General features: G+C 32.8%; 6 protein-coding genes and 1 long non-coding RNA gene across 20 annotated transcripts; 2 read left to right on the top strand and 5 right to left on the bottom strand.

Annotated features, from left to right (window-relative positions):
• Positions 1-10,074: 10,074 nt before the first annotated feature.
• Positions 10,075-14,199, bottom strand: LOC130638307 (uncharacterized). The gene is made up of 3 exons (XR_008982359.1): positions 14,151-14,199; positions 11,316-11,543; positions 10,075-10,731 (listed from the first exon to the last, which is right to left on the bottom strand). It is a non-coding gene; the product is annotated as an uncharacterized LOC130638307 (long non-coding RNA).
• Positions 14,200-37,875: 23,676 nt separating this feature from the next.
• Positions 37,876-45,627, top strand: LOC130638275 (uncharacterized). The gene is made up of 9 exons (XM_057446992.1): positions 37,876-38,008; positions 38,561-38,722; positions 39,174-39,288; positions 40,128-40,294; positions 40,635-40,759; positions 41,170-41,299; positions 42,903-42,999; positions 43,339-43,568; positions 45,141-45,627. Exons 1-9 carry the CDS (start codon positions 37,922-37,924, stop codon positions 45,279-45,281), a joined length of 1,254 nt encoding a protein of 417 aa, XP_057302975.1. The 5' UTR covers positions 37,876-37,921; the 3' UTR covers positions 45,282-45,627.
• A 531-nt stretch (positions 45,628-46,158) lies between these two features.
• On the bottom strand, positions 46,159-54,965 carry LOC130638259 (programmed cell death protein 7-like). Its single transcript, XM_057446991.1, has 8 exons — positions 54,097-54,965; positions 52,977-53,117; positions 50,936-51,025; positions 50,351-50,482; positions 49,550-49,688; positions 48,337-48,522; positions 47,064-47,157; positions 46,159-46,522 (listed from the first exon to the last, which is right to left on the bottom strand). Exons 1-8 carry the CDS (start codon positions 54,700-54,702, stop codon positions 46,381-46,383), a joined length of 1,530 nt encoding a protein of 509 aa, XP_057302974.1. The 5' UTR covers positions 54,703-54,965; the 3' UTR covers positions 46,159-46,380.
• Positions 54,966-55,107: 142 nt separating this feature from the next.
• LOC130638291 (PSME3-interacting protein-like) lies at positions 55,108-58,495 on the bottom strand. The gene is made up of 6 exons (XM_057446993.1): positions 58,261-58,495; positions 57,553-57,648; positions 57,140-57,264; positions 56,447-56,580; positions 55,972-56,072; positions 55,108-55,557 (listed from the first exon to the last, which is right to left on the bottom strand). The coding sequence occupies exons 1-6, from the start codon at positions 58,352-58,354 to the stop codon at positions 55,457-55,459; spliced, it is 651 nt and encodes a 216-aa protein (XP_057302976.1). The 5' UTR covers positions 58,355-58,495; the 3' UTR covers positions 55,108-55,456.
• Positions 58,496-67,710: 9,215 nt separating this feature from the next.
• Positions 67,711-87,004, top strand: LOC130638112 (serine-rich adhesin for platelets-like). 14 transcript variants are annotated; one of them, XM_057446976.1, is made up of 16 exons: positions 67,711-67,878; positions 73,162-73,236; positions 74,025-74,192; positions 74,870-74,968; positions 75,370-75,561; positions 75,963-76,697; positions 77,197-77,313; positions 78,569-78,682; positions 79,405-79,527; positions 80,160-80,276; positions 80,705-81,109; positions 81,360-82,168; positions 82,684-82,809; positions 83,964-84,212; positions 84,385-84,495; positions 84,959-87,004. In XM_057446976.1, the coding sequence occupies exons 1-16, from the start codon at positions 67,809-67,811 to the stop codon at positions 85,016-85,018; spliced, it is 3,570 nt and encodes a 1,189-aa protein (XP_057302959.1). In that variant the 5' UTR covers positions 67,711-67,808; the 3' UTR covers positions 85,019-87,004. The 14 variants fall into 14 exon arrangements, with proteins under 14 accessions (XP_057302959.1, XP_057302968.1, XP_057302966.1 ...); XM_057446985.1 differs by having other exon boundaries at positions 67,712-67,878; positions 75,963-76,184; XM_057446983.1 differs by having other exon boundaries at positions 67,712-67,878; positions 75,963-76,367.
• A 2,465-nt stretch (positions 87,005-89,469) lies between these two features.
• Positions 89,470-119,428, bottom strand: LOC130638096 (transient receptor potential cation channel subfamily M member 1-like). Its single transcript, XM_057446975.1, has 32 exons — positions 119,351-119,428; positions 117,817-117,916; positions 115,663-115,700; positions 114,948-115,077; positions 114,122-114,289; positions 112,984-113,323; positions 112,833-112,892; positions 112,202-112,521; positions 110,472-110,556; positions 110,054-110,157; positions 109,265-109,399; positions 106,834-106,899; positions 103,981-104,079; positions 103,460-103,647; positions 102,766-102,997; positions 102,614-102,678; positions 101,791-101,902; positions 98,793-98,921; positions 97,167-97,424; positions 96,908-97,085; positions 96,608-96,740; positions 95,829-96,034; positions 95,542-95,653; positions 94,782-95,040; positions 94,485-94,670; positions 93,922-94,004; positions 93,590-93,619; positions 93,291-93,377; positions 91,393-91,483; positions 90,589-90,744; positions 90,388-90,504; positions 89,470-90,189 (listed from the first exon to the last, which is right to left on the bottom strand). The coding sequence occupies exons 4-32, from the start codon at positions 115,005-115,007 to the stop codon at positions 90,043-90,045; spliced, it is 4,206 nt and encodes a 1,401-aa protein (XP_057302958.1). The 5' UTR covers positions 115,008-115,077; positions 115,663-115,700; positions 117,817-117,916; positions 119,351-119,428; the 3' UTR covers positions 89,470-90,042.
• Positions 119,429-123,906: 4,478 nt separating this feature from the next.
• On the bottom strand, positions 123,907-135,849 carry LOC130638079 (uncharacterized). Its single transcript, XM_057446974.1, has 12 exons — positions 135,737-135,849; positions 134,870-134,888; positions 134,662-134,715; positions 131,664-131,813; positions 131,381-131,457; positions 128,758-128,878; positions 127,955-127,987; positions 127,479-127,517; positions 126,857-127,201; positions 125,357-125,578; positions 124,737-125,080; positions 123,907-124,627 (listed from the first exon to the last, which is right to left on the bottom strand). Exons 1-12 carry the CDS (start codon positions 135,800-135,802, stop codon positions 124,466-124,468), a joined length of 1,632 nt encoding a protein of 543 aa, XP_057302957.1. The 5' UTR covers positions 135,803-135,849; the 3' UTR covers positions 123,907-124,465.
• Positions 135,850-144,179: the final 8,330 nt, after the last annotated feature.

Genomic DNA, 144,179 nt, shown 5'->3' with positions numbered 1-144,179 from the left:
GTTTCTTTTGTGACGTACTATAGTGTGCTAAGTTTGATTCAATTTGGAGAAGCCTATAAAAAGTTATTGAGGGGGGGGGGGGGGGGGGGCGAATACGGTTAATATGGCTGGAATCCTCCCCTGCCGCTAAAAACTTTTAACAGGTTTGTTCAAATTGAATAAACTTGGCATGTACGTCATAAAAGGAGAAAAAAATGGCAGCAAAAACTTTCTGATTTACGGGTAAAATCCGAAAAATTCAGGAAATGTGATAAATCACGTGTCCAAAATTTAAAACATGACTGGCTTGATGAAATAAAGTTGTGTTGTAAGTTTTTAAGCTGTAGGGAAAATTCTAACGAAAGTTATTATATTTTCTCTGTTATAAGGATTTCACAGAGATTTTTATGGGTACTTTCAAGTAGAAGCCAATATTTAAGGTTTTAACCCTATTCGGTCCGGGGGGGGAACGGATTTCGCCCCCCCCCTGACAGTTTTTTTTTTAATAACTCCTTATTGCTTTGTTATATGGCTATGATACTTACTGAGTTTTAATATTTGTCTATTATACACCAGCATGCCAAATTTTTAGGTCCTGTACTTTTCAGAGGCTTTGATATTGGCCATTACTCGAAACTACCCCTAAAAATCTCTATGAAATCCTTATAATGAGGAAAATATAAAAACTCCTGTTAGGATTATCCTTATAACTTGAAAAATTCAACACAACTTTGTTTCATCAAGAAGAACCATTTTGCATAATTTAGACACGTGACTAATCCGATTTCCCGATTTTGTCGGATTTTAGCCAAAAATCGGAAAAAACCGTATTTTCTGGCAATTTTTTATGCGATCCATGTAAAAACCGGACAATATGTTAAGTAACTTTCATTTAGCTTTTAGAAACTTCAAACAGAATGTAAGAATTCGCCCTAGAAGAAAAGTAATTAAATTTTAAGCAGATAGTGGCATTTTTAACAAATTTCAAGCTTCCGATGACGTCACAGAAAATGTGCTGCCGCAAGCAAAAATTTATTGCCGCCATTCTGTTCCTTTTATGACGTACTATAAGTGTGCCAAGTTTGATTCAATTTGAACAACCCTATGAAAAGTTATTGAGGGCCGCTCATAGTATGTTCGAAAACCCCCGGACCGAATAGGGTTAAGCGGTATGGGACCTAAATACTTGGCATGTCAAATAAATGAATATTAAAAGGTAGTAGTACTTTTGGTCATTAATACAAGATCAAATACCTTTAAAGGACATAGAAATAAAGAAATTATGTTGCTAGGTAACAAATATGACAATGTTGAAAATGATAGCTAGTCATCGGTAATTAATACGAAAGTCTTTTGAAGCTTTCGTTCTACTCGAAAGAAAAACCATTTAGATGTGATTAAAATATACAAAAACTGTTCTTCTGCTTTTAAACTCAAGCGTGTCACCTCAGTTAGTTTTGGGTAGCGAGCTGTATCGACATGCAACAAAATAGAGAGGTCTTCTTAAAGTTTAGAACTGAATTTTTAATGGAAGAAAGCATCTAGTTTGCATGGATCTGTTTAACTCCCTTTTAAAGTTCCTTGTCCATCTATATAGGGAAATGAATGATCTTAAAATAAATGATCCTGTAATAAAAAGTTTGGTACAGTACGGTTACTGTAACGGAGCATGTTTTTTCTTTGTATCTATTTAGACAACATTGATAAGAAATAAATACAATAAAAATAGGCTATCGATGAAGTTGTCTTTGTAATTTCTCCTCGTGCTCAGATCTTTTCAGTTTCTAATAGTCAAAATAAATCACAGTGGATTAACCGTTATACGTTGTCAAAAAAGTGCTAGTTAATCTCGGACTGAGGTTACATGTTTTATTTCCGTGTGTAAGAAATGCCAAAAAATAACCATCTGCTTTGCTTGCTGGTGGTGACGAGCTTTTACGAGAGAAGTTTTTATTTCATTTTTAATTAAGTAGTAATAGTATAACAACAAAAAGAACTTTCTAGCATTTATGAAAATGTAATATTTTATACTAAAACAATGGATTGTATGCTGCGTGCTAAAATTAGAAACTTGTTCCGTAATAATTTAAAAGTTTTACTTCAATATGTTGATCATTTGTGACAACTTTCATGTTATGACTTTGTTCATTTTTATTTTGTTGTGATCATTTTCTTTTCTTTGTTTGTCTCCTGTTTTGTACGGAAAAAAATTCCAACAAAAATTCTTAAATAAATACAGTCTACTCTCGATAAGTGGAACCCCGGATAAGTTGAACTTTCGTTTAGTTGAACCAATTTCCCCGATCCCTTGGATTTGCATTAACAAACTTCTCTTATTTTATTCGCATTAGTGGAACCCTCGATAAGTGGAACTTTCGGTAAGTGGAACCATTATTTTTGTCCCTTGAGCAATACTTATTCATATAAGTGGAACGTTTTTGAAAAGAAAAATCATCTACAGTACGTTCGAATCATGATAATGTAAACATTATTTTTTCGAACGAGAACAATCGACTGCTATCAAGTAATGAAAACATCTCTTTAATAATAGCCGTCGTCTGTCTGTCCGCGAAAACCGTGTCCCGTAACCGTAACTCGAAATTTTCAAAATGCGCCTCAATACCAAATGCGATATATTTCTGTCCACTTTGTTGCAACGGGTTAATTTAAAGGACGGGCGACCCCGTGGATTTTTCCACGGGCTAACGACTAGACTCTATAATAATAGCCGTCGTCTGTCTGTCTCTGCGCAAGATGGCACCTACAGTAGCGAGACATACGAAATGCTGTATATAAAGGACGGGCGACCCTGTGGATTTTTCACGGGTTAACGACTAGTAAAACTATATTAGCAGTCACATTTCAAAAATGACAGCTGTGCAGTATTCGAAGCGAAGGCTTACTTGTGTAACGTTAGTCCACGAGTACGAAGGATTAAAAGAAATTGATGCAGGTCAAACCTGCATATCTACAGCAAAGAAATCCGGTGTCGCTAAAAACACAGTTTCACACTGGGTAAAAAAAAATGAAATATTTCAGAGAAGAGAGAAGTTCGATAAGTGGAACTTTTATTCGGTTTCATAGAGGTTCCAGTTACCGAACAATTGGGATAAGTGAAACACTCGATAAGTGGAACCATTTTTTTTTCGGTCCCGTAGAGGTTCCACTTATCGAGAGTAGACTGTAATTCTTTCTTTTACATTGTGGTTTTGTTTTCGTTGCAAAAGTGACATAAATTTCAATGCTATCATTTTAGTCACTGACTTCCAGCCTGTTATGGTTAGTTTAACTTGATCAAGATTTAAAAAATATTTCCAATTTTTATACAAAACAATAACAACGCTTTTGTTTTCTTCTCTTTATTACACGCAATGGAAGATTACATCACTCACTCCCATTGTACGCAATCTAAAAGAAAAAGAAAACATTTTCATATAGTGAAGCTTCCAATGCTTTTGAGGGATGATATTTAAAGCTAACTTTCCAAACTATAAATCATATTGTCATATATGTTGTTTCATGTGTACGAAGTAATACCAACTATTTAATGCATACAATTGCGTATCTTTTTTCGCAAGCTTACGTTGATTGTCAGAATTTACTAATTATAAAGATTTCATGGAAATTTAACGGTTTCAAGTAGGAGGCAATGTTTTAGGATTTGGGAGGTATGCGACCAAAGGCTTGAGCAGGCAGCATATAAAAGTTGAGTGTGTATAATATCAATCACCCTTAGCCTGGGTTGGGTAAAAAAAGATATGCATACTAGCATTATTGGTATATTTGCAACAATATGAATAGTCGGTGGCACGTGGATGAATTCACGTGTTCGTTCACTTTTTATTTACCACATTTGTGTATCTCGCTACTGCGGTTAGCACATTGCGTGACATACATACGTATACTGATATATATAGGCAATATAAATGGGACAAGCAATAAGGATATGATATATTAAAACAATAATTAATAAAGTCACGCAACTTTGTTTACTGTGAGCGATAATTTTGTATTCTAAAATCTCAGAATCAAAAACATAAAATACAGCTCGGCGCGTTATAATTGTACTTCAATCTTCCTTCAGAAAAGGTAGCTATGGGGGCTTTCCAACTCAAATCTCGAGAAAAAGCAAAGCAACAAAAGAGCTAAAAATACACAGGTGAAGTTGATCAGAAGAAAAAACAGTTTTAATAATATTATTTTCAATTAGAATATAATTAAATAGTATTAAAAACAATTTATTTTTCGGATTCTTTTTCGTGTGCAATTTTGTTTCGTATATATACCGTTCGAGGTTGCCAGTAGCCTGTTTTCTATAGAACTTCTACAATCTTGTTCTGTCATTTCAAATAGACAGTTATTATCCCATGGTATTATCTCGCAAATTGTTTCATGCAGTGCGTGAGATACAGGCTAGAGCAAACAAATGTGTTACAGTTAGCGGGCAAAGCGAGAGTCATAAGTTAAATAAGTTAAAATGCAAGTAAATCAGACTTCAGAATCAGATGCTTGTGGGAACATTTCTTCTGGTCGCAGCGACCAGGCGAAAGAGTAGGATCCAATCCTATTAACACGTTATTTGCCAGTTGACAACCAAACAAATTGCTTGGATTTTTAAGGTTTTAATTTTTGATTTATTTCGACCTGGTTTTGAAATTATTTCAATGTTATTAGTATATCTTTAAACATTTCTAGTGTATAACTCCACGTACACCTTTTTTTGTTGGTCACCCCCTTCTCTATGAAATATGTTTTCTCGACAATACATTACCGTGACGCAACTTATCGTAGAACTTTAAAGTTTTTCAATTATAGCAGAATTAAGGTCTCCCTGAATGTACAAAAAAGTAATTTGTGAAAATTAATACTTAACAATACTGTGCTAAACTTAACATTCGTAAGAAAGAAAGGAAGACGTTTTAGCATATCAACTTACTAAATATTATTGTTTGTGGTGTAGCGATATTTCTGAAATGTCTTATTATACCTGCAACATGACTAAAAATGTTATTTAAGATATCTAAGATTTGACCATAAAGTTGGATCCTACAAATTTTAAAAACAAAAAAGTAAATAGAAGTTGGTGAAAGTAACAAAAAGGTTATGACTACGTTCATCGGTTTAGAATTAACAAAATAGACTAAATCCAAAATGTGATTCCATGGCATTAATATTTAGACTAGTCAGGGACCGCCATCGAAACACCAGGTTAAGCCATAAGCAACTGTGTTACCAGGCGTTCAACGCACGGAAGAGCAATTAATAAAAACCGTAAACTGTACCGCACATTTAGGACGGGCGCTTTAGTATAGTATGTTGTAAATTGACCAAGGCGCAGAACATTATGGTGTTTCCAGTGTAATACATTTTTCAAAAAATAGGCGCACAACATTATGGTGTTTTCGGTGTGATGTACTTTTCAAAAAATAACTTTTCACAACTTCAGCTGAAATAAAAACACAGTTTACGACTCCTTGCTACCATGTCATAGCAAAAACAGTTGACCAGTCTTTCTTTATTTTTTGGAGAATGTTCCCGCTGAAAGTTCAAAAATATATATTACTCTTGTCTAAGTGCTTAGTACAGACAAACAATATTGCTCATCCATATAGGTGTAATACGCTTTTTTAAAAAACTTTATCGCAACTTCAGAAACACAGGAAACAGCCTGTCGTTAATATTGGACTGAGCGTTTAGTACAGGTAAATGGTGTTGCACAAGTGTATAGGCGTAATACCCTTTTCCAAAAAATCTTTATAGCAGCTTCGGTTTAAATAAAAACACGGGAAACAGCCTGTCGTTACCTACTAACTGCATTTGTCATAACAAATATTAATTAAGAATTTTGTTGTAGCTAGCATAACTGCATTTGGCGACCTTCTACTTTACAGCCAGAGGTAGCTTAAGAGCTGCAACCCCAGCATAAAAATAAATAATAATATACCAAGCTTCAAAATTATAAGAATAAATAAAGCTAGGTTTCAGCAGGATGCTGCCTTGAAACCTACGTTTGTAGCTGAAATCTTAAAATTGCTTTGTTTTAGATTTATGTATGGCTAAAAAACGTGATGATATTTTCATTTTAACATGTGAAAACATAGACCCAATGATGAGAATATCTTAAACGGTGATAGAACTGAAGTTTAGGCAGTTAAATAACTATACTAATCCAACCAAATATTTCTCTTAACTTCAAAACACTTTGCTTTGCTTTACAGATTGGTGAACAAGCTGGAATATAATTAATATGGCGAACTTGGTCACTCAAAAGAAACGACTCGTACCTTAACCCCTAGGCCTTGCTTTAGTTGAACAAAATCCGCCTCGTTAAAAACATAACTGGAAATAAAAATTTAAAGGAGTATCTAGCATTGCAAATTAAATAATATTAAAACACCAGTCTATAACAATATTTGTGATTAAATTCGTAACTCAGTCTTCATTCTTTCCCAATTTTATGAATACTAATATAGGTACGGAAAAGCTAGGACGCGGGGCCAGGTCGGACTTTAAAAGTCGTAACGTTACGGCAATCGGTTAAAAATCGGCCGAAGAAGAAGAAAAAAAAGACCGCCCGTTTTAATAACATCTCGGATGTAATCCGAAATTTTAATTAGCAAACATTATAAAAAATCACGGAAGTATTTCAGTCACATGGTTTAATTGCATATTAGTTTTAATAACATATAATTAAAATAGTCAGCTTATTATTGGGTTGCGTGCCAAAATTATCGACTGATGAGTCATTTGTTTACCATTTAGCAAAAAAAGGGAAACATAGTTGTATGCCATTGGGAATTTTTTTAGTTCTACGAAATAATGTCGAATAATTTCCCCCTTTTTTAGTTTCTATCGTCCCCCTAATGATGAGGCTTGTTGCTCATTTAGAATTGGTATTCACTGAGATGTAAAGCCAATTATATTCCATTTATACATCACAATTGTTCTTAGTTACACATAAGGTAATGCGTGTTATGGCTTATAGTGTACTTTTACAAAAATTCCCTGACTTGGTTTAACTCGGATATAGGCTTGAAAGTTCAGTAATTGAACGTGGTTCTCTGATTGTATGCAGATTGCATGTCTTTGGTAAAGCGGTAGCTTTTATATTATTTAGCAGGATTTGAAATAAGTACTAAACCTAACTATTGCTTTATAAACTATAGCTGTCAATTAATACATCAGAAAAAAAGCTGTGTTTAACCCTATTCGGTCCGGGGTTTTTCGAACATACTATGACCAGGGGGGGGGGGGGCGGATTCCGCCCCCCCTCAATAACTTTTCATAGGATTGTTCAAATTGAATCAAACTTGGCACACTTATAGTACGTCATAAAAGGAACAAGATGGCAGCAATAAATTTTTGCTTGCGTCAACACATTTTCTGTGACGTCATCAGAAGCTTGAAAATTGTTAAAAATGCCACTATCTGCTTAAAATAATATTACTTTTGTTCTAGAGCGAATTTTGACATTCTGTTTGAAGTTTCTGAAAGCTAAATAAATTTTTTTTAACATATCTTCCGGTTTTTACATGGATCGAATAAAAAATTGCCAAAAATTGCCCGAAAATCCGTTTTTTTCTGATTTTCGGGTAAAATCCGACAAAATCGGGAAATCGGATTAGTCATGTGTCAAAATTATTCAAAAAGATTCTTTTTGATGAAACAAAGTTGTGTTGCAAGTTTCAAGTTCTTAGGATAATCCTAACAGGAGTTATTATATTTTCCCCATTATAAGGATTTCATAGAGATTTTAAGGGTAGTTTCGGGTAATGGCCAATATCAAAGCCTCTGAAAGGTATGGGACCTAAAGATTTAGCACGCAGGTGTCTAATAGATAAATGTTGAAACTCAGTAAGTATCACAGCCATATAAGAAAGCAATCAGGAGTTATTAGAAAAAAAACGTCAGGGGGGGCGGAATCCCCCCCCCGGACCGAATAGGGTTAAAGGTGTTGATTTATATGGTTAAGTCTCGTCTCAGATTACAGTTATTAATATCTAGCAAGCTAGCCTGCAGCCTGCGCAAATCTGAAGAAATTTTTTAAAATGCTTAGCTAGGTAAGACAATTGATAATTGATAATCTATGATGTAAAGGAGGTGGTTGTCAAGTAACTTTTGTCAAAATGTTGTGGAGAAACCGTGATGTGCGAAAGTTAATTGTTACCGGCATCTAATTTCAACTGATGTTTAAATGATGTGGCTAATGTTTTACAATACAATTTAAATAGCTAGTTAGCTGCATTTTTAATTTTTATCAAATATACCCGGAAAGGAAAACCCGTTTTCTCATTATTTAATATATTATTCTTTCAATAAGATGTAAAAAGTCGTCATTCAATGTAGGAAATGTAGGAATTCTCTGAAGAAACCTATGTTCACTAGAAATGATTACATCACATTATTTTATACATTATAGTCAACTAGAAAAGCTCTATAGAGTATGATGCTACATTGTTGCGTAGCACAGGTCGTAAATGTTTTACATTAAGAGATTCTTTTATAAGCAGTTTTCTCTCGCTCTTGCCTTGTTGCCACAACGCTAACGTTTTCGAATTGGCAAACAAATGCGTATAGGTTTTCCTGAAACGTTTTTCCAAATGTCTCTTTGTTTTTCCAACGCATGTTGACGAGCAGTTCGTACAATGCACGTGCACTACAAATAACATGACAGATCGTTCAAAAAATGACTTTGACATCCACTTGTTGATAAAAATTTAAAAACCAACAACTCCACTTTTTACGAACAATTTACCATTATAAGGTAAAATTACCATGGTGAGGTAACACCATCAGGATTTGCAGTTTCGCTGCTGTTTCAACAGCCAAATGTTTTGCTAAGTTTTCTTGGTTTTTTTTCTTGGTAAAATTATAGCATTCCCCAAGTTGTCTGGGCATTGTTTTTTTAGCAAATAATGCTTGATTACATCGCAATCAATATTAAACAACGATCTATGTAATAAAAAACAAAAGCGTTAGGAGTGAAACTACACCAATTTGTGTATGAGCTGGTGTGAATGTTTTTATAGTTTAAAGTCTATCGGCCAATTTCATTTTCTTTACATCAAGGAAAAGTGTAATCACTAGATGGGATTCTTTCCTGGAAAAAAAATATTAGGATGAAAGAGTGAGCCCATCGCAACGCCATCAATTTGGTTATACACTTTGCCATTGAAGATAAAATTGGTTTATTTTATAGCCATTTCCAAAAAAAATTTGACCCGTTTTTTTAAATCAACAGGACACGGCTCTTTTATTCATCAAGCGGACATCAAAGCTACATATGAAAGATTTATCCATATTTAATTGTTAGACGTATACAATTTGAAAGTATTTTTAACAGTGAATCTCAGAAGATAAGCGATATTTGTGGGTACGTATAGATGAACATATAGAAGAACATATAGGTGGACATATAGATGAACATATAGGTGAACATATAGGTGAACATATAGGTGAACATATAGGTGAACATATAGGTGAACATATAGGTGAACATATAGGTGAACATATAGGTGAACATATAGGTGAACATATAGGTGAACATATAGGTGAACATATAGGTGAACATATAGGTGCACATATAGGTGAACATATAGGTGAACATATAGGTGAACATATAGGTGAACATATAGGTGAACATTTAAGTTATCACGTAGCGCGTGGCATTGTCGTTATGGAGTTCGCTTTGTAATCACAAGGTCCGTGGTTCGGTCCACAGCATGGGCATGTTTAGCAAGTGCCTTTACTACAGCTACGGGTCAAGCCATGCCATGTGAGGGAAATCGGGTAGGTATTGTCGGTGTATGCTTAATGTATACATTCCGAACACAGGACCCACTTTGATAACAGTGTTTCCAACACTGAAGTAACTATTCTGTATAAATATTCAGAATAATAATAGTTTCAATGGATGGTTTGGCTTATGAACCTTATCCGTACAAACGAGCTTGTGATTCACCAAGTTATGGGTTCTAAAAAGTTGCCGAAATTTAGTCGGGGAAAAATTAAGTCACTTTATTCTTTTAAATAAGTCAGTTTTCCCCGACTGATTTTTGAAAAAGTTACTTTTCCCCGACTGATTTTTGATGTAGATAACCTCACAAGGGAATTTGAATAATTTTTTTTATTTGTCTATGTATGTTTTTCATACAAAAACAACTACGAGAATAAGTAAAATGTTGTTTCTTCTTGTTTCCATTTTGTTTTTTATGTCCCCGATCCTTTTTTGTAATCTTCCTTGCTATTTATGATGGTGGTAACAATAAAAAAAAAGGTTTAGGATAACAGAAAAAGGTCGGGGTAAATTCTTAGTCGGGTATAAAAAATCGGGTAAAAGTACTAGTCGGGGAAAAAATAATCGGGAGAAATTTTGGTCGAGGAAAAATTAAGTTACTTGCAAAAAATTTAGTTACTTTTCTCCGACTATTTTTCCCCGATAACGTATAAGCGTAAAAAATTAAACTTGCATAAATGAAGAGACACTATTTAGTTTGATACCACCAGTTTGTTAGTTTACTCCATTTGAGCACTTTTCTTTTCTCATTACACTCAATTTTATACTCAATAATAAGATATCCATTGTTTACCTTAAATATTGTACACAAAGTTATTCTTTATCATCAACTTTTCTTCTAAAACTCATTTGGAAAACGTATTTCGAAATCTAATTGGTTGATAAATTTCAATTTGTTGTGGTAGTTAAAGTTATTTCAACTACTGCGGCGAATGCTGGCAATGGAGAGAAAGTACCTAGTATGATAATACGGTGAAGTGTGAAACTGTTATTAATGTCTTACTTAGAACATGAGTGAAACAATTAAAAGAGAGATAATTTTAACCGAAAAATAATAAAACTTTAAACTCTATATAGCCTTAAAGGCTTTCGTTTACAAATAATGAAGTTAAAGTTTAGAATTGTCGCGTTTTGCATGTTTTTTTTTTTTTAAATTCTACCTTTTGCCACTTAAAAATATTATGCTTCATTGGTTTGCTCATATAATACACTTGTATAAAATAAAACAATTCTATCTAACACCTAGAATTACCAGTAGCTTGCTTTAATCATTTAATTGTGTTGTAAACCGCAAATTAACGAAGGACGAAGAAGAAGCAGACCTGTGACCACTTATCATTAAAAAGGGAAAGTTGAGATTTACATTTTCATGCAAAATGCATAAACATTTTCCCCTTTAGCATTTTCTTATTTCCTTGTTGAGAAATATATGACATACTTATTGTGCTTTTTCTTGTGTCTTTGTGAGAGGTATTGTTGGAGGAACAACAAAGTCTTAGCTGTATTTTATTTATTTATTTAATTTTTTTAAACAACTTACATATGTTTTGCAGATTCTTTTATGTTATGTTCTTTCAAGGGCGGAGGAATGTTGCACATACGTTAAGGCTGATCTTCGTTAGGCGAATTTCAGCCGCTCGGACTCTAAGGATTGTGATGTGAGCATGCGTATATCGCCAAAGGATTTGAACTTTATCAGCGATCCTTGGAGATTTTTGCCGACACAAATCTTTGACAGCCAATCAGAATCAAAATAATAAATATTATGCTAAAAAAAAATGTGCTAAAATATTTTTTTGCAGAAGAATCTTTACTTCGCTATGGCATATAAAAATTAATAGTTGCTTGTCCACTCGGATCGCTAGAGTCCGGATGACCAGAATTCACCTAATGGAGACCACCCCTTAAGTTGTTTTAATGCTAGAATTAATTACTATATGAATCATTAACAACAATTATAAAGAATCACATTCAGAGCAGGGACGGGGGTAAGAAATTATTAAAAGTGAAAACCAAAATAACAAAATAACAAAAACGCGTTTGTTATGTCAACATCATACTTGCATTACGATAAAAAAACAACTCACAAAATTTTGCACTCACCGTGGAATTGGAAAGAATACAAAAAAAAGCTTTAGGAATTATAAAACACTCCCTGTTTTATTTGTAATAGCATTTTTGTTTTTGCACTCAGAACTTTTTAACTACATGTTAATTGAATTAACTTCCGTTTCAGAAAAACAAGAACGCTATTACAGAATAAAACTGAGAGTTACTCCTTATCACAACACGAGGTAATTCTATTCATATAAAAATTGATTTTGGAGTTCTTTTAAAGCGTTATTTTAAAGTCCTTTTTAATTTTTGTTGCTTTATGTTAACTATCCAACTCGTACCAATTTCCTATTGGCGCAGCAGGAGATCGTTACAACAAATAACACTTAGTCCAGCCCTCTTGAAAACAGCTATTGATATATACGACATATTAATTAGAATCGTGTAATATGTCAAATAGAAAAGAGGGAAATTAAGCGTTATTGAAATGATGCAATTTGAGAAATTCCCTTGCAAAAACTGAAATTATTATCTTGTAATTACCCTTCTCAAAAACTGTATAAAATCAGCACCAAGGTAAATTTCGTCAGTCAGAAAAAATACTTTCGAAAATGTTGAGACAAGCTATTAAGAAAGGTAAATTAAAAGTGGTTAAAGAATTCTTAAGTTCACCATGTGTTATTGATGAACAAGATTGTGATGGCAACACATATCTCCATCTTGCATGCCATGAAGGCCACAAAGATATCATTAGCGTACTCATTGCTCATGGAGCATGCTTGAACTACGTGAACAATTTGCATCAAAGCCCCTTGATGTTGGCCATTAAGGGCAAAAAATGCATACCTAGAGGGAACATATCATTGAAAGCCTTGGTGGAAATATTGTGCCAAGATGGTAGCGTCAGGATGGATTTAGCTGATCGGAATGGAAATACAGCACTCCACTTAGCTATCTTGCAATGCTCGAATATGGCGATAAAGACAGATAGCATTTCATTGCTGTTAAAATATGGAGCAAGTCCTACATGCCGAAACAACGCTGGTAAAACACCGTATGATCTGGCTGTAGAAAAATATGTTATAAAGGCAATTAATTTACTAACAGTCAAAATGCCTTTATCGAAATGCAATTTGAACAAAGCGAAAACAGCAAAAGAATTTGACGAGAATTTTAATAATATTCAAATGGTAAAGACCAGTTTTCCGCAGATTATTTCGACAAACAACCCTGAAAGAAAATACGCCTTCGAATGTCCAATATGTAGAAATGGCTTCTGCAAAGGAATGCCTGTTTTGCAGTGTGAAGAAGGCCATATATTCTGCCAAGAGTGCAAGCAAAGAATGGAATCGTGTCCATTTTGTCGCAAAGACGTCCGAAACCTTAACATAAGGAATCGTATCATTGAAGAAGTGATAGCGAAGGCTGATGTGTAATTTTAAAATAAGAACCGATTATTATTATATATACCTAAGGGTTTAAATTTTATCTACATTCTATTCTCAGCAACAGTTTTTTTCTAAGAACTTATAAACCGTCAGCAATAGTGTTATAGAATGTAGAGATATTGTATGAATGTAAATTGTACGTACTAAAGAAGCTTGTATAATATGTATATATTTTGTATCTATATTATGGAAACTAATTAAAAACAATATTATAATATAAAGCTGTAACATTTCTGTAAATCCAAATGGAGGATGACAAAAATATTCCAAACGTTTTGTTTATCACCAGACCATTTTGCTTTTTCCTAATATTTCAGATAAAAGTACATCTAATTCTTTACTTTTGGACAGCGATTGGAGGTATTTTATCATGGTACCATGAGCTCTGTTAAATTAAATTATTCAGATCATGATTAAAATCTTTACGCCTGCAATTATAACAAAACGTAATGTCTATTTTCTTGTTTAGTGAGTCACTTAATGACCGAATAAAAATCATGCTAGCATGGATTTAAGAAAGTCTACATACGCAAAGTCCCTTTAAACATCTTCATACCGGATTAGAGATAAACGAGACAAACATTTAATTACCTCTCTTACCCAGAGTCACATTATGTGAGATTGATCAGTTAGTAAAAATCGAACGGATCACCACTAAACTTATTTTTTCTTTGTATTAAAAACTCTTATAAAAAGATTTCATGGTGATAAAGTAAATAATAAGAAAGAAACAGATTTGAACCTTCTCACTTTTAAACTTAAATTATTGTTATAAGTTCGTTATAAGTTAGTTTTTATAAACTTCTTAAAATAAAAAATGAAATATACACATAACTGCATACAAAAATATTTCTGAAAAAATTCATACATACGGCAAATTGCTTTCACCTTCTTTTCGACGTACACAACATTTTAAAAAAGTATTTTTTAATGATCTTTTACCTAAGATTAATTAGCGCGACAATTTCCTGCTATTAGCAATTAAATACCAACTTCGTCCCGAGTTTCCTATAATTTTTACAAAAAGCGTACTGGAAAATAGATTGATATAAAGTTAACTTCTTTTTTTCATTTGTTTTACTGAAGTTGAAAACAAAGGGTTTTAAAATGCGTGAAATTAAAAAGGTAACACGGAATATATCCCAATACCTTAAACGGGTGGGCATGGGAGATATAAAGCTGGCTCTTTTCTCTTCAAATACTATCTTAGTGGACTAAATAAATTTTCCACCACGCTTCTAAGAAACATTTTGTTGGCTAATCACCATATATGTATATAAACATAATGGGCTTATTTTATGTACCAACCAGGCCCATGGATAATTGCGCTTTTATTTGGCATGTTATTGAATAGTACTGGTGCTAAGCCGTAGCAACCATTTTGTCGTGTGTGTCATCCATTTACGCGCAAGATAGGCAAAAAAGAAAGCACCTCATAGGCCTAATTGGCTATTTACGCTAATTTGTTGATTTTTAGGAATATAAGATTAAAAATGCATTGAAATTTTTTTCTATCATCTTTTCTGTTGAAGAGCAGACTTCGAATATTGTAATATTTTATTATTTTTCTGTGAATATGCGTGCGCATGTCTATTGTTTTCGATGCAAAATCAAAACATTATGTGACGCAACTCATCTATATTTGAGAGACAAGCATTGTATACCGAATGTAGCACTAACAGATAAATTGTCCTGTTTCCCACAATAATGTCTAACGTTATTACCGGAATGCTTTTATTTTCCGTTCGTTAAACTATCATGCTGAAATGTGATTTTTAAGTTCGTTAAAATTTTAAGTGCAACTAACAAATATTTAAAAAATAAGAACGACAAAATCTACGACATATCCAAATATATCTTTCAGCAAGCTTTCGCCAACGCCCAGGTTGGCATGTTCACACTGCTTCTAAATTTTATTTTACAAGTTAGAGATAAAATACGTTTACGTTTTAAAATACGTTTATTTTATAAGTTAGAGATAAAATACGTTATCGTTTCACAACTTCTCAGTACTTGCGGAAGAGTCTAAAGATTTTAAACTTACTCTGATGGAGAGCTTATTAATTGAGCGTGACCGTCCCATTTTAAATAACACGGTAAAATCTATGCCTTTAGAATTATTATAATAGCTCTATTTTCTTCCTATTATATCCTTTTATGTTTAGTATTTTATCTCTAACTTGTAAAATAAAATTTAGAAGCAGTGTGAACATGCCAACCTGGGCGTTGGCGAAAGCTTGCTGAAAGATATATTTGGATATGTCGTAGATTTTGTCGTTCTTATTTTTTAATATCTTAAAAAACTGCTCTACCAACTATCAAAATATTTCATAATTTTTAATATCTCAATACACCATTTCTGAATTAGTTTTCTTTGATGTACCGCTCACACTCTCTTTGTCAAACAAAGGGAATGTGACTTTTAAAATCCTCCCCGGAATCTTAATAAAGTATGAAATGTTTAGATTCATACAGCAAACAAACAACTTGATAAAAAACTTTTCTTGAAACAAAAACTTAATAGTACAACTAAGACTTTAGTAGAAATAAGACTTTGACTGTAACATTAAAACCACTAAAACAGCTGGAAACGTTTCATTTAACAAAAGATTCTGTTGCAAAATTGGAAGAAAATAATAAACAATTCCTACCTCTGAGATTAAACGTCGCGAATATAACTGAATTCTTCAGTTTGAAGCTCGATAACCGGTTATCAAGATAACCGGTTGTCAAGCTTCATCACGAGAATTTCCTTTTACCTTCGAATACTCCCTTTGAACTTTCTTTCGGTTGTATCCACGCAATATAAGATGATTCCTACATTCCAACCCTTTTTTACTAAGTCCGTTGTCAGTACTGCATTACCGACTTTCATACAGCGCAGTCTGGGCACGAATAAAGGGCTTGCAGGAACAATTTTTTAGCTTGTTTTTTTTTACTCGATAACCCAGTCAAGTTTGTGCCATATGAAGAAAGGCCAAGACATGTGTAATCTTTAGATGTTTTTTTCCTTCTTTGCTTTTTATACTAACATTTAACTTTAAAATAACGTGTTGAAATGGTGCTGCTAGTCCTCTCTGTGGTATATTAACTTTATTAAAACAAGAACAACTTACAGTTATTAACTTTTACAAAGTTCAAAGTTGGATGATGGTAAAAGGGTGTTTTTAGCGCTGTGCCTGCAGAGGCAATGAACATGGACTGAATTATCTATAAGAAAATACATGACATACTGCTAGATATTACACATCTTTTCCTTATATTCTACCTTCATGGTATGAATTATATATAGCTAGATGACTGGAAACTACCATATGTACAATGTAATGTATATTTGGCTATGGCTACAACAAGGACAACCAAAAAAGAATTAGAGCTAGCTAGCTAATTGTTGCAAAAGTAGAAGAAATGGATAATCGAATATCAAGTTGAAAGAATCAAGATATGGTTAATTATCAAAGAATATTTTCAAATTTGGACGAAAGGTCATTAAAAATGTCACAACTGCATATGTAGCTGATACTGTCCTTATTACTTTAATTTTGTTGTTTCGATGCAGACAAAGTCGTGGATGCCGACAAAGATGTGGAAGACATATTTTCAGACAATGTACCAAGAACTGATATACATATCGGAATATAGATATATTGATAAATGCTAATGCTAAATTTGTCTAACAGATTTATTGTTAATTTAGTTGGGTTTAAAATTGAATTTTAAAAGTTTTAATTTTTTATTCAACTTTTTCTGGCTAATTATCTTCTCTTTTTTTTGAGGAAAAGATTTTGAGGATTAAGGTAATCTTTAAGAGATGGATTTTTACAGAAAGAAGTGATGATAGGTTTCTTCTTTAGTTCACAAGTTCACAACAACTTTTAAGAATCAGTCATGTGTTTACAAATTATTCGGCTGAAATAAATTTTGTGAATCTGAATAAGTATAAAGAAACATTTTCTTACATTCAAGTAGTTTTGCTATGATTTCTTTCCAACCTTTTCCTATCCCTGTCAGAAAGGTTTGACCTACCATCCCTCTTTTAATACTAACCAAATTTTTCAATTTTTTTTTCGAGAATTAATTTTTTTAAGTATTTATTATTAACTAAAAGATTATATATGTCAAATGTTCATGAACATTTTAGCAAAAAGCAGTTTTGCTGATGCTGAGGATTTAGTAATTTTGGTGAAAGAAAAATCATTATTGTCAAATAACAAAAACTTTATTGTGAATAAAAAATAAAAAACTTTCTGGTGAAATTTGTGGATGTTGAATTTTATTTTGTTTTTAAATTTAGGGTCAAGAAAGATGTAACTACAGCTAACATAATGATAATAAAAGAAAAGTATTTACAGTGATGTTTCCCTTGTGCCTGCGCACTGGCCAGGCCAACTAAAGCTAACTGGCTTAAACTACACCCATCTTTCGTCAGCTATTTAGCTAGCTACAATCATGTTCATAAATTATTGGAAAAACGGCTTTTGAGGCTTCTTTCAGAGTTTTTCCTCTCTTCCCCTACAGTCAGTGTTGATTTTGTGTTGATTTGTGCCCTAAAATACTGTCGGCGACTCTGGAAAAGACCTCCAACCAACACCGAATTCCAAAACTATTATGAACATGATTGTTTCTAAAATTTGAGACTTATTTTTTTAATTGGCTTTTTTTATAAAAGCTTTTGTGTGCGTTTGTGTTGGCTGAATTAAGGACAAGTACTACTTTGTCATTCCTTATACTGTGCATGCATAGCTGGTTGGTTTTCTTGTTTCATAAACTAGGTTCCAGGCCTCCTATTGTCTGTTTGTTTCTTATTGTTTGTCCTATGTGGCCAGAGCTTATATATGCTTATATATTATGTATGCATGACTAAAATTGTTCTTTATATAACATAGACACTTCGTAATATAAAAGAAATGGAAAACACACACGTTCCACTCAAGTTCCATAGCCAAGTGTACAAGGGAAGACTGCAGTAGCACACGTTCCGTCAATTTTTTATAAAAATTAAACTTTACTTCAATTTCATTGAAGTTGACGCTACGTGTCGAACGTGTTCAATTTCGGTGCAACCGATGGTGGAGCACCTTGGAACGGGTGTGGAACGTGTGCGGAACGTGTGGAACGTGTCATCAAAGAAAAAATTTGGCTCTTAACTGGGGAACTCCTTTTCAATTTTTTTATGTCATTTACAGACAATCATGTTCATAAATTATTGGAAAAACGGCTTTTGAGGCTTCTTTCAGAGTTTTTCCTCTCTTCCCCTACAGTCAGTGTTGATTTTGTGTTGATTTGTGCCCCAAAATACTGCCGGCGACTCTGGAAAAGACCTCCAACCAACACCGAAGAGTGAATGAACATGATAACTGCACTTCCTTTGTTTTGAAATATAGTTGTAGTTATTACACCAGGATATGTCGCAATCAACGTGAAATGTCACAATCAACGGTAAATGTCGCAACGTCGCCGGTAAATGTCGCAAACCCAACGGTAAATGTCGCAAATAAATTTGTGTCTCGAACGTTAAAATCAATAGTAACCGTCGCACAGAAATTCACAATTTACAGTAAATGTCGCAATTTTTTTTTCATGGTTTCAAACTTTTTTTTGATTAAATAACATTAATTTAAATATCACTTGACTATAAAAAAGAATAAACCACCTGCACCTTTTATAATAATGCTCAATGTGATATTTTGCATCATAAATTTTGAATAGCGGCGAGTGTGCCTATTGTTAAAGGTATTGAAACAATGAACTATCTTTTAAACTTTCAAACTGTTACGAGTTTTGATTGCCTTGAAATTAGATGTGCTGTAAAAGATTACAGAGAGTGTTCATATTACTGTCAGCATAGAAATATTTTTCAATCGTATTTAATTAACTTGGCGTTTTTAACCGGACTGAATTTAGGACTTTGATTTAAATACACCAACAATATTAGATACTTGTGAATCGTGCATTCTTGAAACGATAAAGACTGTAGTAGCTAATGCTTGTATTTTTTCTCGCTTATTTTGGAGGCGCGTCTGCTGTTAATGAGAGGACCATAAAAGCTCTTACCGAAGAAGAGTATGATATTATAGTACAGATAATAACTAACTGTTTTGAAACACCAGTAGTTGATCGAGCGGCACTGCAGAAGTCCGCGATAAGAAAATACCAGCGATACGGGTGGTTTGCAATACTATCCATCACTTGACCCAAACAATAAAGGCATCTAAAAACTTGTTTATATTACATATTTTCTTATTATGTTTTAAGTTTACTTTGACGATTTATCGAACTTTTGTTTTAACGTCTTCTCTTTCATTACACTCATTACAAAATCGTAAGGAAGTGGTCTTTTCATAAGTGGTGTTTATTTCGAGATAACATTAAAGTTTAGTTTGTTAGGATTATTTGCATATGTAAGAAAAACTTTTTTAGCTTCTTCAAAATTTTTATTCCTTCCCTCAGTGATACTTATGTTGTAGAACATTTTAAGAGTAATATGGTGATTTCTATCTGTCCGACATTTGCCGTTGATCATCTATTTTGGTGCGACATTTGTTGTTGCGACATTTACGGTTGGGTTTGCGACATTTACTGTTGACTGGCGACATTTACCGGCGACGTTGCGACATTTACCGTTGATTGCGATATATCACGTTGATTGCGACATATCTTGGTGTAACACCCTTCTTTAATTTTAGTGTTATAATAGTAAAGCAAGGAGGCATAAAAGTTCTTTTATACCTCCATGGGCAAGCCACAATCTAAACTTTCTGTTAATGTTGTTGTTTTTTTCTTGTTGCACTACCACTATGAAAAATTTGTCCCTACAAGCGCTTTACTAGTGCCCAGACTACGCTGTATGAAAGTCGGTAATAACTGTCTCAGAGGTAAGGTAACATCTCTCAGAATCACACTGATGGATGATTTGTTGTGACATGATAAAGAATGCAAATAAGGTGAAAATCTCTTCTTCTGGTACCAAGCTTTAAGATGTAGTATCATAAATAAAATAAAAAAGGATTTTTTACTGTGTTAACCTATATCAGATTTGAAATGCACTGTAACCTCCTTGAAGCGGACACTTAGGGACCAGAAATTTTGTCCGCCTTAGAGAGGTGTCCTTCTTGAAGAGGTTTTCCTTTTTTGTCAAGAAACGCTGAAAAGATTCTACTTCATAGTCTGAAATTCATTAGGCGTGCTCATATTCCCCCCTCCCACTCCCTAGTTAGACAAAGAAACACTTTCAAAAGACAAATTGGCTTTGAGAAATGAAATTTTCTAAATTGAACGTCTTTGGACATTATATGAAGTAGGGTACAATAATATAAAAACTTGGTAAGACTGGCATTGATTGATCAAAAAAATCTTTTGTCTGATTCATACAGGTAAGTTCTGGAAGAAATAACTGTGCGGGACCTGAAAGAAGTTTCCTCTTAGATTGTCGTTTTAGACTGTCCGCTTTAGAGAGAATTTATTATGAGGGTTTATTAGTAAATTGTCCGGGACAATTTGTTTTGTTTGTCCACAAGTGTTGTCTGTTTTAAAAGATGTCCGCTTCACAGAGGTTCCACTGTGTATATAAGTAGTCTTTTCTTTAGAATTACTTTCTGATATGCTGTGCTAATTTAAATACAAGCAAATGTAAGAAAGCTGAATGTTTCAAATCAGTTCAATACTTTTTAGGCTTCGCTGATGAATGATCATGGACGCAAAGTATAAAACTCTACGATTTTGTGAACGTATTGGTAGTGAAAGGCAAAGCAATAAAAAATTATTAGCTGAGCTTTACAGAATACTAACATTTTATTATTATCCAAAATCTGTAAGCGGATTGTTTCGAGAGCAAAGGAGATGACCAGGCTAAGGATATTTTTGCAACCGATTATCCAGTACGAGTGAATATAATTCAGCTTTGACGGATCATATTTACGGTATTTCCGATGCGCTAGAGTTTGGCCAGATCCATTCCTCTGAACTTGTTGTTTTTGGTGATGAAAGGGAAGTCGTTGTTGTACATTCTAAGTTATTTATATAAATTCGATGCATATAAAATCCATTGTTACCTATAGACGACTTCTCTGTATTTGCTTCGTCTATCGACTTTCATAGCAAAACTAATACGATCAAGGCCAGGAATAAAGGTAATGTATGATAATACAAAATTTTTATTTGATTTTTTAAATCTTTATACGAGAAATTAAACAAGGAAATAGATCCAGCAGATAACTTGTAGTCATATTGATCAGATAAGAGCAAATTGTTTTTAGAAGTACCACAAAACAAAGAAAGAAGAATCTTGAAACCAAAACTTTGCCTTGTTCTGTTAGTATTTTACGGTCCTATATTAAATATATATATAGAAAGTGTGCGCATGCCCAATAACATTCACTAATATATAATTTAGGAACATCATATTCGCTCAGTGGATTTGTGAATAGTATGTCGCCTCTGAAAATTGGTAAAAAACTCAAAAATTATTTAAGATTCTAACGGAAAACAAAGGAAAAGATGTCGTCTCCTTTTCAACATTAAGGAACTGACCACCCTTGATGGTAACACTGACGAAAAGTTGGGATGTGAACTAAATAACTTCAAAACAAGTGACACTAACAACGTAGTTCTTAATGAAAAAGAAAGTAAACTTAAAGATTGAAATAAAATATCCATGCAAGTCTAATGTCATACCGGACAATAGCTAAATGGTTTGTAGATCGCATATGATTAGATTATATATTTTTTTAAAATCGCATTTGTTGTAACGCACATTGTCTCTTGTTTGATTCTGGTCAGTCAATGTTTTAACTGGAGCCAGTAGCTCAGTTGGTAGAGCGGGAGACATTTCCGACGTGGGTTCGAGTCCCACTTGGCTCAATGATCCTTTCTTACACAGAGTAAACATTTATTTTAAAGATAACACTAGCCATTTAGGGTACTATTTGTTTTAAATTCGGGGGAAAACATAACATGAGAAAATAATCGCAACTTATTTACAAAAATCGAAGATGAAGTTTCCTTCTGATCATAAAGATATATTAAACTGAGCGGCACAATTTGTTATCGCGTTAATGTATGCGATATCTCATTGAATTTATATCATATTGAACTGAAAACTTATTCCGTGGAACAAAATTTTTAAATGGCATAAGCTTTTGCGTTGTATTTGACAGGGGATCGGTGGCGCAGTTGGTTAGCGCGTTGCACTCTAAACGAGTGATCACTGATTCGGTGGTTCGAACCCGCCATTGGTAAAACAAACATTTCTCATATCGAATTAGTCTCGATAATAAAATAATGTGTGAAAAACTAATGAGTCTTCGTATACATCTATCCAAAATCGAAATGTGAATGCCGTGCAGTCGAAATAAATAGTCTCAGTTACTCTCAGTAAGCATCGTTCGTTCGCAATCAAAATAGTCTCAAATAGTCTCAGTCACTCTAAGTAGCATCGAAATAGTCTCAAAAGTCTCAGTTACTGGCATTCGAAATAATCTCAGTCGCTCTGTGTGAGTAAGCAGAAAAATAAGAAACAGGTGGATTCCAAATCCTGGATGCAACTACGAATAAAGTGCCGAGTTGACAACAAGAAAAATAAAAAAGGCGGGGGTCTTACTCAATTTTTATGTCGTTTTTTTTATTAAGAATTAAAAAAAAAATCCTAAAATTTCCCTCAATGCACAGTGTAACTTGTTGACATGCGAAATATTTGAAAGAAGGAAACATTTTCTAACTGAATATTTGAAATAATTTGAATCCATTCACAACAACAGACAAAATGTGTTTGTTGTTGTAAGAATGAATTTAAGTCATTCCATAATCCAGTTAGAACATGTTCCTTTCTTTCAAATGTGTCGCACATCAACAAGTTACACCGTGCATTGAAGGAAGACATGTGGTTTGAGTACATTGTGGAATTTTGATCGCGCGAAATGCTTACGCCCTATCCACGTTCTGCTTCAAAGTAACATTGTGATAAGAGAATTTGCTACGTTTTTAAAAAAATTAGCGTCACAGAAGATCATACCGTGGAACATAGTTCAAGCCAAGTCTGTTGGAGGAATTCACACGGTGACCGGCAATACATGCGCACTAGCTTCCTAGACTGCCACCCCGTTTTTAACGCTCCCTTTATCAAAATAAAAATCGTGCCTGACTTCTACAGAAGCAAAATAAGAAGTTCGTCTGGAATAGGTTTGACAGCCCGTTTTGGGAGATTTTATCGCCTTACATCCTGCTTCCTGACAAACCTGAAAATTTTGCTTTCTTTAGTATTTTAATTTTTACGTTTCCAGACTAAAACGAGTGAGCAAAGCTTACGATTTGTTTTTGCAACTGGGTTAAAAAACCCTCCCTTACAATAACTTGGGAGGGAAAAACCGTGAAGCTAAAACAAAACTTGTAATCTTTGCATTTGAAAAATAATTTAGAAACGAGAATAAAAAATTGAACCTTTGCCTTAATAAAAATAGCTCCTTCTGTTGAAAATAGATCTTTAAAACTTGTGAATTGAGAGACAGTTTTGTGACATTCGTAAATGGACATAATTTAATAGAAAAATAAAAGCGATACACACAATTTAAATCAATTAGTGGTATAATTTTGCAAAAAAAAACAGTTTTAAAGTAAGCTTTAAATTTTTTTCAATTTTTAGAGAGAAAATATCACTGCTTTGCTCTTCGTGAACTGTTACAACACAGAAACATTAAAGTATATGAAATTGTAGGATAGTAATACGTTACTTAGGCTAATAAAAGAGGCAATTTATGGAATACTTGTACCGGTAAACACTATCGTTTTATCGCTTCTTTAGGTTTGAACCCACCAAACAAAAATTCATTCCTTAAAATGCAAACTAGACGATCAGTAATGGGACGTTCGCTTGTTCGTTTTGACGTAACTTTCCCAAGATAAAATAAAATGACAAGGTATTTACAAAGCTCTATTTACTGTCAGAAAAATGCTCATTGAACATTAATAAAGTTATATATCCACAAAGTGCCGCATCTTTATCAAGTACAGTTGAACTGTACTTGATAATTCAGCTTTTTACCTCGATATTAGAACTATTTTTTTTAATCAGTCATTTGATGTTTTTATTCAACAATTTTATTTCAGAGGTATTTCAGAGGTATTTCAGAGACGTGTTAGTCAGAAATAATTATTTGTCAAAAAATAACTTAGTCGGGAAAGGATCGTTTAGCAGATGAATTGTTTTTAAGTTGCGAAGTAGACGGAAAAGGTTGTAGAGCTAAAGTGTAGTCGTAAGCTTTTTTCCGAGTTGGTGGCACGAATTCTAACTATTTACGTGAAAGGATACCAAATGAGTGTGTCAAATATTAGTTGTGAATTTTACCTTCTTATCTTACAAAATTTATTTTCACGCCATTCTTTTTAAACCCAAAGTATGAAATGTCTCTGCACAAGGGCACATGAAGAAGGCCAATCAAGTTAATAAAATGCAGTGATTGTCAAATTCAAAATTTTCAAGAGTAAAGACAAGTTAAAAATCATTCTTCAATCGCCTTTTATTTTCCTTTTTGTTTAGCGGAGCAAAATTCTCTTAAAATTTATACGAATGTCATTAGGTCGAATTTCTTTGAAAGCCTTCCACTCATTAAAACCTACCTAGCCTATCTATACCTTCCACACTACCGCTGTATATCCCAAGAAATATTTCGTCCTAATCGCCCAAACTATAGCACAAAACACAGCCACCGACACCGCCGCCCAAACCTTCTAACTCAAAAAATACCCCAAAGCATGATCAAAAGTGACGCTACCTGACGCGCACGCAAACCTATGCATTCCACAAGTACTCATAACCACATACCTTTACAAGAAAGTTCTCGAGTTGCATTTAGACAAAACTAAATCTTTGTAGCAATGTAACTATGGTGGATGAGATAATGAACGAAGGATATAGCTTAATCGAATAGAAGCTACTCGAGAGCTTTCTGCTTCCATAATATGCACATATAACTCTATGATATATAATATCGCATAACCAGTGTTCCAAAGACGTGTTATTTCGATTGATCGACATCTAAAAGAAAATTGTGAAATTAATAATATAAAAAAAAGTGCTTAAAAAGATAAGAAAAACTTAAGCGATGAAAAATTAATTAATAATGCTTGATACGATGAGGATAAAAATGTGCGGAACGAACTTAAATTACACGCTTTTTTATAAGAACATACAAGATAAAATTAGACAAAAAAAATTGAATATAAGAATATGATATCTTAAATTTTTGTGTGTATCCTGAGTCCAACATTATGAACGTTTATTTTTCTATTCTTTATTAGCTGACATAAACTTGTATCTTAATGTAAAAATTCTTGTTCTCAAGTTTCATTTAAATAATTTTTTTCTTAACAAAATCTAGTTGTCTTTTTGCCATTTTAAAAAGGTTTCTTAAACAAGCATACAATCGGTCATCAAGTAGGATATGTGGCAACATCATGTGTATACAACCATGTGAAACAATTTCAGTACCCCTTCCTCCAGACGTAATAACTATTCTCAGATTTTAATCCAGTTTATAATTCAATGTGCCCATACCCTTTTCCCATGAACAATTTAAATCCTGCAAATCCTTCTGCAATTGGTGCACAAAATGTATTCACAGTTACAGGTTGATTCTGATCCTGTGTTTCATATTTTATGTTTAGTATTTTCACATTCAAAAACACATTTTGATCATTGATTTTATGTTTAGTATTTTCACATTGAAAAGCACATTTTGATCATTGTCTAATCGTCTCATTTTTATTTAAATTCATCAAGCAATCTTTTAATGAATTATACTAATCTTTCTCGATAGAGAGTAAAGCGATTTTTGCATTTTGTTGAATTTCCGCGCCCGAAGGCGTAGGAGATTCCTTAAAACCGTTCTTTAAAATTCTTTCGGAGCATTTTTTGAGAAAAAATCGACCCTGGGATTTCACGTTCAGGATAGTATTGGTATAACTGACAACTAACTAACCCTGTCCCAAATGGTCAATTGTGATGTCACAGTTTTAAACTTCGTAACCAAGCTCCCTAAGTGCCGGGAAGTCATCTAAATGTCATTTTAGGCCAAAATTGGTCCAAAAATTCAAACTACTTTATTTTCAACAAAATTTAGTTAACAAATAAAGTACGAGTGAATATAATTCGGCTTTGACGGATCATATTTACGGTTATCTCGTATTTCCGATGCGCTAGAATTTGCCAGATCCATTCCTCTGAACTTGTTGTTTTTGGTGATGAAAGGGAAGTCATTGTTGTACATTTTAAGTTATTTATATAAATTCGATGCATATAAAATCCATTGTTACCTATAGACCATTTCTCTGTATTTGCTTCGTCTATCGACTTTCATAGCAAAACTAATACGATTAAGGCCAGGAGTAAAGGTAATGTATGATAATACAAATTTTATTTTTGATTTTTTAAATCTTTGTACGAGAAATTAAACAAGGAAATAGATCCAGCAGATAACTTGCAGTCATATTGATCAGATAAGAGCAAATAGTCTTTAGCAGCACCACAAAACAAAGAAAGAAGAAATGGTAAACTATTTATTTAAACTAAAAACATTAGAATTTAATCTTGAAACCCAAACTTTGCCTTCTTCTTTTTTTTACGGTCTTTTGTTACCGCCTTTCTTTACGGTCTTATATTAAACATATAGAGAGAGTGTGCGCATGCCCAATGACATTCACTAATATATAATTTAGGAACATCATAGTGGATTTGTGAATAGTATGACTCTGAAAATTGGTAAAAAACTCAAAAATTATTCAAGATTCTAACGGAAAACAAAGGAAAAGATGTCATCCTCTTTTCACCATTAGGTTACTGGGCACCTTGATGATAAAACTGACGAAAAATAAAATAACTTCAAAAGGAGTCACACTGACAACGTAGTTCTTAATGAAAAAGAAAGTAAACTTAAAGATTGAAATAAAATATCCATGCAAGAAATGCAAGTCTAATGTCATACCGGACAATAGTTAAATGGTTTGTAGATCGCATATGATTAGATTATATATTTTTTAAAATCGCGTTTGTTGTAACGCACATTGTCTCTTGTTTGATTCTGGTCAGTCAATGTTTTAACTGGAGCCAGTAGCTCAGTTGGTAGAGCGGGAGACATTTCCGACGTGGGTTCGAGTCCCACTTGGCTCAATGATCCTTTCTTACACAGAGTAAACATTTATTTTAAAGATAACACTAGCCATTTAGGGTACCATTTGTTTTAAATTCGGGGGAAAACATAACATGAGAAAATAATCGCAACTTATTTACAAAAATCGAAGATGAAGTTTCCTTCTGATCATAAAGATATATTAAACTGAGCGGCACAATTTGTTATCGCGTTAATGTATGCGATATCTCATTGAATTTATATCATATTAAATTGAAAAATTATTTCGTAGAACAAAAATTTTAAATGTCATAAGCTTTTATACTTTACTTGACAGGGGATCAGTGGCGCAGTTGGTTAGCGCGTTGCACTCTGAACGAGTGATCACTGATTCGGTGGTTCGAACCCGCCACTGGTAAAACAAACATTTCTCTGATCGAATTAGTCTCGATAATAAAATAATGTGTGAAAAACAAATGAGTCTTCGTATACATCTATCTAAAATCGAAATGTGAATGCCGTGCAGTCGAAATAAATAGTCTCAGTTACTCTAAGTAACCATCGTTCGTTAGCAATCAAAATGGTCTCAAATAGTCTCAGTTACTCTAAGTAGCCTCGAAATAGTCTCAATAGTCTCTGTTACTGGCATTCGAAATAGTCTCAGTCGCTCTGTGTGAGTAAGCAGAAAAGTAGGAAACAGTTGGATTCCACATCCTGGATGCAACTACGAATAAAGTGCCGAGTTGACAACAAGAAAAATAAAAAAGGCGGGGGTCTTACTCAATTTTTATGTCGTTTTGTTATTAAGAGTTAAAAAAAAACCCTAAAATTTCCCTCAATGCACAGTGTAACTTGTTGACATGCGAAATATTTGAAAGAAGGAAACATTTTCTAACTGAATATTTGAAATAATTTGAATCCATTCACCACAACAAACAAAATGTGTTTGTTATTGTAAGAATGAATTTAAGTCATTCCATAATCCAGTTAGAACATGTTCCTTTCTTTCAAATGTGTCGCACATCAACAAGTTACACCGTGCATTGAAGGAAGACATGTGGTTTGAGTACATTGTGGAATTTTGTTCGCGCGAAATGCTTACGCCCTATCCACGTTCTGCTTCAAAGTAACACGTGCGATAAGAGATTTGCTACGTTTTTAAAAATATTAGCGTCACAGAAGATCATACCGTGGAGCATAGTTCAAGCCAAGTCTGTTGGAGGAATTCACACGGTGACCGGCAATAGATGCGCACTAGCTTCCTAAACTGCCACCCCGTTTTTAACGCTCCTGTTATCAAAACAAAAATCGTGCCTGAGTTCTACAAAAACAAAAGAAGAAGTTCGTCTGGGAGAAGTTTAGTAACCCTTTTTGGGAGATTTTATGGCCTTATATCCTGCTTCCTGACAAACCTAAAAATTTTGTTTTCTTTAGTATTTTAATTTTTACGTTTCCAGACTAAAGCGAGTGAGCAAAGCTTATGATTTGTTTTTGCAACTGGGTTAAAAAACCCTCCCTTACAATAACTTGGGAGGGAAAAACCGTGAAGCTAAAACAAAACTTGTAATCTTTGCATTTGAAAAACAATTTAGAAACAAGAATAAAAAGTTGAACCTTTGCCTTAATAAAAAATAGCTCCTTCTGTTGAAAATAGATCTTTAAAATTTGTGAATTGAGAGACAGCTTTGTGACATTCGTAAATGTACATAATTTAATAGGGAAATAAAAGCGATACACACATTTAAATCAATTAGTGGTATAATTTTGCGAAAAAAAAACAGTTTTAAAGTAAGCTTTAAGTTTGTTGCATGTTATCAATTTTTAGAGAGAAAATATCACTGCTTTGCTCTTAGTGAACTGTTGCAGCACAGAAACATTGAAGTATGTAAAATTGTAGGATAGTAATACGTTACTTAGGCTAATAAAAGAGGCAATTTATGGAATACTTGTACCGGTAAACACTATCGTTTTATCGCTTCTTTAGGTTTGAACCCACCAAACAAAAATTCATTCCTTAAAATGCAAACTAGACGATCAGTAATGGGACGTTCGCTTGTTCGTTTTGACGTAACTTTCCCAAGATAAAATAAAATGACAAGGTATTTACAAAGCTCTATTTACTGTCAGAAAAATGCTCATTGAACATTAATAAAGTTATATATCCACAAAGTGCCGCATCTTTATCAAGTACAGTTGAACTGTACTTGATAATTCAGCTTTTTACCTCGATATTAGAACTATTTTTTTTAATCAGTCATTTGATGTTTTTATTCAACAATTTTATTTCAGAGGTATTTCAGAGGTATTTCAGAGACGTGTTAGTCAGAAATAATTATTTGTCAAAAAATAACTTAGTCGGGAAAGGATCGTTTAGCAGATGAATTGTTTTTAAGTTGCGAAGTAGACGGAAAAGGTTGTAGAGCTAAAGTGTAGTCGTAAGCTTTTTTCCGAGTTGGTGGCACGAATTCTAACTATTTACGTGAAAGGATACCAAATGAGTGTGTCAAATATTAGTTGTGAATTTTACCTTCTTATCTTACAAAATTTATTTTCACGCCATTCTTTTTAAACCCAAAGTATGAAATGTCTCTGCACAAGGGCACATGAAGAAGGCCAATCAAGTTAATAAAATGCAGTGATTGTCAAATTCAAAATTTTCAAGAGTAAAGACAAGTTAAAAATCATTCTTCAATCGCCTTTTATTTTCCTTTTTGTTTAGCGGAGCAAAATTCTCTTAAAATTTATACGAATGTCATTAGGTCGAATTTCTTTGAAAGCCTTCCACTCATTAAAACCTACCTAGCCTATCTATACCTTCCACACTACCGCTGTATATCCCAAGAAATATTTCGTCCTAATCGCCCAAACTATAGCACAAAACACAGCCACCGACACCGCCGCCCAAACCTTCTAACTCAAAAAATACCCCAAAGCATGATCAAAAGTGACGCTACCTGACGCGCACGCAAACCTATGCATTCCACAAGTACTCATAACCACATACCTTTACAAGAAAGTTCTCGAGTTGCATTTAGACAAAACTAAATCTTTGTAGCAATGTAACTATGGTGGATGAGATAATGAACGAAGGATATAGCTTAATCGAATAGAAGCTACTCGAGAGCTTTCTGCTTCCATAATATGCACATATAACTCTATGATATATAATATCGCATAACCAGTGTTCCAAAGACGTGTTATTTCGATTGATCGACATCTAAAAGAAAATTGTGAAATTAATAATATAAAAAAAAGTGCTTAAAAAGATAAGAAAAACTTAAGCGATGAAAAATTAATTAATAATGCTTGATACGATGAGGATAAAAATGTGCGGAACGAACTTAAATTACACGCTTTTTTATAAGAACATACAAGATAAAATTAGACAAAAAAAATTGAATATAAGAATATGATATCTTAAATTTTTGTGTGTATCCTGAGTCCAACATTATGAACGTTTATTTTTCTATTCTTTATTAGCTGACATAAACTTGTATCTTAATGTAAAAATTCTTGTTCTCAAGTTTCATTTAAATAATTTTTTTCTTAACAAAATCTAGTTGTCTTTTTGCCATTTTAAAAAGGTTTCTTAAACAAGCATACAATCGGTCATCAAGTAGGATATGTGGCAACATCATGTGTATACAACCATGTGAAACAATTTCAGTACCCCTTCCTCCAGACGTAATAACTATTCTCAGATTTTAATCCAGTTTATAATTCAATGTGCCCATACCCTTTTCCCATGAACAATTTAAATCCTGCAAATCCTTCTGCAATTGGTGCACAAAATGTATTCACAGTTACAGGTTGATTCTGATCCTGTGTTTCATATTTTATGTTTAGTATTTTCACATTCAAAAACACATTTTGATCATTGATTTTATGTTTAGTATTTTCACATTGAAAAGCACATTTTGATCATTGTCTAATCGTCTCATTTTTATTTAAATTCATCAAGCAATCTTTTAATGAATTATACTAATCTTTCTCGATAGAGAGTAAAGCGATTTTTGCATTTTGTTGAATTTCCGCGCCCGAAGGCGTAGGAGATTCCTTAAAACCGTTCTTTAAAATTCTTTCGGAGCATTTTTTGAGAAAAAATCGACCCTGGGATTTCACGTTCAGGATAGTATTGGTATAACTGACAACTAACTAACCCTGTCCCAAATGGTCAATTGTGATGTCACAGTTTTAAACTTCGTAACCAAGCTCCCTAAGTGCCGGGAAGTCATCTAAATGTCATTTTAGGCCAAAATTGGTCCAAAAATTCAAACTACTTTATTTTCAACAAAATTTAGTTAACAAATAAAGTATGCTGAACATGGTGACATCAAAATTTTGATTTATTGTTACCTAAATAACGTTTTAGGCCAAAATTGGTCCAAAAATTAAAACTAATTTTTTTTTGATAAAATTCAGCGGAGTTAACAAAAAAAGTATGCTGAACATGATGGTGACATCAAAATTTTGGTTTTTTGCCACCTTAAAGTCATTTTAGGCCAAAATGGGTCCAAAAATTTAAACTATTTTATTTTCAACAAAATTTGGCAGAATTAACAAATAAAGTTTGCTGAACATGGTGGTGACATCAAAATTTTGATTTCTGTTACCAAATGTCATTTTAGGCCAAAATTGGTCCAAAAATTAAAACTAGTTCATTTTCAACAAAAATTTGCAAAGCTAACAAAAAAGTATACTGAATATGATGGTGACATCAAAATTTTAATTCTTTGTGACCTAAATGTCATTTTAGGCCAAAATTTGTCCAAAAATTAGAACTACTTTATTTTCGACCAAAATTGGCACACTTAATAAAAAGGTATGCTGAACATGATAGTCACATCAAAATTTTGATTTTTTGTCAACTAAATACCGTTTCGCACGACTTTCAACCATGAATGATAGGCTGTACTTTTTGTTAGCAATTTCTTTTAAAATGTGAGTTTATTTTTCACTTTATTTTAAGAGCTTCATGGACCAAACATCTTCGAATGTTTGGCGCGATATCACAACGAATTAGCAGGTTGTTATGAAATATTTTAGTAGCGAGCGGAAATTCTTAGAGCCCCAGGGCTTTTTGTTTACATTTTAAAAACGTCGAAAATCGAAACAATTTACAAAAAGGAATAATTCCTTGAATGCACAAAATTTCCTTGTCTTTGCCAGCAATGGTAAAGGCCACTAGGAAGACTGTACTTTACAAAATTTTCTTTCATTATTTTTATCTTCATCCCGTAACATTAATAGAAATAATTTCAATATCATTGTCAGAAGTGTCCATTTTTTTAAACTATTTTCTTCTTGTCCACACTTGGCACTTTGTAGGTGATTTTTCCACCTGTTTGCATTCTGAAATCTTTCAATCTTAACAGTGTGAAGAAAATGCTAAGAATATTTCAGGATAATTTTTGGTAAAAAGTTAAGAATATTCATGTAAAAACAAAAACAAAAAACATTCTTATATAAAAAAGCGTGTAAACAAGCTGGAAAGTAAGTCATTTTAAGGGCGCTTATTAAATGGAGCGTTTGTCACAGAGGCCGATTATTAGATGGCGCGTTATCACAGAGGGCGAGTATTAGACAGGGCGTTTATCACAGAGGGCGCTTATTAGAAGTTAGGCGATTATTAATGGAAATACTGTGTGTGAAGTGTTTTTAATCTCAGAATAATAACAAGCAAACAATAAAAACCGAAAAAAAAATTGAAACGTGTGCTTTGCGTGATCAAAAAACAACAACAACAAACATAAACAAGTTCACAAACCTTAAAAACATCCCAAAAATACTTCGGATGAAAAAAATATTTTCATGCGTGCGTTCGCATCTCTCATATTTTTTTATCCTGCTTAATTGTTTTAAAACACAATATTTTGACGTTCAAAATTTTCTCATAGGAATTACACTGCTTTTTTATTAACAGTTATTTGTCTATTAAGGTTGGAATTACACTACTTCCGTTAACAGTTAATTGTTTATCAAGGTTGGAATTACACTGCTTTCATTAACAGTTAAACTGTCTATTAAGGTTGGAATTACACTGCTTTTATTAACGTTAATTGTCTATTAAGGTTGAATTCCAATATCAACCCGTTGCAACAAAGACGATTTACATATTGCATTCGCCAACGGGTATAAAAAAATTACCTTTGGTAGGGTGGCAACAAATTTCAACCCTTGGTTGAGAAATAACTAGATACCCAAAATTTGAGTTGCAATTGGTTGCTAAATGATGGTCCATGTTTGGTACCGTTAAGCACGCTTTTCTTATATGAAAATATTTTGTAGAACGCATTCTTATAAATTTAGGATTTTTTATTTTCACTAAGCACAATTAGGGGGTTGGGGTCGTGGTTATTCTACGCCCTGAAAATGAACGCCCTTTAAACGCCTTCCAGTAGTTAAGATTGTTTAAAAATTGGCGCCTGAACTTGTAAATTGAAGTTGGCAATTTTGTCACTTTTACCGTAAATCGCGTATTCATTGTAATTTACAACAAAAACAATAGATTCCGTTACGCAAGGTAACGAAGGCATACTTTCAGACAGCGTTGTCGTCATAAGTATCTCTGATCACATTTGTACCGTCGCTTTTGTGATAATTACAGCCATGTAATAACAGAAAGCCTTTATAGTATTTTTTATTGGTCAATATCTAGTTGTCAACTTGCATAAATGGCTCGTGTAAGAAAAGCGTAGAAAGAAAAAAAATCATTAATAGGCAAAGTTGCTGTTTCTGAAATCAGGTGTTTATAATTGCTAAATATTTATATGAAGAAAAACAAACAGAATTCTCGAAGGATCATTTGTATACAAAATTCGAAAAAATTATACAAATATATAAAATTCTAATTATAACAATCAAATCCTAAAAAAGTAAAGGAACTAATAAGAAGCCCTGCGGCTTGGAGATTTTCGTCATTACCCTGGAACATTCGAGAAGGGCAAACAAATAATCAAGTATCCCATATCTCAATTAGTACAGTAATATCATGGTATCAAGGGCTATTTGGCATTAATAAGCCCGAGTATCATTTGTAATGCTAACAAAACGTAGTGATTTAAAGATGTCTTTATGGGCTTGGTTTGATGAAAATTACAAATTTATGAAATTTCTTATCGTCAAATATAAAATGTTCCAAAGGGCGAAGAAAAAAAGGAAGAAATTACTTATGACGAAACACTCTATTATTAAAGAACTCAACTTCGGATTAATCAAAAACACAACTACTGGGAATTCCAGGATACAAATCCTGTTATGCATAAACTTGACGATTGGAATATAATAACTTCTGAACAAGTTCAATTTCAATGAGCAAAGTAGTTTAATAGTTATAAGTAACCCTGTACCATGTCTTTCCAAGTGGTGCAAAGACGATGGATCAAATGGCACTTTAACCCACAACCACTCGCTTGCCAGGTGATTCCTCTACCGACTGTGCTATCAATCCGTTGCTATCTCTAGGTCGTTCCATTTTGCATTAGTTCATCAAGAAATACATATAGGCATTTAAATGTTTCAGTTTTTAAGGTTTTAAAATTTACTCTCTTGTTGAAGGTTTTTTTGAAAATGCTAATGGTGGATGTTTTTATAACAGCTGATCTAAACACGAAAGAATATGTTTCAAAACTGAGCAACAGGAATATAGTTTTATCATTAAACTGAATTAACACCAGGTTGCTTAGTGATCCATTTTGACGAATTCAATTTGTCAATTTCAAAACCTGTGGATGATACACGAATCATTTTGTCGAAATTAATTTATTCGACAAACTTGATGATTAATGGTTTATTATGCTTTTTTGTTTTTGTTTTTGTTTTATTAGTCTAATTAGTTGCAATTTTCAAAAACTACAATCAGGGACGTGAATGTGTGGCCAAACAACAAAAATACAAGCTAATTATGTAGAAACCATCCCCCCCCCCTGTATCAATGTTTTAAACAAATTCAGTGCATGATACAAACAAAACATTGATAGTGGGGGAAGGTGACTACAGCAGTTAATATTTCCACTATTTTTGATGATTTGGCCACATTTTTTGTCCTTGATTGTAGTTGGTCAATGTTTTGTTTCATAAATGCAAACATTGAAACATATCAACTTTTAAAATCTCAAATTTGAGAGATTGAATGCAAAATTTGCAACAAAAAAGGGTAAACACACAATTAATTTTTTTGGATTTGATAAATTGATGGCCCTTTCGCGAGACATTCGAAAGAGGGCAATAACATATTTTTGAAGGAAATTGTGATTTCCTGTCAAACAGTAACAAATGTGTATGCTATTTTCTTGAAAGTAGTATAAATTTTAAATTGTAAAAATTACAGCACGTTTTGTAGGGAGTTAGAGATTTGTAAATATATATCAAATAATCTATAATAACAAATCTTAGAATAATATTTTGTGAACACTCTAGGTGAGTTAAGGAATTTTTTTTAAAAAACGTTAGGCACTCAAGGAGAACTGATAAATAGCCTGTAACATGATATTTAGCAAATGCAGAATAATTATACCGTAAGTACAGTTTATAATAAGCCGCTCATATACGACTAATCAAACGGTAGAGATATTGTTTAAATTTTTACACTTTTCCTCGTTATTGATCTTCCCATAGTCATCTAGCTATATAGTTCCACATAGTGAAGCTACTGCTTCAATGAAAACCAAAACAAGAAACAATTGATCAAAATATATACAGTTGACTCTTCCTAATTCGAATTGCCACGGGAAAATTTTTTTGTTCGGATTACAGAGAGATTCGAGTTATAGAAAGTCTCTGCAATTCGAACCTTCAGCTTCAGAGAGTGAAAATTCGAATTACAGAGAGAAATTACGTTAATTTTAAAATCAAGAAAACGTAATTCAAGTTTTATTCAATTTTATTCGGCTAATTACACTATACATACAGTATAATTATCCTGCAACGGCTAACTATTCTCTTGCAGGCTAATTATCAGTTATAAATTATCAGCAACAATATATATAGCTAGTTATATGGACTTTTGTCAAGCTTTGACAACATTTCTGCAAAGAAAATAAAAAAATACTCTGACGAATATGTTTTTATCTGATAGAAGTAGCCACACAAAGTGTTATTTAAAAAATTAATTTTAGCCCCTTTTTTTGTCATTAGTTAGTACCAAAAATTAAGGTTATTGTGCTTTGACCATCAGAAGTTATGTTACGCACAATCACAAAATTGACAGGAAAATGCTTCCCTGTTTTTATTAAAAGTCAATTTATAAACCCTTTTTACTTTTCTTTTGTTTTGCATGCAAATGCCTACCAAGGTTTCGTCTAAAGCGCCTTCGTAACAAGAATGATAAACTAGACCTTATTTCGTGGAAAACAACGGAAATTCGCCAATCATAGATTTTTCCCTTGTCTATGTTTTGTGCATATGCATGGGTAAGTACCACTTTCACGCTCGAACAGACAACTGCAGCGATTATTACAAAAGCACCGCGCGAATGATTCGCTCAGTCGCGCGACCAAACCATTAAGTTGAAACACGCTTTAAAGTATGTCTATTATTTTGTTTACTTATTTTTGTTTATTTTACAACAATCAAAACAAACAACAAGTACGTGGGTATGGAAACTTTGTACATAAAAAATAAATAGCTAAAGTCGCGTCTATACTACCAAATTTAATTAAAAAAAGCACTGGGTATTAACACAGGTATTTACTTGGGGGTAGTGCATGGTGGGCGACAATCATTCAGGCAGAACTCCCATGGATGAATGAACTCAGTAAAATGTTTTTGTTTAAATAAACTTTTAACCATGAACGCAGTCGTACATTCTTAAAAAATGTAAACATAGCCTTAGATTAATATAACATCAGAATCCTATTGGGCAACACATGTAAACTAAGCTAAATAAAAAGACTGCTCAATAAACCTTTTAATTTTTATATTTTCTTACATAAAGAGTCTATTCAGAAAGACTGAGTGAAAATATTGAAATTATATTTTTATGAAACGTAATCTTGAAAACTCATAAAAGACATACTTTAAAAGTATTAGAAAGTATAGAATTTATTTTCTATAGAAGTAATCTTATAATGGACTATCAATGTCTTGAATTCTGGAAAATTGTAAAATTTCGTATGGCTAGCTGTTTTTTTAGGGTAATTTTCTTATTAGTTATAAACCTACATTTAATAGGTAAGGAAACGTCTTATCGCAATTAAATTAGACGATTACAAATGATTACAAACTTTAAACCATGTACCTTTATGTTTTGGGTAAGAAAATAAGTTAAGTATATATTATATATTATAAAAATTGAACCGTTTGGAAAAGCCAGAAAAAGTACTACAGATCGTGTTAAGCGCAAGCTTATCTCACGTTGTTTAAAATTTTTAAGTACTACAATAATAATTGAACGAACAACATGAAACTCTTTTTAACTTTCCCAATCCATTTACTGTTTCTGTTATCTATATTTAAATTATTATATCCCAAACCCATTAATGTTTCCCCTATTTATTTTATATAGTATATATATTAAGACTGTTTTTATGATGAGTATGTTAGTTCGCAAAAATCCGGAGTGGCTTTCAGGTTTATTAAAGCAAAACAGTTTCACTCATGAGTCATATTACAAGGTTGGTTTTTTTTATTTCGTTGTTATCTTGTTAAAGGAGTAACCGCAAGAAGCTATTAATATGTTGAATATTAATATAGCCTAGTTAACTAAGCTTTCTTTGAGGAAATCAAATTCAGTTTCTCTTAAACGAAAGCTTAGACGCAAAGAAATGTCAGAGCAAATCCAGAAAATTTAAATCCATCTCATAGCGAACTACAAATTATAATCAGTATTTTGACCGCAGAAAAATCGTTTGAGACCCAGCGTAATTTTTTCAACCTTAACTATTTCGATTTCCGGGTGGAAAAATTAAGATGGGCCTCCTGGTCTATATAAATACGAATTTTTCATAAAAATGGCGCGTAAATAACAAATGTGCTGGTCTGTATAATGTAATAACCAGTTTGTAAAATATACAACTGGTAAGTCAGCATTTTTTTAAAATTCAATTTGAACTTTATATTAATCCATCAAATTTTTAGGTCCCATATTTTACAGAGCCTGTGTGAAAAGTTTCTTTTTGAGAAACCATTTTATTTTCAAATTTTAAATGCTGTTGTTTTTTACTTAGGAGATTAGACATAACCACAAGCCGCATGGTATATGCGCATTGGCATATCTTGGCTTTTCTGAAGAACGGACACGCAGCTACATTAATGAGCTCAACAAACACATACCAGAATTGAAGGCTGATAAACCATTTACTGAACGAGCGTTAATAGATTATGTGAAGGTACATACGCCTTGTTCATTATGCATTCCCCTTTTATTTTGAAATACTAAATTTTTGATAGGAAAGTTAATGTTCAATATGCAAGTACACATATTTGGTACACCGCGAATCCTCTGAAAATACATCCACTTTGGGTTGAGGTTGATAAACGCCTCTTCTCATAATAGCCCAATAATTAACTCTCATAGAAAAACGATGAGCATGAGGAGATCTTTTACAAGAACAGATAACCTTGGTTCACAAATCTAAAAAAAATAGATGTTGACGAGCAAACATTCCGTTTAACCTTTTGGATTCAGATGAGAATTTTCGTACAATACCTTGGATCGATATTGACCACCATGGCATGTCAATAAAAAGATTTTTTGTTAAAACATGACATAGCAAAAATTTTAACGGGTATATATTATCGAGGAAAAAAACGAATTACCAAGGCTGTTTTTATATTTAGTCTGTCAAACTAATCGATTATCGAGGCAAGAACAATGGATTTTACGCCATGAAAGAAAAATATGAAGATTTGTTAAAAAACAAATACAACGGCGATGTTATCAAAATGATTAAGGGTAGGTAGTATTTTGGAAAAAAATAAAAATGTTAAAGAATAATATTCTACGAAAAAGGGGCTTATTCTGGGCGAAAATTGAATTGACAGGAGGGCGTCAGGGCGCATGAATAGCTGCTGATTTTAAGGTGACGTAAGTATAAGTACAATTTATGTTGTAAGATAAAGGCGGTTTAGAATTTTCATGTCAGGTAAACAGAAATAGAAAATATATGATTATCTTTGTTATTGTGCAACGATTGGTAGCGACTGGTAGCGACTGGTAGCGACTGGTAGCGACTGGTAGCGACTGTTAGCGACTGGTAGTGACTAGTGGTAGAGCGTTCGCTTTTATTGAGAAAATATATAAAAGTGTGGATATATTCTTTTTGCCTAACATTCAGCATGAGAATTCCTATTTTAGGCTGTTTTTTAGAAAGGCGATCCCTGTGACCGCACGACTTTCGTAGCTTAAATGGGAGCTTTAAATACACTAGGACCCTCTTCGCAGGACTCTCGTTGATAACCACCCTTCAGGCTCATCTCAAAAAAAAAAGAAAACTATTGTTTTCGACAATTGGCTGGTTCCATTTCTAACGTTCAAAGAAGTCCAACTTTCTCTTGCTGTCAGAAAAAGGAGTCTAGGCTCATAAAAACCGGGGCGAGGGTGAAGGCAATTGTCTATACACACACTCAATGATTTCAGAAATGACAACAAACAATGAGATGTTGATTTCATAGTTTTTACATGTTTTTAAAAATGCTCACTGAATATGTATTTCAGTTAAAAGTTTAAGTTGAAAGGCTAGGCTAATAAGAAAAAGTGATATTGTGAAAAATGTACTATAACTTATTTTATAGACGTCGCACCAGCTATCATTGATGGACCGTTGTACAGCGCATTTCATGGTATTATTTCAATTGCGTACGGTTACCTTGGAAACAGCCCTGAAACAATGCTGGAAGGATTGATATTCATGGACCAACAGTATTCTCCCATGTTGTCCGATCAACCGGACCACCACAAAGTAAGTCTTTGCAATAACTACGTGTTTTTTTATAAATTTGTTTAATCTTTCTGCTAATATAGTAATTATTGCGCCCTGGGTGACATTAGTGCAAATATTTTTGGGTACACATTTTGATATAAAATATATATATATCAGTACCAACTGATATAAAATGCAATCTCGTTTCCACCAAATCAGCAAAAATTGAAAAGAGACTACTGGTATTGGGAACTAAGTTGATAAAAACTGTTTATAAGGAGAACAATCAAAACTTCCATAGCATCTTTATGCAAAATGTCATGTAACATTTGTGATCTGGAAACAAATTTTTATTCTATATAAAATATTCACTTTGTAGAGAAAAGATTTGAGTAACTTTGGCCGTGGAAAGACGAATATTTTAGACATTTTTCAAAAACTTCATGACAACAAGGAGCTGGTGAAGGAGCTGAAAGAAGAAGAAGAGAAAGATAAAGAGTTTCGGTAAGGTCATTTTTCTACCACCCAGTCTTTTTATACCACCCGGTGTTTTTTAATCACGCAATGACGCAACAGGTGAAAAAAGTTTCTTAGTTTATAAAATGCATGCGATGAATTCAAAAATCAAAAGGCATGGAAGTTAAAAGATAACTATTTATCAAGGTTTTAGCTGTAGGCATCGATTTTCCGGCATAAACACACACCCTGTATGTGCTTGTGTGGAAACAGTCATGTTGTGTTAGGCTGAGGGTTGAACTATGCAAGGAGAATGAGCTAGCTATATGAAATCAAAGTCTATGCTTAGTCATTGCAAAAATTGTAATAAATTGCAGTTTTTCTATTGGTGTTGCTGTTTTTGTTGATCGTTGTTTTGGTATTCTTTAAAAATCAACAATCGACTTTATTTCTTATAGAGTTGACACCCATATGGCTGGTGTTTATGGGTGGCCTGCACCCAAGTACCATGGAGAATACTTCCTTGACATGGCAGATGATATTCAATTTCCAGAATGGTTCGACCCTGAAAAAGAAGATCTGGATCAGGTAAGAAAAGAGATACCATACCAAGCACCATTGTCAACAAGATAAATTGAATAAGCCTCCCAACATCTTTTTTTTCGTACTCCTGATTTTTACTTAAATAAGAACTTTCTTAAATTGGCTGTCTCTCCCTATAAGTAAGAGCACTTCCCGTCTCAGCTTAAAGCCTTAAAAAATTAATACGCGCCCCGGGCTCTTACTTCATGTATTGCATTAGCTTATCTTGGACAGAGTTTTAAAAGTTAGGAAAATGACATCAAGATGAAACAAATGTTTCTGAAATATCTGTCTGCGTGCACAATGCTTTTTAGCTGTTATCCAACCTCTTCCCAGGATAAATTTTCGCTTGTTTGATATTCAAGACGGCACAAATAAAACGCAAAAAAAATTATGGAAGAAAAGTTCGTTGTTATTCAACTTCGTACAAATTACTAAAGTTAAAAATTATCGCCCAAAAAGCGGCCACCAGTTGTCAGTTACGGACGTTGGGGCTATGGTAGCGCTGGGCTATTGCTCACAGTTAACCTGTCATGTTTCCTATTGTTTTCAGAGACACATTCTGCGCATAGGGAAATTGCCTAACGAAATTACATTATACGAAAAAATTATGCGAGTTCTAATCGTACGCATATCCCGAGTCCCCTATGCAGCAAGTTAGTTTGCGGCAGTTACAATAATTTGTCTACACTAAATTTGAATTTGTGTGCTGTATATTATTATTTTCATGATAAAAATGAAACAATTTTCCCAAAAATTTCACGCACGTATTTCACTTATCTTTTATAAAACATGTATGTTTGCAAAAAAATCTCTTAATCTGTTTTTACGACATACTGCAGGTATAATAATGTCCGTTGAAAAATACACGTGTTCGCCTGCACTTTTATGCTAATCTACTTATGTAACTCGCTCACGAGATTTTCATAAAAAGTTTTTTGTGATTTTGCGAAAAATGTGAACGAGTACTGGGTTTTTTATAAACAGTAAGAACTAAGATTAACAGGTTTACAAAAACGAACAAACAGTTTGTTATTGAAATAATAATGTCACGAGAAAAACCCGTGGTCTGTATTCCAATTTTGGAGGCATAAAAACGCACGTTGTGTTCGATTTCTGGGCGGTGACTTCATGGGCGACACTGACCTAATACATTGTCTATCCTGCGCTATTTTAAAGCTGTGCTACGGACACACGAAATGGAATATACAAAACACGGGCATACCCGTAGATTTATGCACAAGCTACCTACTAATGTAAGATTACTTACTTCTATTTTTACGCATTGTACGAAGTGGGATTATTACGAGGACTATGACTGGGGCTGAGAGGACTATGTTTTCGACATGTTTTGGCTCCAAATTTTGTTTTTCAGGAATGAATGAACTCTTTATCGTTCGAATGTTTTTAAAAGCAGTCCCACAAACCTAAAATTTTACTTCATCCAACATGCATTTTTTCATCCAACATTGCATCCAACATGGGAAAAAATGTTGGATGAAATGTTGGACTGGTTTGCCCCCGCGTTTACTTTTGCAATGGTGTCTATTGATAAAATATAAGATGCCCTAGGGACTAGATTGTCAAGTATATAATTACTTATATTTAGTTGTTCCGTGTTGTTGATTGGTTCGGTGACAACGCTGTTGTTGTGTATGTCAAAGCTGAGACAAAAAATGATTTCTTTCTGCTTCATGGAATAACAGGTATGTTTAGTCCTGGGTGAGGGTTTGATATGCTCGCTGTAACGACGTCATCTGATACATTATTTAATATCTACCGTGATATCATGTGATCTTTCAGAAAAAGAAACTTTACGAACTTGAAAATTGAAATGACATAACATATAATACTGAAAAATTAGTTTTGCTTAATGCGATATAAAAAGTCGAATGTTAATGAATAATTCGACCATACTGTCTTTTCGCCCCTGAGCCGACACTACGGTATAGCTTATAATCTTTTCACCGCTATCAACTTAATCAAAGAGGCAAAATATCCTGTGAACGAGGTTTTTTGTACTCGATTTACTCGTGTTTATACAGGTTCTTGGTCATACAGACAGATCTGTCATCTTTTCGATTACAAGACTGCTTTGCGTGGCCTCCGTGCATTGGTTGCAGGTCTTCTCGCAGTCTATATGACCCAACAAGCTCCAGCATTGTCTCGCTCACCTGAAGAATTCTTTGAAGGTGAAGTTAATCAAGCAAAATGGGACGCGTTCATGAAGGAGTTGCTGGAAGATGAAACAAATTATGAAATGCACGCGTTGAAGGTAAGTTTTCGTTTGCCGTGAGAATAACCAACGTTCTCGCAAAAAGAAATTGTTAACAGTAGATATTACCAAGATTTAATTTAAGTGTCATAATTTATTCTTTTTTCCTCCATTTTTTCAAAACTTGTGACAAAAACATCTATAAACACCATAATTCCACAGTTTACATAAAAAACGATCAAAAAAACAAATCTAATTTTATCGAAAACCAAGAACTTTACTATTTTTTCCTATTTTCTTTGCAGGGAATTATGCGCATAAAACAATACGCATCAATATTAGTACGGATAAGGCCACCTCGTCCGCAGGGATTTTGCCTTTTCATAATAACAGGTGAAGACAGTAAATCCCTAGGGACGAAGGGTGCGCATATGGTACATCGTCCATGTTTCGAACATGAGTAGGGAGAGTTTTTAAATGAACGAATGTTTGAATTTCGCTACGAAATATGAGGATAAGCACTTTAAGATGTAAAATAATTTTTGCGAAGATTAAGTTTTGCCATTCGTCATGTTTTTGTCAAAGATTTCTTTTACGTGAATGAGCCATTTTAGGCTGTCAGGAAAAAATTATATTCTCTTCTAGTAAAATATATGAACAGTTTTTATTTGTTTAAACAGAACTACAGTGGAGTCTCTATAACTTGAACAGCCACAGGGAATCGGAAATTATTCGGGTTATACAGAGGTTCGGGTAACAGAGAGTTCGGAGTTTTTCCAAGTTCTTGTATAAATTTTGTATAAATGGTTAATTAAGCGCGATTTTTCTCCCTTATATGGAACGAAATCTTTCTTTATGCAGGATAAAATCTCGACCTTGTAGGCCAAGAACAGACTGAAAAAATAAAAAAATATGTTATCTCAATGATTTATTTTTGAGAAGAAAAGAACTCCGAAACTTGTTTTCTGCTTTACGTTTTGTCCCAGCATCCTAACACATGTGATATAAAACATTCGAATCAGTTAGGACTCCATTTACGTTTACAGAGGCAAACCAATGCACATAAGCTGCTTGTGTTATATAAAGTTCTAGATACATGTTGCGACGTTCAAGCTATAGAGAGGAAATACCCAAAGAGACCAAAAAAAAAAACATCCGAGTTAAGGAGAGTTTCGAGTTATAAGGGTTTGTGTTATAAAGTCCGCACAAAATAATTTCGGCAATTAGGCCATTTATTGTAATTTCGTGATGACAAAGTGTAACAAATATGGATAAAATTCGCTAAATTCGCGAAAATTAGGATTGCTACTGAAATGAAACTATACTGGAGGATTAAATTATTAGATTATTGTTTACACGTTGATAAGTTTTACGAGTTTTCATGACTTTTAGTTGCGTGAAAATTACCTTTCGAAAAAATTTGTAATATTCGCGTATATTTTGACTTTATCACGACTTTTAGTTGCGCAAACATTACCTTTTATTTTCATTTTTGCGATATTCACGTATATTTAGATGTTTTCATGACTTTTAGTTGCGCAAATATTAACGTTTGACTAAAAATTGCGATATTCTCGTATATTTAGACGTTATCACTCACTTGTTACAGTTATTGCGACTTTTCTCTCTTAGGTGATACAATGTTGTTACGAATTTTGGTTGAAGCGTCCAGAAATGGGGAATTATTACTACGCAGCAGCTGTTATTGCTAAACGTTATTTTTTCTCCTTTGGTGACGAGGTGACATTTCCGAATAATGATTTATCAGCCTAATGTTTCCACCATCACTTTCTGCACCTGCGTAGGAGAGTAAAATGGTTATTGCTCTTTATCATGGTGATTTGGCTACTGGTTATTCTATATGCAGTACATCATCGATGATCGCTCCAACACATGCATCTTCTTCTCCGTTTACGGTTTTTCTTTGCGACTTGTAACTCCTTCCTGTTCATGTTTTATACATTTACGTTTTTTGTTATGACTTTTCTATTTTTTGTTAGGTTTTTTACGTTTCCTAATTAGTGGAAATTATCTACATATCTACTTCGATAACTTCTTTGTCTGGAAGATGTGAAAAGTTTTACTTCTGCTACTAAATATATTTTATTTGCCCCTCTAACACGAATTTTTATAAATAAAGTTTTATTTTTTCTGACCTAATTATACTTGCTCTTAAAATAGTGAAAGCGCTGTTGTGTTTACATGGCAAATCACTTCCACCATTTTAATTATTATGCCAAGTTTTATGGTCATAGAGCATTTGTTTTTTGCCCAATTTATAGTTGTAGTCAATTTACGATCAACTCTCCTAAGAAATTACTTCGTTATGCGAAAATTAGACAAACCGTGAACAAAATCAAGCAGGTATGAATGTTGCTACTCTTGCACATCATACCTGGTGGAGTGTCGTTGCGCTCCGCCACAATGAAATAATCCACGTCGGGGAATAAGTTGGTCTTGAAATTCGACATAAAAGGTCCCGCTGATACAATCTGCTGTGAATACTGACAAGGGAACATTGACAAGTTGTTCAAAATGCGCTACTCTAATGTAGACACAACCTATGTAACCACTTGTGACGAGAACTTTAGCTATCTTTTCTTCAACATATCTTGACCAGGATTGTAGAACGCAAAAAATAATTGTATAGTGCAAGTAACGCAGGACTTTTTTTTCTCTTTTTCTAAAAATGACTTTACAGTGAGAAAATAATCTATTTGTGTTCAAATTTGCGTAGGGTTTTTGCCAGCCCAATCCTTGCAATACATCGACTTCATAAGATCATTTTTAAACCCTGACGTACACGACGTAGAAACTTCATCATATTTCACACCTCTTGCTTCTGTTACCGTCTTGATTGCATGGTTAGCTATCACGACTTTGGCGTTTCCCCCACCTTCTTTATTTGATATTTCTTCCATTCTTGATCACACGATGAACTTGGTGTCACCCAACCCTTTGGCAGCCGCGAACCTCCTACACCAGGCTGGCATAAATACATATCCCATAGCCTTCTACAATAAAAATGATTTAAAACTGAAAGTATCTCTTACGTTAACGACACTCACAGAATTGTTCTCACACTGTGTGTAAAAGTGGCTTTTTCAACTTTGACTAAAAACACTGCTGAAAACGCCTTTGTTTGGTTAAAACCTCGCGATCTTGTGAACGCATTGCCAGTTATCTAGCCACTAAACTACCAATCACAAAAATATATCTACTGAAAAAAGAATAAATTGTATATTGTATTCACTATAAGGAATTTAAAAAATATGGCAGAATCTTTCTCAAGTCTACTAAAACGTTACTGTTTTTCTATTTTTGAATAGAACAAATTGAAGTTACCCCACCCCATCTATACCCAGGCGAAGAGGGAATCTAGTTGGTGCTTACTCATTCTTTTCCGTAACCGTTCGATGTAGGATTTTTTAACTATTGAAGGTTTCAGCAAAAGCAATCTGACTGCAGCTAAGCCGCCATATTGGTTGATCTCCACAACACAAAACACGTTATAAAGACAACAACGAGCATGTCGATATGAAGAAGGCAACATACCTTATATGTATAAGAGCAGCGATGCTATCCTCTCCTTGCAACCAGTACATACGATATGATGCGAGTGGATCCACAAGATTTAAATGTTGTTGACCTACGAGAAATTAGGTTCAAGTACATATAAAGTAGGTTTGTGAATTACATTTATTTTACTGTTACGATACACGTTGTTTTTTTTTGGAGAAGATTTTGTTTGGCTTGGCGACAGTGTTATTGGAAATTTGATGATTTCAAATTTTGGTGAGTTGAGAAATTCATAAAGTTTGGTTTTCAATATATTTCGTAAATGTTGCACACTAGTTGCTCTGCACATTCTTTACCATAACATATTTTGTGCAATATCTTTTGCGTCGCTTTTTTGTGCACATGCTCCATTAAAACCGGAACCGTGTAAAACCGGAAAAGTTATTGAAAAACCGATGACAGAAGAGGGCTAGGAAATAGATTTTCTTTAAAGAGAGATCCACTTTATCCGTAAAGATTTTCCCAAGCTACTTCGCGCGTATTTATTCTCGTGTGAATGCAAATCTTAAATAAAAAGGGAAAAAAGTAAACATTAGACTTTTTAACAAAATATAGAAGCGTTTTTTCGGTGTAGACTGCAGAAATATCCTGTTGTGAAACGGCATTGTCCTGTCAGATATGGTCCTTCTAAAAAATTATTTATGTAAGTATGTTATCTTTTGAACGAAACCAATTAAAAACGTTCTTCAACTATTGGCATCGTGTGATTTTACATGATTTAAAAGATGTGACAAAAACTCGATGTTCATAAGGATAACGACAATTTTCCAAAATCCACATAAATCAGAAAACAACAAGTAAAGTAAGTAAAGTGAAATTTTGATGTCCTTGGGGATTCCATAGTGGCTGGCTTTTTCTTCCCTCCGACCGTAATGTTACATTACCGCAAGAGATACGTATAGCATTGCTCCAACTTGCTTGCTTACCACAAAAGCTGTTTAATTGTGAGTAGATGGCACAAGATGGGTTGACAACACTACATTTGGAGACTCGAACCTGAAACCATATGATTACAAGCCGAATGCGCAACCACTACACATTTACCAAGGTTTTCATGATTCACTTTTGTGATTACACAACTTTCACTTAATATTGCGAAGCTTATTCCTGCAAATAAAAACTTTGCAGATCTTAATTAATATTCGCAGAAATATCAAATATTCGCGAAATTCATAGGACTTAGCAGAAGGAATTTCTGATTTCCCTGTAACAACTTTCTAAAAAGAAGAAGAAAAAAAAAATCACGTACGATTTTGTTTTTGTTTCTTTCGCTTCTCATCTTCCACTCGTTTCAACTGCTCCGCTTCTTCTTCACGTAACACTCGCAAAGCTTTTTCCTCTGCTTCGTATGTTTGTTTTTGATCGGATAACAGTTTGATGACCTCAGCAATTTTTGAATTAAACTCTTCGTCATCTTTTTCAGTGACTAAAATACCTGTAAAATATAAAAAGATGAAAGTACAAAAAATGAAAAAATAAAATAAGAGGACTGGGAACTAATGCGGCGTATATTTCCAGAAACTTTTTTCGCAAAACCAACCAACTCAGCGATCAAATAAGTGAATCTTTAACTAGAGGAATGATTCGGAACCAAGTGTATTTCTAGAACTCTTTATCTCGTCAAAAATTAAAAACTTTCAGTCCGAGCAAAGACGTATCAATATCAACGAGAGTAACTGTTTACAAGTTTAATATTCGCAAAATTTTTTCACAAAATTTATATTTACGCGAAAGATTCACAAAATACTCATTTGTAAAAATTAGTCTTCGCGAAATTTCTTAAGGTAAACAACTACGTGTTTTATACTTAATTAGCATCGACCTCTTGAAAAAAAAATTGAAGATTATTATGCTGCTAAGAAAATGGATTGCTAACAATTGGGAATATGAATTCTCACAAGAATGTAGATTAAGGGAAATAACTTTATTTTTGCTAAGTAAGAGTCCTAGTATTCGGGGAGAAATAACGAATTTGACACCTTTTTCTTCATTTATATCGTTTTCAGGGGTGGGAGGGCGGGTTTACTGTAGAAGATTAAAAATAGAGACAACTAAAAATGAAATCTACATCACTTACTACAAGTGCTATGTAAAACGAAAAGAGAAAAAAATATTTTAAACGGTTTTCAAAAAAAAAAAAAAAACCTTAAAGTTAGGTCTTTTAGGGTTACATACTGGTTAAGTGTTTAACGGATATAAATTAATCCTACATAAACATTAGCTGGTTCTATTTTATTTATTTATTATGACTCTATTAAACGCTAGGTAAGGAAGTCTGCATTATGATAAAAAAAATTCTGAAAACTTCTATTGTGATCTTATCTCACGAATTTACCGTCAACTTTCTGCGGATTTCTCGACTTAAGGCTACTACTAGTAGCTACGAAAAATCTAAACATGGTAACGCTAGACACACACCGTAACCGCCCCACAGTGGCGGGCGCATGCAAGTGTCAACATACCTTTGTATATGGCGGTTTCTTTCCGTATATCTCGGAGTTTCTGTAAATTCTTTACGACATCAATAAATTCGTTTGCTTCGGTTTGTTTGCGTTTTACTTCAACTAAAGACTCTCCTGCTTCGTTTTTTAATGTCTCCTCCTGTAAGAAAAAGCAGAGGATTCGAAAAAAGGCACTGCGGTGGTGGTACACGATGATATACAAGCCAAATTTGCAAAAAGGCGGGAAATTTAATTCATCAAATAATTCTTTTTTTGTCATCCATAAAATCGAATTTACGAAACATCCAAACTACGTTTTGATTCTTTTTATATATACATTTCATATTACGAATATTTAGCAATAAGCATATCCGCAAAATTAAATCCCTGAATAGCAGAGTATTAAAAAAAATCTGTATAAAACACTCCATTATCGGAACAGATTTACTGTTTTCACGTCTTTTTCACCAAATCGCGGAATTAAATGACGCAAAATATCAGGCTTTTTAAAAAATGCGAATTTTTACCTTTTTTAACACGAACTGTGAGAAGGGAAAGCATAGAACTTCGTCACAAAGTCCACCTCTATTTCAAATGTCTATTTCATGATAAATATTAATAAGAAATTTAAACTGTCTTCAAACATTAACTCCTGTAATATTTATTACCTTTTGTCACACGTAGCGAAAAACGAGAAAATGTCGCGTTTTTTAAACCGTAAACCTATCTGACAACATAGTGGCTGCTTGCAAACATTTTGCGATTGAATACTTTTTTATGGTTTTGCTTAGAAAGTGAAGCCACCTCAAATATAGGTCTTACCATTCTTTCCATCATGATTTTAGTGCGTTCTTTATGTTGCCACTCGTCAATCTGTTCGTTCAATTTGATACGATTACTAAGTGAAGCGATGTAGTCAGCTTTACTCTTCTCTTTTCTCCGTTTGATACGAACCTAAAAAAAGGTTTATAAAGGATTTTTATTTCATTTTAATTTTTTTTTTGTATTGTATGTATATATTTGTACATTGTGTGGCACAGAATAAACGCGACTCTGTGCATTAACGATATTAATTTTCGCGAGGGGATTTTCTCTTCATTAGCGCGAAATAGCGCAGATGCGTAATGCAACAAGTTTTTCGCGGATGTTAATTTTCGCGAATTACATACCACAAGAATAATTGTTGAAAGAACTAATAGTACATACAGTAGTTCGATAGATCAAAAACATTACGCGGGTAGTGAATTATTTTTTCGCAGAATTATTTTTTATCAGGATGTTGCCTCTTGCCATTTCTCGCGAAGATGACGGCGAAAAACAATAGAAATTACCTTTAAACAAATCATGACAACAATAAAACACACAAATCATTTGAATCACAAATACACAGACAATAAAAAACAATACCCTTTTTTTCTTTCTCAGGTTGACAAGTGTGGAGATGTACTTCATTTGTTCATCGTTGAACAATGTCGTCTGCATTTTCAACACATCATTCTGACAAAGAAAGTAAAAATAATATAAAATGAGATCTATGATATTATGACCTCAATGTGGCCTCATTGTATTGAGACATTTAACTTTTTTGGTTGAGGTTTACAAAGATATTCTAGGGCCGTAACGAAACAGAAAAAGCAAGATTTGGAGCTATTTTTAAGCAAGGTATTTTTTTTAAAAAAAAATGAAACATAATGGAGGCACTTTGGGGAGGTTTGATGAAAACAAGAAATGGGCATTTTTAAAGTTAGGGCTGACCTGCAGTTACTAAATTGACAGTTTTTAAACAAGTGTACTCAAGAGACTTTTCATAAGAAAATTTTTCATAAGAGACTAAAGATTTGTCACATAAAAAAAATTCAAATGTTTCTTTGTTGAAAGGATACAACTAAAACCAAATCCTTTCCGTACTTGTCGGTGAACCAAGGATGTATTTAATTGTCAGCTAGAAAGAAGAGACTCAGACGGTCAGTACTAAAAAATCTCAAACTGTCAAATCTCAAAATTTTGAAAAATGTAAGCCATGATTAATTCCAAAATTTTATTAACCCTATTCGGTCCGGGGTTTTTCGAACATACTATGACCGGGGGGGGGGGGGGGGGGGGGCGGATTCCGCCCCCCCTCAATAACTTTTCATAGGATTGTTCAAATTGAATCTAACTTGGCACACTTATAGTACGTCATAAAAGGAACAAAATGGCGCCAAAAAACTTTTGCTTGCGTCAGCACATTTTCTGTGACGTCATCAGAAGCTTGAAAATTGTCAAAAATGCCACTATCTGCTTAAAATATAATTACTTTCGTTCTAGAACGAATTTTTACATTCTGTTTGAAGTTTCTGAAAGCTAAATAAAAGTTATTTAACATATCTTCCGGTTTTTACATGGATCGGATAAAAATTTGCCAAAAATTGCCCAAAAATCCGTTTTTTTCCGATTTTCGGGTGAAATCCGACAAAATCGGGAAATCGGATTAGTCACGTGTTCAAATTATTCAAAATGATTCTTCTTGATGAAATAAAGCTGTGTTGCAAGTTTCAAGTTCTAAGGATAATCCTAACAGGAGTTATTATATTTTCCCCATTATAAGGATTTCATAGAGATTTTTAGGGGTAGTTTCGAGTAATGGCCAATATCAAAGCCTCTGAAAGGTATGGGACCTAAAAAATTAGCATGCAGGTGTCTAATAGATAAATGTTAAAACTCAGTAAGTGTCATAGCCATATAACAAAGCAATCAGGAGTTATTAAAAAAAAACCGTCAGGGGGGGCGGAATCCGCCCCCCCCCCCCCGGACCGAATAGGGTTAAAGCACAACTAACTAAAATAAATAAATTAGTCTCATTAAAATCTAAAGGTCTCTTTATGTAATAATGGTGATATTTTTCACCAGATACACAACTCCTAACTTTCCCGACACGCTAATGACAGTTTATCTCATCATTTCTCACTAGCAAGAGTAACAACATAGTGTGCACCTGAAAACTTTATCATTAATAATAAATTCTTTAACCATTTTTATTTGATACCTGTTGGTTACAATATCTTGTGTGTAAAATTGCCATGGCAGGACTCAAAGAGAGCAATAAATGTCCTGTTTTTTCCTAGTCAGAAGTCTGAGGGAAAAAAGCCTTGCGATTCAAAAAAACTAAATTCAAAAAAAGAGTTTGACAAAGCAAAGTGAAAATTGCAGAAATTATTTATTCCGTTGTGTAAAATTCGAGTTTCCATAACTTAATTGAATCCATATTAACATTCGCAGAAATTAATTTCACAATTAATTATATATGGTCAAGATCCTGCCTGAATTTGACAAAAAGTGACTTGTAAATGAGCAAATTATTTGACAGTAAAAGCGCTAGATATTAGAATTGTTATTCCATCAGTTTTGACACACCATTTGGCAAACACATACCATTACAGACATTGTTTTGAATTAAAAATTCACGTACCCTGGTCGTAGCAACATTCTCCATCAGTGATTTCCATCTTTGTTCATCTGCTTCCATATGTTCAGCAAGTTGATCGTTTAAACCTCGTAATTTTTCAATAGTTTGCACGTATCTTCGCATTGTTTTTTGATATTCACCGATCTATAAAAAAAGCATAAATTTTTAGCAAGGTCCCTAAAGTTAATTACAGATTTAATTTTCGCGAATCAGTCGGAATATTATGAGAAAAGCATTAGATAAAAAAAGGAAAACGCCCAAAAATTTCGCGAAGAAATATTTTGGCGTATAAGTCATTTTCCGTAATTTCGCAAAATAACCTTTCTGCGAATTTTTGCAAATTTGCATATAAATTTGCGAAATCCGCAAAAACTAATCTTTGCAAAGTTAATCAACTTAAAGTACTTTTTATGGTATATTTTAAATTGCATGTTAACAGTCCTGAATTTTTTATTAACTTTGTTGGACTTTTTGCCAAATTTTAAAACAAATGTTTTAAATATTTTCAACATTAACGTTAGTGAGTCCAATTACATTCGAATACAAGCAGTGAGACAATTAACCCTTGAGATTTTTCTGCCTTTATAAATAAATTACATTTTAAAGAAAAATAACTTAATTTTCTGCAAATTGCTTTTGACTAATGAACGCAAATAAGACTAAAAGATTATAAAAACTAAAAAATCTGGCATATGATACCATTATTAAATGTTTTATGTTTCAATCATAATATGCACAGAATTTCCGAAATGGTGTAAACAGCTTGTGTATAATAGTAAATATGAAAACGTAAAAATGTGAAAAAGTATATCATAAACCTGTTATTAATAGCATGGCCTCCTTTAAAGCCTCAATTTCAACTCATGAAAGGAGAGTAAGTACGCAAATCACAGATTGCTTAACTCACTTTAGTGTAATAAAAAAAAATATGACATATAGGTAAAACATGAAATTTTTGATGAAAAGTAGTTACATTAGCTAGATATGCTTAAGAGAAACTCCACAGGCTCGTGAATGTCTTTTTGAGAAAACAGAGGCTGGGTATGCTAATAAACGTTGTGCTTATAAAAAAACATCTTTATCAATCACTTTATTATTACACTTTCCACAAACTAAAAATTACCTTCAACAGCGAAGACGACTTATCCTTCGGTTTAAACAAAATACGTTTGTCTTGAATCCACTTGCTTACAAGGCCTTTCATTAACTCTCTATGTTCTTCCCTTTCATCCCTTTCTACGGGTGCAACAATGTTTTGAGTAACAGGCTTCATATTAAATGGTTGCTGTGGAAATCCTGGGTTATTTAGAAAAACAGGTGGACTGATATTGTTTGGGACTGGGGGAAACCGTGGAAAGAAATTCGGTGGAGGGCGTGTGAAATCTGGTACTGGTATATTACTGGGTGGCAACATATTAGGTGAGATATTCGGTTGAAAATTCATTCCTGGCGGGAAATTCAAATTAGGCAGGAACATGGGTGAATTTGGGAAAGCACCCTGCTGGATTGGTGAGAATCTCGAAGGTGCGATATTGGGTGATTGTGGAAAGTTTGGTTTTCCTGGTAGAAGATTAAATTCAAGTCTTGGGGAAGCTTGTTGAAAGTTTTGATGTGTATTTTGTTGATGCTCACCAAACTGTGGAACATTCTGTCGAGGCTGATATTGTGGCTGATTAGGATTATTTCCTTCAGTAGGATAATATGGCGGCTGCGAAAACCTTCTACTCATTTTGATACTATAATACAGCTAAAAAATAAAATGAACTAAACATATAGTTTGCTATACAATGGTATACAATGAAAACTATATCAAAGTATGTAAACAATTCTGCAGCTAATTTAAATACTTCCTATAACCTTCAAAGTGTCCTATGAAAGTTAAAGGAGAGAGATAACAGTAGTCCTACAAAAAGCCAGGGCTTCCTTAAAAATCCAAAGAGAAACTTAAATGGAACACAACCGACAAGCAAAATAATAACTGAGTTTTCATAAGATTTTCCCTGGAAACAAACTAATCTCACAACAAGCAATTACAGAAATTTCCATGTTTCTGGACAACCTGTGTGTAACAGTTTTCAAGGTACCATTACAAAAATACATGTGACAGAATAAACACAAACAAATGAGTCAAAGGAAACCGAACTAAAATTTCTTTTGTTGCAATAAACATAAATCGTTTAAAGTCTTTTACATGTGGATGTTAAACTGAGCAGTATTTTCAATTCAGTCTAATGCAGAGTATACATGCTACAAACAGCAAGCTGTGAGAACAAGTATGAACAAGTCATTATTCCATAATGGATAATAAACCAGCACCATGTTTTTCATTGCTTTAGTATGTTTCTTTGTACATCACCTGTACAAATTCACAAAACTAATGGCACTTAATTCATTGGTGAGATCAATCAGGATTACTTTCCACAAACGCTTCAAACAGTTTCAATAGAAGGTTTGTCTTGAAAAATGAGAGGAATGCTGAATTGTCAATCTCCTTCGTCATCAGAGCTGGAAGGATAATCTGCTAAACAAAGAACAGGCTTTTTATTCTTTATCTCAGCATTGCCTTCTCTTTCCTTTACATCACCTGAGAAACAATAAAAATAAGCTCACATGCTCGTTATAAAGATTTTTTTAAAAAAAAAAATTTAAAATTTTTGCAGGACTTGAAAAAGAACAAAGGTTTACTTTTAACTTTACTTTTAGGTACCTAAGTTCATGAAGATTCATAAAGGAATTTTTATTTTTTTTTGGCCAGATTAATTTTCCTGATTCTTAACAGTAAAATCGATGTTTAAGAAAATTACAGAAAGGAAATTAGTAGGATATCTTAAAAATGTCACCAGGTGAAAAGTTAATTATACTTTTTATTTTAGAGATTTTTTTGTGTGAATGGTGCAATTTGTCATTTTTTCGTAAAGGCTTATTTTTAAAAAATTAAAAAGGTTAATAGATTCACAAGTATTTGTGTAAAGACAGTAAAGACAGGTACTCCACATACTAAAAGCCTTTTCATCCTTTTTCTTTTTATTATCACCTTGATCATCAGGTTGTTGTTTCAATTTATTTGGATCAGTTGGTTCATTGTCCTTTGAAATCTTCCTGTACCATAAATAATATTACAGTTAATATTCATAATAATTAATTTCTTCGGTTTCAAGACTAATCTTAAGACATAGTCAGCACACTTTAAGCGCCTATTAGAGCCAATAATTTTATATATAGACTCGCTGTAATTCATTCCCGTATTTGATAATTTCCAAAGAGAAAATTCACTCCACTTAGCAAAAGATAAAAAATAACACGTGGTAGCAAAATAGCAGCTAACAACATTGCAAAGTAATTGTTAACTAAAATTTTATTTTAATTAAAAAACAAAGCAAATTTTTTTTACACTGAAATAGAAAGCTATATCGTACAGTTCATGAAACAGATATTAGAGACCCCTTCAACTGTGGTAATAAAACATATATCACCTTTTCCTGACAACCAATGAAGAAAGAAGTGAAGCTTGACTTTTCCCTTTAGCAACAAAATCTGCCGAAATTTTTTGTTTCTTTGTATTTGTTGACAGGTTCTTTCCTTCATTTGCAACACTTTCACGTGCAGTATAACAACAAAAACAGTTAAAGATATAAATTTTTAAAAAAGTTCTCAGTGTTTAGGGTTCAAAAATCAGGGATAAGATTTCGTGAAAAATGCATATCATAAAATAGTTCTCAGGCGAACGGTATGCTAATTTTTTTTGCAACACAGGTCATAATTGACAAGCCTACATGATTACATGACTTCTACTGAGAACTACATGTGAAGCATCTTAATTTTACGACTATAAAATTATAACTGTTTTATCTTGTACTAAGGATGCTGTGCAATAGCAAACAATTTAACCTTTTTTTACTATTGTATATCACAAACAATGCATTTAGTTAATACTTATTGGAGGAAAGAGGCATTATAAAGTGGAGATTAAAAGTCCTCTGAATGAATTTAAAAAACTATAGCTCTTTTTGGTTTTGTAAATTTATATTTCAAACGTTATGCAGATGAAATCCAGTTTGAACCAAATAAATATTTTACCTTAAGTTTTTTTTTTGAAATTAAGAAGTAAAAATAGAGCAAACAGTATTCCTGATCAATAAATTACACTCTAAGAATTAAAAAGATACTCTGAATTCCTGTAATTCTTCAGATTCGTTATCGAATCGTTTTGCGTCAAGTTCGGCTTGTTTTTTGGCAACTGTACTTAAGAATGATGCATCTTCTTCATTTAGACCTTTGTAAATCATATTTTCTAAAAAATATCCACAGATATACACACACTAAACATATAGTTGTGAGACAAGAACATAAGTCTTAAACCTTGTTGGAGTACCACATGAGCTACAATTTAGGACACTTTATTTTCCACTTTCTTTGTCACAGCAAAGAAAGTTTTACTTCCAAACCATTGACAAAAGAATAAAATTTCAAACTGGTCTGAAAAAAGTTGTGGTACAACAAAGAGGGTAACAAAGAAAATAACAAACAATTATTTTCCCTCAGAAAACGGCTTTTATACATTACTGAACTAAGCACATACTAAATTTGAGTTGGTCTTCAAATTCCTCTTGTTTTTTATCCTTTTGTTCCTTTAACCGCTCATACAAAGGACGAAAATCTTGAGGTTCTTCATTTGCTACAAAAAAATCTGGTGTTCATACAAATAACAATTTTAAAATTTGTTTGCTTGAACAGTGGGATCACAAAACAAATTCTACAAAAGAAAATGAATATGGAAGAAGCCTAAAATTGACTTGATTAGTAGAAACAACAAAGTGTGAAATTAAAAGTTTAATATGCACAAACAAATAAGTGACACCAATAAATGGCATCATTAATGATGCAAGGGTTATTTTAAAGCACAAGAAATCAAATTAATCAAAGTTTCAACACAAATGTTTGTGTAGATATCAAAACATGATATTTAATTTTTTACAAGCAACTTTAAATGCTTGTGGTCCTACTAAAGTGGGATTTCCAATGTTGATATACGCCCTCACCATTATGGGAATCAGTTGATCTGCTTGGCAATGTCTTAATTTGATTGTTACAGGAATTATTTTATTGTTGTGAACTAGAAATTATCTACTAAAAACAATTTACAAAGTTTCTTCAATTATATATTTTAATTCTTTTATTGTAAAAAACATTATATATTTGTTATTAAAAATAGTATGACATATGTGTAGGTGTGAGAAATGTTGTGTTCATACATACAGAATTAACAACTTTCTATGTAGAAACTTACGTAGTTCACGACCAGCAGCTCGTGCTTTTTCCCATTCTTCTGCTCTTTTCTTTTTTGTCTCCTCTACCTCAGCTTCAGTTACAAACCTATTCATTTTCACTGAAATCAAACCGACATTAGAATAAAAAATGCTTCATAACTAATAGCCTGTAATTTACAAGTAAATTTCCCTCAAAACACCTATCAATTACAGAGAAACAACAAGACCCAATAAACTTCATATAAATACAGACTGGCAGCTTTGTTGTAGAGTCTTGGGTTAAAAACCCAGGCCGAGCTAGAGATTATAAGTGTGAATCTACTTTTTCTGCTTAGCACTCAGCCTAAGAATAGGATTTATATCTTAGGCGGTTGTCTAGTTGAGCTATTACTGTGCTTGCACGACTTTCGTAGCCTAAATGGGAGCTTTAAATATGCTAGGACCTCTGCAGGACCCTAGTTGATAACAATAGGAACTGAAGAGGCTATCCTGGGTAAAAAAATTCAATAATAATAATAATCATATGATGTAGCAAGATAATGATTGTTTTGGTAAGGGTTTGACGTTAATATCAAGTTAGTTTTAATTTTGACTATGTTTGAAATTTTGTCTTAAAAGAAAATCAACTTAAATAATTACAACTTAAATAATTGAAATTGACAGTAATATCCCATATATTTGTACTGGAAGTACTGGAATCAGGACAGCTAACATTGTGGATCGCATATCAAGCGCGTCACGTACAATTCATAATGTTGTCGCTATAGTAAAATTTTTTTAGCATTGTGAAAGTCGCGTTCCATCATTGGGTCGACTTTCACGATGCATCATGACTTTCGCGATCCATATCGTGATCGTCATGATACATCTTTAACCTTATTCCTTCCAGGGGTTTTTCAAACATACTATGACCGGGGGAGCGGAATCCGCCCCGCTCCCCCCGGACCAAAAAGGGTTAAACAATATAAAAATCACCTAATTAATGTCATGAGAGAATAACGCAATTAAATATGAATAATTGTTCTTTGTTTGTTTTTAGATCAAAAATATTTTCGTTGTCATAAAATTTTTTCTTGTTTAGACTCTAATTTATTTAGGTGTTCTTTGGGCCCACCCGACCCTAACTTTCACAATAAAAAAGGTAATAAAAATATCAACAAACAATCATTTTCCTATCCCATCTCGTAAAAAAAAGATTATGTATGTCGTAACACCCTTCTTCGTTATAATTAATATATGTTTTAAAATTACGCTGCTTGCTAAAATCCTAAATTTCTTGATATCCATTAGGAAAAATAGTTAATATCATTAAATCTTTTTCAATGATATTAGAAAAATAATTAAAACAATGTAAAATACGCATGTCGTAACACCCTCCTCCGGTATGAATAAAAATAATTTTAATGTTACGAAACAACTTTAAATATTGTCAAGTAAACTATTTCCGTGAAACGTTTTTACACTTAAATTTTAATTTTCTTATAAGACTGCGCAAAAAACATTAAAGGGAACCCGAGGTATAAAATGATGTTGGACTTATATTATAGAGCTTAAAAAGTTAGCTAACAAGTCTTTTTAAATTTTTTAAAAAGCTCTTTTTGTTCTAAGATATTCACATTTAAAGAATTTCAGATTTAATTATGCTGGATGAATTATGATGTCATATTTCAGTAATAGCAAATTTGGACATTTCCTTTCATCGGTAAATTTAGACCGGTAAGGGGTGTGCATTCAAACTTTATCAATGCATAGATATTATAAAGGATAATTGATTAACATAATTTTCTTGCCAAAATGACATTCGCTTGCTCGTCCCATGCCTCTTAATTTTTTGCTGACGAACTCATAACTAACTTGGGATCTGTATGTCGGTTTGCAATCAAATTTTGTGAGTAAACATATAGGGCTTATAGCTACAAGCTTTTAATAAGCAAAAAAAACAAGTGCATGAAATTTTTTTAACAACAATAGCTTTATGCACGATTTCTTTTGCGTAATGTTTTGTTGAATAAAACAGCGTAAAATGAAATGTTAGGAATTATATTTTTTAAAAGGTCATTAGTTAGCTAAGCACCTAAATATACACCAGATATATATGCACTTTCAGATATATTTACTGCTTGGCCATTCAGCCTGAAGTTTAAATTCTTTGTAATAATTGGTGGCTTTTTTAAACACACACACAATTCAAGTGTCAAAGTAATATTTTGTTTTCCCAAATATACACTAAACTAGACAGCGAAGCTAAAAATTTCAGGCTAGACTATGAACTAGCTGGCCACGTCAGAATACTTTCAACTTCACCAACCATATTATGATTCACATTCAAAATACTTTCTGAAAACTAGCTATTACTACACCATGCACCATGCACCCATTCCACCATTATTAGCGCCATTATGATTTTAAAGCAGAAATGCTGGCGATCAGCACTTTTTTAAATGTTGTTTTTAGAAGATGGCCTCAATCTGGCGCAACGGGAGTGGAACTTTTTTAAAACCAAGATGGGTCAACAAGCTCAAGTGTGCTTTCTCTTGTTCATATCGCCTAGGCGGACTATCCTGTGACCGTGCGGAATATGTCGTGACGGTCAAAAAAAGGAGCAGGTAATGGTAATCTCCACATGACCAACAAAAAAGCGTCAAATCAAAAAACAGCATCAAAAAGCGAAACAGACATTTGCTTAAGAAAACATTTCATTATAGTTAAAAATGAAAATGAAAGGAAAAATTTGGGTATGGAAATATACGGAGACCAATTAAAAAACGGTGAATTTATAATGTTGCTACGACATATTCAGTTTCACGATTTCAAATACTTCTTTCGTTATTTCCGTATTCATCCGCACGTCTAAAGTGCTTTAGTGTATAAAGTCCTCATATAACTAAAAAACAAAAATGAAGAAACCTATTGTCCACAGGAAAGTAGGGAATTACGTTGCGATGTCTTGTGACTGATGTTTTACAAGCTACTAGCGCCATAAAATGAGCCCAGCAACCGTCAATAACATTATCAATGAAACATGTAGTGTAATTTGGAACCTTTTACCTCAAAAGGAATGTATTAAACCACAGTTAACAGTAAGGGAATAGAAGAAGACGCACTTAAGTTTGAACTAAGTTAAAATTTTCCAAATTTTACTTGACGTAGAAAGCACCGCATTGTTTCTAATATTTTTTTTCAAATTACAAAAAGACTTTTAGTATCGTTTTATTAGTACAAATTAAATAAGCCGCTCAACTTAAAGAGGCTGTAACCGTACGTGTTTGTTGGTGATGATACTTTGGGCGTAAAAACCTACACGATAAAGCCCTTCCCCTTTCTAAAATTTACCACTTGATTGCTTTCATTGCGGAGTAAATGGTTGTTAATACCAAAGCACGAGTTTAGCAAATATATCCATCTCTATATTTATAATAGCCGTGTTCTGCCTCTGCACAAGAAGAAAATCGTGCTGCGAAAACACGAAATGCGACATATAAAATGGCTGTGGATAACATGACTGCATCTTTATCTAGGCCTTACTTACGGTAAGAGTATTCATTTCTTCATGTTGACAGGCGAATGAGGATGCACGAAATATCGATGCGCAAAATATGTACCGGGGCTAACTCTGGTAGGTTTTTCCACACATTATCGACTAGTTTCTATAATAATAATACCGATTTTCTGTATCTGTGCGGTTATGATATTATGCTACAATATATAAAGGGAGGGAAAATTCGCCTTATTTTTTAACCACTTTAGTGTTACAAACACTTTTATACATGTAGGTCCTGTGTTAAGGCACTTGCTAAACATGTCTGCGCTGTGGATTGAACCATGGAACACGTGATGACAAAGCAAACTCCATAACCACCAAGTCATGATAAACTAAACCGGTGCATGGGTACTACCGATTAGTATCCTTAATAATAGCCGTATTCTGTCTGTTTGTCCCAAAGAAAAAAAACGTTGTGCTTCAGACACACGAAATAGCGTGTAATTTTAAAGAAAAACCGTCGATTTGCCTAAATAATAATAATACGTGGCTTTTAGGCCGTAGGAAACTTATATAGCTGTGAGTACGCAACTAAGTTTCTTGAACTTTTTCAAAATTTATAAAAAATAAATTTGCTTATCTGGCTGGCTCTTTTACCTGGACGGTTTGTCACATTGGTGTTTTTAAAATTTCCTAATAACAAACTTACAAAAAAATAGCCATATAAATTATAGGGTATACTCAATAACACTTTAAGTAGCTTTATTAGGAAATAAAAAATGATGGACTGACCTAGATTTGCTTTTGCAAATTTGGTCAAGTATTTTTACATTGATATTTCATAGCACCCTGTTGACGATGTGCAAATTATCAAGAAAGTTCGGCCATTTTGTCGAAATATATAGTGGTCTACGTTGGTCTACTTTGGTCTTTCTTGGTCTACTTTGGTCTACGTCTAGAAAATACGGGTAAAAGCTGTTGTGATAAAATACTTCCGTAACAATAACGCACTTAATGTCAAAAATTTAAATTTGTAAATTTTGGGAAAATAGTTTCTAGTTTTAGGACTAATTTCATCACTATCCAGTTATCTGAGCATTTTTTTCTACCTTTATGCCAACCATTAACCTTATATTTTAAACCTTTTGAGGGAAACTGGATAACAAAATCCGTTATGAGCTCTTGGAGCGTTACAGATCAGTAGGAAGCAAAATCGTTTCGAACTAAACAACGGCCTAAAGTATCAATCCTATTCTCATACTAAACGCTAAGCAGTAAGGATAGATTCACACTTTTATAGCTTCTGGCATGACTTGGCCGTTGTTTAAACCCAAGACCTCCCGAAGCAAACACTCTACCACTAGGCTACCAGTTGGCTGCTTACCAGTTATTGGAAAGCAATCTTTGAAAATTGTATTGACATTATCACTTTTTTCTAATAGGAATAATGTTGCAAGGAAATATTATAGCTCAACAAGTCCCTTTTTTAACTATTAATAATGACTCTCAAGATATAAACTTTCACAGAAGAGCGAAAATTCCTGTCCTTAAAGCTTCTCTTCTTTATTATACAGCAAAAAATACGCAAATGAAAGCTAGGGAAGTTCGCAAGAGTGCGAAGAATAGACTTGGGTGACTTATGTTGCAATCCCAAGAAGTTTGCGTAGAATCTTCAGTTGCAGCCCCAGTTGTTTGGGTTTGCGTTTATTATGCTACCAAAGTTGTAAGATCGATAAAATTGTTCCCTGCGTTCTACAAATCACGTTTTTAACAATGGTTAAATCCAAAGTGTCAGAGAAAAATCCGGTTTGCGCTACACTACTTTGACATGGCTTTTCGTCACGTGATTGGAGTTTCTTGCTAGCTGGGATTAGCTAAAAACACAATCGTTGCACAGCTCTCTGCCAACTTATCTATAACCTTTGAAATTAAAATTGCATTAAACGTAAGAAAAGAAATGGTACAACTTCATCCCCAGACCTCGATTTAAAAACGTGCATAAGCCAGGTCAAGACGACAGACGATAGTTTGTTTAGGATGTGTTTGAATAATTATTTGCATATTTGATCTGAATAAACTGTTTGAAACAATATGCAAGTGTTATTAGGCAAACAATAATATCTTATTTGTACAAATGTTTAGTCATTTTAGAAAAGAAAACATCTCGAACTTTAAATGTGCGAAATCTGCAATTTGTAAACAAATAAATATCACACGTAAAGTTTTGTTTACTAACAACTTCAGTTTCAGCTTTCCTCTGCTTGCTAGGTTAGGGTTTTCTCTAGTAGATTAGGGAGTAAGGTGTTTAAAGATTTCCCTGAAACTCAAGATAGAGTAATTCTTAAAAATTTTCAATCGCGCACAACTTTCAGCCATATAACTCCATAAGAATTACATGCAGCTAAAATAAAAGCTTTTATAGATATTACAATAAATTCGGCCATTTGTTTTAATTTATTCGTTTAATTATTCACTCATTCAATAAGAATAAAAGCAGAAATTTTGTTTGGTCTAGTTTTATTTATTTATTTCTTCTTTAAAATATTTTTTAAGAACAAAATTTCTTTATTATGAACCAGGAACCTAACAAGCCGTTGCCACATAAAATGTGGATCAATTTTTTCTTTTCCTCCAGAACTTTACATTAAGATTTCACATTAAGATTTCTCTTTAGTATGCGACTATCGATTAAGTACTAAAAAAGAAAGAAAGAAGCGTTCAAGGCATTCATTTGGGTTCAAAAGGCATTTCAGTTTTTTAGACACAAATTACCATTCATTTGCGTTGACTATGTCTCTTCTTCGTAGAGGTAAACAGTCCGAAATGCATGTATAGGCTTCTCAAAACAAGCACGAAGAAGTTGTGGATTATTGCCTCCGTCAAAATGTTCCACCATCATGTCTTTCAACATAGCATCCAGGCCTTGAAACGCGTACGAATTTCGTTCTGACTTTACAGTCAGCTTACCCATAATGCAGCATGATCTAAACAGATTGTAGGTAAATCAGGATGAAAACCTTAAAAATATATACCAAATACTGAAAATAAAGAAACAAAACATGAGGAAAATATACGAGGGGAATATTCATACATTGCCGAAATATTCGAGTGCAAACATAAAATTTCGCGTCAACATAAATCAACAATAACAACTTCAATCTTACTAGAAACAGCGTTAACTAAATAGGGATGACAAAAAGCATCTCCCTCGTATTCGGATTGGTAAACTTTTCCCGAGTGCTTGCTTGTGTAAACTCACCCTAAGTGCTTGTATTTAGGATTACAGATTATTCAGCATTAACTCTCACACACGCGCGCGATGTTTAGTATTGAACTAAAAAAGGGAGGGAGCATATGTTTTGATGATTTCATTTCTGAATTGCATTTCCTGTAGCTAGCTTTTTATTTACCGTCATGAAGTATGTCATTACCTCCCAACTGATTTTTGTGGCAAGTTTTATAACTGTTTTGGTTAACGAAGTTGAAAGTGCCACAAACACATCAGGTAAGTTAAACTGTTTAAACAAATAAAATATGTTGATATAACAGAAAATATTTCTTATATTGTTATGTAACATGCTCTTCAAGAGACATCTTTACCCGATAAGTGTATTTCAACAAGTGATTTCTTACCAATATCGACTTTTGGGACTCTTTTTGCTAAACTAATTTCAGCGAACAATGCAGCTCAAACAAGCAGAAAAACCTAATTCACTCGTTTGTAGAATTTAAGGCCATCGTCAAGATACAAAATGTAAATTTTATCTACATGAGTTAACTATAGAGGAAAAGCGTCAGGTTAGTGGTAGCAGCCCATGTGGCAAAAAAAAAAAAAATGTAATTTTTGAAATCCTCACATGAAATTTGATAAAATGTGATATCTTCAGATTCATACAGCAAACAAACAAACTTTAAACAGTTTTTTTAATTTTATACTAATTCACCTCTGCCTGAAACCAAAGCATATTAGTACAAATCGAAAATTAAGAAGATCTTCATAACATTAACACCACCAAACACATTCTCACACGTCAGATAAAGTTAAAAATTTTTACACCCACCAATTCAATGATGATGAATATGATCTTAAAGTCAAAACATCAAAAAATCTCAAATTTTAAGAAACATGCAATTCCAGAAACGAGTATCCTAATGCCGTAGTAGACAACAATCACTCATCCAAGCAATATATTTTGTTGAGTGCAACGCAATGTGGAACTACTGATTAAAAAATAAGAAAATTAAGACCACCGAAAAATTAAGGGGGCTACAAAAGGAAATTTCCCTTAACCCAAAAAAGGAAATAAATCCTTGCAAACATTAATTTAAATTCTAAATATCTTTCGCACAATTTGATCAATAACAGGATTAGTCTTCCATTTTTTAAATAAGTAACCAAATTTCGACAACAGATAAGGGCTCAAGGCATTATTGGTCAAAAAACGTTTGGGCGACAAGACTACCGAAGTTTTTACTAAAATATACAATGCGACAAAAAAAATTTACTTGGCCCGCGCTTCTTGTTTGGATATATATTGTTAAATCAACAAACAGTTATCGAATTAAGTTTGGCTTATAATTATCTATTTTCAACTTTATGTGATTATTTTGTGTGAATCTTTTTACTTTTTATACTAAAATATTATTTTTTTCGGCCGTTTTGTTATTTTGCAAGCATAAAATGTTTTCGAAATTCATCTATAGCAGCAATTTTGTTAGTAGGACTTGTTTACTGTTTATGTTCGGCAAACTAAAACCAAACTGTCGAACTGAAAACTTTAGAAGTCTTTCGAGATTCTATTTTAATGGCTGGCTCTTCCTCCCCTCTCTACTGTGACTTTGTTACTTTACCGCCGGAGATACGTATAGCATTGCTCTAAATTGTTAGATTGCCCCACAAGCCATTAAATGCGGTGACAACACTACACCTAAAGTGTGTTGGAGGACCCGAACATAAAACCTTATGATTACACGCCGAATAGCTATCTCACGAACTAACATTAAGTTGATTCTAATTAGTACAGTTGTAAATCTTTATAGGGTAGAGTTAAGAGAGACATCTAGCCTATTTGTCTTGCTTAACCTGTTTCGGCGCGTTCTTTTTATCAAAAACTGTGGTCAAATGGCTATTAGGGTGTCACGAGTCCACTTGCATTGTATAGCTAGGAGAAACATAGCCTAAAGGGTTGAAAAAATAATCAAAGCACATGTTAGAAATCCTGTAAGCCGTCCTGCCAGGAATTTATTTTTTGTAACATGTAATTACGACTTAGAAGAACCTATCGTCTTTGAGTTAAACGTGAAAGTATACCTGTGTCATGCTCTTTTTTGTTTTGTTTCATCGCCATGTTAGCCCACGTGTAGCAACTATGGGTGATGTTAAATAAATAAATTAGTCAAAAGATAAACATAACAATTATTGTCACGATTTTCTGCCGTGGTGTAACATGGAATCGCAAATATATTTATAGCTGAGTTTACACTAGCAACACTTAGTTCAATGAAACAATAAATACAGTATCCTAAGAATTTTATTTTTAGAATACATCCATGAACTATGGCTTTTGGGACAGGTCATTTTGACGACAAAATTAGGACCTTATATTCGGTTTAATCGATAAATGTTGAAATAAACTTTCAAAGGAACCCAAAATTGTAATTTACCAGAACAGAGAAAACACCTTTATCAGTAGGACACTTTTCTCCGTTAAAGCTCAAAAAAGGAATGTGTGCTGTTTTGAAATAACTCTTTGACTAGGCAAAATTATTCCGATTTAGCCAGTAAGGTTTTCATTGACAAAAAAATGTCAAAATTAATCTGTGTAAAACAGCCCTACAAGAAATTAGCGTTTATTAATGTTACCTTGGCAACCATGTTTGTTATTTAGCCCAATATGTAAACGCTTTTTAATGCGTGTGTAAATTTTTTTTCAGCAAATTAAACAAATTTAACAAAAAACAAATAAAAAAAATAAAATGTAGAAAAAATAATAAACTCATAAAAGAAAAGAGAATATCTGTGAAAAATAGTTTAAATTTTCAAAGTTAACAAAATAAAAAAAGTAGCGGAGTGAATATATTTTAAAGATGGGTTTGAAAGTCATCTTTATAGATTTCATCTTTATTATTTTGCTTCACCATGGATATTCGCAGTTAGGTAAGCTTTAATTTTTACTCACTGGTGCTATTTGCGTCTGTAGTTCTAAAATCCAAGCAACAGAGGTATTTGCGTCACGTTACTGTACTGTCATCGAATCTGAGTAGAAAGCTGTTCAATAAAAACTTTAAATTTAGAATTTTATATCTCTTGACCAATTTTGTATCTTTTGATTTATATATCTTAAGCTGTTTCAATTCGGCTAGTCTTATTCAAATGTCTTTTTAAACAACAATCACAAATTACTTTCGGAGTTAATAACGAACTACGCATTGTTTTCTTTTGTTGCAATGCGCTCTTCATTTACAAACATTTAGAAACTAAAATTTCGATCTGATAGATTTATTTTTCACCTAAAGCATATTTCGTGTAAGCCACTAAAATCTAAAAACTTACTTCTTTTAATGAATATAATCCGCCATTGTACTTTACCTGTGTCCTTATTTGTTAATGTTATGTGTTTCTTCAACGACAAATTTTATCTACCTTGAGCAACAAACAAAAAATAGGAAATTTTAAGCATAAAAATAAAAAAACATTCCCCTCTTAATTGCTTGAGATCCTTTTTTCTTAGCTAATTCTAAAATTAATTTAATTGGTGAAAGTTATAATTTAGTGGCTCTAAAAGCTGTACTTAGCACAACTAACATGCACAAAAAGTAACAAAAGTATATTAGTCCTTAGCCCTTAGGAAAAACACAGGTTCTTTCGTCTTACATATTTCGGTCCTCACATTATCACCCGTCGTACATATTCAAGGCAAGATTGTTTCGTGTTTATTTAGCACAAAGTAGTGATTTGTCAAACATTTTGAAATTCAGGTATTATTAAAGGAGACGGTTCTGTTGTTTATACACTTGTCATCATTTCCCCAAAAGGACAACGAAATGATAAAAAAATGGTTTGTAACCATTAAAATTGTACTATAACATCGCCTTGTATTAATTTAAAACTGAGTATATGTTTATGTAACTAGGTTTATCAACTATAAATATTTACTTAAATAAACAATTTCAGTCCTCGTGATGTTTGCACAAGCGAGAGAGCATTTACTTTCTTAGGTATCAACTCGTTCTAAAAAAACTTAAATTAGTGACTGTGGAATCATAGTTTGTATGAGCGAGAAAAGAGAAAACGCGTAGGCAACACCATTTCAGTGACTTTTTATTGGTTCAGGGAGTGGTCTAAGGCGAGTTAAATGGATCCCTAACGCAGTTACAGAATAGTTATTTTCTTAATAAATTTGTGTGTAAATTGTCATTGGTGAGTCACCTCAGTGGCAAGCCTTTTTTTGCATGACATTCTTCTTTAATATTTTATACAAACTGTTTGACAATTTATTAGCAACAATATGCCAAAATATTGGCAAATTATTGACAATATTTTATTCACTACAACTTTGAAGAGGCAAAAATTCTAAATAAAACCGGCAAAAAAAAGTTTAGATTATTGTCTGCTAAATTAAAACTGTTCAGAATAATTTTTTTTTGTCATGAAAATTATAATCTTTAAAAATCTAAATATTTCATATTAAAAATTATTCAGCATTTTATTATTAACGCATCGGGAATGTTCTGTATAATTCAAAATCCGTGGGAGTCCGTGGGAAGAAATATTCGTACAAATCATTCGGATGATTTCGAAATACTGCGTACAATACAATCAACATGGATGGCGTCAATAAAACGTCATATAAAGCATTCAGACGGTAACAATTTTTAATAGTAATAGCTGTATTTAAAAAAAAATATGATAATGATCGACCAACCGTAGATAAGGGGCTGACACAAGGCTTATTGTATTTTCAATTTGCGAGAGACCAACAAGTACTAATGTATTATCACACGCGCCACCACTGTACTCCGTTTCACCTAACGCATTAGTTAAGCACTTGCATTACGACTTATTAGTGCATCAAAGAATCCACGAGAATTCTCCCGTCGCTTCTTGCAGCTACCATTTTTGGCTTGAGTAGAACAATATAGATTCTTTAAGTCCTAAAACATAATTTTTATGCATTATGTAAGCATTCAATTTTCCAAATATCGTCTAAGTGTACAGCATCAAAGCGTGTTGGGACCAAGGTTGATATGTTATCAAACACAGGGTATTTAATTGTGGCTTTACTCAGTCTTGCCTAAAGAGCTCTTTGAGATATTTTCTACGTTGAAAACGAACAACACCCAAGAAACACGCCAAAAATTCGAGTCGGTCCCTCACAACTAATTACGGACACCACTTCTATATAAGGCTCACACATTTTAAACTTTTTAATTTTAATTTGTAAATATTTGCATCGGACATAAGACTTTAAGTTTGTTGGCTAGATCTAAACCATAATATTTATATGAGCCAGACTTGACAGAAAAAAATGAAGCATCTAAACTATCTCTAAATATGACACTTTCTTTTAAGTTAAAATAAGACCACAAAAGAATAGTAGCCTTATTCGTACTAATTTTCACCCAGCTCAAACAAAACTTTCCCGCGTGTGCTAACTTTTGCGCTTGTTTAAATAACCCCATGAATAGCAAAGTAAATATACCCGGCCAAAATTATTTAGTCGGTTAAAAATTACGAATTTTTCTCTAGGTGACGAAAATTATTAACGACGGTTTTACCGACGAAATTAAAGAGTGACGGATTTTTTAATAATAACGTATGTCTGTGAGAACGTTTAACAAACCATGTTAAAGAAATTAAAAAAGTTTAAAGTTTTTCAATGCAGATTTTGAACTCTAGTATATTTTGGAAGGACATTTTACTCATTCCACTTTAATAGCTTAGAAAACTTCTCAGTTTCAGTCCAAACAACATATTATATTTTTAGGACTAGACGTTGTAAATTTCAAGTGATGTTATTTTGTCAAAAATTTTAACAAACCTGTCTGAATTGAAATGCTTTATAAGCTTCTGAAGTCTCCTGAAAGCAGGCAGACTTTTTTATGACTTACCCCCAGTGTTAGAAGGCAACAAAAGACAAGTTAAATAGTCCACCCCACGATGTTTTTAGGAGTCGAAGACCTTGTAGTGTGCTGGTAAAACCCTATTTTCATTTTTACGTTTATATTAATAAAAATATTATTTAAAAGAAATACATAGTAAATAAACACAACTAGAACATTAGTTCAATAAAAAAGAACTTATTAAACTTATCCAGCACGATTTCAAAATCTATGTTATAATACCCGTATACGTCTGTCTGTCTGTCTGTCACGCAAAATGGTAGCTTAGCTGCGCAATAGCGAGAAGCACGCAATGCTGTATAAAAAGGACGGGCGAAACCGTGGATTTTCCACGGGCTAAGGACTAGTGTATTATTAATTCGTCACATGGCAGAAATGTATAAAACGTGTATAAGACGTATTTTACAACACATAGGATGCACGACAAGTAGGATACACACGTACTTAGCTAACCTTAGGACCTAAACATTGTTACCAATTCTACAACAAACTTCAACTTCATCCATAATCCTGTCTTGCTGGAATTGAAAAAAATTAAAAAAAAGGTTCACAGTAAAGTCACTTAGATGGGTTATATAGAAGCTATTCGAATTTCTTCGCAAGCAAATTGACGACATACTATACTATACTATACGACTCGCTAAAAAGGTTCTAAAAATGAAGAACTAATTAGCAGAGGCTTAATACTAACCGCAATACAGTAAGTAAATAGCGGTTATACCTATTGTACGCTTTAAGGTTTAGATCTATTGTGTTTAAAAAGTTTGCAGACTTTTTAAAAAAGACTAGTTGTTAGCTCAAGTCCACCCGCGCATCTGTTGTACAAATTCCAGTTCCCAGAGTATTGCTTTCCGTACATAATCTGACATCTTCAGCACAAGTAGCGTTTCAGCTACCATTTTTAACGGAAAACAGATATTAAAATAGTAAACTAGTCGCTATTCCTTGGAAGAATCCACAATTCCGTCGGTCCTTGGATTTTCGCTTGTCTTACATTTTACCTGCATTAGTATTTCGGACATCCTTATTGGCCTGTTAGCATGAAGTATATTATAGTGACTATGCTTAAGCGTGAAATGCTAAGTTAAGGTCTAAGTACAAATTAACCTTGCCTGAAATCCGGGTAGAGCGCTCTACAGGTATACTTTACGTTGAACATCTGTTATTTTTAAAAAGAAAACAGTCACAAAGCAACTTTATTTTTTGAAGAATAAGTTTTCGTGAAAGTTCAAAATTGACTTCTGTTAAAATAAAATAAAGAGTTTGTGGCAAATTGAGTGGAGCGTTTAAAACAATACAAATTTGTTGTGCTGAATTAGCATTGCATTTCCGCGCCTTCGACCGGAATAAAAGCACATGCTGTTAAGCGAAAACAGCCACCCAGCAATTATGTTTTGGGGAGATGTAAAAGTTAATGTAAAAGTTGATGTAAAAGTTCGAAAACTGATCGTCAGTTTTAATAAAACCTATCGATGAACTTATAAAAATATATCATTGTCCTTTTGTTAATTTAAACAACCACCGGGAAGCGAAAGTTGTTGTGAAATTTCCCCAGTTAAGCCTCAGTTTCAACTTAAACACAACTTAAGCCTGCTGTTTGTTACAAAATCAATTGTAAGCAAAAAAACCCAATAATTTAACACAAAAATAAACAATTGTTGGCTGGCATAAAATAAATTACCAAATGGAATAATAACTTCAACAGAAAATCATATTGGTTTCTTTAAATTTTGTACATGTCTTAAACACGTGGTGAATTAATAATTAAAATATTAGTAAACTATCAACATCCACCTGCACTTTTTAAACATGTCTTTGCCGTCGCTATCATACAAAAAGTGTGAGAGACTCGGACAATGAAAACGACGCCCAAAAACGTTGATTTTAAATATATATTTCAGCCTGTTGATTGGTTAATTTACCACACCGTGATTTTTTAACAAAGTTTCGACCAAAATTGGCGATAATCACCATTGTGTTTTAGGCGCTTGATTGGAGTTAGCGTACAAAAAATGCCAGGCTATGAACCTTGTTATGGAGTATAAAGACGCTCGTTTTTGACTTTTTTCAACTCATTATAGACTTTGTAGCTTCAAACAGACAAAGCACGGGCGTTATTAATATAGATATGCTTTACCAGCAGTAAAATCTTCCTAATCATTAAAGTTAACGCAGACAAATTTTAAATCCCGAAGTTTAAATTTTTATCAGAATACAGAGGCGTACGATTTTTTTTGGACCTTCATGTATGAAGGAGGCGCCAACAATCATGGAAATCTTTAAGCTTATTTTCTGGAAATTCTTATCTTGCTTTTAGATTGCGGTTTAAATAACCAATGTACAGAAAGAATTTGTACAGGGCTAACACGGAAAATAACATGCAAGAGCGGCGGTATGTATGATTAAGTGTTTATCTTCAGCATGTTTAACTTCATCCCTTTATTCAACATAATCAATCAAACAGCCAGGTCATTGCTATTTTCACACTTAGTATTCGTACAGTCCACTTATTTATGACAGTTTGTGTGGTGACGTTTATTAGGAACTTGTAAATGTTTTAAACAACATTCACCAATTGGTATGTAATTTTTGTGGAAAATCATAGAAAATGATGTGATTTATAAAAATATAAGAACAATGCAGAAATGAGAATAATGATCAGCCTGGTTAGAATTTTGGAATTCTTATTAAGGGAAAGATATTTAATTTAAACTTATAACACGAGTTTCCTTCTTAAAAGAATCTGCTACATATACATTTAGGCTGAGATTTGCCCCAAAACTAAGAACACCTTAAAAATATTTCGAACCTCGAATAATTTTTCAATCGCGGAAATTCTACGTAAAGGTAAAAGCTAAGTTTTTTTTTCTTTTTTGAACACAAGGCTCGTAAAACAATAAAATATTTGACAGTTCTTGTAAATTCATTTCATCAACAAATTGTTGGACTTCGAGCACGTCGTACTTTTGTGTTGTTCTTTCGTTTAGAACCACACTTCGCTTTATGTTGAACATTAAATCTAAAATTACACAGGTATCCGAAGAACTCCACAAATTCACGAACAAACAAACAAACACCCAGCGTCAGACAAAAAAGAACTTATTTTAAAAAAATGTGTACGCAACTGCTAAACCATACGTCACATATGAAGTACACTAACCCACAATTTTTCTTTTGTAGGAGTTTTAAGTATAACCGGTGCCTTTTTTGGAAGAACAAGTACAATAGATTGTAAAAACCCGAGTGGTACTATAACTGACTGCGTACCAAATGCAACATTGGCAGAATCTCAATTGGATAATGCAAAAAGACTTTGTGACAACGAAACAGAGTGTACGCTAAAAGCATGTAAGATAATTAATTATAAGTTGTTGTAACTACATTTTAAACCATATAGCTTGGATATACACTAGGGTATTAGTGCTTTTGAAGCACTTAGGACTGGCTAAATATTTCCCTTGTTTTGATAGAGATGTTATTTGTAGCATGGATGCTTGAAGACATAATTTTTTAGATGATTGCAAAAAAAAAATTAATGTGCCAAAATTGTTCCATGTCCCCGTGGCTTAAAGGCGGCGATCTTTAAAGTAGGGAAAGAATAGGGAATAGAATCTTTTTAAAATTGGTGTTTAAAACGTCAGGATGCACGGTGTAATTTTAAAATACAGGTAGCTGTTGCATAAAAATAAAAGTTTATATGCGAAATCTAAATCACTCATACTGATGAGACAATGATTTTTATATGTACTTTTTTTAAAGAAAGGAAAGTTTATAGTATACTTTTGAATTTCCTTGGAAGTCAAGGTCGCTTTCAATCTCAACTACATAGCTCCTCTACACCTAAAATAAGCTGATAAGAAAGGTTCAGGTTTTTCTTTTGAATTTTTTTTTTTTTAAAAACTGATCCAAAAATCTCTGGAAATATGGTTTGTATCTTATATTCTAACATTGAGAGGAATAAATTATTGTAATTCGTTTTTTAAGCTGTTATTAGAAAAAATTCCATCTTTTACATCCTTTTCTAGCGTTTAATTTCCAAGATGAATGTAAAGTTGATGTTTGGGGAGATCCATGTCCATCCAAAAGCAAATACATCGTAGTTAATTTCACTTGTATAAGCACAGGTGAGAATTTCCTTTAAAATACAATTAGATTGTTTAGTATCGGCTAGGAGGATGGATCCATCTTCCTGGGTATCAGCGTAAAAAGATCTCTTGCATCTTTACACTTCAATTGCAATTCTGAATTTTTTTAATAAACATATAATGAACTATTTGCAGAACTGATTCAATTGGATTTTTAATATTCATGCCAAGATAGGCTTCAAGAAGTTCAACATACAACTCCATGTTCAAACTGTCCTGAATTTGACTAATGTGGATAAACAGCTGTATAATAAAGCAGACATCCTCCAGTGTGCAAGAATACAACTCTTGGATTCTCTTTTTTATCAGACAAAAATAGATAGTCAGCCAATAATATTCTAATGACTATTCAAGTTAATTTCTTCATTCTTGTTTTTTAGGTGCTCTGAATTTTTGGACAGAATGGTCTAATTGGGGTGCATGCTCTAAATCATGTGATGCAGGAGTTAGGACAAGAACTCGAAATTGTGTGGATCCGCCTAAGAAAAGTTGCACAAAGAGTACATGTAAAGGAAGGTCATACCCTGACGTGGAAACAGCTACACAGTCATGCAACTTAGGTGTTTGTCCAGGTAACATGAATTGTAAACAGTTTATAAACTAAGTGTGAATTGAACATAGTGTACCGAATCAGAGTGGGGGTAATTGCAATTAAAGATGCCAAAATCTACACTATTTGGATTGCTTTCAGAGGCTCGCAGTTATTTTTGTAGTCGTCAAAATCTATATTTTTACGTATGAAGGAAAGTAAAGGATGAATGAAAGAAACTATGTCACTATTTCCGCTATTAAGATATATTAGGACAAGAGACTGTGAATTTATATGGGTATTTTTTATTCCATGTGTGTTTCCAAAATAGCCAAATAAAAAAATTAAAGACAACTTGCAACCAAACATTGTCAAATTATGTTATCAATCTTTCGTTTGTGACTCCATCTCTCTAAAAGTCCAGTTTCTATATTTTTATTTTAGCATCGTCAAGTAAGTCTCCTCCTAGCACTTCAATAGAAACTAGCTCATCAACGTCGAGAATTCCACCTTCAACATCAAGTACTTCATACTCCACATTAACTTCGACATCTACAGCTTCAAGCACCCTATTACCAGCGTCAAGTTCTTTCTCTCCAACACCGGTTATACCGACAACGTCAAGTTATTCGCCTTCAGCATCAAATTCTGCGCCCTCAGAAACAGGTATTTTTTCAGCAACGATTGTTATGTCAAGCATTCCAGCTTCGACGTTAAGCATTTCATCCATTTCATCTCCAAGACAATCAGCAACAGCAAGCCCTCCTTCTCCAACTAGTTTAATAGCAGCAAGTGCATCATTTATGGCATCATCGACTTCAAAAACCTCACTCCCATCAGCGTCATCAGGTATGTCATCTGCAAGCACATCTTCAATAACATTAGAAACATCGGCTGTATCATCTTTAACAATATCAACAACAATAATCACGTCACCTCTGGAAACTCTGGCACCATCCAGTGTTCTGTCAATGTCAACATCAAGAACTCTGCTCATGTCGTTATTAACAACTATAACAAGTTCAAGCGCACAATCCGTAGAAAACACGTTAATATTTCCAAGGTCGTCAGAAAGTACATCATCATCAATTTCATCAACATCAACAGCAACCTTATCTCCACCTTTATCTTTGACATCCGTCATAACTGGATCTGAATCAACCACTTCATTTCAATCGGGTATTAATGACTTATAATATCCGCACATAATTTTTTTTGTCATGCACAACTTAACTGCGAAATATTTTTACCGTATTTAAAATTTTTATCTATCAACGTTTTCAAGAGCTTAAAAATGCATTAACCTCTTCTGAAATCTTAAGAAAGCGAAATGTTTTACAAAAAAATATTTAAAAATTATTTAAATTTACATTCTTCCGTATTTTAATTATTTTTCACATTTCAGATTGAGAATTTTTTTTTCGCACTAATAATCATTTTGAATTTATTTTTGCCACCTAACAATAAAATAATACTTCGTTACTCTAAAATTTATAAGGGGTTTTATTATTGTTAAAAAGGTTACATCCTACTATTTCAGAGTAAGTATCTTCATTACATTTTTACACAAAAACCATACGTCTTTCAATATCACTTGCACAGGCATCCCTTTAGACGCATCTATATAAATAAGAAAAATAATTAGCTGTCAATAACACGTATTTCGTTCTTCACACAGTTTTGGTAAGTAGCAACAGTAAAGTTGGAACAAGATCTACTTCAATGGAACCATCAAGTCCAATTCTTAAAGGAAGCTCCATGGAGACAAAAACAACAGCGCATTCCTCTTTCATTAGTATGTAATCATTTTTTCGCACTGCACGTTTGATTGTCCAGCACAGCAATTTGCTTACACCATAATATATTTTCAGTCAAATGCACAACACACCCAAACCGTACAAAAAGGCAGCATACATGGCAACGAATGTACTAATTGCATCCCATTCTTTTCAGTATCCGCATATTTTTAAATTCATTAGGCCCACAGGTAAAAGTAATAAACCGCAAATTTTTAGATTCTATAGACCTCGCATATTATAACACTATTAATTCCTTTTTAACATAGCAGAATTCTCTTCTAGTTACAACAATCTGTATATGTGGTAATCGATTGTTTAACTTAACAGTACCAGCATACCAGCATAAAGCATGATATCTTTTGTTAAGTGTCAAATAGCACGGATTGAGTTACGTTAATTTAATTGCTACTTGATGAGATGGGTCTGGGTTTTGAATCATCACAACTAATAAGCTTGATTTTCTATGTCTTTATGACAATAAAAAGGCGCGAGATTGGTTGCAGGTCTTGATTTGAATATCTACAAAAATGTTTTGATGACTGAGGTCTACTGAACTGGTTTGGAAATGAATAAAAAACGTTGAAAGAATGGTGGGAGCTATTACTTATCTAACTAACCACGCATCCAGCTACAGATACATCAAATCCAACTGCTACCGTAGTATCATTATAAAATTTAATGTCATATACATAAATTTCATCTGATCCATCAAACCAAACAGCAGTATGCAGTAATTTATTCATACATGTTTCGTTCCCACAAGCACACTCGCTCAACACTAATTTTTTTTTTTTTTTTTCAATTTACTTCGTAGATTCTCTACCAGAAATAAATAAGACTTTTGCATCACTCTTTGCGTTAAGTGGTCACTATCTATTTGCGTGTGCTATGGAACAATTGTTTTTATTATAAAGTCGTCTGTCGTAAACATTCTAGGTATTATTATTTAAATGATCTACCACAGTCTTTACAAAACATTGAATTTATCATTTCCTTGTCTGTGATCATATTTTAGGCTAGTATCTTTCCAAAACGCATCATAAACTATTGACGAAAAGCTCAAAATAGCTACATAATTGATTGCGTAACCTTATTTACTAACTACAGCAACTCAAGTTACCATTGTACTGCAAAATACCTAGAGCTTCTGAAACTGCTAATTACAAGAAGATGACATTCACCAATAAGTAAGAAAAAAGTTGCATTAAAAAAGCAAAAAATAAATGTTTAAAGTACTATTTGTACATTTAGCTATCCATCCAACCACAGACACATTAAACGCAACCCCTTCTTTGATGTCCTTAAAGCTTTCGACATCCTCATCATTAATTTCATCTGATGCACCAAGTCAAACGTCGGCCTACAGTAATGTTATTTCTTTTAACAAACACCACATATAATTTTCCCATTCACACTGACACATTTTTTTGACTTTTCAAGAAAATAGGGTGCCCAAATTGTCACAAATAACCATAAACATCTTCTGTACAGTTTTGTTAGTTTATCTTAAATTTTAGGTACCATAAACCATTTTTGAGTTAAACATTTAAAACCGTTTTTTAAGTTACATCAAATGCCTTAGAATTTCTTCAACAACTGAGCTACTATTCAAATATTGCCTTCATCTTGCACAGTGCATTGTAGTTTTTTCGAGTTTTTGAAATGGCTTCACTGTTTTATAACCTGAGCGCATATAGTATATATATATATTAGCTAGTTACTAGCCCTTTGAAAATTAAGATTTTTTTATATCCTGGGAAAAGCTATTTGGTGCATCATTAGCAGGAGAAATTCTGCTACCATTTTTAACAAAATAAGGGTATCATTAATACAGGAATGCATTTAATGATACCCGTAATTATAGAGATTATTTTTCAAACAGTGAAGGTTAAACAAACTATAGGTGAGATTAAACGCCACTTCCCTTTTTTCTTTTAATAAGCAACAATTTCTCAGAAAAAATCTTTTTTTTTAAATCAGTAACAAATTTGCCAAAAAAAAATACAATCCCAGTATTTATACAAAAAGCGAGTACTATCTTACATTTACCAACATTACAATATTACAAAACATTACCTAATATTTAGCCCTTTCCACAGTTAAAAGTAACAGCAAAGCATTAACAAGCTATATTTCAATGGAAATGTACACCACAGTTATTACAAGAAGCTCCATGGATGCAACATCAACGATGCATTCTGCAAGCTCTAGTACGTAGACATTATATTGGCACTGCACGCTAGATTATCTGCACAGGAAATTGTTATGCAAGACTGCGTAACACCGCACAACACTCTTTGCTACTATATAAACACTATGTAACTGCCGCACAAGACTGCATAACTGCACATAACATACCATACAATTTATGCCCTTTAATACCGTACACTACTCTTAGTCATCAAAATATCTGACAGCACAACACTGTATTACTGCTACACCAGATTGCATAGCTACACATAATATATCATACAATTTACGCGCATAAATTCACAGCACAGTGCAATATTGTATTAGTAACAAATCATTGCATTACACAACCATGCATACGTTGTTCGTTGTTTCATTATCGCCTTTGTATAGGGGTTCCCGCTAAAAATGTTTCAATGTTTTAATTTTTTTAATTTATCGCACGCACTATCGCACTATTTTCTCTGTTCAGTGTTCCATTATCATTCAAAGCTTATCATTTCTTGAACATGATAGCTGACCTACTTTTGCAAATTTGTAAAATGGAGTTAGGGAAAATCTCACACGTGTAATATATGTTAGTGCACCTAGGTCATATGCCGAAGGCTTTTCCAATAAAGTATATATAGAAGAGTATTATTTGTGTATTTAGCTACCTATTCATCCACAGATACAAGAATACCATCTGCTACATTACTATCCTTGAAACCTTCAATATCATATTTACCTTCAATTTCATCTGGCCTAACAAATCAGACATCAGCATACTGTAATTTACCATTTTAGATACGTGTATTCTCTGTCTTTGTCGCCCATTGCACTCTTGAAATGCACGAATAACTGAAATTATTGCACCCTATCATATTTTGTTAAGCTTTTTGGTCCAGATTTTCTAAACAAAAGGGTTAGTTAACATAGAAATATTCTTCATCAGCTCTCTATTACCACAACATTGAATGTGATAATAGATAATCTATTTTACACTTTAGCAATGAACACAACACGGTAAAAGAAAACGTTATTAAAACGTTAAATTATTTTTGTTAAGTTATTAAAACATTAAAAAAGAAAACGTTAAACGTTAAACGCACACCCTTCTGCAAGAACATTGTTATCACCCTAAGAGAATGTGTTTTTGATATGCAAAATACGCTAGACATCATTGAAAGAAAATACTAATCCGATTCTACCTTTTAGTTTCATCAAGTTCCTCCTTACCAATAATATCTTCACAAGTGGAGGAAAAAGTTTCCACTTCTATAAAAATCGCGCCAACAACAAGACGAGAATCTGTATCAACTAGTGCTACAATTAAGACTAGATTATTCACGCCTTCAATTGAAGTCAGCATGGTTCTTAGTTCTTCTAACAGCCCTCAAAGAAGCATATCAGCTTCAAATATAAAATCGATGTCCCTTATATCCATTAGCGACAGTATGGTAGTTACATCTTCAACTACAGAGCCAATAGCCACCTTACTTCCTTCGTCTACTGAAGTTCAAACATCACCAACAATTGAAGTCACTCTAAGCACATCAAGAAGTACACCAGCACTGAAAAGTTCTTCTTATCAGATAGGATCGTCTGCAAGCACAATCCTTAGTAAGTTTCAAAGATGTTAAGTTTTGTTTTATATTAGTACTGTTATTCAACATATTGTTGAAACAACTTTACCCGTATGTGATATCATTTGATCACTTCGAAATGTAAAGTTATGTGTGTAGTACAACAGAAGAACGCGTGTTTATTTAATATCATATGAAATCTAATCGGATTAACAGTATTTCAACCAAGTTAGATTCTAATAAATGGTTTTTTAAATACCCTACTTTGAAATTGTTCATTTTTATAGGTGTGACTAAAGTTTTGCCGCCTTCAAGTACGTTACCGTCGGTGACAAGATCATCAAGATCGGCGACAAAATCATCAACATCTGCGTCAAAATCATCAACATCGGCGTCAAAGTCATTAACTAGTATTGAAGCAACTCCAACTAAAAGTAGCACCAGCTCGTCCAGTACTAAATCAGAAACTCAGTCATCTACAACGCCAACAAAGTCCATAGAACCGAGTCCTTCAACATCAACTGTAATGTCCTCCTCTGTAGCAGTTCTTCCACCTACCAAAGAAACAACAGAGAAGCCTAAAACTACAACACAATCAAACACTACATCAAAACCAACAGATAGTCCAATAACAAATGCTACAACGGAAGGGCTTAACACAAATGCTACGACAAAGAAACCCACAGATACACCCTTAACAAGCACCAGCCTACCGACAACGAAAGAACCGACAATCGCCACTACAGAACGCCTGTACACAACAGATTCTCCCGACAAACCAGATTTCTACGGCAACGTGACGTTAACAATGCTATGGAAAGATTTTTGTAAATATTCCCCAGAATTTAGAGAAGGACTTGCTAAAGTTTTGTCAAAAAATGTGGAGAAAAGTACAGGCGCGGATCAAGTGATTGTAATGAACTTAGGAAATTGTAAAAGCAGCCCTGATGAAACAGCTGTTGTAAAATTTTACATCAGCTACAAGTCCAGTAAGGAGCCAAATAAAGATTTGACAAATGCTGCAGTAGTAGAACTTTTGAAGTTATTACAAGGAGGTGATACAGCAGAGATAGGAAAACATTTTGGCAACGGAACGGTAAATGTTTCTATAAACGTAGCTTTCACTTTAACGCTTTCCATTATTGGAAATAATTAAACAAGCGCCCTTTGCAAAACAAGCAGTCCTGCTGCATAACTCTCTTATTTTAAAAGAAAATACAAACAAGCGCTTCAACTGAATATGCATATCTGCCGTCGGTTATTAGGCGCTTCCCGTAATGTTTTTTTTAAAGTATGTTTTTTTTATTTCCCAACTCCTAACTCAAATTAATAAGAACGCCTGAAGCGTCTACAATGAGCATTCAATGATTTACTGTATTCTTATCAAGCAAAAGACGTGCCTCCATAATGTTATTTTTAAGGGTTTTGTTACTCGACTTGTTTTATGATGTTTCTTTGACGTTTATACGACGTGTTTTATACGACGTGTCTTATACGACGTCTTTTATACAATGTCTTTTCTACGACAAGCTTTATACGACATGTTTTATCCGACGTGTTTGAACCGACGTGTTTTATACCACGTGTTTTATACGATGTATTTTTATTTAGTTCACTCATGTCGTGTTTGTTGTTCATGACGATCATGATGAAGATGACTGGCCTATTTGGCTGATTATCTTAATTATTGTAGCATCCCTTATATTCTTATTATGGCTGTGCTGTTGTTGCTGGATTGTAAGTTCCTAATATTTTTATGTAATTAAATGCATTTTTTTAGCTCACAGTGTTGATAAAAATGCTTAAATAACAATACCACTTAACCTATTAACAAGCTGTTAGTAGCCGATGTTTTTCATAAGACGAATTTATACTTGTACATTTTTGCACTGAAGACGAACGTAGTTCGAAAAGCTTCTGCTTATTTTATAATAATAATAAAATGGTTTTTTAGCATTTATTCTAATTAAGAATAGATTATCTAGGTATGCGTCTAAATATTTAAAAAACTTAATGTTACTATTGTACTAGTGGCTAAAAAAGCCCGCTGCGTAAGTTCTTTTCGCGAAAATTATTTTTACTTGCGCACACGGACATATAACAGCACAAACGAAACTGTTATAGATAGATGAAGTTAATTGACTTAAGTGTCATTACAAAAAACAACTATTCCAATTGTTACAACCACAAAACTAAAAACAAAACAAAAATGTTCACTTAAAAAGACATAACAAACTAGTAATTTGCTAATTTGCTGTCCACTTACACGCACTGCATCATCTGAACAACTACACACCTTACAAACATATGAAACAGAAGTCCCTAATGGACAATTAAGCAAACAATTAAAAAGCAACACAATAAAACACTACAGTGTGACATTAGAACATAGAAACTAATGCTCACAAGGACACTTATGTACAAACTTATGGTAACACAAAAAATAGACTATATGGCACAGAAATACTTCGAAAAGATCTAAGCATATAACAAATGAATAATTAACACAACGCCTAAAACGATAATGTTGAATATTTAAATTTTCATATCATTAAGTATTAAATTATTTTAGTACTTAATTGAAGTAAAACTTACTAGGGAAATATGAAATAAGGAAATATGAGTAAATAGGAAAAATATTATCTGTTAGTATACTATAAAAAAAGAAAAAAGGGTAACTGCAGCTTCACATGTCCTGTTGAAACTAAAATACAATACAAGCCCAAAAGTGTATTTCCAGAATTTTGCGATTTTTTTTTCTTAAAAAACGTACAATTGAAATTTAGCCATTCTTTGGTGATAAAACTTAGAATCGTGCAATTTTGCCTCCAAGGGATGTAATGATTCGGTTAATTAAAATAACTAGCTTCATATTTTTATATTTTTTATAGTTCTGTGGTAAGAAAGAGAAGGAACCAGTGAAGCGCAAGTATACATTCCAACATATAGATCCCCTGGGTATTCCTCATGTAAAAATATCTGACGAAAATGGTAACGCGAAGCCAACGTACACAAGCACTATGACTGTGACTGTTAGACCCAAATCGCCTGCAGCTACCCATTTTGATAATCCAGCTTATGAAATGAATGAATATCCTCCGACACCGTCGTTCGGCTTTCGGCCTGTTAACGTAAAATTAGTAAGAGTAGACCATTCTTTCTTTGTCTTAAATGCAGCAAGATATAAATAATGTGCACTTTATAGGCCAAACTGACATTAAAAATATTACACTGCCTACAAATCCAGCATATGAAAAACTTATCTTAAAGTACACGGGAACCAGCTCTTATGGCTTTTATTTGTGCTTTTAGGTAAATTTGAAGAGCGGAGATGACTCCGACATTGAAAAGAAACCAGATTCGGGCAGTGATAGCAGTAGTGATGATGAAAAATCTCCACCATCACCAGAAACAACTAAAGTGGTTAGTAGTATTATGTTGAGTTAGCTCCTTACTCCACGAAGAAGTTACCCAAGTATTATACAGTGTAAGGTCACACCATGGTCGGAGTTAGCGCACCAGGAGAAATTTTTTGAAATTAACCTCTTTGGTTTGCTAAATCACGCCCTTCGTAGCAGTTCAGCCATATTATGGCCATGATCAACACAAGCTTTGTCTCCGCTTCCTCCTATACAATGCTGTTACAGCCTTCAGTGTTTCATGGCGCAAAAATGCGAATTATAGACAGCTTAGGACTTTAAGATCGAACATATGGTTTTGTTATAAGAACGAACTGAATGCAGATATATGAGACAATACTCGTATTCTATGCACATTAGTGGGAGGAACACATTATGCTAATACAGCAATTAGAGTCTTATATTGTTCCCCTTCTGCTAATCGTTGTAATATACAATCCAGTTAAAATCATTTTTGTTTTTTGTAGTACTTAGACGGAAAACTGGTACAAGAAATTCCAGTTCTGGAAAAAGCCACCGAGCTGTAAAGTCATAAAAGTTAACGAAACAACGTCGATTTGTACTTTGCAATAAAACCATACGTTGTATGAACAAGTTATGGAAAAAAAATTGAAAGCGTATTTAAGCATTTCCATTCACTGTAAGATTGCAAAATTATAAAAACTGAATTTGTATATGTTGATACAAATAAGGTTAAAGTTTCTGTAAATTTATTAAAAGTAGGGTGTTTAGTAACTTTGTTGAACAAGAAACCACGACAAAAATTTCCTGAATCTGTTCAAGAATAAACATACACTTTCCTATTGAAATTGTGTTTTTGTAGATAAGAAAAACATTAGAGGTATTGCCATGAAAATGAGTTGAAATGACAAACTACACCGAATATGGAAAAAGTCTTTTCTTTGTTTAGTCAAGATTTTATTAAATTTTTTTAAACTAAATATTTTAACGTAACCAACCAAAAATTCTTTAAGTAACAAAAATTTGTCTGACAAAGTTTTTTTCCAAAAATGGGTTGATTCTACTGCTACAATACACAATATTGTTTAATTAATTGTACTAACTGGTGTAAAATTATATACAAGAAGGGTATAAATATTTAACATAAAAAAAAATCGCACTTTTGTTTCGATGATGCTAATATGCGTAATCAAACTGATTTAATTTAAAAAAAACTTGTTGGCTTTGAAGTCACAATATGATGTACGTCCATTACATCTGTACAATATCTCGTACAAGAATGCACAATTGTGTACAATTTACAATATATTGTTGCAGTGGAAACTAGCCTTGAGGTATGTAGCTTTTGATAGTGTATGATTTTTATATCCAAACTTTGTAGATTTTGTTATTTAGTTTTGTATGTACGTAGCTGTCTGTGTATACTTTTTAAACGTATCTTTAATACCTAAACGAATTAAATTTCGAGGAATATTTTTAGGTATGTCGGACCATGGAGATAGCACAGCATAAATTCTCTCTGTCAAAGCACAACATTAGCGCAGCATGGTCACACGGTTTGAACACGATTTTGTTTGATCCTTTGTGCTTAATTATTATATCATTCTATGGAAAATCAGCCAGTTACTTTTTTGTAGCTTTTGTCGTAGAAAAGTTATAAATTTAGTTTAATTAGAACTAAATTAACATCAAGAAAAACGTTGTGCAGCGCGGTGTGGCTTTACGGTACATGGTAACTGAAATATGACATCTTATGGCTTTCGGTTTGCAGCAAAAGGCTGCGACAAGTTCGGCATTTTTACATTGAAAATTAGTATTTTTTTCTATTTTATTCAAATAAAACGTTTTTTTCAAAGAACCATTCGGCACAAAATCGAACTACAATTGAACTTTACCACAATGGTACAACGAATGCTGTCAGGCAGTCATTGGGCGATCTTTTTTTACGTTATTTTTAAATTACACTCGTAGCTAAACAGGAAACACTGCTCTTTTCTGCAACCTTTTGTGAATGTTGATGCCATATAGAGCCAGAGCAAAAAGGATTATTTTGTCTACAACAAATTTTACTGGGACCTTGAACACCTGGTTGATTGTCAACGTATACCATAACCTTTAACATTTGTTGGGCTTTTTGTAGTAAATTTTTACCTAAAAAGGTTTTAGCGGAAGTTTAGCTTAGCAGTTTAGTTTAGCTTCTGGAATAATTGTTTTCAGTATGCATTTCGGTGGACGAAGTTTCCTCTGCCTGCAAACTTTTTACCTGAGGATCTTTTTCACTTCCTTGTACCAAAAATCAAATTTCGAGAAAAGGGCCCTGGGAACGAGGAAAAAAACCATGTTTATTTATGCTTTATAACTTATAATCTAAGCGGACAAAACTGTTAGGTCATTTTAATATAAATTCTCCTGTTTTCTCACAGTTTTAATGTTATGTATATGTTATTTTACTTGATTGTACAATATTTTATCTGTAAGAAAGCCTTGTTTAAATGCCATAAGTATATATTTCGAGCAGAGCATAAAACTTTTCCAAGAAAGTTAGTTGGAGATTCAAATTGTTTTCATTCTATTTTGTTTCATACGCTTTTTGTTCATTTTGGAGAATTAATCTCTTTAACCGATTTCATACATTAATATAGATGTATTGGAATTGATTGACAGAATGGCGGGGACAGGAAAAAAGACCACTGAGAAAATGTGCCTGCATTGGCACTTAATGGAAAACATTCTAGTATCTATGACCAAATCAACTGTATTTTAACTTAAATTTCTTCAATAAAGCTCCAGTATTGGCATATTTGAGCTAGCTATCATGCAATTGGTATTCTCTACATATCAACTTTGTTAATCCAAAAGGATTTGAGTTTCCTAGTACTAATCGTGTTCCTTTTTTAGCAATAAAAACAGCTTACTTATAGTATAAAATATGCCCTCCTCTAAAAATTAAATTAAAGGCGAAATATTAAAACAGGGCGGCTGTGGTGCACAGACGAAAAATCATGAGTTAAAAATTGATATTGCTGATTATGCTACAAAGAAGTCTGCAGCAAAGTGATAGAGAAATGCAAATAGAACGTAGACGCAAAAGATTCTGCGTACGCACAATTTTTCAAGACAGAAAACAGAAAGGTGCGTAACACACATTGGTAAAAGAAGCGGTGCTACTTGATCATGATTTTTTTTACGATTTCAACTAAATTTGAAAATTTGTAGATGTTGGTAGGAGCTAAGCTAGAACGTGGTAACACTCAAAGCAAAGCCGTAAAACACGTCAGAAAGACTTTGTGTGGGACTTTGCAATGTCTTGCTGTGGGCATTCGCCTACATCAATTGGCAGTAGTTAAAGCACGAGTAGCAATTGATTATGAAAAGAAATGGGATTTTCCGAGTGTTTTAGATAAACAAATTTGCTATTGAATGTCCTCCTAGAAGTGGTTCATCATACTTTAATTACAAAAAAATCGTTGGTTATTGCTTTTGCAGGTATAGTTAACGCTAACAATTTGAGTTTTTTAAGCAACCAAGCTTTTCAATCGTGTGTGAAGACGTTTTAAAAACAACACGGCTGAATAATCCTAAGCAGGTTTACCTAGTTGCGAATGTTCCCTTGTGTAACGTGACAGGAGCTTTGCCTGAATCCCTGTAATGTCGTGTCGCTGTTATCAAAACGTCCCCTTTTACCACTAGATACTAATGGTCTATTCATATGAATGTCTATCAGACGAAATGGTACTTGTCTCTAGCTACCTAATACTATAGTATTAGCTAGCTAGACGAGCATCTGCCTACCATTTTTATGTTTGTGTATATGAAGAAAAATGAAAGTGTAGACTTACCTTTATGATATTTCTATTGTTTCCCCAAGGAGCTCGGCCTTAGGTGTTTCAGAAAATCTTGAAAAAAATCCGCCGAAAGTATATTTTGAAAAAGGCGCGAACTTTCACGGTACGGGGGTATGAATGTAGAGATGTCAGCAGAAATGTTATACACATTCCAAGTAACCCGAAACATAAAGAAGTACAAAAATTTCTTATAATACACCTATTTATTTATTTTGTCATTATAACTAATTCTTTAAAGACTATGATTTAATAATGTAAACTACTATCTGTGCTAACTGTGTTAACTGGTCTTACGGAGACCAAACAAAGACGTCTTTAAGACGTTTCTTTCGAACGAGATTTGACTGGTCTAACGAAGACCAAATAAAGACTTCTTTAAGACGTCTTTTTCTGGTCTAAGGACGTCCGAACGAGCTGGAGACGAGAAAAGACGTCTTTAAGACGTCTTTGTGTTTACTGGGTATCAGCTTCTTTAGTGGCTCAAGTTCTTATTGTTTCAGATTGTTCTGATCATTGCTCTGAAACTAAGTTAATATTGCTGCTTGTGGTTTTAATGTTCTCACAAAAGTAACAAAATATTAAAATATTGGCATGTTGGCGTCTTTGATGCTCCTACAAAATTACCCTGTTTTTGGATTGGTTCACAGTCAGACAACGAGTATTATAATAAAGAATAGTCAGTGGACCGTGGATAAGTCCACGGGGTCGCCCGTCTTTATTTACCGCATTTCGGATGTTCCTGTACTTGCGGTACAATTTTGCGCAGAGCCAGACGAACAGACAAAGGGTAATATTATAGAGACGCTAAAATGTTGGGTACAGTATTACAATTTAAGGTAACATAATAACAACTTTATAATATCTGCAAAGAAGTTGTATTTAAACGCCGTACACAAATAACCTAGCAATAGTTAAAATATTGGATAATATATAAAATTATGATTTTCTATACCAACACCACCCCAATGCAAACTTTTAAAAACGGTACGTTACGGCTCAATATTAATTAAAAAAATTATTAATTAATTAACCCATTCCTTTTAATGTGCAATTCAGGACATATATTATAGTTTTTCAGAGTTTTTAACCACAATCCATTAAAAAGACAGTTTCTATGTACATAACTGCCACTCTGCATTTGTCAATGATCACATCACACGTCAGACTTCAAATTATAGGTTATTTGTTTATATATAAAAATTTAAAGAGTAATAATTTTAGCCCACGTCACCAACCCTGGATATCACGATATTTCGTGCAATTTCGGGTGAGCGGATTGTTCGATAATGCTGACTGTGTTGACAGTGCATCCAGTGCGTTTTTAATGCTAGTTACTCGGCCTACACTGCCATAAAAGTAAATACCTTTGCAGCCTAGCGAATGCAAATTACTAGCTAATTGATGTCGTTCCGCCATTGTGAGAAATAATCAAAATCAGCAGTTTGTAAAAATATTATGTCCAGAATTAAATAAATATTTATTGAATATTAATGTCTAGTCCAGCATTTTTAAGAGCAAGTTCATGTATGTTATGTTATTAACATACTTTACAGAACAGAAGAAATAAAATAAAAAAATAAAATTCTGAAACCTTTAATTCTATTAGTACCTTTTATAAAACATGGCCATTTCACGTCGATCCTTAACAGGTTTTTTCTTTAAATGTGACAAATTTATATATGCAACAAAAACAACAATTAATGTCCAAATTGATCACTAAGATACATGCCCATCACTAATCGCATTTACGGAAAACAGTAATCGTCGTTTTCACTGAAATCTGCACCATGTATTTTTGCGACAAATTCTAAGTACGCAATTCGATCGTTCATCAGAGGAGTGTTCTCGTTCATATCTACCCATTTTAAATGCAACTTTTGAGCTTTTTCTTCCTAGAAATGAAACGTTTGTACGTAGCTGTAATCACACAATGTAAAAAGTAGCACAAATAGTGCATACAAGGCAGGGGAAAAACTTTAGAAATAACATTGAAAGAAGCAGAATAAAATATTCATAAACAGGCTCTATTAATCAAGGAACAATTCTGTTTGTCAAAACATAAAAATTAAAAATTAAAAATAAGAACATACAGGGATAAAAAAAGCAGTAAAAGAATTGCCCCTATCATCACTCATATAGTTGTATACGGATGTTTCTATCCAAGCATTGTCAGTGTTTCTCTGGTCGTCCAAGTAACCACGAAATACCTAAAATAATTTTCTTATATTGTGCAAAATTGGATACAGAAATGGACATACAAAAAATAAATAATTTGAGCTTATCAAATGCACCTCGATGCGATTTCTAATAACAGCATTCAGAGCTGCCATAGTACTGAAAATTCTTTTGTCGCTAACTTGATGGTCCCTCAATGTCCTTGAGTTAAACAACTCCCGTAGTATACGCGGAAGTTGATCTATAGGTTTGTTACTTTCGGTCACCATATCCTGGAGAAAAAAAAACAGAAAAAAGGTAAAATATATTCAGTTCCAGAAAAACTGATCCTTTTTAATTGTGGGTGCGGAAATAAGGATAATTAGGAAAAAATGAGGAATTGATGAAATAAAGAGGCTAACCAAAGTGGAGACAGAGAGTAGAGACAAAGTAAACGTAGAATGTAATAAAATACAGAGAGAAAAAATGTGTAACTGAAAAAGGATTAATATCTAAGGAAACATAAAATAGAAACAGAAAGCTTGTCAGGAAACCGTGCAAAAAGTATGAAAAAAATAGAAAAAAATAGAAGGAAAGATATGAGTACATAAAAGGACAACTTTTAAAACAGGGAAAAACAGTTTGAAGAGAATTACGATTTCAATGAATTATTTTTATTGAAATTGTTTACATGGGATAGCCTCTTCAGTTCCTATTGGTGCTGCTAGCAACGAAGACTCTACCACAGAGCGGTCGGTGTATTGTTTAAAGATTTACAGTTAAGAGATGGGAAGGGCAAGTAGACAAATGAAATACTGGATGAGTGAGCAAGTGAAGAACACGGGGTTTAAAAAATTGCGGTATTGGTAAAAAAAAAAGAAAGAGAAAAATAAGGAAAAAAGATAATTGTGGAAATGTTGCAAAAAAGTAATAAATTCTACCGAAGGAAGATAAAATTCTTCTATGTCTCTTTCAATAACTAAAACCTCCATTTGTGGTCTGTCATTTCCTGGATCAACTGAATCTTTAAACCTACACAAAACCATTTATTTAACGTTAAATACATAAATTTGAATAGCTATAAGAAACAATGTCATTCTAAAAAAAAAATCGAATCAAATTTAGCAAATACAAATAAAACGCATATCTCGTGTTCAATCATCATTGAATAATTCGTGTAAAGCATCTCGCTCAAAGCCCACTTAATCAAAGTTGATGAATTTTATTTTATTCACCTAGGGTTTATCCTCGCCTTACTCGGTCCACATAGTTTTCTGGGCAAATTGCGAACAATCATTTGTAGCAATTCTAGTGGAAACTAACCTTGAGAAATTAAACTCACTGAGATTCCTACATTGGAAATGATAATTGATATGTTGTGGAAAATAAGAAGTTGTTTATCAAGTCCCATGAAATTTCGCTTTTAACCCTATTCGGTCCGGGGTTTTTCGAACATATTATGCCCGGGCAGGGGGGGGGGGCGGAATCCGCCCCACCTCAATAACTTTTCATAGGCTTGTCCAAATTGAATCAAACTTAGCACACTTATAGTACGTCACAAAAGGAATAAAATGGCAGCAATAAATTTTTGTTTGCGTCAGCAAACTTTGTTGTGACGTCATAAAAAGCTTGAAATATAATAAGGTAATATTATAACCTATATAATAAGGTAATATTATAACCTATATAATAAGGTAATATTATAACCTATATAATAAGGTAATATTATAACCTATATAATAAGGTAATATTATAACCTATATAATAAGTTAATATTATAACCTATATAATAAGGTAATATTATAACCTATATAATAAGGTAATATTATAACCTATATAATAAGGTAATATAATAATAATATAATAAGGTGTGAGATGATAAGACTGCATAGTCTTCTACTTACTCCTGCCATTTTATTCTACGTACGTGATACAGTTATGTATATATATATGTATATATATATATCCTAATGTAGAAATTTATGCCTGTACTTATGTGTATGTAGAACTTGTATCTGTAATTTTGAAATAGTTGTATGTAAATTTCTTTTGGCGAAAAAAAAAAAAAAAAAAAAAAAAAAAAAAAAAAAAAGAAATTTGTTTAAAATGCTACTATCTGCTTAAAATTCAATTACTTTTGTTCTAGATCGAATTTTTACATTCTATTTGAAGTTTCTGAAAGCTACATAAAAGTTATTTAACATATCTCCTGGTTTTTACATAGATCGGATGAAAAATTGCCAAAAATTGTCCGAAAATCCGTTTTATTCCGATTTTCGGGTGAAATCCGAAAAAATCGGACTAATCACGTGTCCAAAAAATGCAAAATGATTCTTCTTGATGAAACAAAGTTGTTTTGTAAGTTTCAAGTTCTACAGATAATCCTAACAAGAGTTATTATATTTCCCCATTACAAGGGTTTCATAGAAATTTTTAGGGGTAGTTTCGAGTAATAGCCAATATCAAAGCTTCTGAAAGGTATGGGACCCAAAAATTTCACATTCAGGTGTCTAATAGATAGTTATTGAAACTCAGTAAGTATTGCAGACATTAGCTACATTCCTACCTGTAATTAAAGCTGAGATCATTTATAAACTACAAAAGTTCACACAAAGAAGTTTTAAAATTATTTGGTATTATGTAAGTTTGCAAGATATTTCAAATCTTAATTTATGCTTACTACCTCATTACATCATCAATGATGATGTCATAAGGGCAAATATTTGAAGCTGAAAAACATATTTAATAAATTCTAAAACACTTTTTATGAAATTTTTATCCTCTTTAACATGCATAAATATCACGTCCAATGCCGGAATTCCTTTAATGGATCATTTACCTGGTAAATATAGCTTCTGTGATGTGATTTGGACCATAGCTTCTAAGCAAGCCACGCCCAGTAAGACCTGTTCTCCCTACAGGATTTCTAAAAAACAATTCTGTACTGCAACGTTCTATGAAGCTCTATAAAGCATTTATATTGACACTTTATGCAGCAATAAAAAATATATATACATGTATAAATGAAAAAAATTAGTTTATTCTAAGATTGCGACTGAAATTAAGTTTAAGCACATGTTTTTGTTTTTAAGAATAAGTTCAATTTACATTGTACATAAACCGAAAAAACATTCTTACAAAGGCAAACCAACTGCATGATCAACTTTGCTAAAAAATAAACCGGAATAATGCATTTGTTTCATAGCACAGTTATTTCAACAAAAATTTGATTTGTTGTAAATGTTTAGAAATTGGATATATCAATTAAAACTTCCAATACAATTTTTCATATCACAGACGCAAAATAACAAAACAGATTTTGCTATTTTGCGTCTTACTTACGCTTTCCTTACGATTTTTATACGGGAGCTTTTCCGTATAAAAACAAAGTTTATGTTCTTGTTTGATATATTAATAAAAATAGATATAACATCACAAACGTTACAGCGCAAATTCAAGTGGACCCATACTCAAACTCTCCGTCAACCTCTGGTAGACCGGGCAAAACGTTAGGTGCAATATACCATTGTGGTTCATAATCAAGAAGTGGTACCTAAAACATAATAAAATCATTCATCTTGTAGGTTATTAGTACACAGAATTCCCACTTTTATTGGCAACGGTTTTTATGTCGTTGTCGTTAAAAGGCCTATTGTTAGAGTTATATTTATAACATCTATTTATAAAGTTTACCCGTTAAGATAAACTATTTTGTCCAACCTTAGTAAATTAGCAAATCAGCAGCCATTTTAAACAAAATACGGGTATTATAAGAAGAGACTAGTCGTTTACCCGTAGAAAAATCCACGGGGCCATCCGTCAGCAAATTATCAACTCTGAGGAGGATGCCAAATGAAGCGGCAAGCAGCCATTTTGAATTCACAGAATACGGCTAATAATAAATAGACATACTAATGCCATCAAAGGACAAGAGAAGAAGTTACTTTAACTATTATTAACAGCATAGAAGGTTCAGCTGTATCCTAATAAAATTTATTTCAAATGGCCAAGAAAGTTGCGCAACTGCAGATACCTTCCAGCTAACGAAACGATCATCAACAGTGACACGTTTAATTTCAGAGCATGGATAACGAGAGCATCTTGACAAAACATGACATCTCTCGTTACTTTCTTCTTCATTCAAACTAGTTAGAGATTGTCGAGTAAAAATATTGTGAGAAGATTCTTCTTTTGGTGCAGACGGCGTACAAGGTGAATTCTAAAAAATCAGTGAAATATCATCGCATGCGTCAAGATATAATTGAGAAGCAAGGTTGATACGATACGATACGATACGAAACGAAACGAAATAACGATGTACATCACTTACTGGTTTATTTACGCGTTCTCCATCTGTTTGATCCATTGCCTTGGTTAGCAGTTTTTGCATTTGTTTCGTCAGCATGGCATTCGAGTTTGTTCTATCTCGATTTGAGGATAACCGCGTTACAACTTTTTTTGCAGCTAAAGGCTTGTTTTCAATGCGTTTTAAACATATATTTATAAGTTTTGTGCTGTGGATCAAGGTTTCCTTTATTGCTACAAGTTCATCTTCTGTCTTTTTAAGACGTTCTTTTCCCTTTTCAACCCTATGTATTGTTTAGGAAAATACAATACATTTATTTTACTTGCATATAACGATTCAGAAAGTAGGGATGGATTTTTGCTAGCATCCGATTTGATTATGCTAACGTGGACTTACTAATAGAACTTTACTAATTAAAGGTACCCTTCGGACAGAAAAGAAATTTATGACAGAAAGCAGGAAGAATTAAGGAGAAACTATTTTCTAAAAATAGAATCAGTTTTTTGTTGCAAAAGACGTAAATCAACGTGTTATCTCTTGACTGAGCGAAACAAAAATGCGGTTTAAAGTGAAGAAAACAGGTCATCACTCCACACTCAATGTACAATTATCTCGTTTGCCCAACATTGAAATAAAGAATAAAAGAGCCTGAGGATAACTAAATTCTCGATGTCTTTAGGGTTATTTCAGGATTTTCACCCTAAATGATTTTAATTTAAATACTAAAATTCAAATTTAAAAACTCCTCTTTTTTCTACAAATATTAAACACATTGAAATGTTACCTGGTTCTGATGTAATCAAGTTTTTCGTCTGGATTTTTAAGAATTCGTTTCTCTCTTTTCTCTAGGCAGCAAAACCTGCTCTTTGTTTCCAGTCTTAATAGTTCATAGACGCCTAAAAAGAGATTTGCAGATAAATAGGACCTTCTCTATTTGTAACTCGCAAGGGAACCGAGAAATTTGTTGGTGGAAAATTACAAGGAGCAAAAAAAGTAAAGAGGTCTATTAGGCATATTTCTATGCGAACAACACAATGGCAAACACGTTATAAACATAGAAATGTATGTTACTTTCATCTTTTCCCCCATTTTTGTATGTGTTTGATTTATTTCTATCTTTGCATTTTGATATAAGCCACATAATGAGCATTTCAAAGTGATTGATTAGGATAAATGGAATTGGAAAAGCAGGTTTCCCGTAATACTCGTCAACAAGGTAGTAACGCTGGAATCTCCAAATGCGCTCAGAATTTGTTTGAACAGTGTTGTAGGTGTTACTATGTCGAAAAAAATGGCAACAATAAAAACAAATAAGAAATAATTGTAAAAAAAGGTTATGTAACAGGCTTAATTATGTAAGCCTATTGCAAACAGGATAAGGTCTTTTGGTTCTAATTTACTTTTATTGCATTTCCTGTACCTTTATACACGTTTCCCGAATTAAATAATTTTGATGTTTTGAGGTCTTGACTTGAAAATCATATTCAGCATCATTGAATTGGTATGTGTATTATTTTCCAACTCAATCTGATATGTGAAAATGCTGTTTTGGTGGTATTAATGTTGTGGTCAAAGTCTTCTTAATTTTTGACTTGTACTCATAAGCCTCAGTTTTCAGCAAAGGTCAATTAGAACAAAAGTAGAAAACCTTTTTCAATAAGTTGTTTGTATGCTGTATAAATATAAAGATTTCACATTTCATCAAGTTTGAGGCAGGGTTTTTAAAAATCGCATTCATTTTGGTTGTCAAAGTTGAGAAATATCAGTGGTACATCAAGAGAAAACTAATTCGGGAAAGATGTAGTCTGTCGTTCTATAGTAACTTTGATGCTATAAAACTGCAAACTTACTTGAATATCGCAATCAATAGATTAAACAGCAGAATGTTCGTTAAAATTAAATAAACAGCCAAGATGAAGAGCACGATCGGTTGCGAATAAGAACTGTCCTCTCCGTAGCGTGTACCAAATAATGTCTCATTCTCTAAGGAGAAACGAAACTTTTTGAAATTGTATAGTTTATGGTTTTGTATTTGTTTTCCCACTCTTGCCCTTTTGTTTTAGTGATTTTCGGGGTATTCCCCATTGTACAGAGAATATGTATTTTTTAATCGTAAGTCTTATGTGAATTCAAACAACGATAAAACCTACGCTTTGCGGTAGTCTCGAAGAACACTTCGCTATACATTTCGAAGTATGGAATTGTGATCATATGTCGAAATGAACTCCATGAAAAATCATCTTGTGGGAGTAAAATGGCATATCGTGCAATTCCATAAGATAACAAGAATACGGAGAGTATTATCAAGAAATTCATAACATCCACAGTCTGAAATAAAAGCAAAGTGACATAAAGGGTACTTTAAGAAGTATTTTTTCAGGGAAAAACAAATGTAGGAAAATACATTACCATTTTTTGCACCATTAAAACATATGGGCCCAATATTTTGCTGATAGCACAGATATCCAACAGGCGTACAATCCAAACCATGATGTCAAATGCGTAAACAATGTGTGCTACTTTTTTTAATGTCAAAGAAGGGCCAAAACGAAGTGCAAATGCCAAAAAGAACACGACGACTCCTACTAAGTCTGACTTGTTCCAATGCATTGACCACCATACCTTCACTTTATGCTTATAATTTATACAATTAGGAACTTGACACACCTATTTATATAAAATACGTATATAAATCTCTATAAATTTACAAACCTTAAAAGAAAATAATAACTTAGAAAGATAAAATGTAGTGTACTTTTTGTGGAAAAAATATTTGTATGTATTAAACTATACTCTGTAATAGTAAGTAACTGTAAAGGCGGGAATACACGGTGAAATATTTCATTAGAAACAATAGAAATTTTCTTTCTAATTTTCTCTGTCGTATTCTTTCCCATATTTAGAAATAATTTAAATGCAAGAAAAGCTGATTTCACGTGTTGCAAAAGTTTACGATTTTTACCAACTGAACGGTAAAATATTTCTTGTCTGAAAAGAAAGATCAATGGAAACTGACGGCTGGTAAAAATTCAAAGTCGCAACTAGTTCATTTCTAGGTTTTTGAGAAGGAAAATATACGAAGATGTAACGTGAAAAGAGATTTTTCACTTCTTTGATAGTTTTTTTAGTTTATTACCTAACATAATCCTTCTTTCCTTTTTTTCACATTTTTCTGCTTGTTTAAAATTTCAATAATTATTAACAAGCAGCTACCTTGCGCTTTGACTTCATTTTTTACTTATCTCAAGCAACAATTCTTTTTTAAAATTCACACATGCAATAGCAAGATAAAAAATTCGAAAGAAAAATTTCAAAATATTCAAGGGAAATATTTCATCGCGTATTTCCGCATTAAAGTCTGCAAGAAAACACCAATTTATTTTCCAGCGGAACAGGTACAAAAATATAGATTCCAATTTTTATCTTACAGTCATATGTAGATTTCATTCTATAAAAACAAAGATACAGTTGACCCACGTTTTAGCAAACATCGTTTTTAGCGAATTCCCCATTATATCGAACAAAATGTCTCGGTCCCTTGATTTTCGCTAACAAATCTCTCTTAAAGTACCTCTATTTAACGAACTCACTTTTAACGAATTCCTCATTATATCGAATAAAAATATCTTAACACATCGCCTGATTTACCCTCAAAATAGCAAATAGTACCATATTTTAGAATCTGAATGCTTCGAATCACCAAAATCGAATCAGTGGCATTCGAAATTCAATCTTCAATTGTTTGTTTACATATTTTTGTTTAAATCTAGTATACGATAAATGTCAAGAATCGAAAAAGCAACAAACAACCATTTAAAATTTCTGTCATAGACTTTGATTCTTTATGTAACTGTTCATGTAACTCTTTATAATTATTGAACTAAGCAGTACTAACAAATCGTAAATTTATCGGATTTAAACCCATTTTTGAAAAGTTCGCTTTTAACGAATCCCTCTTTTTAGAGAACTAAATTGCTCGGTCCCCTCAGGGTTCGCTAAAACGAGGGTCAACTGTATCAACAACAATATCGCTACCTGACGAATTTCTTCAGTTCCAAGAGATACCAAAAACACTAGCACAATCCATTCCACAGTAGATGGCCGATCTTGTAATTTCTTTGTTACAAAGTTACAAAATAGCAACAAAAAAATCAAATAACAGATCTATAAAAAATCAAAATATTGCTTGGTCACTAAACATAGGCTTTCAACCATACCATATTTTCTCCAGTCCATTCTCCTCCCCAGAGCTCTTTGAGGTGAAAACCTCGAAAGTAGCTCTGGACCTGTCTGGTCACGCCATGACAAATACCCCTCTATATGTGGGTTATATTTCTTGAATCGATTACCTGATGTTGTGCTTGTACACTAGCCGTTTTTAATTTGAATTATACTTTGTGGGCACCTAATTGGGTTTGTGATTTAGCACAACTTAAGAAAGCGCATTTGACAGGGTGGAAAATCCTGAAAAGAAATTTAATTCGATGAGGAGTCCAATCAAAGCACTTATTTATATTTTTAAAAAAGCTTCTTAATGTTTAAGCTACATGTTAATCTGAAACTTACTTATCTAGCTAGTCTTTGTTTTGTAGCTTAGGTGCTAGTTTTAGCAATAGCTAGCTAGCTAAAACTAGCACTTAAAGTCTCAAACAGAAAGTCTGACTATACGCAAAAATGTAGCACACTAACCAGCTAATTATTTATCCATTATATTGCTGTTTTTGTTTTCAATTATGAGCTTATATTTTTAATCATGGCCTTGACTAGGGTGGCTGATATTTTTCCAAAAATAAACTTTTTGGAAAAAGACTCCTAAAAAGTTGCCATCTTTCTATCTCTGTAGATCACTGTTAAAAATTTCTTTGACATTATATAAAGGGAGTCAACTTTCTGGCTCCAGCTGTCTCGTTTTCCAACTTCGATGAGTTGATTCAGTAACCCACCAAATAAACTAATGAGTTGATACAGTGGGTGGACTCGATTTATATACAATCAATTTGGCCAGCAAATGTCAGGTTGAAAAAGGAAAAGCAAAGGCATTTGCAAGCAAAACAAAAGAGAAATAGCCATGTCATTTTTCAATTTCTTATCAGTTTTATTTTGTCAAAAAATATGTGAGTATTTTCTGTGTTAACCCTATTCGGTCCGGGTTTTTTCGAACTTATTATGACCGGGGGGGACGCTGATTCGCCCCCCCCCCTCAATAACTTTTCAAAAGCTTGTTCAAATTGAATCAAACTTAGCACACTTATGGTACGTCACAAAAGGAACAAAATCGTGGCAAAAATTTTTTGCTTGCGTCAGCACATTTTCTGTGACGTCATCAAAAGCTTGAAATTTGATCAAAATCCCACCATCTGTTTAAAATTCAATTACTTTAGTTCTAGAGCGAATTTTTACATTCTGTTTTAAGTTTCTGAAAGCTACATAAAAGTTTTTTAATATATCTCCCGGTTTTTACTTAGGTCGCAAGAAAAATTGCCAAAAATTACCCGAAAATCCGGCTTTTTCCGATTTTCGGGTAATATCCGAGAATTAGGGAAATCGGATAAATCACGTGTCCAAAACTATTCTTCGTGATGAAACAAAGTTGTGTTGTATGTTTTCAGTTCTGAGGATAATACTAACAGGAGTTATTATATTTTCCCCATTATAAGGGTTTCATAGAGATGTTTAGGGGTAGTTTCGAGTAATAGCCAATATCAAAGCCTCTGAAAGGCATCGGACCTAAAAATTTGGCATGCAGGTGGCTAATAGATAAATATTGAAGCTCAGTAAGTACCATTGCCATGCAGTATAGCGTTAGGAAGTTATTAAAAAAAATCCGTCAGATGGGGCGGAATCCGCCCCCCAGACCGAATAGGGTTAAGTGAATTTTGCTAAAGCAAAGACAAAAACAGGAACCTTAGATTTGAATTGCAAACCATTGGTAAACCAAATACGTTTACGTTTATTTTATTGGTTTGTTTACACCTTTGATCTGCTATTTTTTTAAAAATAAGTACATTTTTTTAACCCGAGAACAGACATATAGACCATGTTTTGGGTTGACTTTCCTTATAAAAAATTTTGTTTTTAAAACAGGATGACCTGCCAATTGAGCCAACACTGCCTCATATAATCATACAAAAGGTACTCATGCAAGAAATTACAAAAAAATTTGGAATTTAATATTTAAATGTGTCCACCCAACTGTTTTGTTTTTGTGAAACACAAAACAGAAATGTTAACCTGCAAATGACAATTTATATAAACTGTTTAAGTTGAAAGTTAGATTCAATATCCATATATATATCTATATATATATATATATATATATATATATATATATATATATATATATATATATATATATATATATATATATATATATATATATATATATATATATATATATATATATATATATATATATATATATATATATATATATATATATATATATATATATATATATATATATATATATATATATATATATATATATATATATATATATATATATATATATATATATATATATATATATATATATATATATATATATATATATATATATATATATATATATATATATATATATATATATATATATATATATATATATATATATATATATATATATATATATATATATATATATATATATATATATATATATATATACCTATATATATATATACCTATATATATATATATATACCTATATACATATATACCTATCGCGAAAACATAGATCTCTAATAATAGGCCAATGAGAATCCATCACGTGAACAGACGTGTCCAGAGCTATCTTTGAAGTTTATCTCAAAGAGCTGGGGGGTCGAGAATGCATATAGTGAATTATTAATAGAACATCCAAAACCCATTTTTGCCACCTAAAGTATAATAACGGTGAAAATGTTACAAATTATTCGATAGCCTATATTTTTCAGGGCCACCTTTCTCAAAATGTTATCTATTAGGACTAAAAACGTTTGGGTCAATTAGGTACCTAGAATTGCGCAAAATAAGTAAATATGCATCTACTTACGAAATTAAGCCAAAATTTTGTGACAGGGGCAGCATAAAAATTCGACAGTTTAAGTTTACTTTTGTGCCACCATCTTTTTATTGCCATCATTTTATTGCCATCATTGTATTGACTAAAATGAAAAAATACGATATAATAAAGAGCGCTGAACCATTATTGCCTTTAAACTTGCCGTATGATATGCGAGGATTACACATTATTACGCAACTACGTAAGATGTAACGAGAACGTGTTGTTGCACAAACAAATGAAAAAGTGACCCATGTTCTCTCCAAAATTACTTTGCTGAAAAGAAAAATTGAGATAAAGTTTAAACTGAAAATTAAAATTTGTTTGTTCTTGGAGGAAGAAAATCAGAAAAAGAAACAACCCTTCAGATTCTATTGAAACAAAGTGTAAGGCTCTGCCAGGTGTCTGTATGGAAACTTAATTTAAACTTTGGAATAAATTATTCGTAAATTGATATTTGCAATTATGATTGATTTTGAGTAAACAGTTGCAGTATTCCTTTATTTTTTTTTACCGAATGTTTATACAGGATAAGCAATTCAGAAATATGTACAATAAATGTAAAAAACCTGTTATCAATATGCGTCCTGTTGAAGGAAGACTTAAACCAAAAACAACAGCTGCAAGAAAGCTACCTTTTGCAAATACATAGGCTAAGTAAACAGCCTTTTAAATTGCGCTTTCATTGTATAGTTCGCAAAGCTAAAACAATGCCTAATTATCACTATTTGGGTGGTGAGATAAAGCAGCAGGACTACATCAGAAGATATCCTTGTGGCCCATGTTTTAAAGGTATGCTCTTACTAAAACGTACCTTTTTGCTTCATTGATTTCAACATAATAAAGTATCAAAGGAAATAAGATTATTCCAAGCCATACCTATATGTGTAAAGAAATTATATAACGCGTTATCTTTCCACTTTATGAATTTTTTAAAGATATATTTACACATGCAGTGTTGCTTACTTGGAGTGTTTCATTGCTTTTAAAAAATGAAATTCCACCTCTCCATCTTTCTGACAAGACCTTTTGACATGCATAGTGAGCAATAAATTCTTCTAGTTGAGAAGCTGCTGCAAGGCTCATACAATCTTGATTCCCCCATCGTTTTAACGGATACTTTAAAAGTTTCATCGTCTTAAGTTCATCTTTTGATGCACATTCATCAAGCAATTGAAGCGCTAGTTGACCAAAATCTCTAAAGTGAAGGCATAAATTGCAAGCAATTAATTTGATGATTCGAACTAGCTTTTGTGCAAAATTTATTTCTCGCGTAATAAAATTCGTGCAATTGCAATAATAACAACAATAAAATAAATGTGGAGCTTTGTTTGTGTAAACTGTAATATCCTGTGAAACGTTTGGCGTAATTTCTGTGCTGAAATTCAGGCAACATGACATTTTTTGCGCGAACGTGCGAAAGTCAGTGCGTGCGTAAATTATAATGAATAAGGTTGTATCATTGTTTTAGATTCTGTTAAAATTTTGCTTTCCTTGTTTGGCTCCCCCCATTTGCTTTATTGGAAAACTGGAGTACCTCAAAGTTTTTGAAATAAAATTTTTTTTCTCTTTATTTTAACTTCTTGTAGATTGTATATTTTACTTATCTCAGGTATTAACGTTTACTAAATTAAAAAAAAAGATTAAAGAAAAGGCTTACTCGGCATTAGATATAAAACAATTGGCAACCTCTTCTTTCTGGTATTTGTTATACTTTGAAGCCAGACAGATAGACAACTTTCTTGCAACAAGTGCCTTTGCTAATGATTCATCATCCTGACTCCATAAATATAAAGCCAATTCGTGGAAGTTGGAACACACGGCCCATATAAATAATTCATTAAAGACCTAATATAAGACAGTATTTCTTTAAATTCTTCATGGTTTATATCTTAATGTAACCTGGATAGAATTAAATGTATCATTATCATTATTATTTTTTATTATTATTATTACTTCCGACTAGTGGGGCAAATAAAAGTGTTAAAAATGGACTGCTAAAGAAAGATTATGAACCATAAAACAATAGGCTGGAAAAAATGCAGGGAAATAAAGCTGAAGCACATCATTCTAAGGTTTATTTGGGTGAAAGTACATCGTAAGCAATATAATGACAAAAAATTAACACTGCATTAGAAAAATTTCTTGAAAGATTTAAGCTGACTGTATTAAAGACGTTACCTCAAGCTCACCATTTTTTTCGTAATGCGGAACAACATCCATTTCTAATAGCTTCCGCAACCCATAATGTACATCTTTTAGTTCTAATCCTTTATCGCACTAAAAATTGAACGATGTTTTTTATATAAACTAGCTTCCACGATATATAAACAGTGGTCATTAACTAATAGAAATATTGACGGTAATGTGACAGGCGTACATATTTTTACATTGTTGTGTTGCGCACTGTGTTGTTTGGTGAAGGAGGAAGGTGTGGATTTAAAATAAATCTGTGGAGCAACCATTTTGAACACATAAAATACGCCTATTTTTTATAGTGTCCGTCGTTGGGCTATAAAACTCCATGGATTGCGGGTCTCCAAATTTGCACCTTCCCTACAAATTTACTACAGTTTTGCAGTATTTTGTGAAATTGTCCGCCTGTTATCATAAAGTAAATAAATTACTCTGTAAGACGTCCGAAATGAAGCTGCGCAAAGTAGTTTTTAGCAGATAGACGACAGGTATTATTAATACACAGAAATAGTCTTGTTATTTATTCTGTCCCAAAAAATAAGATTCTTTAAAAGCAAAATCTTTCGAGATGAAACAAGGTGGCTCCTTTCGACTTTCCCTTTCCTTTATCTCCCGATAACGTTGGGCCTTAGATGGACATTCAAAGAATGGAGAAACAATTTTTTGAATTCTAGTAAAGCAAACCACAAGGTTCTGGCAGTTGCCCGTATAAAAACCTTTGAGAAAACATTATTCTTAAATATGAACCTAATCAATTATGATTGATTTTAAAAAAACAAAAGTGTTCTCTAGTTAACTTATTTTTGAATGAACCTTTTTATTAAAGTAATTACTGTTCAAAATGAAAAAAAAAATAAATAAAAATACACGAAAAAAAAAATTAAACGAGTTATTTACTATTAATTTTTTTTTCTCAAAACCATTTTTTTAAAAATTTCTGCTTTATGAAGATGGTTTTGAAAAAAACACATGTGTATACTGCAGCAAAACATCGCTTCATCGTGGGCATGTTTCTTTAAAACCAAGCATTAATATTTTGAAATTCAATTAATATTATCGTGTTTTTTCTTGACACATTTAAACACTTTAAGCACCTATCTTACATTTGAAATTCTACTTTTGTGTTCAGTTGTAAGTAGCAACGAAAGCACGTGTTCTGCAGTTTTAAAACAAAAAAAAATAAGTTTATATCTTGTTTCAAAACGACTTTATAGAAACAAAATCTTATTAATTTTGTTAAACATAGACATTAATTTTCCATGTATTATTTCGGTCTTTGGCTTGCCCTTCTTGACTTTTCACATACGTTAGGCATACTCTATCTTATTACTCGACAGTAACGAGTTAGAGTCAGATTTCTATGAACAAAGTAAGCAATTTGGAACTTCATCAAATTTTCACAATAAACACTTGTTCGACCAAATCGCACTCTGGCCTTGTGGTTATGGCGTTATGACGTTCGTTTTGTAATCTCAGGGTCCGTGGTTTGGTCCACAGTGCGGGCATGTTTAGCAAGTGTCTTTATCATAGCTACGGGTCAATCCATGCCACGCGAGGAAAATTGGGTAGGCAATGCCGAGGTATACCTAATGTATGCATTCAGAACACAGGACCCACATTGAACACAGTGTTTCCAACACTGAAGTGGCTATATCCTGTATAAATATTCGGGATCTTATCCATATTATAACACCCGTGTGCGTCTGTCTGTCACGCAAAATGGTACCGTAAGTAGCGAGACGCGCTTAAGTGGTATAAAAAGGATGGGCGGACCCGTGGATTCTTCCACGGGCCATCGACTAGTATAATAATAATAAATGTATTAAATTTTGTAAGGTTTTTATTTTCAATAGAATCAGAGCGCGAGGTGCTCGCCCGATTCTTTTTAGCGAAAAATTGATCAAGTTTTAAAAGCTTTTTTAATACGGACTTTCTTTATTCTGTAGGAATCCGGCTCTAACACATCGCTGTCGAGTTCAGTTTGTAGGGAAAATATACTGAATATATTGTGGTAAACACACAGAAAAAGTTAGCAAAGAATAAGCTTTTTTACAAACTAGAGTTTACTTTGCTAATCATATGAAAAAGTACTGATGAAAAGGGGCCAGCCAAAAGTCGAAAAAGTGTTTGAAATATTAAAGTTTATTTTATCTAAAAAAATAAGTTCCGATTGCAAAAATTGGTTTAAAAGAAAACTTTTTCTTTTTTTGCTAACAAAAGTGTGGAGCACCTGCTCAAATTGGGTATATATACTTACAACTGAACACAAATGTATAATTTCAAATGTAAAATGCATGTTTCTAGAGTAAAGTGTTTCAATAAAAGAATCCATAACTTCAAAAAAGTAATGTTTGTTTTGCAAGAAACATGCCTCACAGTGCGGATATACGTTGCTACAGCATGCACACGTTTTTATCTGTGAAAAATTAAACTTGCGCAACAAAAAACAATAAAGTTTAAAAAAAGTAAGAAAATCACTTCATTGATAAGTTCCGTTTTTGAGAAGACGGTTTTAAGAAAGTAAGTGAAACTAAGTAGCTCCTTTAATTTTTCCTATTGTATACTTTTTTAATTTTTAAAAGTAATTACCTTAACAACAAACTTTTCATTCAGAAAATAATCAATCAGAGAATATTGTAATTGTTTTCTCAAAATCAATCATAATTGCAGAATTCAATTTACAAATTAATTTATTCAGAGTTTAAAATTATGGTTCTATACAAACACTTGTTTGGCCTTTAAGGTCATAAACTATCTTGTAATATTTTTAAAATTAAACGAATTCTAAGGTAAAACAATAACAATAAAAAGATACAATGAAATAATAACATTACTTACAGCATCGCTTTTCCAGTCCTTGGGATAAAATAGCTTTTTTGTAATGGTCTCCAATTTCGGAAAGGTCTAAAAGTGAATTGTTCCCAACTTCATATTAAACAAGGAAAAACAGAGAAGAACCCGTTTGCGAATAAAACAGAGAAAAACATACGCGGAACTATCGCGCAAGATAGATAGATATATAAAAAAGAAAATATACGTAATTTATGTGCTTTTTCATAAGAATAGTACTTTTTATTTTCAGCGACGTATTCTTAACCTTCGGCAAATATGAGCCTCACACTTTTTTTAGTACTACTTTATTATCTTTAGCATAATATAAAGTATTTAGTATTATTAAGTACTAGACTTTAGCTTGACTATGTTTCATCAGTATTCCAAAACAAGTGCCATAAATTTTCTATCTAGTTATAAGACCCTTTTGCGCGCAAATAGAATTTACGAAACATCTTTGAAATGTTTGCACACTTTTTGTCATTAACTGTTCTGACAACACGTTAAACGTTTTACTTTTACCATGCAATGGTTTGCTTGCATGAGGAATGAAGAACACCTAAGTCGTAAGAGGAGTATATATGCAGTATAATAATACAGTAGACTCCCGGTTATTCAAACCTGCACTTATTCAAAATTCTACGTTATTCGAAGCGATTTTCATTCCCCTTGAATTTTCTAACTCGTTTTAGAGTAAATCTCTCTCAGTTATTCAAACTTCAGTTTTTCGAAAATTCGTTTATTCGAAGTGGTTTTCTAACCCCCTTGGCTCAATATTTTCTCAATTATTCAAAATTCTTGATTTCAAAGCCTCTGAAGGATGGTTTGATCGCTGGAAAAATAGAAATAACGTTGTACATCGTGCCATATCAGGAGAAGAAAAGTCGTGCACACCTGGAATGACAGCAAGCTGGGAGCAAACACATTTACCCACAATCCTATCAGGATATGAATTAAAAGATATCTACAATGCTGACGAATTTGGTTTATTCTACCAGGAGCTTCCAACAAGTACCCTCCATCTTAAAGGCCAACGATGTGCAGGTGGAAAGTTCAGTAAAATTCGTTTGACGGGCTTTGCAGCGGGAAATGCCATAGGCGAAAAATTACCAATGTTATTCATCGGCAAGTCAAAAATACCAAGATGTTTTAAAGGTGTAAAAAGCTTTCCATGCCAATACAAAGCCCAGAAAAAGGTCTTGGATGGACTCTGAAATCTTTACTGATTACGTACGAAAGCTTGATGCTATGTTTCATAAAGTTGTTCTCATTATTGATAACTATCCTGACCACCCAGAAGTAGAAAACCTTCCAACACAACGTCCAAGACTCAACCTATAGACCAAGGTGTGATTAGGGCATTGAAAGCATTTTATCGCTCTAATGTTGTTAAGCGTCAGCTCAAATACATCGATGCCGGTAAGGAAGTTCCTGTTATCAACATCCTTGAAGCAATGCGAGTTTTGGTCAAATCTTGGGAAGCTGTATCCATAAATACCGTAATTAATTGCTTTTAGAAAGCAGGTATCTCGAAAGAAACACAAACTGCAAGTGATGAGGATGACCCATTTAAATCACTTGCACAAAACATCAACGAGCTGAAAAAGCGTAGTTAAGTAGACAGATAGATTTGATGCTGATGAATTCATCGACATAGATTGTGAGATTTCTACAAACAATAAAACTATTTTCACCGATGAAGAAATAGTTGAATCCATTGTTAATGATACTGACGGCAAGAGCGTAGAGGAGGAAGACGGAAATGATGAAGAAATCGCAGTAAATGATGTGCCTCCACAAAAACCAACATTATTGGAGATAGAGGATGCCCTGGAGTTGATCGATCGCTGGTCGCTTTTGGATAAAGATGGTGATGAAATAAGGAAAAAACTACACGCGATAACCAAAAAATGTAACCAGCACTTTACCGAGGGCAAAAAGCAAACTTTTATTGAAAACTATTTCACAAACACTTCATAAGAATATAGATATGAAGAATGGTTATTGTTGATATTTGTTTTAAGTAAACATTATAATTGTATATTTTAACGTTTGAAACACTTGTTGCGTTTAAAACTGTAGAGTAGACACTTGATATGACTACTTTTTTATTCAAATCCCTCCAAAAAATCCGTCAGAGTAAAAATTGGAACAAAATAAGAAAATTTTCAGTTATTCGAAATTTCGGGTTATTCGAAGTAAATTCCTATCCCCCGTGGAGCTTCGAATAACCGGGAGTCTACTGTATTTGCAGTAGCTTTGTGTAATTAAATTTTCTGCATCGTACAAACTGTCATATCTAGGATAAATAATTGAGCCTAAGATATTCTTTATCCTATTTTTTGACTTAATTAGTATATGAATTTTAATTATAAGTTAATAAAAATGATAAACCCAGAATAAATTGCAAATTTGCATGCTGTTTATTTCATGTTACCTTATCATACAGTTCTGATAGTTTTCCAGGTTTAAGGAACATTTCCATATTAAAACAGTTATCAACAAGGAGCTTTACAAACTCATGTTTGCCTTCAGTCAAGGCATCCATCATCATATCTTCAACAAATAGGTTCTAATAAAAAGATGATCATTCTGCAGTCAAACTTTTTTAAAAATGGCAATACTTCACACAACAACTACCTATTACAGTCCAACAAGCGCATTGAAGAAGCCTTCATTTAAGGAAAACGACTGAAGACTTCATATACTTTTAGGACCTCGATGTACAGCCCCATAGAGCCACCTTGAACGCTTCTTAGGGCTGTATTACAAACAATGACATGGTTCAGATCAATGTGTTCATCAACACATGGATTCCAAAACAGGTGTTTGCCCAGCTTCCCTAAAATAAGGCTAATTTTGGTCTCAGGTTGTTCTTAGTTTCCAATGCGGGAGATGACGTCAGGTTTTTGCACCCGATTTCAAGTTATTTGGCCTCAAAGTTTTAAGTGCATTACAAAGGGTTCTCGTTTGACGCAATGTACCGTTAAATAAATAAAATAATAATAATAATAGTAATAAAAATGTTGTCAATAGATTGGCGATAAACAGAAAGGCAGACACAATAAAATAGCGCTTTATTAGAAATTAGTCGGTGGCCCGTTGAAAAATCCACGGTTTCGCGCGTCCTTTGTATACCACATTGTGTGCGTCTCGCTACTTGCGGAACCATTTTGCGTTAAGACAAACAGACGTATACGGATATTATAATATAGATAATACTTACTTGACTTATTTTAATATTGTCAGCAAAGATGTATTTTTGAGCAATGTGGGCTCGATTCCAAGACATTGCTAGTTTTAGCTGAGGAATGGAAAATGAATGCTTATCTAAATATCAAAAAAGGAAGTAAGTGCCGGAATGCTTATTTTATTTTCAAACGTAAGACTTATAGCGGTAAATAGTGTGCAGTAATTTAAAAAATAAATAAATCATATTATAGTAATTTAAGTAACAATATAAAATAAAAACAATACCAAAATATGAAACCGTTGAGAGTTTGTCATGTAACTCTGACCTTTTTAAAAACAATAACTTAACTAAAAAGAGTAACTGAAAGCTCTTACGTACAAGCTAGTCTACTTAATCTTTAACGTCTACTTTAAAATAAACCGGGAAATGTTATGACACGAAAGAAATTTACCTTCTTTGTGATTATTAACTTTCATCAACGCTAGCAATACAGCTTCATCAAAATCACCATCTTTATTGGGATCATATATTGTTATCTATAATTAATGCATCGAGTAGTAATATACGAATACTTTCACACAGCAACATTAGGACTGGTTAGTTACCGTTTTATTATCTGACTGCATGGGATCTAGAAATATACTCCCTTATACAAATTAAACAACGAAAAATATAAAATTAGGAAACAAACAAAAAATTTCAGTTGTGCTAATATTTAAAATAATTTTAAATTTTTATCTTTTGATTTGATTTGATTTTTTTTAGCGTTTTTTCACCCTAAGCACGTGAGTCTAAAGAAATGATGGTACAATCAGTCCTAGATGGTAACTACCGCGTCATTTGTGCCTACGTATGGTTTTAATGTTGGGCAGGGTCGTTACTCCCAAAGCATATATATAAGTACTCGTTATTTCAAATCGACACCGTCACCCAGGCAAATGCTAATTTGAGCATGGTATCCAATATGGCTTCATGAAAGGCTCTGATAAGGAAAGCCGTACAGCAGTAAAGTAATTGGGGTTTTCATCTTAGCCTTCTTTTTGTAACAGTCAGTCAGGTAATAAATTGTAATAAGTATTATCATATACTTTGAGTTATTCTCGCAACTTGATTGGCTAATCTGCACGAAATATATGCTGTATTTTGTTTTTCAACCGAGAAACGAGTGCAATTTTTACTTATAAAGAGTGCAAAAAACTTATATTCTTCCTTTGATTGGTTGCTTTAGCGTGCAAAATGCTTATATTTTTTCCTTGATTGGTTGAAAATTCGTACGAAAAGCCTATTATGTTCTTAAAAACGAAAACTTGTCGGTGAATTTATTTTCACAAATATACATTCTACGATTCGAAAATTTTCTTTTGTTTCAACAGTCATTAAATAGTCAATAAGCATAGAGCACGCGCTCTCCAGCGGGTATGAAAAACAATTGAATTTTATCAGTCAACTCGAAAGAATAATATAATAGCACGACGATGGAGTTCTGTGTTATTTGGCTTCACAATGATAATTGATTCTTTTAAAATTTTATAGTTTTTATTTCTATTCAAATTATTTCAAGCGTGACATGAACATAATTTGTTAAAATGATCTAAATCGCACGTGACTTCATAAATTCAAATAATTTATAAGTTCATAAATATAAATGAAATAAATTGCCTTGCAGTGATTTTATTGGCCCCCATAACAATGCTTGTTAATATCGTGAACATAATTAAGCAGTGTGCAACCGATTATAGAGTATATGATAAACAAGTTATCGCACATGCTCTCGAAAAATATCGGCTGATATTTTTTTCGTTTTTTATGTTCTCGTATATTTCACTTACCTAAAGGCTCGTGAAATATGTAAAAAGAACATAAAAACACTCAAAAATATTGCCGATATTTTTCTCGGTACTGTGCGATATCAAACATGATAATTAAAAACAAGTTAACAACTTTCTTGCAGAAACTTAAAATACCAATGATTTTACACGGACAATCTTTTGTCATTAAAATCTTATTGCAGGAAAAAAATAACTTTCTTTCATATGGGCCTAGCTATGACCTTTTTCTGCTGTGGATTTATAAATATATATATATATAAGAATATTTATACGCCTTTAGGGGTGTAATTAGGTAGAATTTTATAAATGGCCTAATTTAACATAGTAAATCTATGCCTGAAGCAGTACTTACATAATCCTTCATATGCATGCACATTTTGGTGTCAGAAATTACCCTGCGTTGTTCCGAATCAGACATTCCTGGCATAAGCGTTTGTGTATATGTTTTTAAAGTTTTATCCTCTTTAGCACCTGCACCCGTATGTGTATCCCATTCACTCAAGTTCAGTGTGTATGCATGTGCTAAGATGTCTGCTGCTCTACCGCTCCCCTTTACAACAACGACTGGCATAATCAGGTTACTTGGATTATCTTTATGTGAATTTAAAGCTAACAGGACTTGTTTAATAGTGTTTTGGCCTCCTCCAATTACAATTTGAATAGCGGGTGCAACTAAAAAATAAGGATTAAACGACTTTCACGGAAAGAAACTTTTACGTTTAAGCTTTAGCGCAAAAGTTTTGCATTTTGCAAGAAAAAAAGCGCTTGTACAGAATAAAGGTCTTTGTGACAAAAAGCTTTTGCTCTTTTTTTCCAATTCTCCAAAATTCGCAATAGCTTCCTCTGGAAATAATTTCTTTCCTTAAATTTCTTTTCTTATTCTCTTAAAGTTTTTCTAAAAATTGAAATTCCGACTGACCAAATGAAGCTGTTCTAATTTCTTATTACATATATTGAACAAAAGTAATAAGATATACTCTCACAGTGCTTGTCACCGGTCGTTGCGCTATCCCCAGCATATACATTTGCATTTCCTTTGGCAGCTATAATGCACGTGTTAATAATTACTAAATAAGTTCTTGGTAACTTTTGTTTTATGTAATTAAAAGCAATGTGATACTTAAGGTAATTTACCTGAGTCAATCTGCCATTTCATTATTTTCTGTTCCAACATAGAACGAAAAAACATTTCCTGCCTAAATTGTCTAACCTTTCCCCCATCAACAAGTATAAAATGAGTGTGGTTTTTTTCTAGTGCAATGTCTTCTGTTACAAGATTGTGTCCTTCTGGGGGGTAGGAAGCACGACCTCCTTTGTTCACCAAGACTTCTCGACCACTTATCACTCCCCAAGTGCAGATACCTAAAAGCCTGACGTTTTCATCACTTTCATCCTTTAAAGCTGTTCCAACAAATTTCATAACACCTGCATCCGTGCCACCAGTTATAATCCATGAGCGTGTTTTTGTAGCAATCTGAATAAGAAAGAATGTAAAAAGTTCAGTAAAGTTTTTGGTGGGGATGGGTTGTAATAGAGGTTAATAATAACATATCCTTTGTAAACATTTTAATGCTTTTTAATTAAAGTTGCTTCCTCGTCTCCCTATATACCTGGCCTTAGCAAAAATAAAGTTTTCCGTGGGTATATAATACATATAGGACATTATTGTAATGCAGTATTTCTTGGTTTCTTTATTTTGAAGAAAAATTGAGTGCACAGGTAACAGGCACGTGTTAGCGATGGCGGATAAAGAAGCTGAGTGTTCTCCATGCATACTCCTTAGTCCTGTAGCGATGTGACATATCAGGATATTCCCTTTTCACATAACGCAATGCAATGCAAATTTCACAAGGTTGGAAACGCAAAAAAAAATTTGTTTTTTTTGTTCCAACCTATCTATTGAGTTTAGCTAGCTACAGCTTGTTTATAAAATATTTCTACTATGTACAAGCTGTTAAATTGGAAATATTTACCAAATTTCCAGACTGTATTATGTTTTTGTTGTTTGAAATTAACTAGCTGTTAAACCTGCTAATATAATTTAAACAAAGGATAAAAGTTTAAAATTTAAAATGTTAATGTTGATGATGCAGAAAGATTTTAAATTAACGTTTTTAAGTTTCGGTTTCTTCGTACTATTTGCAGGGACTACCATCTTAAAGGTTTTTTATTTTTTACTTCCGTGTGTATAGGCAAAAGAGATAAAGATATTAGGCAACTTAATCTATAAACAATAAAACAAAAAAGATACACTTTTAACCGTCAGAAGTACCTTTCTCAATCCTTGTTCTAGCTCTGCATGCAAATTTGTATTTATTTGGAAAGAATTACCACCACCGATTATTGATACAATGAGATTAGGAACTTCTTGTAATTCCCAATCTGTTTTCATCATATGTAATACTTTAGAAGTATCTGTGAAGTCTCCAACACGAATGTACTATAAGAATATTTTGATTAATTATATAATACAATAGTGGTTGTGTTCAAAAATAACACAGCTTTTCCTTACTTAAGTTTTACATCTTGTTAGGAAAATCTTCAGACGAATAATCATTTACAAATAAGACTTTAATTATGCAACTGATAATTAAGTAGGTGAGATATCTTTGTAGTTTATCAAGATTTATTCGCACTTTGAAATTATCTCAGATCTTTTTGTTCAAAAAAGATTTTTAAGAAGTGATAAAATAGCTTTTTTAGTGATTTTGAAAAAGAACATGCATGATCTAAGATTGACCAATTGGTGACCAATTGGTGACCAAATGGTGACCAATTGGTGACCAATTGGTGACAAATTGGTGACAAATTGTGACAGTTTTGAAACATAACAACCAACAACAAACTCTGTTAATTTATTGAGCACTCTTTATATTGTTTTAATTATGTCACACATATATAGTTTTAATATAAATCTAATACATATATATATAACGCAATACAATAGCATGCAAAATTAAGCTATAGCATTATTAGACTGATTGCATGCTAAGCAAAACAACAGAATTTAACCTTAAATATCGCTTTGTGGAAAATCCAATTTGTCGTCTAAATTTTTTCCTAATTTGTTAATAAATTCTATCTGCGATTAAACTTACTTTTGGTCTACGTTGTGAGCGATTTCCAAGTTCTATGTCGCCAAAGGCATTAGTACGCATATGTCCTCTTGGAGACGTCGAGAAAGGATGCTGATGTTCATATTCCCGCAAATTACAGTTGTTGCAAAGTCTAAAAAAAAATACTTTGATGTTATAGTTATATAAATCTTGGTTCAAAAAATTTAAGTGCGGTATAACTATCATGCAACTACTTTCCTGTGTACTGCTATTGTTACACATAATTCTAAGAACCTTTTTTTTTTAATTAAAAATAAAAACGAGAGATTCATCGTCACATTCTTCATTCAAAACCTTCGGTAGAACATCTTGTTCTCTTGATGATGCACGGAATAATTTCTTTTTACAATTAAAAGAACGTTTAATGATATATAGAGACAAAACTGTTCTTAACAAGAACATATCATGATCCCCTTTGTAAGTTTCAATGATCGTCTCTCTGGGAATATTGCGCACGAGCGCATGCGGATTCTGATCATTGAATCTTTTCGTGCTTTCACCATATTTGGTCAAAAGAACTTTTTTGATTTCATTACTTGATTGTAACCTTCGTATAAAATCTGTTGTAATTTATACGACTGTACATCGAAAATGGTGGAAGTTCTACCGAAAGCTTTAAATAAAGAATGTGACGATGCGTGTCGTTTTTATTTTCATTTAAAATATCTCTGCGTTCTACTTTACTTTTGTTTCTTACCTTTCTTCTCCAAACACATAATATTCACAAGATGATATCTACATAGAAAATGTCATCATTGTTATCAAAAATCAAAAAATGATGCGGTAAAAATGTAAATTTTTTTTCAAACGTTGTTGCATGAAGCTTTTCAAAATCTAATACATACATTTAAAATCCATAAGCTTGTCGAGGGGTTCAAGGGGATTCAATTCAGCTACCACCTTTAGCCCACAGACAGAAATTTGAATATTACAATATAGACGACACTTTGTTTATAAGAAAATCTGAATTCTAACCCGGCTGGTCGTTATTTTTTCCCTTTTGTTTTAAGCAATGGACCTATTGTTTTTATTCTTTAATGCCAGCCTAATATTCGTATAAAAAATTTTCTTATAAAAAAAAATCGGGTAGTCGTTAACCGGTGAAAATATCCACGAGGTTTGCCCATTAGCAAATTAGTTACTTTGCCCTTGCATTGAAAGTAAATTTGCAATGAAACTGTTTCGATGGGATTGATGGGATTAGAGATTTATGAAATTGTTAGAGTTTTTATGGAAAAAATAAAATCCTTGGAAAATCTGTAGAATAGCGTGCAATATAAAATAAATAGTTCGCACAACACCTCGAAATTCAAGAAATTATATACACTGTACATCTATAATTAATTTTGTATAATAAATTTGCAATTTTTAATGCGATGTGTTCTAAAAATAACTTTGACGCAAAATATTAGGAGAATCGAAAGTTTGTTTTGATGCGGTAGCAACGGCAAGAAGTAGAGCTGTATCTATGTCTTATAAAATGTTATATATACTGGCTTGCAGGAGGTAAAAGGTACCTGCAAACAGGATTTTTAAGTACATTGTTATTTCGACTGGCTTTATGTGTAATATTGTTGTATGCTTGTACACAAATTCGGAAAAATATAGCTGGCTGTTAAACACGGACAAAAGGGTGAATTGGCCATTGCAGCATGCTAGCTACATCGCTATTTATGCGGACACGTAATTCACGAAGAAAGCGTGTAAAATTCGCTAGTGGGATTTTTTAGCGTGCCCTCGCAACGAAAAAATGCACGACGCGACTCACAAAGGTTGCGAAATTTGGGAAATATGATAGTCCTGAGTTCATCAACAATTAGCATTGTTTTCAGAGATTTTAATCTTAAGTTCAAACCACTACAAGCATTACCAAGTAAATTTTGCCAATTTCAAATTGCGTGAATCTAATATAAAAACAACAGAAATTACTACCTGTGTCTACGGAACTTCAAAATTACGGTTTTGTGCCAATTTCATTTGCACTAATAGCAGTTTGTTAGATAAAATTGATAATATATGCTAGCTAATTAAGCTACTTCTCGTTAACCTAGCTCATAAATTTGTATATCTTTACGTTATACTTTGTAGATTCATGTGTTTGGATTTAAATGGTACATAATATATCTTTAAAGGAAAGTACCTATTCCAAACAATTTTTTGCACGTTTTGAGATTTTATTTCTATTTATTACCTATTCTGCTTTCAATATGTCAAAGGCAATTACAATTCGATCAGAAGTGACATATGCGATACACATCTATGTTAGAGTGGTAAAATGAGAAATAAAATAATGTTAAATTTCAACATTTTCTCAACCATTTCCAACAAAAATCAACTTTTGTTTTAGTACCGGAAATTAAATTATGTTAAGCTAAATAAAGTCAAATAAAATTTGTAGTCTATACCCTATTTCAGAAAAAAGGTATTGAAATTAACCTCAATGACGGTGGTACCCCGCCCACCAATTACCGCCCACCACAACCCATACCCCTACAACCCTACACCCCGCATCCCACATCCCACATCCGACACCACACAACACACACCCCCTCCACACCCGACACCCCCTCTACACACCCCCTCCACACACCCACACCCACACCCGCTTCACAACCTAACACCCCCACACCCCACACCTCTACACTCCCACACCTCCCCCTCACCCCGGACCCCACACCCCACACCTCACACCCTCACACACCACATCCCACATTCCCACAATCCCCACAACCCCCCAACACCACACCTTTCCACATCAAATCAATTTTTGGCCACATAGGTTGGTAACTCTCAACCAAGTGGAATCCCATTTCAGAAATTAACTTATTAACTAAAAAAAAATGATTTCGACCTTTCTTTGGTGACTGGACGGAAGTTTGTTGTTATATTCAACAATGATGTCTTGTGGCACAGGATGAAGTCTTTCGATCACATTGCAGTTTTCACAAAGTCTAGAAAAAAATGTCATAAAAAAGACGAAGCTTAGTCGCAGGTAATTCTTCTAATGTTACCACCCTAGGTCGAAAGTATTTGACCTCAAAAGTATAACTTCAATGCAGTGGCTTCTTCACCTCATGACGTAACAAATTAGAATGGTAACAAATTAGACATAACGTTTTTGGATAGTTCAAAGAATAATTAACACATCCACCATCCGATACGGACAGACGCAGTTATCTTATTACTATGATAGACTAGTCGTTTACTATGATAGACTAGCTCTCTTGCGAAAAATTATTTGATGAAGAAAGGTACTCAAAAATTATCCCTGTCAAGTCAATATTTATGAGCAATGTTGAGCTTAGTGAGACAGAATTTTTTGACTTGCGAGGTATTAAACTAACAACAGACATCCCTATAATTGTGGAACTGGATAAACAGAAGGTACACAAAAAGAAAATGATGAATCATTTATAGACCCTATGTATACAAACATAAAGTTAGAAAACTCGTAAACTGAAATTATCCACGACCTTTATAAGTACATAAATAAAGCAGTTACGAACACTAAATCTTTTCGTGGATGTCAATACTCAAAAATGTTTTGAGATTCCTTAAATCACGAAAGTCGCATTACTTTTTTTTTGCTATAGTAAAATATCGGACATTTTCGTCGGAAGAAATTTTCGCTATTTTGAAAACCGCAAGAATTTAAAAGTTTTGAACTGTTAAATTTTATTCCGCCTAAATATAGAAAGTTTTAGCTGCATAAATATATTCCGCGATGAAAAACACAAGTATCCATATTTTTCTTACCTGAAGCAAAATACGAAGCTTAAAAGGGCTGTTGGTTTTCGAATTTAGTCACTTACACGTGTTGTCTCTGTTTCCGTATCAAAAAAATATTTCGATATACTGATATTAAATATATTTTACAGAGCGTAACTTATTTTACTGCCAAAAAGAATACTAAAGAATTTTTTTTCTTTTTTTTGGAAAATTAACATTAAAATGTAGCAAATTCATCATAAAAAAATAATTATTCACAAACAGGTTGTCTAGACGTTTGGTGTGATTAAAGTGTGTATAATTTTTGCACATTGACCTTTTGAATGGTCTGTTTATTACACATCATTATTCTGAAATTGCGGGGATTAAGCTTATTGAATCGTTTCGTTGCCCTTTAAAGCCGAATTTGATAAACCGAAATTTTTGTTCATGACTTGATTTTTCACGTTTCTTAAAAGCTAAATTAAGGTTGCGTTTTATAGCTCATTTAGATTTCGATAGATTTTTATATCAGCGTTTCTACAGCCGTTGCATCTGTCAATAGCAAACATGGTCATTCGGACACCTCTATGCAATGACTAACACCCAGAACGCACCAGTAGTGCTTGTTTCCTACAAATTTGCGAAAAAAAGGTTTAAAAATATGTATATATCACCTTTCCTCACTAGGAATGTAGTTGTGACAATCTTCATAGATATCGAAGGGTGCTTGCAGAAGGTTGATCGGTTCTAGGTTTGTCTACAAACGAGTTTCTGTAAGTTAAAACCAACACAAGACATTGTTAAGTATATTGTTTTACCAAGATACCTATCATATTAACTATCCAATAAACAAACCTGATAGTACTTGCGCGAACTTCAACGTTAAAACTAGGCAAAGTTTCATGCCATAACGTATTTTTTATTACATACATAAGAAATTTCACACGATTTAGTGAGCTAATATGCAAGAAACAATATAATATTGCGCCAATTGACTGTTGAAGTTATTGCTTTTGTTCCTGAATATTTTAGTCTCTGAACTTCGTATTTTAAAGATAATGGAGTTTTATGTATTTTATGCTTTAGAGTAAATATTTCATTAATTCTTTCTAAAACGATATAAATCTTTTGGCTCGAACAAACTACAAAAGAATATTGTACGAACAATTTGATTATTCAGTTTGCGATGGAAAAACGAGATGGTATAAGACACTGGCATTTGTATATTTTTGGAATTAGACTTTCGTCTTCAAACGCACATCTCTAAATGATGGAACACTAGCCAAGCCTGGCCAGCATGTTTTTTCTCACCTTTTCTTCCATAGCAATAATATTACTTATTAAATAAACAAGTAACCGCAACACTTTCTGATAAGTTGTGTATAATAATAACTCATCGTGGCTGTAATTGACAACTACTTTCTTTCTCAAGACTAATGTGGAACTTTCACAGAAACTTTCCGCAAAATAAAAAATATTTTAGCTTTATGATTTAACGATAGCTGTATAATCCTGACACTTAAAGACGGTAAAAACAATAAATTATAAAATACGTAATATAAACAGATGTATTTACCCCATATATTTTCGCCTCAGGTTCAACAACCAGAGGCAACCTTTCTTCATTCTTGGTACGCATTGCATCTAGCCATATACTGACAACGATGATTTAAGTGAAAGTTAAGATTTTTCTATTACAAAAAAAATGTAACAATATTATTGTTCACTGAAATTTACGTACTACTTGTCTTTTTATCTTTCAATTATATTTTTTATGTTTTAAGCTAGCACACTGTTAAAAAATGAAAACAAAAGCAGATATGAAGATTCTTCTAAAAGAAAAACAAAACAATACAAGCGAAAAAAAAATTCAAAACCATCAAATAACAGAAGGAATAAAACATGAATTTTTTAATATAGATACCAGTTGTTGCAGAAGCCCTAGTTTAAAATTAAGTTAAACGGGCAAAAATGAAGAAACGGGCAAAATAATTTGGCAAGGCTCTTTGGAGTGCCTAATTAAGTCAGTTGACAACAATCTTTACAACAATCTTTATGTCAAAATATTCATCGTCATTAAATATCAGCATAAATTTAACCCTGAAAAGAACATTCTAGAGACATTACGCATTACTTGTACTAGCAAATCATTTACCAACATTTGTCTGCTTTGCACCGCTTAATAATTCTACAACTGTACATGTATTAAGTCTTTTTATAGCGTCTGATTTACTCGCGTTGATAGACTGTCATTTAGGCAGGAAGAGCAAAAATAGTTCGTGAAAATAGTCACATGATTGGTGTCTTTATAACCAATATTGCGTCACATTCCAATTGTCTAACCACATACTCCTCTTTCACTATGTTCGATCATAAATATATCATATTGTTTTGGTTTTCAAAATTGACATTTTTTGTTATTAATGGTATCATTGTTTGAAGATTTTAATTTGTTTATCAATTTTGTTAACAATAAAACGAAAGCAAGATGTATTTAAAAATAATTAAAATGTTGCTGTAATCTAACTAATGGCATCATATGAAACAATAAATTCAAGTTTCTGATCATTTATATTTGCCTTATTTACCTGACAATGAAATTGCATAATTTGGAATATCTAGGTAGTGTGTAGCTTAATAACGAAGAGTTTATATTATCAAAAAAATGCATTTTTCCTTCTCCTAAAACAGAATGCGCTTTACTAGATCAATTCTACTGTCACTATAATTTGATGCATTTGAAATAAGAATCAACAGAGCACCACAAAATGTTTAAATGTTATAAAAAGCTGCACTGTCCGAAAAAAACATGACCTCCTGTTTTTTTGTAAAACTTGGCAAGCACTGAAAAATGAAGTTTCAGCTTAATTAATTTTAACCACAAATCTGTTTTGCAAATGCAAATGCGGATGAGAACGGCACAATAGGTTGAATACTCACTTCATGTGAATCTATAAGAATATTTATTTTCGGTTTGTTTTCACATGTTAATATGAATATATCATCATGTTTCTAACCATGTATAAATCTTCAAAAAAAATGAAAATAAATAAGATTTTCGCTACAAACATAGAATTCGAGGAAGCATGCGGCTGAAGAGAGATTGTTTGTTATAGCTACCCTAAATTATTCACATTCCTTTACAGTTTTTATTTAGTTCGGTATGAGAGCTTGTTATCCTAGCCGACATTATTTATTCTTGTGTTGGAATTGTGGCTATCTAGCTAGCTTTTTAGATACCTCTGCATAAAATGTGAGAGTAGTTAAGAGCAGTTGGTGTGCAAAAAATTTTTTAATCGCCAGTGCTTTTATTTACACCGACGTTGTGATAAAGTTTTTTTAAAAAGGAAATTACAGCTAGTAGAGCGCGCTGATACAAGCACTGGATACACGGATGTGCAACTTTGTGTCTTTATTTTAGCTAAAATTATGAGAAAGATTTTTAAAAACACCCGAAAAATTACACTTTATTGGATTTGGAACATACCGTAAACATGCTGCTTACACAGATGGTACCCTAAGAATGTAGCTAGGTAGAGTGAGTGTATTATGAACCTGAAGTCATTTAAAGTGTGGGTAAACAGATATTTTGTAATACAACATACCGTGCCACATATGTCCAGCTAAACAGATCTATGTCGAAAGGTGAATAGTAATAATAGCTACCGAAGGTTTGCTGATTTGAAGGATTATTTTTCCGGATTACTTTTAACACAATTTATGAGGCATTAATTCTAATTTTTTTAAAACTAAGATTTAACTTTGTATTTTGGTGGTGTATTATGCAGGGTATTATTGATTTGTACGAACTACACTTAGGCTCATGGGTGTCTGTTTTTACCAGCACTGCGTTCTTAAAATGCGCAGTGGAATTAAATGCCTGCAGATGTTAAATATTTTAAACTTCACTTGTTTGTTTTTTCTTCTTTACATTGGTTTTCAAGTTATTTATTGTGTTGGCGCCTTTTGTGATATAGATATCAAGATTTAAAGTGACCTGGAAGTTCTTAAACTAAAAATAGAATAGTCCAAATCATTGAGTATGAACGTAATGTTTTCCCCAATACCACTTTTTTAACCGCATATTATTTTCATGTTTATTTTCTAAATATTTTACTGTATTATATTTTCTTCCTGGACGAAGAGCTTTATAGTTTTTTGTGGATATATCAGAATAAATGCATTAATAATTATACTATTTTTTTTTAAAAAATTTTACCTGGTTTATGTCATGTAACATATATGATTACAAATGAGTAATATATAATTTACAACAAATATTTACTATTTGATACCACTTTCGGTGACCGGCATGAAATCTGAGACGTTTAAAAGTATTTACCATCGTCATCAGTATTTACCATCTATCGCCAGAAGATGTAATATGTGGTGCTAATACAAATGTTGATGGTGTTGTGGCACGGATAGTTTATTTTATTATCGTTGAATTTAAGGTACAGTTAAAACTTAAAAATTTGAGTGCATTTCGACTACACCAATTACAACAACCATAGCGTTGAGAGGTTTCATATCACTTCGTCATAACGTTTTTGTTTTCGGGAATAGTTTTCACCCATGTTGGTTTCGAAGACCACAGAATTCAAGTATTATTAATAACGGTAGGCGGTGAGCCTATCAAAAATTTACGAAAAATTCAAAACCGACTAGTCTCGGAGGCAATTTTGATGTCGATGGCATAAAAAACATAAATAACATTTTCACTGAATTAAAAGTCCTAGAACTAAGACCTATAAAAATTAAATTAACGACTTAAACCTTGGTGTGGTATGGTTTTAGACCGGTTTAATAAAATGGCGCTAAAATCAATTTGACCAATTGCCATAGTTTCTGAGTTTTTGAATGTAGGCATTTTCGGTGGCACCGATAAGCCATACCAATTTTTACGAAAATTCAAGTGCACAAATCATTAAAACCATTTCTCGTAATTGAAATAAGGCAGACAGCATCTGAATAAAATATGTTCTAGGTTTGAAGCCAAATGTTTCGCCCCGTCTAGGGATATACGATGTGCGCTTGTACTGCGCAGTGCAGAATATTAAACTTTATATTATATAGCTAAAAATGGGGTTAATCATTACAGCTTCGTTTAACTGATGCATTTTTTAGATATTACGGTTCGCAAGAAGAGCTATCCCGTAGGGCTACATCCGGCGTGTGAGGAAAGGCTCAAGCTAGTTTGTACAATTTCTTGGAATATACTTTCTTACCGTAAAATAACGAATCAGGGAAATAACAACTCAGAAGACTAACGTACATTAACGTACTAAGTATTTATTAATAAACCCCAAATAGAAAAAATATTTCAAATATAAAAATATTCTGCACAAAGATTAGAAAAAGTAACAAACTATCAAGGTGTAACTATTAACACATAAAATGTTATAAAAAACCAGCACGAATAGTTAAATTAATCTAATTAGTCATTGGTTGCTACGTGTAATGTTTTTAAAAAAAGTGGATATGTGCGTACATAGTACTAAATTTAGGTAAAAAAAAGTAAATTATTTTAATGTTACTATCGGATTCGTTAATGAAATGCATTTTCAGAATTGAGAAATTGTAGTTTGTGCCTTAAAGAATTGTAAATTCGAGTTTAAACAATACTTTTAGACACCTTCTGTTCTACTGTACATTTGCTGTACATTAGCAAATTGATTACAATGAAAATAGGAATGAACCATGTTAAAAACGAAAAAAATCTTGCAGTTATTTCTTGCACTAATTTAGTGAGCTCCCAATGTAAACTCCTATTTCAAATTTGGTCATCACTATACTGCTGTTAATTCCACGTTGCCTTCTAGAATAACTTCGTGTTGTATAACAACTCCATTTTTTGTTTTAATAGCAATTGAGTGAAATGATGGCCGCTTTGAAGGAGCAGTGCAAGTACATACTGACGATAGATTGCTCACACTGTCGTTCAGTGTTCCCTGAAATTTTCAATATTGAATAAACGAATTATAAATAAATTACACTGTCAAATCAACCTATTAAACGCACCCATTGTATGAATTATTTTAAAGTGTAACACAAAATTACCTTATCACAATCTCCTTCGCTGCATTCTTTGTGTTCTTTGGACTCCATTTTTTTACATGTTGCTTTCATTCTGTTCAGCAAGTGATTCAATTTTGCGAGTAGCTCTTTTGATTCAATTGGTTTCTTTCCGCCTGAAAGTCTTGTAACTAAACTCATTAAGTTATTAGGTATCCTGTATCCGGCATCTTGTGCAGCCACAAGAAAAGACGGCATAAGGGTTATGGCTTTGTCGTAACTGGTCAAGTATAAAGGAATAAATGTAGAACCCATGTTTTGATGATATGCCATTCTAGCTATGAATTTCAAAAAAAATTCATATAGTCTGTGCTTTAATGAAGTGTGTTCTAAACATAGTAAAAAAGGAAAAGTTATTTTACTACGGAAATAATCAGCCTAAAACAAATTTTTTTTGTTACGCATCGTTATATGCTTGGTTTTAAACTGTGACTTAAAGGATAAAAGTGTCTCACTTTACAGTGAACATTTAAAAAAAGTAATCCGCATTGAATATTTTTTAGTAGTACTACGCACATACTCGTAATAAAAAAAAGCGAGTTAACACATTGCCATTTAAATAGTGTGTTTTTATACAAAATGAAGGAAAAATGATGTATTTTTACCTTTGTTATGTTCTGCAAAGAAAATTAGCACATAATCGCACGAGTCTATATTTTTTTCTATGTAAGACGACATTTCTTTTCCAACGTCTATTTGACCTTGTTCAAGTAGTGATAATTTTACATCTATGCCATAGGCTTTTAAAACCAACGCTAAATCTCTCAATAAGGTGTCTAGAAGCTTGCACCCGGGACGATTAAGGATCATAACTCTAGTGGCAGTATCTATAAGGAGGGTATGAGTATGAGAATAACTGAATATGGTACAAAAAACTGTTCTTACCTGCTCGTCGAGCAGAAATAATATTTTGATCGAATGCTATCATAGTTTCTTATCTTAGTGTAACAACAGTATTTAAAAGGAGAGGCGAATTGCGTTTCGGCACGACTGCTAAACAAAAGTTCACGATGTCAGTGTTCATTTTATACACCAAATCGACTGGCTGGGTATGCTTCATTAAAAAGACTTTCCTATTATTTAATTTTACATATAACAGATATCATGACAAACCCAAATTGACACCGTAATGCTTCTTTAATTTAGGAGTTCTAGCTTATATTTCGGCTATTTGCTATCCTTGCTAACTTAAAGGTAAACTTAAAGTGCACTAGACCTCGTTATGAAGACCCTCGTTTAAAGCAGTAGCAAAAGGAACTGTAGAGGCGTTGGTAAATAGTAGTAACAAAATGAAAATATTTTTTTCGCATGGTAACCTCAAAGAACTGGATTTGCATTAGCAAAAATATTTGTCATCAACTGCCTGCTTATCGCCTTCTCTAAATTCGACTAAAATTGGTATATATTTTCGTTGCCATAAGTTTCCTCCTGCCTAAATCTAAATTTTTCTTCTCTCGAACTAAGAAAAAAACTAAATATAAGGAACTCAAGGCACAAAATGTAACAGAAACTCGGTAATATTTTCAAAGTTTTATCGGTATCAATATTATGTTTTACTAACAAAACAGTTCAATGTCATCCCAATCAATAAATTCGAATCATAGAAACATTATTAGAGTATGCAGTAGAACAAACACAAATAAATTTTTGAATTTTCAGATATCATCTTGTCAATAACATTTTAATGAGCCAAATTTTATTATGGGAAACCACTGATCTCTGAGAGATAATATGCTAGGTTTATGAAGACGTTGCCCATTGTGTAATGGAATCAATAACACAAAAATGCTGCTTTGATTCAAATTTGTTGTGATTTTTGATTGTTTTTGAACAGAGTTAGTTGTGGTTGAACACTTTAGGGGTTTATGGTGTTGAAATCAACACTATAAATTTTTGCAGGTTTAAAAAATACAGAATTTCAATAAATTGATTAATTTTATTTTTTAAAAATATTTTTCTGTATAACAAACTCTCGATATAACGAACTTATTTTCGGTTCCCTTAACGGTTCGTTATACAGAGAGTCTACTGTACTTGTGTTTTATTTTAGCATTCAACACATACGGAACAAATGTTTAGTTACTGCAAAAAAGTTATTGACCTACTTTGTAAAACTTCGTCATACTTTCCTTCTTTCCCAAAGGCACAATCTCCTTTTTGTGATTTTCGGAGCCATTTATTTGCACTGGTGGATTTCTGTTTTAACATCCTAATTATCTTAAAGATAACCAGAATTAGGAATATGGACAAGCCTCCTATTGCAACAAAAATGATAGATGTTTTTATTTGAGATTTCTTTGTCAACTTTTCTTCCACAGGAAAATCAAACGGCACAAGTCTACAATGCCTTTGCGTCAATTCAGATTGTTTTAAGTATCGAGTAACTTTTATGACGTCATTTGAAAAATACTTGCATACTTTTGACATGATAGATAATATTTCGGAGAAACCTAGAAATAAAATTCAGATTATTATTAATGACTAGTTGCATGGGAGTCACAAAGTGATTTAAATCGAAACAAAAGGGAATACTTAAAACACTCTGTTTGATACAGCATTAAAATTCAAATTTTAATTTTAAAATTGTCAATTGACTTTAACAGGTTCTGAAATAAAATAATCTGCTAAAAATATTCAGAAATATAAAGAAGCTCGTTCAGCAAATTAAGGTAGCTTGATTTCTGAAGCAACATCTCTTCGGAAACTGAACCTTTATCAAAATGTTACCTGGAGGGTTGCGACAATTGGAAAATGCCTTCACTGCACCTAGAATGTTTACCAACAAGGCGTCAACAAGGATTTAATATGCATGGAAATTCAAAACACGTGTGACATAGCGGCCAAAAAGAATCGACATCCAAGTAGTTTTGCCTCCTTTTGGGTAGATATGCATAGTACAGCGATTTAGTATACACATTATCGACAACAATTTAACATGTGACACAGTTGCAAACAATTATCCTCCAAGGTATGCCTCAACTGCATCCAGCTACCATCGTAGATAAAATTGTTCAGACAAGAGCCGTTCGTCGCCCTTTTCAACGCATGAAACGGATTTAAAGGTAGCCTTACTTAATGATCAAACTCCAAAATTGCAGTCGTCTTCAATACTGGAGACTAATACTGGAGGTATCAAGGAAAATATTCTGTAGAGTAACCATTACACTTATAATTAACCATGCATCTAGTATTTTAGTACTTACCAGCGAAACTAAAGGCAGCTATCTCGCATGTTGCTACAAGTTATAGAATAAAAAGAAAATGAAATTATGAATTATGATACAATTGTTTAACGATATATTAGGAGCGGTTACAAAAGTGAAATTAAATCGGCTAAGTCATTTTGGTGTACATTGCGTGTTTTCAAACATATGGCATGGCATACACATCAGATTCAGTCCACTCAAGTTAATTTCAATTAAAACTGGAATTCTTCCTCAACCAGGATAAAACCTAAAATTAGTATTATATATCCATCCACTATTTTTTACATTAAATAGACTTGCTTCTTCCATAGGAATGCACAATATCGCATATTGAAGTGCAGTACAACCACCCTGCTTAAATAAGATAGTCCAAATGCGACAATCATCTGCACAGGGAACAAAAAAAAGAACCAGTTAACTAATTAAGAAAGAAATTTTGATACGCCGATACTTCGAATATAAGATTTACCGCCTGTGTTAAAAAAAGTACCACTTGACTGTGCAAAGTATGATATTGTTTTACTTCTAAGGAATAAACCCTGATGTTCGGAGAATGAACCTGTCATGTCTTCTTAATAAAGCCATGTGAAATATTTCTATCAGCCTTGCCTATTTAGCCTTGAAAGAGTTTGAGTGTTTATACATTTACACCTTTTTAAGCCGTGTAGTTTTACTCAAAATTGTAATCTTGGCAGAAAGCATTTAGACGCAGAAGTTTATAAAACCAACTTTTTCAGTTAAAATAGATATTTCATTTTATAAAAACTACTAATTCTCCCTCTAAAAGAGTAACAACTTACATGGAGTTTTCTTTATGCTCAGGGATTTTGTTTTCCCAGATGGGATTTGTGTGACATTTAAAATGTATGATACTTCGTTAATCAACTTATCTTGTGCAATAAGAAAATCAGCACTGTTTATCTAAAAAATTCAAACCATTTGCTTGTATTAAGGTGGCAGTAACCTATTTAAAATGGCTTTTTTTACATAATCAGTTACGAACGGTTATTTTCATTATGCTACACTGCACGAGCTTTAACTTTCAATAGCATTTTCGTTTTACTTTAAAATTTCAGACATGATTGGTGAACCATGCAGCCATGATATGGTGTGCGGAAGTTTTTATTCGGAATATTTTTCTTTTAACACCGTCCGATGCAGCAGGGGATGCTAACAAAGAATCTTTTTTAAAAAAAAAGGCTATTGTTAAAAAAATGTCAATAAACAACACAACTCCACACAACCTTTTAACACAATAATCCAAGGTTCATTTAAAAACAGAAGCTGATGAAAAATAAAGATATTGTAAAAAGTTAAAGCTCGTGGAAGCAGATTTTTTTTCTTGTTTATAAAACATTTTTAAAGAGAAATTTTTGTTGACTCAGCAATTTTGGTGTTAAGTTGAAATCATTTTATTATGTATTAAGACCTATATGGTTAGGCAATATTAACAAAATGGTATAAACACAAAAATGACTAAATAATTCAGATATTTGGACAACTAAAAAGGGTTACTGTATAATTTATGCGAATAACATGAATGTAATTTTACGGATGAGACTAATAAGTGCTATGTCGTTCACTGAACAACCTCTATAGAAATGGCAGAACACTTAAGGGAATCACGAGGTAATTTTGCAAGTAGGACTCTGAGAGATTTGCATGGTAAATTGTAAATGATATTTTCATGTAACTCCAGATATAGCTTTTTAAATATTTATTTTCTTCTCGCTGGACCTGTTTATATTCGACCTTCTTCTTCGTTAAAAAAAATTATTCTAGTTCCAGTCTTTGTTTAGTGGCACGTGACCCTGTAACGTAATATTTATGCAGCGCTTCAAACATTACTGACTGTTATAGCTAGGCAAACGGATGCCTTCTCTCGGCAAAACAAATGTTCTCTACGAACGATTGTTTTCTTATTAAAAAAATTAAAATAATTTTGCATAAAGTTCTTTAGGAACAATTATGTTTTTTTTAGAAAAAGAAAATAATTCTGCAAATGTTCTCACATAGCTGAGCAACCAAACGAAAAATAAAATGTGCATGATTTTTATTTCAAAGGGTTTTTATTTGAGACCCAGGTTGTGAAAGTTGGTGATAATTCAACATGCCATACATTTGAGTATGATTTTTATTTCAAAAGGATATATCTTGGAAGACAAATAAAAGTTAGCCAAAGTATGTGTAACATCATAAAAAGTTATTGAATAGGTTGAGAGGGGAGGGAAAGGCGGCTGCATCAGCTCCTCCGCCCTTAATCATATTCGTGCTGAAGGTCCAGCACGAATATAATTAAGGGCAGTTACAATCTTCGTAATTTGAGACGGCACTCGGCATTTGCCTACGTGATTGGCAACATATTTTTAAAGGTATACCTTAACGTCGGCATTTATTTGTCGTGGTGAAATCACGCAGAAGAAGTCCTAGGACTTGTGCGATCAGACGTGTGAAAAAAGCTAAACATATCAACCTCGTCCCTAGGGCATCTTGTATCTTTTCTAACTTTTAAAAGGTCTTATTATGGAGGAGCAGTGTAGTTTAGAACTAAAAGGCCTGAGGACAAGGTTAGTATACTCTAGATTTAAAACTGATTACCTTACATTTTCTTATCTAAACGTCCTTAGAACGAAACCAGGAGCGTTAATATTTGCGCTACATAGTGAAAAAATATCATTTGATACAAACTTTAATTAGACAGTAATCTCTGTGTTTTCCTGTATCGTGGGATGAATTAAAAAAGTGTTCTTTTCCACTGATTTTTTATTAAAACGTATATCCATCTACTGAATAACTTAGGCAACCTCATTTGAGCATTGTACCCCGCCCAGGCCGACAGGTTATAGACGGCTAGTAAGTATATTATGTTGAATTATTGTTTTTAAAAAATTAAAAATCATTAGTACAGAGATCGATTTGGAATTTTTTTTTTAACTTTGTTGGTAAGGCGAACTAATTGTTTTTTGCCATGAAATTCATTAATTTTAGCGAATAAAAGTCATTAATTTGAGTCGTGCATAAATATGACGCAAGGGTTGCGTGCCACAAAAAAAGACTGGAACTAGTCTGAAATTTTAGCGAAGATCGAAGCGGCCGTCAAGGTGGCAAGAAAAACAAAGATTTGAAAACGATATTTGGTGTTACATGAACTTTTAACAAAAAGTAAATATGTCATTGGGAATTTCTTATGAAAATCTATCAGGTAGTCCAACTTGTAAAAGTACTTTGGGATACCTTTAATAAATACGACACTTTTCGTTTTTCATCTTTTAGAATGGTGCCCGTAAAATCGTCACAGAACTCGATTTCCAGCAAGGATTTGCTAATACTGCTTGAAAGCAATCTAGCTCTTCCTATTAACGCCACATTCCAAAATAACTTACAGCTACTCAATAAATAAATTCAGATTAACAAAAGTATTACCTCTTCTTGTGATATGTACTTGGAAAGGTGTAATCGCACACCATTGTAATGTATGTTTACTAAGTATCCCCAACAACCTACATGAAAATTGAGAAGTGCTTCAGAGGATTTACGCAGAATCCTGTAATACTTAGCTACCGTACAAGCAGTTCTTAGTGTCGTTACAAAATGTTAATGTGCTTATTTTGGAAGAGAAATACTTTAAGGCGTTTCTTTAATGACTTAATTATTCCACGTATTACATGCTGAAAAACCATATCTTAACAAAATCGTTTCTTCCAACCTGCTTCAACAGTGTACAACGTCGCGAGAAGGTACAGCTGTTCTTTGGCATTAATTGCAGATGCGACTCGTATGGAAAAACGAACATTTTGACATTTCGGGTACATGGATGCACACTCATCATGTATCGATGTTGCATCCACCAATTTAGCTAAGATGTAAGAAAACATAAAATGTGATGTTATATAACATATGAAATATTAGATATAATAGATAGATATATATAGATATATAAAGTTTTGCATAACATCTTCTGTCGCTGCAAGTTGTAATGTTGCACAAAATACCAAAGTGTGTATTAAAAGTATGGAAAAAGATTGCTTAAGACTAAGACTTATAACGTTTTTTTATTGAATCAAATAAATTTTCATCATGCAGACTAACGATCTCTTCAGTTCAAGCGAATTTGACGCTAGCAACGGAAATGGTGAGTAACATTTACCTACTTTACAACATTTGATACTCCTAGCTAATAGAGAATGCTTGCTAAAGCATGGCCCGCTATTACGAGGAATTATTGATTAGTCCATACCCGGACGGGGCTGAAAATTCTGATGACGGTAGTAATCAACTGACGATCTCGCAATTTAGCTAGTATCTACAACTTAACACCAATATCACCAATGTTATTGGATTATTAACAAAAAACCGAACATATGATAACCACAAAGTCACATGTTCAAAAAACGGAAACATGTAAGGGATTACCACGAGAATAGCGCCTTTGCTAATTTTTTTTACATTATATACAAATTGTAACCTGGTTTCGTTTCTTTAGTGACCAACAACCTTTGCATATTAATAAAGTAGACTAGCTGACTAACAAGTTGAAAAATCCAAAATATTTTACGGATCCTGAATATGATCCGTTAATATGCCAAAAAAATTCTAGATATTTAATTAGTCTTTTTTATACAAACCTTAAAATATTTATTAAAAAAAGTCATAGGATATGTTCTTTTGCTTTGACAACTTTAGGAATGCCATTGGTATCTTATGAAAAAAAAAATGCGGTCGCAAATGTTGCAACATGTTGCCTAACAAATCGTCAATAAATCAGGCCAACATGTTAGTACGGTTTGCTATACCATAAGTCATAACAAGCGGCAAACATTTATATATGTTCGTTCATTTGCTGCTTTACTGTCCTTCGAGTAGAACGTGTAAAGAAGAGCCTGTTTTCAATTGGTCCCTTAATATATGACAATGCCGAAAAAAGAGGGGGTCCTACAAGAAATTAGATGCGCAAAAGAATAAGCCGAAATGGGAGCTCAATCAATAATCTCACTGGCTGAAAAATTAGTGTTTGCTATCCAATTTCCTGCTAAATGTGAAACGTATTGCTTTATTAACTTGACAATTCAGGTTTCCTGAAAAAGCAATATATCTTACATTAATGATGAGGTTACTAAAGCTACAGCAGAGTATATTAGAAAAAGTAGATCAAGTTATCATCAAGTTATCATCAAGTTTAGATAATTGGTTAAAAATAGCTGAGGCTTTCCAATCAAGATGAAACTTTCCTAATTGTTTAGGGGAAATTGATGGGAAGTATATTCAAATAAGACCCCCACCTGGCACCGGTTTTGAAAATTTTAACTGCAAAAAACCTTTTTAATAACCTTATTGGTCATAGCATGTCTCAGATATTGGTAGCAATTGACGGATGAATTACTCTGGTGTTTGAATTAACTTAGATTTATGCAGAAAACTAAAAAAACCTGCTTGAAAATCCTAGATGCTACCTATTTACCTTATGAATATATCAACATACAGCATACTATTGTTAGGGATTAAAGCTAATCTAACATCCTAAACATGTATCCTAAAAAAGCGTCTACAACTACCGTCATAGCTGATCAAGATGAATATGAGGGAACATGTTTTGCATTTGGCAAATAGATTGCCTTCAACAAAAGGAAACGACTATGCTCCCTCTGGGTTTATCGATTCCGCGAATTCCCAAAGCAAAGTTGTGCAAGGGAGTTGGAGGTCAGTAAAAGGAAATCTCTTATGGTTTTCTCTTTATTTATTGTGTCTTAAGCAGGAAGAAAGCCTCTAAAGTGACTTTAGAAATATTCAGTAAATGTTTCATGAATGATGGAAATGTCGAATGGCAGTGGGACACTGCATAGACAAAAAAGAAGCAACCAAACATGTATTTTCGCAATTTTAAACAACTTTTTTTAGTAGAAGTACTATTATTGTTTATTTCTTATCAAATACAAGCTTTATTATTCACTTAACATTACAGTATATGTTCCTTGCTGTAGTTGTTGCTGTTGTGGAACTTGATTTTCACATTTATGGCGTGTCTGAAAAAGCTGCAAGTTAGCAAAACGATACAGATTTTGAACACTATTGTTGGAACGCATTCCTTCACCGGGTGCCCTTAAATAACCATAAGTGCCTAAAGCAAACCGCACCAAAATGCTGGCCAACATGTTGGTCCGGGAGTGTTAATTGCAATGTTAGGTACGACATAGTATAGAAACGGGTAGCGCTGAAACTTTGAAAGCGACACAACTAAACATTGCGGCTGACTAAAAAATCATAACGTCAAAGTTTGGGCATCGCAATAAATTAGCATCCAATTGATTAGGTGAACTCCCAATAATAAAAAAGCTCTGCTAAAACAGCCTACCTCCACGTAAGTTACCATGATGATACTTAGCTGGAGGGGGTTTGAAGACATAGCATATCCCAGCAATAATGTTTTAATGTTTAAGAGCACTATGATCAACACTTTGGAAAATAAAAAGGATTTTTAGAAACCTAGAATTTTCAAAAAAGAGAAGCTCTTAAAAGAAAAATAATCACCAGGATAGTTAAATATCTACATCTACCAGGAATAATCTAATTCTTAGTTCTAAAGCTTTTTAATGGCTGTATTAACTTTTCTTTAAATTTCATCACAAAACAGAAAACGGAGGAAACCTATTTGCTCTCAAATTTTGCACAGGCTGCTTCATCTTAGTATTTTAGCACTTAATGCGTACTGTTGCTCTTGAGTTTTTCTTCAAATGCTTGTTTGTTGCAAGTCTTGTTCGCACCTAAAAAGTTAGTTACTGAATTCAATATCATTGTCTATAAATAACTTAAAATTAGATTCGTTGCTTTAAATTGAATTAAAGAAATTGTTTACATTTAAGGACTACCTAGTATTGTATGATTCTTAATAACATTCCATATGAATAAAAAGCTTACCCTTTTTGCCGTTAATGGCCTAAAAACAAGAAAAACAAGATAAAATACACTTCTATAACACTATTAGCTAATTTTGGTGACCTTTTAAGTCCTTCTTACGTTAACATTTCTTTTTATCATTCTTTCAATTTTTCACCCCGACCCTATTTTGTCCTAGATATTTCGAACATAATATGACAAAAGGTGCTGATCCCGTTCACAACATTTCATAGGTTTTCCCAAACGGAACCAAACTTGGAAAACAGACAGTACTTCTTAAAAGCAACAAAATAGCAGCATTAAATTTCTCCTTATGTCAAAACAAAGTAAAGAGCAGTAAAGCATTAGAAAATAAACAAGCGATATTTTATATTTGGGAGAGCAATAGCAACATGTTAAACAACTTAATTACATAATCCAGTTATATAAACCTGTTGAAGAATTTACTCAAATTTATTGTGCATTTTATCACAACACGGTTGGTTGATAATTTCATAAAAAAGGCTAAGAAAAAATGTTTTAGATGACAACCTGTAGAGGAATCAACTCAAAAACATTTAAAATTTATGTTATGTTTCAAGATTATTCCCTTGTAACAATTTTTGAATGGTCTTGTTTTGGCAACATAACATCCAGTGTACATAATATATGTATACTCTCTACTGCATATACTAAATTATATTTAGAATATCAGAACTTGTCCGTTAACGTATCCTTAATAGGAACATTGAATTTATTCATCTGTATAAATTTGGTCATTTCAGTTCATGACGTTGACGTAGTCATAAAAGTTGTATATATACGGCTAAAATTCAACTTTGCCCTTAGAAATTTTAGAAGCTATACTAAATATTGTTAAAGTAATTTTTTAAAGTTTAAAGATTTTACCTGGATATCCACAACAGCATTTGTTAATATTAGGAGAATAATCCAAAGATACTTTACAAATACCATTCTTAAGCTCTCTGTATGCTGAAGTCATGAAGTCAATTTGCTTTTAGTTATGTCTTTTTCTCAAATTTTTTAAAAATTTTAGCACAGAAAATAATAAGATAGAAGCTATGGTGACAGCTGATTTCAATGCATGTAATTAACCTTACAGAGATTATAATTAACCTACGATTCTTCTTAAAACCGCATTGACCTGTGAGGTCATTCTTATAATACATCGTTTATTTCATCCAAATTGCTTTTTCGAATTATAGGTACATGTGTATATATATACAATTAGAAGGACTAAAAACATCACCTTAGAATGATAAAGTCATGCATACAGTGGCTCTTACTTTAAGAATTTTTATTGTCATGGCAGTATAGATAGCATTGCAGCTATGGCAGTTAAATCTATATACCACATTTGAATGTAGATTCTGTATTAATTGAAAGTGATAGATATATAGTCGTTTAAATCGAAGGAATGACAAATCTTTAAATTTGAAGAAAAATGCCTTTAACCATAAAAATGAGAAATGCATAATACTTTTTTTCCAAGTGAATCCGAATGAATCATTCGGAAACATTCCGAGAAACTTTTTAAATTAAGTTGTTGATGCAGCGATCGCTTAATGTAAAATGGCAGCCGTTTCTTTACAATATTTTTTTATGTTCTTTTTCGACATGGAATGTTGGAAAATCAGCCAGAATCCTAAAAATTCTTTAAAACAGGCCCTGATTTATATTTGACAGGCAGAACATCATTAAAAGTTTAAATATTGTTATGTCAACGTTTAACATTGATATAAATAAATGGTAAGCAATTGTTTTTTAACATTGTGTCATATGGCACATATTGGCATATTTGTTGCTAAAGAGAGGCGGTTGTTTAGGTGATAGAAAGAGGACAAAAACATCATTAATAAATATTTCATATTACAGTGGCTTAAATTATGTAGGACAGTTATCTAGTTTGATTTGATAAAATCAGACAAAAAGAGATACAAAAGGCACACACAATGCTGGTGTTTATTCCCATATTCAAATAATAGACTCCTTGTTCTCAACTTTAAAGTCCAGCCAAGATTTCTAAATCATATCCTTATAAAAAAGACAAGTAATTTAACACATATTTTCAGGATGGCAAACCCTTAGCATTATTGTTTATTTTCTTCAGTACCAATTTTAGAATTAGGATACCATTTTTAAATTTTTATCTCGGTGGGGCAAATGGGATTTTGAACCCCCATTTTCAGTAGCGAAGTCTACATGGATTATTAAAAAAAAGACGTTCATATGAGAGTTTTGCAGATTTTCTTGAGATTTTTTTACTTTTGTATGTGTCAACATCTTACTTTAAGGCTTTCTGGCCTTGAAAACCTTTAGATTAACGAAAGAAGATCGTTAAAGATCGAATGACTCTTATAAATTTGAATAACAATGTGTAAAATGTAATTATATGAAAACTCTCGTGTTTGTTGCACTTAACCTGTATTCTTAAGGGTATTAATAGACTACCGTATTGATTATAATCCGTTATATGTGTGCATTAATAGCTTTTTTTAAATACATTGTGGTCATATTTACTGTATGCCACATCTTGGTTTAATGTATTGTACTTCAAATCACATAGGTTGTGTCTCCACTGCCTAAACCGACTAGGCAATACTCACATAAACTTTCTGTCTCTAAATCTTTTCTAAGCCTGTTTTCGAAAATTGTGATATTGAAATCGTTTTCGGTTGTTGTCGTATTGTCGTATTATTGCTGTTGTTTTTGTTGTTGACTCTGGTGTTGCTGTTGTTGCTATTGTTGTGGTTTTTTGTGAATGGAGAAGTAGGCTAAATCGATTTTTACTGTGCTGGTGTATTAAAAAATGCGTATATATTAACAAGATACAAAAAATAAAAATAAAAATATTTTGAGAGTAAATGTATTTTGAACATGGGTTTTTTAATCGAAAGATATAGTCAATTTTCACTGCAGGTTTTGCTCTCTGGTGTCGTTTTTAATCATATACATCTTTCAGTCTTTCAGCACGCAAAACTCAGCGAATTCGATTTGTTGAATACCTATTTTTCTTTACTTTAACTTCACTTAATCCTATTGGGTCCGGGTGGAAGAGGGGGGGTGGGGTGCAGATTTCGCCCTCCCTGACGTTTTTTTTAATAACTCCTGCTATGGGACATGGCTACAACACTTACTGAGTTTTAATAATTATCTATTAGACAACTGCATGTCAAATTTTCAGGTTCCATACCTTTTAGGGGCTTTGATATTGGCTATTCCTCGAAACTCCCCTTAAAAATCTCTATGAAACTCTTATAATAAGGAAAATATAATAACTCTTGTTAAAACTATCTTTAGAACTTGATAACACAACTTTGTTTAATCAAGAAGAATTATTTTGCAATTTTTGAAGATGTGATTTGTCCGATTTCCCGATTTTTTCGTATTATTTCACCAGAAAATCGAAAAAAAAACGGATTTTCGGGCAATTTTTGATAATGTTTCATTCGAGCTATGTAAAAACCGAAAAATATGTTAAATAACATATCTAGCTTTCAGAAACTTCAAACATAATGTAAGAATTCGTTTTATAACTAAAGTGATTGAATTTTAAGCAGATTGTGGCATTTTTAAGAAATTTCAAGAAAGTCATAGAAAATGTTTTGACGCAAACAAGCATTAATTGGTGCCATTTTGTTTCTTTTGTGACACACAGTGTTAATAGGTTCAAATCTTCTCAATCTAGGAAAATTTTTCATCGACAGTCCAGAACAGAACGACAATAAAATCATTTTTGTTATAATGTTTTATATTCGCGTTGAACATCTAGGGGTGATATATTTGATAAAGGAGGATTAGTTTGACGAGAATCTCTACTCCTTGGATTCATTATATTGTTCTGACGCTTAAACCTATGCGTAAAAATACTAAAATTAGAAAAAATAATGCTTTGGCATTTTGATTCTTGTTTTTTTTATTTTGAACTTTAAAGTTGTACGTAAATTTTTTATTGTCGTAGTAATAGGAAATCAAAATCGTTGGCAATTTTTTTTGATTTTAAAGGTTATATTGAATTTCAAGTACAATTGAAAATCAAAATTATTATCTATTTTTTAGTTTTAATTTTCAAATTGATTTTAAAGTCAAATGACTCTACAGACTACACGGATTAAAATTTTTATATTTCACGACAATCCCCCAAAAGAGGGACTAGTTACCATAATAAAGGATACTGTATTGGGGTTTGTTGTTGTAAGAACTTTATGAGTTTATGGAACAAATCGAAGAGCACAAAAGCAAATGTAAGTATGTTAAATCATTTAAAATTAAGAAGAATTTAGGTGATGTTCCTTGATATACAAAATATGATAGAAAAAAAACAATCGATGTTGGTATCTAGGTAGACTTATGACGACCCAGAAGGGAATTAGGTATCGGTGACGAAACAGGCTATTCTGATATTTGTAAAGCAAAACTTGACAAAAGAATTGTTAAACAAAAAAATATACATAGATTCATGACGCGGCACTTCATGGTAATGAGACTTGTGAAGGCTGATTGAGTAAGGTACCGTGGCTTCGCGTTAAAAAATCAAGGCGGGAAAAAATATATGTAGTTAGAGAGTAAAATGAAACAACTTCGTAACTAGTGACAGGAGAATTGATGCAATGATGAGTGCCTACTTACTACACATTTCAGACAATAGAGGTTAAAGCTATGTGCATGAAAAGCACGAATTTACTCAACAAATCTCTACTAATTTTTACAGAACGAAAACCACAGAAATTTTAAACAAAAATTGTATTTTAAACCTCAAATGTTTGTTCATTAACATTTTTAGAATTTATTAACATGACGAATGAAGTGAAAATGTATTTACGAAGCATTATTTTCACTCCTTGTTTTAACCATTTCATCAAGAGTTTTCTTCATGGATTAAGTAACCACCAACAGATAACAATCAAACCCGTGAATGAGTGGTATGCTAAATAGAAATTAACACTTCCAATAATGGAATCTCTCTTGTTGATGTAAATCACTTAAAATCATCAATTACTGATGTTCAGCCTTTCCCACTCATTTTTAAATATTGATTTCTATCAACAGGTTTTCAATCGTGCATAGTGTGTTATATATTGTTAAGGTAATATGAATAATAAAGGCAGTACGGATACCTTGAATTATACATTCTGTTTTGTATATTGTGTATAGCGGTTTCTATCATTTGTATTTTCATATGTTATATAAAAAACCTTTTTTATAAAGTTTTGAGGAGAATTGTCAGAATCATCAAAATCAGAACCTATAATGTTCATATAACGTTGGATTTTATCAAGTACATTGATATGTTTTCTTTCACAAAAAATTGGGATTTTTCGGTAATTTTTGAACTTGTTTTCTCGAAGAAGCAATTCTGATAATACCCGGGAAAACCCAAATTGGAAAACACAAATGGGAAAATTCTATCTATCTGTTATAACCAGAAGTAAATAGTGTGTTCTTTTTTGCCTAGCAACAGGAATAATGGCTAGGTTCCAGAAAAACATAGATCTATTTTATCTCCCAATGTGTAAACCGCAGATTTACGTTACTCATGGTCTAAAGGACAAAGACATTTTAACTGACTTTAATATAAATGATACAGTGTCTAAAGAAAATCCAGTTTGACGTTGTTGGATTCATTGGAACGTTTAAAGAAGGAACAGGAAATGTTATTAACAAGAAGGTACCAGCAGTTTACTTTAAGAATTTTTTTTTCCAGTTGATGTTGTGGTGCTAATGAAAGTGTCAATCTTGTGTCATGACAAACAGAAATGTTGATTTGAAGCAATAGGCAGGGTAATCTGGTACCGCATAAACATTAGGTACTTCCCAGTGCGTTCATCATATAGAAAATCACAGAAAGAAATTTGCATTTTTTATAAAAAATAAAGATTTGGAGGATTTATATTCGACTCTAAAGATTGTTTTCAAAGATGAGCAAACGATTATTTAGCACAATGTCAATAAACCGGATAAAAGTGTACATGAAGTGTTAAACTTGCTTTTTATCTTATAAATGTTACTCCTTGCCAACAAATAAAAACATGTAATAGTTGTACAGTTGCCACATAGTGAAGTAATGCAGAAGCGTCGATATATTCTTCAGTGTTCAAACAAGATTTATAAATGAGCAAACTTCCCAATTTGCTTTAGGAGAACCAAATGAGAAGAGTTGTATAACAATGCATTGTCAAGAGGGAGAAAAGTTGTATCACTATTTGAATCTTTTCTTTCTACAGAACAAGAGAAACAATGTATTGATTATTTTAAAATGTTCACAAAAAAGTTGAAACAATCTGAATTAAAAAAAATTAAGAATGATAACAAGTTCTGACGTGGCTACTGTTGAAAAAATGTTATTTTCTTAACTGATTTAAGTTTATTGACCGACGCCTTTCAAACAGGTTGACCCCGTTGAATTACGGAATATCCATACCTGTTAGAACTACCTGTCAACAGAATTTTTAATTGTTTAAGTTAAAAAGGCTTATTTTTCATTCGAAATAATTTAGCATGGTAGCATAGTAGCTTCTTAATATCTATTACTTTAGTGTTTTTTTTTTTCAATCAAAGTTTAATTTTCTCTTAATATTTTAGTTTGATATTGTATAAAGCTTGAACTAACAGTCTTCAATTTTTTTTGGGGGGGGGGTATAAAAATAACGACTTATTGCAACATATTTTCTTCCTTAACTTAGTCCAACTTTTTTCTTGACATGTTTCGTTCTAACTTTTTGAACAATTTGATGCTTCTTTTATACTGTTCAAATCTGAAACCATACATTTTTTTCTTTTGAGCCATTTAGCTGTTAAAAGATAACACCTAGATCCGGAAGCTCTCTATATTAATTCCTAAGGATTTGTGTCTCAAGTACATTTCGTTTATAAGAGAACGAGAAATGCTGATTTTGATTCTTTACTAGATGAACAAAATCGCGCTCTGTGTTGAATGTCAGGCTGAACGCTTAAGTTCAGGCATGGAGGTAGAAAAAAAGTAGGAGATTGAGCCCTTTTGCTTTTACTGAAATCATCTATGATGCATTTAGTTGCAAACCTATTCATATTGTATTTTTAAATTCTGGCGCGTATCAGTTTCAGCAAATTTTATCGGTCGAAAAAACAATCGATTTGGTAATAAGTCATAACATTAAGTAATTGCTTAGCGTGTAACACAACTTTTTATTTCAAAATGGCTGATATGCCAGCCTTTTGTTTGACAATGAAAAAAATGCTGGAAATTGGCTGAAAGAAAATTTTCATAACTTTTGCACAGCTCCAGAATTTTCGCGCCTTGTCTATAATGACGTTTTGTTACAAGCAAGCAAGCAATTATTTAAATTATTTAATTTATTATTTTAAACACATGCTTCAAACATGTTTTTAATTAAACAATTATAACCACAATACAGGGCTCTGTTGTGAATTTGATCTACTAGTTAGGGGTATAATAATCTTAATACAGTATTTACGTCAAAGAGCTGATTTGTTGTTTACTATAAATGACACAGATACAAGTAGACGCATTATTATAGAAGACTAGATGTCAGATATATTGCAGTCCACTGCGAAATCATTCGACATCAACGTGATAAGTGCACCACAATTGTAGCACATTCAGACGGTTGTAGAATTTTGCAAAATAAGTAGATTTAACATATCTAAACTTGCAAGTGTGCAAGTTTATCCCCATTTATACATACAAGCACCATAGCTATTAGTTGCAGAATTTTGAAACTTCAGTCGTTCCAACGTATTCAAATTTGCCATTGTCCTTTCAGATGAATTTTGAACATTATAAACATAGTATAAATATATAAAAAGGTACGGTAATCTACCGTACCTATCTGTTTTATACAGTGGCATACTATTTTATAGCTTTAGTTTGAGTTCAAGTGCTAGACAGAGATATTATCTACAATTCTATATAATGCTTACGCAGGAAATTTAAAAAAATCTCAATCAGTACATTTGTTGATAACGTACTGGTAGTATCGTATATGCATATGACATCTTCTTAATGACCACCACCTTCCAGGTCTTCAAATGATGGTCAGCGACGGGACAAAGTTCAACTTAAAAATACATTAAAATTTAATCCTTCCAAAAAGCGAATTATTTACTTCTAGGAACAACCACCTAATAAAACCCTTTAAATATGATAATGTTAATGGCATTTACCAAAATGACATTTACCAAATTCTGTCCTTTACACGTCTAAAAAACCCAACACTGCCACAATTGAAAAAACACACACACAAAATCGTACGAAAAAAAATCCGCTGCAAAATTTTCTCTCCTTGAGATTTAGGTTTGATTTTGTGACTTCTCTGCGATATATATTCCTATTTTATATTCTTTACTTATTCCGAAGTTATTGTATAGGCTTAAAAGCTTGTTAGATCCATCAAAGGACAGTTTTAATACAATAAAAAACAGCACAAATACCTTCAATTGAAATATTAATCAATCAAAGAAAGTGGAATCTTATACCTTTGCTGATGAACAACAAACATGCTCGATAACTTCTTCTGGTATCATCAAGTTTTATTACCGATGTAAAATTTATATGTGGTAGTCACGCAATGAACATTACCGAAGTTTTACTTCTACAAAAAAGAGACTTCGCTTCGAAACTGATACCTAACTAAAATGATCGTTATTTTATTTATCAAAAAGCTTTAAAAAACAAATAAATATAAAAAACGTTATAGCGAAGCACATTTCTACACAACTGTAACATATGTATATACACTAAACCTTAATTTATGCCTTAACATCATCGTTAAGAAGATACAGTAACGTATGCAGAGAAGAGATGTTGCGTGGGTAAGGGATGACCTAAGAAACAAGGGTTTCATCAGACGCCTTTTTGCAACTTTTTTTCCGGGTAGTGAAATTGATTCACGATAGAATCAAATCTTCAGGCCCTGCAGATTCCCTTTTGTACAAAATCATAATCTCTAAGAACATACCCATAATTTATTTATCCTCCCAATCAACACGCAAGATTTGTCATACATAAAACGTACACCCTTATAAAATTTGGAGATCCAACACTGAGCTTATATGCAACAAAAACATGTTAGCATTAATAGATCATATATTACAACCTCTGATAAAGTCATTACTTTCTTACATAAAGGGAACCCAAAGGCTTTCTTAGAAATTGTCCTCTCCTCCTCTTCCTCCAAATACTATTTATTAACTGTTGATGTAGTATACGAACAACACCATGGCACAGGAATGGACTGTAAATGAGCACCCTCTTACTCGTGCATTTACTAAGACTACTAAAATACCGTCCGTACCAGGTCTGTAACGCTGTGGGAATGCTTCATCGATGACC

Source organism: Hydractinia symbiolongicarpus, chromosome 1 (genome assembly GCF_029227915.1).
Source record: "Hydractinia symbiolongicarpus strain clone_291-10 chromosome 1, HSymV2.1, whole genome shotgun sequence".
Taxonomy (NCBI): Eukaryota; Metazoa; Cnidaria; class Hydrozoa; order Anthoathecata; family Hydractiniidae; genus Hydractinia; species Hydractinia symbiolongicarpus.
The sequence above is the reverse complement of the archived record's forward strand: the minus strand, read 5'-3'. Positions and strand labels throughout refer to the sequence as shown.

What these genes read in the sequence shown, in the direction of transcription:
- LOC130638259 (XM_057446991.1), bottom strand. Translation starts at nt 54,702, where the DNA reads ATGAGTAGAAGGTTTTCGCAGCCGCCATATTATCCTACTGAAGGAAAT. An exon ending in AGTCGTCTTCGCTGTTGAAG is followed by an intron (nt 53,118 to 54,096) that starts GTAATTTTTAGT and finishes CTTTTTTTATAG; the next exon opens with ATCGGTGAATATCAAAAAAC. An exon ending in AAATCATGATGGAAAGAATG is followed by an intron (nt 49,689 to 50,350) that starts GTAAGACCTATA and finishes TTTTTCTTACAG; the next exon opens with GAGGAGACATTAAAAAACGA.
- LOC130638112 (XM_057446976.1), top strand. Translation starts at nt 67,809, where the DNA reads ATGGGTTTGAAAGTCATCTTTATAGATTTCATCTTTATTATTTTGCTT. An exon ending in AATAACATGCAAGAGCGGCG is followed by an intron (nt 73,237 to 74,024) that starts GTATGTATGATT and finishes TTTCTTTTGTAG; the next exon opens with GAGTTTTAAGTATAACCGGT. An exon ending in AAGTCAAACGTCGGCCTACA is followed by an intron (nt 78,683 to 79,404) that starts GTAATGTTATTT and finishes CCTAATATTTAG; the next exon opens with CCCTTTCCACAGTTAAAAGT.
- LOC130638096 (XM_057446975.1), bottom strand. Translation starts at nt 115,007, where the DNA reads ATGCGTACTAATGCCTTTGGCGACATAGAACTTGGAAATCGCTCACAA. An exon ending in AAAGCAATGAAACACTCCAA is followed by an intron (nt 102,679 to 102,765) that starts GTAAGCAACACT and finishes TTACACATATAG; the next exon opens with GTATGGCTTGGAATAATCTT. An exon ending in GAGGTTGACGGAGAGTTTGA is followed by an intron (nt 93,620 to 93,921) that starts GTATGGGTCCAC and finishes TTTATTTTTTAG; the next exon opens with CAAAGTTGATCATGCAGTTG.
- LOC130638079 (XM_057446974.1), bottom strand. Translation starts at nt 135,802, where the DNA reads ATGGTATTTGTAAAGTATCTTTGGATTATTCTCCTAATATTAACAAAT. An exon ending in AGAAAAACTCAAGAGCAACA is followed by an intron (nt 131,814 to 134,661) that starts GTACGCATTAAG and finishes CTTACATCTTAG; the next exon opens with CTAAATTGGTGGATGCAACA. An exon ending in AGTACATATCACAAGAAGAG is followed by an intron (nt 128,879 to 131,380) that starts GTAATACTTTTG and finishes TGAATTTTTTAG; the next exon opens with ATAAACAGTGCTGATTTTCT.
- LOC130638291 (XM_057446993.1), bottom strand. Translation starts at nt 58,354, where the DNA reads ATGAATAGGTTTGTAACTGAAGCTGAGGTAGAGGAGACAAAAAAGAAA. An exon ending in AAGAATTACAGGAATTCAGA is followed by an intron (nt 56,581 to 57,139) that starts GTATCTTTTTAA and finishes TTTTGTTGTTAT; the next exon opens with ACTGCACGTGAAAGTGTTGC. An exon ending in AAAGGATGAAAAGGCTTTTA is followed by an intron (nt 55,558 to 55,971) that starts GTATGTGGAGTA and finishes ATTGTTTCTCAG; the next exon opens with GTGATGTAAAGGAAAGAGAA.
- LOC130638275 (XM_057446992.1), top strand. Translation starts at nt 37,922, where the DNA reads ATGATGAGTATGTTAGTTCGCAAAAATCCGGAGTGGCTTTCAGGTTTA. An exon ending in CTCATGAGTCATATTACAAG is followed by an intron (nt 38,009 to 38,560) that starts GTTGGTTTTTTT and finishes TTTTTTACTTAG; the next exon opens with GAGATTAGACATAACCACAA. An exon ending in TCTGCTTCATGGAATAACAG is followed by an intron (nt 43,000 to 43,338) that starts GTATGTTTAGTC and finishes GTGTTTATACAG; the next exon opens with GTTCTTGGTCATACAGACAG.